The sequence below is a fragment of the Hippopotamus amphibius genome, chromosome 4 (genome assembly GCF_030028045.1).
Source record: "Hippopotamus amphibius kiboko isolate mHipAmp2 chromosome 4, mHipAmp2.hap2, whole genome shotgun sequence".
Classification (NCBI taxonomy): domain Eukaryota; kingdom Metazoa; phylum Chordata; class Mammalia; order Artiodactyla; family Hippopotamidae; genus Hippopotamus; species Hippopotamus amphibius.
The window spans coordinates 112646245-112790423 of record NC_080189.1 but is presented as its reverse complement, the minus strand read 5'-3'; the positions used below and the strand labels follow the sequence as shown (position 1 = coordinate 112790423).

The 144179-nt window shown below is 45.0% G+C and overlaps 2 protein-coding genes, 1 non-coding gene and 1 pseudogene across 3 annotated transcripts; 3 read left to right on the top strand and 1 right to left on the bottom strand.

Annotated features, from left to right (window-relative positions):
• Window positions 1-3003: 3003 nt before the first annotated feature.
• On the top strand, window positions 3004-4434 carry LOC130852698 (60S ribosomal protein L4-like; annotated as a pseudogene).
• A 9374-nt stretch (window positions 4435-13808) lies between these two features.
• Window positions 13809-14519, bottom strand: LOC130852230 (serine/arginine-rich splicing factor 3-like). Its single transcript, XM_057733071.1, has one exon. The coding sequence runs from the start codon at window positions 14415-14417 to the stop codon at window positions 13923-13925; it is 495 nt and encodes a 164-aa protein (XP_057589054.1). The 5' UTR covers window positions 14418-14519; the 3' UTR covers window positions 13809-13922.
• An 11374-nt stretch (window positions 14520-25893) lies between these two features.
• ITIH5 (inter-alpha-trypsin inhibitor heavy chain 5) lies at window positions 25894-99365 on the top strand. Its single transcript, XM_057733699.1, has 14 exons — window positions 25894-26027; window positions 36078-36122; window positions 45907-46070; window positions 47020-47121; window positions 48724-48974; window positions 63427-63596; window positions 64316-64432; window positions 81039-81207; window positions 84172-84481; window positions 87609-88165; window positions 90779-90832; window positions 92803-92919; window positions 93750-94127; window positions 98453-99365. The coding sequence occupies exons 1-14, from the start codon at window positions 25938-25940 to the stop codon at window positions 98740-98742; spliced, it is 2814 nt and encodes a 937-aa protein (XP_057589682.1). The 5' UTR covers window positions 25894-25937; the 3' UTR covers window positions 98743-99365.
• Window positions 99366-124103: 24738 nt separating this feature from the next.
• Window positions 124104-124209, top strand: LOC130852730 (U6 spliceosomal RNA). Its single transcript, XR_009053457.1, has one exon. It is a non-coding gene; the product is annotated as a U6 spliceosomal RNA (small nuclear RNA).
• The last annotated feature ends 19970 nt before the right edge of the window (window positions 124210-144179 follow it).

The following is a 144179-nucleotide window of genomic DNA, read 5'->3' as shown; positions in this document are numbered from 1 at the left end:
TTCTAAACAGCAAAAGAAAACCAGCTGGAAACGTAAAACAGAATCACAGGGCATGTAACAGAGAGTTGTCTCTACTTTTCTGCCTAGGTTTTCCCTTCAGCCTTTGAAACTGTACAGTGCTACACCTTCTGGGAAAATGCATCTTCTGGATACTGGAAGTGAGAAAACCAGTCCTCCCCTCCCTGGGGTAGAACTGGGTTGGGGGGACCTCCCAGCCCAGTGGGGGCCTCAGCCCAGCCCTCACGGAAAAACCCCATCACAGCTTTGCAGTCTCTGCTGAGATTAAGAAAATTAAGACCTTACAGATTGAGTACCAAATAGAATCTCCAAAATCTGAACAAAACCTTTCACAACTTTAATTTTTTTCCTCAACTAAGAGGTCCAAGATAATCTTTCGGTGGATATCTTTAACAGTTATTAATGAGAAAATAAGTTCCATAGTATAGTAAATACTGAAGTTGAGAAAGTAAAATTAACATGGTCTAAAAGAAAGTCACTTAGCATGTTTTGCTGTTTTCTGAGATTGCTAGTGCTTTGGCAGTGGCTGGCGTTGGGCCAGGATACTGTGGGACATTAGATGGAAACGCAGCCGTGGAATATTAATAAACTGCTGGTCTGCTAATTAAAAAAAAAAAAAGACCTATGGCATATTTTGCACTGTGATTTCCAACATTTTGCCCCCTTTCATCATATCATTTCATCTCTAATAACTGTAATCTGATATTCAGAATGACCTCAGGACAAGCCTGCATCACGCTTCTTTTTTAATGCTGATAGCCTATCTCCAAATTCCAAGGTCTTGGAAAAAAAATCACCACGTTTGATCTCTCCTGCTGTTCAGAAGCGCCAGGCTCCCTATCAGGGCAGATGTGTTTTCAGGTCACTGGGTCCTGCACCTGGGGCCCTTCCATCAGCCTCTGGCCAGGGCGGCTGTCACGGTGAATGGAAAGTATCCGTTGGTACTCACATGCTCCCGATTTATAGCACAGGCATCGCTACCATAAATGCCGCTTCCATAGATGTGAGAGACAGTAGGAAATCTAAGAGAAAAAAAATTCAGTAGACTTCATAATGTTGAAATGAAAGAATAACAGATTTAGTGCCCCGTGAGAATTCTCAGGAATACCAATACGCCTGGGATTTACGACTCTAAGTCATGGCGGCTTAGATAACGGCGCGCTGGCTTAACGATCCCACATTCCAAAATCCAGCTCTAGTTCTATCATTGTGAAAGAGCATCTTTAAAAGTCCAAAGTTGAAGGTGAGCAAACTTACAAATAGCTGCATCTGACCCTTACCTGCTTGTTCGCCAGTTCAGATGGGGCGTGATGTGGTCCAAGTCTGTTTTCTACGTGCACTCGAACTCTGATGCCTTCCTCCTTGTGGCCAGGTTAAGATATTTTGTCTTAGGTTCTTCAAGGATTATTTGTTTTAATTTTGCAGAATGATATTCTATTATTCTGTCACATCTTTTTTCTTCTCTCTTAGGCATAAGTGTGGGTTACTGTAATTTGGGGCCAGAATATAAAGAGATTTCAGAAGAAAAATGTTAGACATTGGGTAGAGGTTCCTCCAGCCAAAAAACACAAAGTGGAGTGTGCAAGGCTGATTTCCTTGTTCATTATTTTAAAAAACTTTTCCCCTTTGGTAACCATAAGTTTGTTTTCTAAGTCTGTGAGTCTGTTTCTGTTTTGTAAATAAGTTCATTTATATCATTTTTAAAGATTCCATATATAAGTGATGTCATATGATGCTTGTCTTTCTCTGTCTGACTTACTTCCCTTAGTATGACAGTCCCTAGGTCCATCATGTGGCTGCAAATGGCATTATTTCATTCTCTTTTCATGGCTGAGTAGTATTCCACTCTATGCATGTACCACATCTTCTTTATCCATTCCTCTGTTGATGGACATTTATTTATTTATTTATTTATTTTCCCTTCAGATCTTTATTGGAGTATAATTGCTTTACACTGTTGTGCCACTTTCTGCTGTACAACAAAGTGAATCAGCTGTATTTATATATATATATATCCCCTCCCTCCTGAGCCTCCCTCCCACCCTCCTTATTCCACCCCTCTAGGTCATCACCAAGCATTGAGTTGGTCTCCCTGTGCTATGCAGCAGCTTCCCACTAGCCATCTATTTTACATTTGGTAGTGTGTATATGTCAATGCTACTCTCTCACTTCATCCCAGCTTCCCCTTCCCCACCCCCACATGTCCTCAAGTCTGTTCTCTACATCTGTGTCTTTATTCTTGCTCTGCCAATAGGTTCATCAGTGCTGTTTTTTTAGATTCCATGTATACACGCTAGCATTATGGTATTTGTTTTTCTCTTTCTGGCTTATTTCACTCTGTATGACAGACTCTAGGTCCATCCACCTCACTATAAATAACTCAATTTCGTTCCTTTCTATGGCTGAGTAACATTCCATTGTATATATGTGCCACATCTTCTTTATCCATTCATCTGTTGATGGGCATTTAGGTTGCTTCCATGTCTGGCTATTGCAAATAGTGCTGCAATGAACATTGTGGTACAAATATCTTTTCGAATTATGGTCTTCTCCTTCTTGTTAATTCTTGAGCCATGGAAACTTGGCTTTGCTGTAGAGTCATTCCAATTATCTTCTGCTCTGTGTTCCTTGTCTCAGAAGTTTGAATTCAAATCCATTGCCAGAGGGGAGATAGCTGGGTCCATGAGTACCTGGGGACCAGCTGTTATAGGTCAATTCCAATGCAGTGGCATCCTACATCCCTCCCAGGGAATCTGGGTGTTTCTGGTGGGGAAGGGACCACCTCTGGAAGCTGTTCTTACCATGACACTGAGAGCTGGTATTGCTGTCCCAAGGCTGAGAAGCACCTTCCTGGAGTGATTGTGGGTGCCTCTGAGGTGTAACTAGAGCAAGGAGGATGTGGGTATCTGAGACACAAGGGATGCTTGAGGTCATCTGGCTGGTCGTCTAATTTAAAAGATGATGGTTTTTCCTGCGGGAGCCGCCGGGTAGAGAGGAGCGTGGCCTTCTGCGCTCCCCGCCATGGCGTTTGCTCGTCCACTGATATCAGTGTACTCTGAGAAGGGGGAGTCATCTGGCAAAAATGTCACTTTGCCTGCTGTGTTCAAGGCTCCCATTTGACCAGATATTGTGAACTTTGTTCACACCAACTTGCGCAAAAACAACAGACAGCCATATGCTGTCAGTGAATTAGCAGGTCATCAAGCCAGTGCTGAGTCTTGGGGTACTGGCAGAGCTGTGGCTCGAATTCCCAGGGTTCGAGGTGGCGGCACTCACCGTTCTGGCCAGGGCGCTTTTGGAAATATGTGTCGTGGTGGCCGCATGTTTGCACCAACCAAGACCTGGCGATGTTGGCACCGCAGCGTGAATACAACACAGAAGAGATATGCCATCTGCTCTGCACTGGCTGCCTCCGCTTTGCCAGCACTGGTCATGTCTAAAGGTCATCGTATAGAGGAAGTTCCTGAACTTCCTTTGGTGGTTGAAGATAAAGTTGAAGGCTACAAGAAGACCAAGGAGGCTGTTTTGCTTCTGAAGAAACTTAAGGCCTGGAATGATATCAACAAGGTCTACGCCTCTCAGCGAATGAGAGCTGGCAAAGGCAAGATGAGAAACCGCCGTCGTATCCAGTGCAGGGGACCCTGCATCACCTATAATGAGGACAATGGCATCATCAAGGCCTTCAGAAACATCCCTGGAATTACTCTGCTTCATGTCAGCAAACTGAACATTTTGAAACTTGCTCCTGGTGGGCATGTGGGACGTCTCTGCATTTGGACTGAAAGTGCTTTCCGCAAGTTAGATGAGCTGTATGGCACTTGGCGTAAAGCCGCCTCCCTCAAGAGTAACTACAACCTCCCCATGCACAAGATGCTCAATACAGACCTTAGCAGAATCTTGAAAAGCCCAGAGATCTAAAGAGCCCTCCGAGCACCACGCAAGAAGATTCATCGCAGAGTCCTGAAGAAGAATCCACTGAAAAATCTGAGAATCATGTTGAAGCTAAACCCATATGCAAAGACCATGTGCCGGAACACCATTCTTCGCTAGGCCAAGAACCACAAAATCCGGCTGGATAGGTCAGCAGCAGCAGCTCTAGAAGCCAAATCAGATGAGAAGGGAGTTCCAGGCAAGAAGCCTGTAGTGGTAAAGAAAGGAAAGAAGGCTGTTTGCGTTAAGAAGCTGAAGAAGCCAAAGAAACCTTTGGCGGGAAAAAAAGCCTGCAGTGACCAAGAAACCAGCAGCTGAAAAGAAACCAGCCGCTGAAAAGAAGCCTGCAGAAAAGAAACCCACCACAGAGGAAAAGAAGGCTGCTGCATAAATTTAAATTTGTTTATTGGGTAAAGAAAGGTCAGATCATTGTGGACAGCTAATTTTGAATAAAGACCTGATTAAAGAGGCAGTGAGAAACATAAAAAAAAAAAAAAGATGATGAAAGCACGGCTTGAGAAGTTAAGTCTGGGGCTCGAGTCATCCAAGGTGGTCATAGACAGAGGCGTGGTGTAGGGTGGGGGTGGGGGCAGGCTAGTAGTGTCAGTGGCAGTCTGGTTCCTCCTCACGTCCCACCCCAACCCCAGCCTGTAAACGCACCAGCTGCCTTCATGACTTTGGGCAGTTGTCTGCGTGCCTTCATGTCCTTACCTGAAAAATGGGAATCTCCGAGCACGTGTAAAGGATCTAGAACAGTGCCTGCAACACATTTAGTGCTTGGTTAATGTGAGCGATGACTAGTAGTGGTATCAAAGCACATTTAATCCGAGGAATTCTGATCTCCAGGTAAGTACTCGGTGCTTTTTTCACTTCATGTTACATCTCTTGTCTCCTCAAGGGTGTCTCAAGGACATTTCAAAGGGAATGAACACAGCTAAGGAGAAAGACTGTCCTGTTAGCCTCTCCTCAAGGGGGGGGGCCCATGATCCTCCCTCACTCTCATCCCTAACACACCCCTTGCAGTTGGGTGTCGGGGCAACAGGATAAATTCTCACCCGCTTTTTTAAAAAAATATTTATTTATTTATTTTATTTGTTTGGTTGCACCAGGTCTTCGTTGTGGCCTGCATGTGGGATCTAGTTCCCTGACCAGGGACTGAACCCCAGCCCCCTGCATTGGGAGCTTGGAGTCGTAACCACTGTGCCACCAGGAAAGACCCTCACCCTCTTTTCTAATGAGATGGAAGGTGAAAGGGAGTTGGAAGGAGACGTGGGATAAAGGAAGGGGTTATCACCGAGAGGACCAGCAGACGTGTGACAGCAGCACTGAGAAGTCTAAAAGAATACGTAGAGGATAGAGAGCCCAACACCAAAACGCACCTTTAGAACTATGTTTGGGGGCTTCCCTGGTGGTGCAGTGGTGAAGAATCTGCCTGCCAATGCAGGGGACATGGGTTTGAGCCCTGGTCCGGGAAGATCCCACATGCTGCGGAGCAACGAAGCCCATGCGCCACAGCTACTGAGCCTGCACTCTAGAGCCCACGAGCCACGACTGCTGAAGCCCTCATGCTACAACTACTGAAGCCTGTGCGCCTAGAGCCCGTGCTCCACAAGAGAAGCCATTGCAATGAGAAGCCCGTGCACCACAATGAAGAGTAGCCCCCGCTCCCTACAACTAGAGAAAGCCCGCATGCAGCAACGAAGGCCCAACGCAGCCAATAAATAAATAAATAAATAAATAATAAATTTTAAAAAATAAGTAAATAAATAAAAAGGAAGCAATTAAAAAAAACAAAAACAACAATGACTATGTTTGGAGCATGTGGGAAAAAATGAAGAACATTTTTGTAGGCCTGTAGGCCTGCAGCCAGGTAGAGACGGGGGAACGTTAACTGGGAGTTCACGCAGCTCGGTTCTTTCCTGGAACAGGACGATCGGCCAGAAGAGCAGCACAAGCAATGGGTGAGACCCAGGAGGGATGTGCCCGCAATAAGCCTGCGCTGAACTAATTCAAATTAACCGAGTCTCGGCCCAGACTAATCACACTCCAGGGAACCGAAAGAAGTTCTGGAGAAAGAGCTTGTAAATGATTCTCGTTTGGTTCTTTCAATTTCCAAAAAGGAAGCCATTTAGATTCTATAAATTATAGGTTGGGGAGCTTGAGGTTGACTTTATTTTTTTTTTAAAGTATGAATGAATGAAACCATTCCAAAGAGGGGTTGAGAACTCTTGAAAAGGAAGCAATCTGACAACGTCACGTGTGTGGAAGGGGTTTGTGACTAAGGCTCCCTCGATTCTGTGGGACGGGAATTATGTGATGAGGAACTGATGTGGGACTAGGGGGTAGATGAACCAGAGACAACAGAGGAGGACAGCCTGGGCTCTGAAGTCCTAGGAGGTGGGTGCAGGAGGCAGAAGAGGAGTCTGAAAACCCCAGGAAGGTGTGAGAGTGCTGTAAAGACCTTCTCAACGGTCAGGAAGCAGGAGAAACCAAACCACCTTCAGGTATATGGCTCATCTTGGCTCGGTCCAAACCAGAGGCATGGGCCCGAGCCTAGTCAGGCCCTGGGACGCAGACTACTTTGTCAGCAGAGCCAGGGGCAGGTAACACGCGCAGAATCCATTAACGTGCTGTAGGTCATAGCCTAATTCTCCCCCTTGATTGCTGAGCTTGACGAGCAAAGGGCCATTTCCTGCCGAAAGGATCAGTGACTACACAGAACTAATTTCACTTCTTTCTACCCCAACATTTCTATACTGGAGACCCAGATGTCTTATAAGCACAGATGGATTCTAATGGGCTTAACGTGGATGAGATGGAAAATGAAAATGAATGAGCTTTCCACTGCTTAATTACAGAACCTGTTGTCTGAACAAATCCAAGCAGAATAGCTCTGATTAATAGACTGATGTTAACTCGGAGGAATGAATTCTGTGGTGAGAAACTCCGTTCTAAAACTCACGGAACCTGTTCAAATAAAATATACGTGCAGTAGACTTGAATGAAACGCTGGACAAAATTTCAGACGACAGGTTGTTGAAAAGGATGTCTAATATTTTGGAGGACAGATTGAGAATTCAAAGACATCTTTTTAGGCTAAGAAGCCACAAATTCTGAGCCCGCATGCTGCAACTACTGAAGCCCATGCACGTAGAGCCCGTGCTCTGCAACAAGAGAAGCCACCACAATCGGAAGCCCACGCACTGCAACGAAGAGGAGCCCCCACTCACCACAACTAGAGAAAGCCTGCATGCAGCAACAAAGACTCAACACAGCCAAAAATTAAAAAAATAAATAAAGTTAAGAATTGCTGGAAAAAAAAAAAGAAGATGAGATGGATTTGACAATATCTAAGTTTGAAGACTCCTGGCCGAAGAGGAGGTTCATTATGGGGTTACTGTTCTCCGGAGATGCCAGGCCAGAATGGAGGGAAAAATTCAGAATCCAGGAAAAGAATTCATAAACTGAAAGGAGATGGGCAGGTAGCCAATCTCTGTGGCAGGAGAATGAGCAAGACCAACCCTGCCCCGGGAGGCTGTGAACAGAGGGAGAGTCAAGTGGATGGACCTAGGCCATTCTGGAACTGACCCCAAGGCCACTGAGTGCCGGGGGGCAAGTCCCCTGGAGGCGCAGTTTGGCTGGACTCATTGGGCCAGGACGAGGCTCTGCTGGTGATGAATTGAGCTGAGCTGCCCTGTGGAGATGGAGGACAGAAACTGGACTGTTCCAGCGCTGTAACACGGGTTTAGTCTCCCTCCCGAGTCTGCGGGTTGATGGGATTCTGATGGGCAGATCTTGCTCCATGTGGTGTGGGCTGGGGCTGCAGTCGACCGGGGCTCAGCTGGGTTACAACATCCACGACAGCTCATTGCACGGCTGGCAGGCGATGGTGGCTGCTGGCTGGAGCTCAGATGCGGCTACTGGCAGCATGTTTTGACTTTCCTCTCTGTGGCCTTCCCACGTGACCTGGGCTTCTCCCTGCGTGGCTGCTGGGTTTCCACAGTACTCCTGGTGTGCGACAGTGGACACTGCAGTCAGGGAAGGCCCATCCTTGGAAGAGACACAGTCACACTTCTGCTGTGTTTTCCTGGGCCGAGAGAGTCTCCAGGCTTCCCAGATTCAAGGGACACAGTTCCACTCTGTGAACAGCAGGTGCATCATAATTGATCACTCACATCACTTCTTGCACGGTCTTTCCATGATTGGCTGCTGAGCACCTGTTATTCAGTTCATGCACTGACAGCAAAGCATGTACTTGTACTTCCTCCTTGTCTCCTGGTGATAAACCCACATGGCATTTACAAACACGGATGACTGAAAGAGAGCATCGGCCCGAAAGACGGAAGTGCAGCAAGAAGACAAACAGCAGTCACGCTGGGAGTGGAATTTTGATTCGAGCGTAAACAGAGTAATAAAGAAAAGCTGCCCTGGGGAATGTGGACCGTCTAGCCAGGCAGCCAGAGGAATTCTGAGAAGATGAACTTATTGCACAAATGCGGAACGTGATCGTGATGGACAGAAGGATGTCTCTTAGAGAAAGTGACACTGCCACGAAAACACACTGACAGGAACCCTTGGGAGCGTCTCAAAGCACTGAAAGCTCAAAGGCAGAAATTTTGGAAGCAAACCCAAACTTAGAAAGAGGTAGGCAGCTCCCTGAGGCATACAGAAGATGCTCACTTAATGTTAGAAGTTACACAGCAGGAAGAAGGCCAGCACTGCTCCGCTACTATGGGTGAGTTTTTACCAAAAAGTGAAAGACTTTAATTCTCAATGTTTCTGATGTTTGAATTTATGGTGTATTCAATAAATACTAGTTTTACTCTTTTTAAATTTTCCTATGCACTTGTAATCAACAGTAAGAGAGGTTTTTAACATTTTGACAAAAAAATTTAAAGGTCAAGGAATAATCATCATTTTCCCCATTGATTATTGATTGGTTTGCACAGTATCAGCATCTAGGGTCATGTTTATAGTCTCACCATGCAAAGTGAGGACCACCTCTGTGTGTGTGTGTGTGTGTGTAAATATGGAAATAAAAATAAACATGCACACACATATACATGCACACAATAGCTTGCTTTATGGTTAAATAATGGGGCCCCCTTTGGAATGTTTTAGAACCATGAAGAGGGCCTCCACCAGGGGCCACTTTGGGAGTTCAGGGGGGCAGTTTTTGGTTGTCTTAATGATTAGAAGGTGCTGCTAGCATTTGGTGGGTGAGATGAAGAATGCCAAGTGTCCTGCTTTGCACAGGACAGTGAGGGCCACAGGGCACTCGATGCCCCACCAGACATCTGTGTAAGGGAAAAGTACGTTTAAAATTATTTGGTCCTCCAACCTTATTCTACTTCACACGATAGTTTAAAAAAGGTTTTAATATAATTGAATTTGTGGAAATGAAACTACTGTGCAAATGAATGAATGACTGTACTTTGAATCAAGAAATTTTCACCATGTTGGAAAATAGCCTCACTGATGACAGCGGTGCTTCCGGAATCTGTATCTTTATCAGCCTGACTCTGCGGTGTCAAGGTCTCAGTGATCCACACACGTGCAAGCACCTGACTCCTTCGTGACATCTCCTATGGTTGGCTCTGAGCACGTACCTGCTGAAAAGCACACTTTATTCTGGGTTATTTCTCCTTATATTACAGGGACGAGTTTACATTGCATTTTTAAGAGCATGTATGTAGGTAAGCTACATCAGCTATGAATTTTATTTCAAGATAGTAAAGGGAGTGTTAAAAATGTTTATTATAAAAGACAGAACACTGGATCTGCCAGAGTTGAGAACCATTGGTTTAGAAGGAGACAAGCAGACACAGGAATTGCAGGAGTGTTGTGTGCGCAGCAGGAGTTGAGAGCAGAAGAGAAAAAAAAGGTGGAAGGACGGGTCTAGTGATGGGAATGTGGACACAGAATCTGTTTTTTTAAAAATTTTTTCCTGATTCCTGTTTTTTTAAATTAATTTTTATTGGAGTATAGCTGCTTTACAATGCTGTCAGTTTCTACTGTACAGCAAAATGAATCAGATACAGATATACATATAGCCCTTCTTTTTTGGATTTCCTTCCCATTTAGGTCACCAGAGTGGACACAGAATCTTTAATAACAAGAATATATAATGTTTAATTTTAAAATGTCCCCTAGGGACTTCCCTGATGGTACAGTGGTTAAGAATCCGCCTGCCAATGCAGGGGACACAGGTTCGAGCCCTGGTCCGGGAAGATCCCACATGTCTCAGAGTAACTAAGCCCGTGCACCACAACTACTGAACCTGCATTCTAGAGCCCAAAAGCCACAACTACTGAGCCTGCTTGCCCCAACTACTGAAGCCCATGTGCCTAGAGCCCGTGTTCCACAACAAAGAGAAGTGCCCACTCACCGCAAATGGAGAAAGCCCATGCGCAGTAACGAAGACCCAACCCAGACAACAAATAAATAAATACATAAATAAATTTATTTAAAGAAAGATTCCCTATATTCACAGAAGGTTTTAATAAGTGACATTTTGGTGAATTTTAAAAAAGAGGGAGGCATATTCCATGGATAGATCAGTACAGGAGAGAGGGAGAGAGAGAAAAAGAGGGAGAGGGAGAGAGAGAATTACTTTGGGAAGTATATTAGTCAGTATAGGCTAGGCTATGTTTTGGTAACAAACAACCCCCAAATCTCAGTGGCTTAAAAGCAACAAAATCTTGCTTGCTTCTTGGATATACTTACTACCTGTCCACTGCAGGTGGGCCAAAGGACTCTGTTCCCTGTTGCCTTACTCAGATGCCCCAGCTGAGAGAAGCATGGCAGGGAGAATGGAAAAGTGAGGAGGAGTACATTGTTTAGATGTTTCTATCTGGAAGTGACACACGTCATTTCCATCCATAGTTCACTGGCCAGAGACAGGCACATAGTTGGGCATAATTTCAGTGGGTCAGGGAACTGCAGTCTTTCCCTGTGCCAGGAAGTAGGAGGAAGCTGGGTTTGGTATAGAATAATGTCTACCAGCGGAAGAAAGCTAGAACTGAGATTGAGGGTTCAGGAAGACGAAAAGTAGAGAAGGCCCAGAATCTGCAGAAATCTGGGGAGGTCCTTCCTTGAACTTCCCGCCAAGCAAGGAACAGCACAAGCAAACAGCATTTACATCAACAGCAAAGGCAAGATGCTGACAGGGGTGAAAAGGAACAGGAATTTGCACTTCCCATCACACCCTGCACCCCGCCCTTAGGCACCCAGCAATGCTGCCGATTTTCCCAGGAGCCCCTTCACCACACTGTCAAGGAAAGAAATCTTTGGGGTCAAATGATCAGCAGAGTGGTCTCTTTTAAAAGACACATGGGGGTGTTTTCAGGAGGAGGCTGCTGTGCGAAATCAGGGAATAGGAGGCAACGGTCTGGGAGGGTCTGGAAGAATAATTTTAAAGCTGTTGCTCACTGGGGGAAAGATTCCGGTTTTAGTCGAAGTTTCTGATTTTCCTGCGATTCCTAAGTCTACCCAGAGTGGCTTTTGGAAGGGGTGGATCTGCAAATCAGGGTCAGAAAAATCACTGGAAAGGCTTTTGTATGTGTCTCCACTAGATGGCGCCAGGTGCTCACCTATTTTGAGCTGAACCGCCGGCCCCTGTGCAAAATAGGGGACCAAAAGCGGTGAGACACTGACCTGGCAGGAGATAGACATGAACTCCCGTGTCACTCTAGAACAATGACAGGCGCTCCACTGGGGCGGCACTGCAATAGCACACACCTAAGATCACCAACGTCAGCCGTGCAGAGTTCCCTCCAAAAACACTGGCAGCATCACGTATGAAAGCCATTGATTCCGACACATAACATGTAAAACTCATGAATACACAAGAGAGGTTCACCTCTAAGTCTTATTCGGAAGCTGCACGTACAAAACAGAAGATTGGTTAGTTATTTTTACCATAATACAGTAATCAGCCAGTCGAGCAAGCCAGATTCCCTGAGTACTTTCCACACGCCAGCACCCTAAGGTGGGTACCCTGGGGGTGGGGCTAGTTTTATGTCTCTAGTGAACAGGCTGTCGAGATGCTTTCTTCACTGGGGCAGGGGGTGGGGGTGTGTGAATCTCCAGCTGTAAATCCCTGCCTGTCTGTCCTGCAGATGCTCAGAACGCCTTGCTTAGCAGCTGGCTTCCTGCTATGTGGTCCCCTCCACTGGGCCCTGTTGAGTGTCTCCGTGCATGGAAACCAAGTGACCCCATGCCAGCCGCCTCTGACGGATGCCCATCTACCCCCCAGAATGTACTTATGTACACAGACCACGTGCAATTGACCCCTCAGATCGCCTTCTCCTTGCACAGATGGCTTCAGCCAGCCTCTTGGGCAGGGGAGACCCCAGAGTCCCTCAAGAGCTTTCTCCAAAGGGGTCCCTGACCTCCATCTTTCCAGCATCAGGCCTGGAGGAGGGTGATGGGTGAAGGGGAACAGAACTCATTTGGGGACACATCTGTCTAAGTCCCGCCTGGGGGGTAGCACTCGTTCTGCAATGTGGTACCATGTACCATTCTGTCCTTGATCTTGGGGCATCTGCAGGAAGAGCCTTTGTAGAGGACACTTCTCTTTCCTCTCTCATCAGAAGTATAAAGTGCAGGCTGTAGGGCTGGGTACCAAGGAAATTATCTGAGTGTGGTAGATGAGTAACAGCCCCTGGAGATCTTCACATCCTAATCCCCAGAACCCGTGGATGTGTTACTTACATGGTGAACGGGATTCTGCAGACGAGATTAAGTGAAGGGTCTTGAGATAAGGATGTTATCCTGGATTATCTGGGTGGGCCCGATGGTATCACTGGGATCCCTGTAAGAGAAAATGGGGGACAGGAGGGTCAGAGTCAGAGAGCAGATGTGAGGTCCAGAGCAGAGGCTGGACACAGAGGCTGTCCTGCAGAAGATGGACATGACGGACAAAGCCCTGCCCACCCATTTTAATTTTTTTAAGATTTATTTATTTATTGGCCCCGCCACGTGGCATGCAGGATCTTAGTTCCCCGACCAGGGATCGAACCCGTGCCCCCTGCACTGGGAGCTCGGAGACTTAACCACTGGACCGCCAGGGAAGTCCCTGCCCGCCCATTTTTAGACTTCAGACCTTCAGAGCTGTTAGACACTACATTTGTGTTTGTTTCTGTTTTCTGTTTTTTCTTTTTTTTTTTTGTAACCAAAACTTTAATCCCAAGGATTCTCACAAAACATATTACAAATGACAGCATGAAAAAAAATCTCGCACAGTAACTCAAAAGTTCAGCTCTACAATGTACCCTTAAACTGGCAGGACACTGGTATCTAGAACAGTCTCAAATTTCCAAATAATGTTACAAAGAGCTATGTATTCACATACAGCAATCACAGAAGGCACTTATGACCTAAAGCAAAGGTAAACTAACTTTCTTGACACTTCTTAGATTCTAAACGCACTGGACAACCTCTCGTCCAGTGTGAAGACTAGTGGAATTTTTAAACCTCTAATCTAGTTTAAAGGTGCAGCTTTAATTTTTTACCTGCTGGCTTGTGTTCACAGCAGCTTTTAAAGACTGCTTGCTTAACTATAGCTGCATACCATATCCCAGCTCTGGAAAGCCTTTTCAATTTTTGCCAGTTTTGTTTCCACAATATTAAACATCACACTTTAGCTGGGCAGAAGTTAGAGGTTTATTATCAGTCTATGCAAGACTAAAAATTCAAAGCAAATTCAATTTTGCTTGAGGGAACATTGTAAAGTAACAATTCTTGATATTACATGCCTCGTATGATCCATTTCAAACCATAGAGAATTACACTTTTATGTGTCACTGTTCCAAGAAACAAACACATGTGAACAGCTAAAACATTTAAAAAATGCACCAGGCTTATGAAGTCTCAAACAAAACTTGAATTTCAAACAAAACTTGAATTTTCTGTACATACTCCTGTCAAATGAAGTTGTTTCCTGTACACCACTCCTCTCACAAACTGGTCTTCTATTTCCTTTCATTTGACCTAGATCGGCTACGAGACCTAGAGAAAGATCGGAACGGCTTATGATTTCTCTCCCGGGACAGTGATCTCTCTCTGCTCCTATCTCTAGAAAGGGACCTGCTCCGGCTTCGGGAGAAGCGTCTCCGTCTTGGAGATCTGCGGCGAAGTGGAGGACTCCTCCTCCGATAATCATCTCGAGGGCGACGACCCCAAGAAGGAGGTGGGCCACGATTTCGACTTCTCTTTTCACCATTCGACAGTTCCACTCTTACTCGGCAGCCGCATAGTGTTCTCCCATCTAGCTCTCGGACAGCATCCGCTGCATCTCGCGGATCTTCACATTCAACAAAAGCAAAGCCGGGAGGGTTTCTAGTAACCCACACACTTCGGAGTGGTCCATAATAGCCAAAAGCTCGTTCCAATTCAGTCTTGTTACCATTGTTTCCAAGATTACCTACATAACCCTTACAGTCCAACGGACAGGAATCACGATGCATTTCGAGATCTTCGGTTAGAAACGCGGAGGCTCAAATCCACACACCCTCGGCTGGGTCTTCCCGGTTCTCTCCCGCCTGCCACCCGCAGATGCTCTCCCAGACCCGGCGTCCACAAAATGGCGGCTTTTTTTTGGTTTTTTTAAATTCTTTTTTAAAGCTCTTTATTGGAATATAATTGCTTTACACTGTTGTGCCAGTTTTTGGTGTACAACAAAGTGGATCAGCTGTATTTATACATATATCCCCATATCCCCTCCCTCCCCGCGACTCCTTCCCACCCTCCCCACCCCACCCCACCCCACCCCACCCCACCCCACCCCACCCCACCCCACCCCACCCCACCCCACCCCTCTAACGTCATCACCCAACATCAAGTTGATTTTTTTAATGAACTTTATTTATTTATTGGCTGTGTTGGGTCTTCCTTGCTGCACACAGGGTTTCTCTAGTTGTGGAGAGCAGGGGCTACTCTTCCTTGCAGTGCGTGGTCTTCTCATTGTGGTGGCTTCTCTTGTTGCAGAGCACGGGCTCTAGATGCATGGGCTTCAGTACTTGCAGCACGTGGGCTCAGTAGTTGTGGCGCACGGGATAGTTGCTCCAAGGCATGTGGGATCTTCCCGGACCAGGAATCGAACCTGTGTTTCCTGCATTGGCAGGCGGACTCCCAGCCACTGCGCCACCAGGGAAGTCCCTACATTTGTGTTGTTAAAGCCACTAAACTTGTGGTCATTTACCACAGCAGCCACAGGAAACCAGTACAGATGCTTATGGAGTATGTGCCACAGATAAACATCACTGCACATAACCTATCATAGCAAACGGTATTTCCCTGTTGTGATGGCAACTTTATCTTAGCAAGACTCTTGATATAAGGGGACATATATTGGTATTCCTATTTAAAAGGTAGTAAAACCACAGCAGCGTAAAAGTAAAAAGGAGACTCCATTCCAAGGACATATTACATAATCGGTGGCATTTTCTACGATGTATTTAGTGACTTTAAAAGTTTAGAGAATAGCAAAGACCAAACAGTCAACAAGAGCACAGCAGCCTTGTGACGAAATACAGGCTACGGGGCTGTTCTGAGGGTCAGACAGTCATGGATTTACGACACTTAGCTCCACCCTTCTCAACTCTGTCACCTGCAGAAGTGACCTCACCATCCTGAAGTCATGTTTTTATCTGTGTGTTGGAGATTGTCCAGAGGAGGAAAGAAGATATGGCATGTACAACACTCAGCGTAACGCTGGCCTGTGGTTGTATTAAGAGAAGTGAGTTGGCTTTCCCTCTTGTATTTATTTACAAAGTTATTTTAGCAAGACTCTCGATAGAAGCATGACACTTACTAGTATTTCATTTAAATGGTGGTAAAAGCATGGCAATATGTACATATATATATTTAAAAGATACTCCATTAGAAAGATGAGACATAATCAGTGGCAGAGCTGAGAAATGACCCTGTCTAGAGGATTTCATTGGCCAGCAGTGTCCTCTATTCCACGTCATGCCTCACTGACAGAGTAAGCCAAGAAAGAATGGCTTCGTTCTTTATTTTTGATTAGGCAGATCAAAAATAAAGATGGTGACTATGGTAAGAGGAGGTACACGATGACCACACACACACACACACACACACACACACACACACACACACAGGAATAGCAGAAAAAGACCTTCCTTCCTCTCCCTACTCTCACCTCCACCTAGAGTCCCATTTCCACAAGGACATAGGGTACAAAAAACTTTCTTCTTTAACTTTTATTTTGAGATGGTTATGGATTCCCAGGAAGTTGTAAAAATAATACATCAGGTCCCATGTACCCTTTAGATGACTTCCCTGTTGATAACACCTCCCATAATTATAGCACGAGATGAAAATCAGGGAAATTGTCATCAGTCCAATCCACAGACTTACTCAGATTTCATCAGTTTTATATGCACGTGTGTGTGTGTGTGTTTGTGTGTGTGTATTGGGGGGTTAGTTCTACGCAAGTTTATCACACATGTAGATTCATGCAATGGCCGCCACAGTCCATACAGGACTGTTTCATCATCACAAAATCTCCCTCCAATTGTTACCCCTTTATAGTTACACCCAATCCCTCCATCCCTCAGCCCCTCCCTGCATCCCTAAACCCTGGCAACCAGATGGGATGCTGCACGTGCCAACATGGACAGGGTGTATTTGTCAGCTCAGGCTGCTGTCACAAAATTCCACAGACTCGGGGCTTAAACAACAGACTTTATTTCTCAAGTTCTGGAGGCTGGAAGTCCAAGATCAAGGTGCCGGCAGATTTGGTTCCTGGTGAGAGCTCTTTTCCTGGCTTGAGGACGGCCGCCTTCTCACTGTGTCCTCATGGAACAGAGAGAGAGAGACAGCTTTGGTGTCTCCTCCTCTTCTTATAAGGACAGTAATTCTGTCACGGGAACCCCACCCTCATGACTTCATCTAATCCTAATTACCTCTCAAAGGCCCCGCTTCCAAATACCATCACATTGGGGGTGAGGGTCCCAACATATGAATTTTAGGTGGACACAAACATTCAGTCTATAACACAGGTGATGATGACCGAGGACCAGTGGACCCTCTCTAACTGCTCTCCCCCCATTCCCTAATGACTTGATGGAACGTAGGACCCATCTGATGGAGAGGAAGGAAGGCAAAGAACTTAAATTGACTAAGAAAACAATGATATGATTTTTAAAGACCAACATGGATGGTTTATCATGAACAGGCAAGAGTGCAATTTGTTCTGCATGGGAGGACAGGAATTCAGTATGGGGAGAACCCTGAGATACCGGGGGAAAAGGATTACATATTTTGGTTCAGCGAGTCTGCACCTGTGGGATTCAAGCCTGCTGCATGTGTTATACAGACAGGAGACTCTCTCCCTCACCAGCCAGGCAGCAGGCCTGTGAGCTCTGGAGAAAAAACTTGATGACAGCTCTGTTGTTAAGTCTTGATTTCAGGGAGGGCGACCTATCTCTTGGCATCAACCACAAAACCAATTCTGTTTTACTTTAGTCAGAACCCTTCCAAAGACACACCTGTGGCTTTCAGTGAAATTCTCTGGACATCTCCCAGCCTCTGTCTGGAGAGGATCTGGAAGGTCGTCAGGGAACAAACACACACGGTGGATGAACTCCAAGTTTTGCAGGCTCCTCCATCTTCAATGCCTCAGAGAGAAAGAAAATGCCAGGTGGGGCATCCACGTCGGGCACCGAGGGCAATTGGACTGATCCCCCGTCCCTGTCACAGCATCAGCAAAGCCTCTGTGCTATTTCAAGTCTTCTGTGGTCCTTGGTTAAATCCCAGAACAACCACGACACCTCCTGGGGCCCTAAGCATCCTTCCAAGAGATAAGAGTAATTCCTAACTTTGCACGGAGCTTGTTCAGGGTTTAGTGAGCACGTCCACAGAGACAGACCATGGCTCAAGGAACAAATATTTCTTCAGCACGATTTGCCTGGCTTTGAATTACTCATTAATGCAGATGCGGAAAAGTAAAGACAGCGTCTATAGCTAATGCCGAAGAGTGAGGAAGCGGCTTTGATTTTTTTGGTGTGAGTGTGGGCATCTTCAGGAAATAAGGCAAAATTCATGCTAGTTGTGCCTTCTGATGATCTCAGGAATATTAAAAAGTGTATTACTACATGTAATCCTTAAACTTTTTTTAGGGGTTAAAAATGATATAAATGAACTTATTTACAAAACAGAAACAGACTCACGATCTCAAAGTCAAACTTGTGGTTACCAAAGGGAAAGGGGGGAGGAGGGATAAATGAGGAGCTTGGGATTAACATACACACAGCACTATATATAAAATAGATAACCAACAAGGACCTACTATATAGGGAACTCTGCTCAATCGTCTGTAATAAGCTACATGGGAAAATAATCTGAAAAAGAATGAATAAATATATATATACTGAATAAACTGAATCACTTTGCTGTACACCTGAAACTAGCACAACATTGTAATATCAACTGTACTCCAATAAAAATCAATTTAAAAACACCAAAGGTGAATAAATAATAATGAGAGAGAATTGCGGGATAAAACATTTTCGGCCACTGAAAGTCAATATTCTGCTTTTTCTTTGAAAATATTCACCCCCAGAGAGGTAAACCCTCCGTCTAAGGCGTTGAGGCCATGTAGGCTGGTGTGGCAGAAACTCCCCATGAAAGGTACACCCTGAAGAGCAGGCCATCCTAACGGAGCCTCCCTCACTGAGTCAACACACACGTCTCAAGCTTGGAGGACACGCTGGGTGCTGACGAAGTATACAAAGGTGAACAGAACACAGAGCCTGCCCTCTGCTGGGTCTTGGTTTAGTAAGAAAGACAGACGTGTGCACAAAGAGATGAGGCTCTACTGGAGGCAGAGATAGAGCTCACCAACCTGAGAGTCAGAGGAAGGTACTGCGGCAAAGAGACGAATCCTTGCAAAGCAAGGAGGAAAGACAGAACGAGAAAGTGTGTGGGAAACCGGAAGTCGCCGAGTATGGGGTGTGTGTGTGTGCGCGCGCGCACGTGTGTTGGGGCGTACAGGTCCCTCCCGTGTGTGCTACTGAGGTTACTATTAACCCACAAGCCCAAGTGAGATCCACTCTGATGTGAGAGACCCTCAGGAGTCAGCTTTTCCATTATTATTGTTTTTTCTGCTGTAGTGACTATGTTTTGTTTTGTTTTGTTTTATTTCATTTTATTTTATATTTTACTGTACTTTGCCATACCGCGTGGCATGTGAGATCTTAGTTTTCCCACCAGGGATCAAACCCACACCCCCCTGCATTGGAAGCATGGAGTCTTAACCACTGGGCCAACAGGGAAATCCCACAATTTTAAATTAAATGATGAATTAATCCCGGATGGGGAGTAGATTCACAGTGTTCAAACATGAACAAATCAAATGTCATGTGTAAAAACAAATCCCTCCCTTCCTCTTCTGGATTCTGCCCTATTCCCACCCTCCCATCATTCTTCCTTCCCCAAATACTTCTGCTCTGTTTATGTTTCCTAGAGTTTCTCTATGCAGATACAGGGCATAGTGAATATGCTTTCTTATCTTCTGTTCTTCCACTAAAGACGGCACACACTACACTTGCTCTTTTTTCTTCATTATATATTGGGCATCTTTGTACAGCCACACAGAGAAAGCTTTCTTCCAGCTTCATGATATCACGTTATATTTAACCAGACACCTACTAATGAATGTTTGGATTCTTTCTGGTCTCCAGGCATGCCAAACAATGCTGTCATGAATAACCTCGTACCTACACCATGTTACACGTCAGCAGGGTTTTCTGTATGCTGGATCCCCCAAGGTAGGCCTGACGGCGCAAAGGGTAGATGGATGTGCAGACTTGGTAGAGGTTGCTGCCAGAGGGTTACATTTCTTCGGCTTTTCATTAGTGGGCATATCACCTACATCTAAAGAGATTTCCACATGTATGTAACTATGGACTGGGCTCACAGCACTTAGCCCAGATGAATCCTTGGCGTAGAGTCCACAGCACGGTTGTCATTACAAAACATGCGTGTTCTTCTCAAGACGTGTGGTTGCCAAGGAGAGAGGGGGTGGAGGAGGGGTGGATGCAAGTTTGGGATTAGCAGACGCGAACTATCACACACAGAATGGATACACAACAAGGTCCTGCTGCAGAGCACAGGGAACTATATTCAATACGCTGTGATAAACTATCAAGGAAAAGAATATGAAAAAGAATGCATATATGTGTGTAATTGAGTCACTTTGCTGTACAGCAGAAATTAACACAACTTGTAAATCAACTGTACTTCAAAAAATAGGTTTATTTTATTTTATTTTTGGGGGGGTTATAGGATACTTTTTCTTTTTTCTTTTTAAATAGGTTTTTAAAAAAGTATGTGTGCTCTTTCAAATGCATACATGCATCACATGATATGTGTATTGAGCCCAATTTACAGAGAGCCTGGAGGCTGTGCAAACATCTCTGTCAGATTCCTAAACAACATAACCTATCAATACAGCATCTGGCAAGGAGCCCTTTACCTTTAACGGTTTACTGAGCACAGCTTCCTTGATTTGCAACTGGTTGCTCGCTTTTACACGGCTGTATTTGATCTGCAATTGTACTTTTTGCTTATATTAGAAGGTTAGATAAAGGTTATATTTATCAAATAAAAATTACTTAAAAAATTTTATTAACATGAAAGGTTGGTTCAAAAAAGCAAAAAAAAAAGTATATTTAGCTACTCACTTTTTTAAAAATTTATTTATTTATTTAATTTATTTATTGGCTGTGCTGGGTCTTCGTTGCTGCACACGGGCTTTCTCTAGTTGCTGCGAGCGGGGGCTACTCTTCATTGTGATGCGCAGGCTCCTCATTGCAGTGGCTTCTCTTGTTGTGGAGCACGGGCCCTAGGCCCGTGGGCTTCAATAGTTCCAGCACATGGGCACAGTAGTCGTGGCTCACGGGCTCCAGAGCACAGGCTCAATAGTTGTGGCGCACGGGCTTAGTTGCTCCGTGGCATGTGGAATCTTCCCAGGGCAGGGCTCGAACCCGTGTCCCCTGCATTGGCAGGAGGATTCTTTACCACTGCGCCATCTAGGAAGTCCCAGCTACTCACTTTATAGTATTAATAATGGCAGGAAACATGGGTCACTGAAAGAGGAATCATTTTTTATAACATCTAGGCATTAGGTACCATGTTTGTGGGGGGCGTGGGCGGGATTTCGGAATCGTCTGGGAGACTTCCCAAATGGCATGTTTTCCCCCCAGTGCCTTCCTCAGGCTCTGGCTCACCTCCTCCTCCACCCACCCCACCTTCCCCAACGTACACAGCACCCCCGCAGACACAGTCTTTTCACCCTCCCACCCCAAGGACCCACAGAGAGACACTATCACTGATGGGGGTGACAAAAACCTTGACGCCAAGGACAGTTCTTTAAAAAAATTAGCTTGATGAAAGAAATATACCACAATGCCTCCACTTATCTCCTTTTGCAAGGGGCTGGAGAAAACGCTGTCATGGGACTGCACCGGTCGGCAGGTTTGCACTTGGGGACCACTGTGATCTTTTTTCCCACCTGTCAGCTCAAGAACATTCTACAGGTAACTCCCCAAACTTGGACCTTTACCCCAGCATTTTATGTTCTTGCCCCCGATGTCAAAGCCTTTTCCACTCCTGCACCCTCTCCTTCCTCCGTCCCCTTAACGCCCTGTCTTCTCCATCTAACTTTCCAACCTGATTCATGCAAAGAATACTTTCCACTTCCTCCCCGAAGCTTTCTCTAATAATTCTAGACCACAGTCACAATCTCACCCTCCTCTCCACTCAGCATCTCACCACTGGGCTCAAATTATGTTGTTACTTCTACCTTCATATCTAAATGGTAAATTCTTCCAGGTCGTGGGCCGTGTCTAAAACTCCTGTTACATCATAGCACACAGCCGGAACAGGACGGATACACATGCTGCCCACCAGCCATCAGACACACTGCATGTCGACTCCACTGCAGGCAGATGGGGGATATAAAAGGAGCAGGAGATAAGCCTTGCCCACAAGCGAATCAAGTCTAATTAGGATCTCAAATCTGTAAGCAGATAATTAAAATAAAACACGATGTGTTATACTTGGTGAACAGTTCATAAATTCAGCAAATCATCAATCAGAAGAAATTGGAAATCTTCTATCTGGGGAAACTAGGTGAAAAGTGGGAATAGCTAGACTTCCAAGATATCAAGGGGTCCTGAGAAATCATGGAGCCAAAGCCAAAAGGAATCTGTTTCCTCCCATCTTTTTGATTAAAAGAAAAAAAAAGTCAAGTTGTAAGAAATGTCAGTGATTATGCAAAATTGTCAGGGGTCCAGGAGAAACACAACGTCATATAAGCAGATAAAAAGGTGAGACCAAGGAGGTGGGAAAGAGCTGGCCCAGAATAGAACAAGGGCCTTGCAGACGCTCAGAAAAGAGTGCGGGTGAGGGAGGGATTTGGGGAGGGGGGTGCCCGGAGGAGGGGATTGAATCCCAGAGCAGCTGGATAGAGGGACCAGGGGACGACCACGGGGCGGAGGGGGCGGTAAATTCAAGGCAGAAGAAAAGAAACCAAATGGACAACCTGTCTTTCCCTCTTCTGTCTCTGCCCTGGCTACGCTAGTCAGGCCCATCAATTGGTGGTCTCAAGCTGGGGACCAGGGGAAAGCCCCTAACTCTAATGAGCCCAATTCTAAAATATTAGAACCTTGTTCCATCCTTCCATTACACAGGGGAGCCGTTTCCTGGCAAGAGCCGGCATGGGGGCCTCTCTGACTGGCAGCTCCTCTTCGTTCTTGCTCTAAGAAGCCCTCGCTGCTGAGCCCCGGACCCAGATTCTGTCCATGAGCACCTGGGTCCTGGCTGGAGATCTGTGTCTAACTCGAGTGTGGCCCTGCAAGCCCCTGACGTGTCCCGCTGGAAAAGTCAGGATTGGGTTTTAGGGTCTTTTCCAGCTTTGAGGCTGTAGGAGCTCGGTGGTCTCAAAATGCAAAATCAGCTCCTCCTGGCATCAAAGGACATGTGTGTGGGGATACCTCAGCCCCTTTTGGGGGAGGACAGTTACCTTTTATACTCCCTATTCATAAGGCCAATATAATCATTGTCTATGCTTATCAAGAGTTTCGGAAACCTTTCACTGGGTTTTATTTGTATGACACCTACCTAGTTTTTAAAGACCATCCCTACCTGGTCGTGCAGACCTTCTGACATCACACCAAAGCCTAGGCTATTACAGTCTGCAAATACTGGGAAGTTCAGAAACTCTCTCAAGTCATGTAGCTAGGTCATGGCCAAGTTCACAACACAGCCCGGGCCTCCTCTGCCCCAGCACTGCCAGCTCAGGCCCCCACCCCCAGGCCTCCTGTCTCCTAATTCCATCCACCAAATGCTCCTTCAGGGCTAACCACACACTCAGCACAGTGTTATCAGTTGTGGAAGATGCTTGCCCTCAGGGAACATCTGATCCCTTTGGTCAAGGGGGCCATCAAACAAATGTAACAAAGCACTAGCACCACGGGCTAGAGTAGAACTGGACAGTCCTGCCAGACGAAGAAAATAAGACTCATTTCTCTTGGTTGTTTGACCTCTGCAGACACCAGTTGGGACAAACTGGGACAAAGAGCAGGTATTAGGTCAAAAATAGTATCCAGTAGGAGAAGGATGGTAGAAAGACAAAGATGGGGTCCTGGTCCTGTTGGAGGATTGATGGAAATAACAAGAGCTGTTATTGTGTCCTTTCAAAAGACCCAGCTTTGCCCACATTCAACTTTCAGTTCAGAAGTAGGTATTTCCCTTTGGTGGCCAGGAGGTGGTGGGGGGAATAGGTAAACCAAACCTTGATTCCAGAAGATTTGGGGCTCTCCTCCTTAGTTTTAAAATGAGGAGGGGGTACGCAGGCTATGTATGCTGCAAAGTTTCTAAGTGGGCCTGGGATACCTCTGTAACTCATGGTTAGTAAAGAATGAAAAATAAAAATCCTTTGACTCACTTCTTCTTTATCAGCGCTTTGTTGTAGAAACCTTGCTGGACCAGCTACTGTCACTTCATGTTGGTGGCGTGTTTTTTTAATTAGTCAGTGGTTAGACTATTAAATGTTGAACTGCTAATGACGATGATTTTCCTTTCATTTATGTCACCATAGCAACATTTCCCCCCTCTCTTAATGTCTTTGTTTAAACAATCAGCATTTCAACAAGAGTAAATAAAATACTTAAAAAATTTAACATAAGCTAATGCACCCACTGTTTTCATTTTTCCCTAGTTCTGATGTTCATGCATATGTATTTTTACCTAATGACACTCATACTCTTGATACGTTATGTGATCTGATTTTTTAAAATAAATTTACTTATTTTTTGGCTGCATTGGGTCTTGGTTGCTAGCAGGCTTTCTCTAGTTGTGGTGAGCAGGGACTACTCTTCGTTGTGGTGGGCAGGCTTCTCATTGCAGTGGCTTCTCTAGTTGTGAAGCATGGGCTCTAGGCTTCAGGAGTTGCAGCTCGTGGGCTCAGTAGTTGTGGCACACGGGCTTAGTTGCTCTGTGGCATGTGCGATCTTCCAGGACCAGGGATGGAACCCGTGTCCCCTGCATTGGCAGGCAGATTCTTAACCCCTGCACCACCAGGGAAGTCCCTTTCCTTTAGATTGTGCTGTATACATTTTCCCTGTTTCCATAGACCTCGTGACTATTACGTAATAGCTGCATACTATTCCACAAGATGGAAGCCCCATCATTTGAGTTAACCTTTTCCCTGTTCTTGGCCACTGAGATTGATGCCAACTTCTTATTATTATTCAGTGTATGGATTTAGATGCAATCTTTACAGAGACATAAAAAATGTCTGGGAGGTGACTGTCTTTTGGAAAATGAAACCAGCAGCTCCAGCTCATTGTGTATCTACCAGGTACAAAGATGGAGCCCAGACTCTAAAAGGCCAGTGGCTGAATGGTTGGCAGATAATAAAATTCTTTCTACGACAGGACAGAAACATCGCCAATAGTTTGCAACTATGATAACTGACACTTTCATGATGAATACCCAAAAAATCAGAAATACTACGACATGGTGCCTATCCTAGCTTCCTCTTTTTGTTCCCTTAGGCCAGAAGCATATAAAAGGGGACCACATTGCTAGTACCTTCTGCATTAGACTAAAAATGAGCACCCCTTCGCTGGGCTTGTAAGCATCAGTGCTGGAGGCCAAGGCAAACACACTGCTCTCTCAGAAGAAGGCACAGGGTCTCCTATTGCCTTCAGGCTGTTAGGTGGGGGAATGGTGGTGGTACACAGAGCAGGTGAGGGAGTGGTGTATATTAGCAGTGGGAGGGTGGTACACATGGGAGGTATATATGGCAGGTGAAGGGGTGGTATATACAGCAGGTGGGGAGTGGTCCATATAGCAGGTGGGGGTGGTCCATATTGGCAGTGGGAGGGTGGATATATGGGCGGTATATATAACAGGTGACGGGGTGAGCTGTGTACCGAGGGTCAGGCTGGCCCTTACCGTGTTCTCGTGCGACAGCAATGAATCGAGTCCACGAAGAAGCGGGAGAGGAAGAGAGGTGTGTGTGTGGGGGGGGCGGCCTGGAGGTGGCGTCAGGTGCCAGAGGCGCTGGATGGAGAAGGGCGGCAAAGAAGCGCAGGGCGGGGCTGAAGGACTCGCGGGAAGCGGACGAGGGATGCTGGGCGAGCTGCGAGCCCATGCAGCGGCACGGAGGCGGGGCCGGGGGCGGGGCCCGTGGGGCGGGGCCGCAGGGCGCGGGGGAGGGGCAGGGGCGGGGTGCGCAGGACGCGGGCGTGAGGGGCGTGAGGGGGCGGGGTCTGTGGGGCTGAAGGGCTGCGGGGACCAAGCGCGGCGCCCTGGGGGCGGCGCCCTCGGGGGCGGGGCCTGAGGGCGGGGGGCGGGGCCGCGCGCGTCCGCCTCCGCGAGTCCGGCGCTGTCCCCCGCGCTGTCCCTGGCGCTGTCCCCGCGCGTCCCGGAGCCGCCGCCCCGGCCCCGCCATGCTCCCGCTTCTCGGGCTGTGCTTGGCGCTGCCGCTCTGCGCGGGGTCGCTGGGAGAGGCGCAGAGCTGGGGGCGCCCTTCGGAGCAAGTAAGTGGACGTCTGGGGTGGGGGGCGCCCAGGGCGGGCCCCGGGAGCTGCCGACCGTCCCTCCCCACCGGCTCCCTGGGGCGCGTGTCTGCCGGACAGGCTCCTACGCTCGAGGAAGGGAGGGATCACCCCTATCTCCTGCCCCGTCGTCCCCCCACCTTCTCTCCTCGGTCCCCAGCCTTCTGCTCGGGCGCTGCCCCGTCCGCTGGTCCCTCGCGGCGAGCGCCTGGCTGGCGAAGTTCTTGCAGAATTGGGTTCGCCGCTGCACAGTCCTGCAGAACTGCATCTCCTCGGCTGCTGTCACCTGCGCGGGTTTCTGCTAGTTGTTCACGTCTGAGCCAGAGCCCCAGGTTAACTACCAGATTCTTTGAGAAGCGTTTGTGGGGTACTGTGTTGTTGCTGTCGGTTCCTAGTTGTTCCAGAGAGAACTTTTTCCACATCTAGGAAAAGTTCCAAACTCCTGGAGGCCTCTGCTTTTCCCATATGAAAACCGGGAACACACGACTTTCCCTGAGGGTCTTACCAATGCTTTAGCAGTTTAAAGGTGGCCAGATGGCGGAGGGCCAAGAACCAAAGGGTCTCAGTTCCCCTGATTAATACTCTGTCTGCCAGGGTTTTTTAAATGGCTTAACCTCACAGGTGAAGGAACCCTGCAAATATGAGATCTCAATACAATGCCCGATGGACAGGAAAGCTCTCTAAAGAGTATGAACCAGGTTTCCCCAGTTATCAATGCACAGACCTTATAGGGAGAAATGGCTCTGTCCTGATTAGAGTAGACGGTGCATTTCTTCATCTCCTGGTGCTGTTTACATACACATATTTAAATTGTTTAGCTGAAAGCATGAATTCACAGGGTGGAAGGAAGAGATAAGCAGGTACACTTTCCCAGCATCTTGGTGTGAAGAGCAGATCTGGAAAACAGAATCTGCCTACACATCCTGTAGTTACTTTCATGTTGACACTGCCTCAAGGATGTGCTTATCTGTGAAATGGAAGAAATGGTCATTCTCTTGTAGGACTGTCAGGAGGAATAACCCATAAAAATTCCAGCAGGCTCTGTGGTGGAGGAGGAACGTGCAGGCTTGGGATCCAGAGAGCAAGGCTGGTCTCTCCTTTGCCACTCACAGCTGTGTGGCCTGGACAAGCTGCTCGCCCTCTCTGAGCCTTTCCTGTGCGTCACAGCAGGGCGTACACCTCCCCCTGAGCATACTTGTAAGGTTCCAGCTGCTAGTTTGTGTAAAGGACCTGGTATACAGTGGGAGCTTGATAAATGGTAGATGTCTTGGTCAGTGGTTAAGGGCATGGACTTGGTGCCTGGGCTCGATTCCTGATTCTGGCACTTACCAGCTCTGTGGCCCTGGGCAAGATCCTGGGTGCTTCAGTCTCCAATTCGGTAAAAAGTGCTACTGATGAACCTAGTGGCAGGGCAGGAATAGAGATGCAGATGTAGAGAACAGACTGGAGGACACAGCGGGCGGGAAGGGGAAGCTGGGACGTAGTGAGAGAGTAGCATTGACAGATACACACTACCAAATGTAAAATAGATGGCTAGTGGGAAGCTGCTGCAGAGCACGGGGAGATCAGCTTGATGCTTTGTGAAGACCTAGAAGGGTGGGATAGGGAGGGTGGGAGGGGATATGGGGATATATGTATACATACAGCTGATTCACTTTGTCTACAGCAGAAACTAACACAATACTGTAAAGCAATTACACTGCAATGAAGAAAAAAAAAGTAGGAAGAATAGGGTGGCGAGGACTGGATAGTTAATACACCTAAGGTACTGGAAACGGGGTCAGCACTTCATGTTGTTGGCTGCAGTCAGGCTTGGGCAGCTCAAGTGCTGAGGGGAGGAATTGAGGGCAAAGATCCTCAAACTTTTTTAGGGGGTGGAGGGAGAAGAATGTGGGAAGCACTGAAACAAAGATTCTGTTTATGAACTGGGAGGAGGGATTAAAGCTCTGACATCTGCAAGTCCAAGTAGGCTTAACACTGAGCTTCTCTGCACAGAAGAACATGGGTTTGGCCCATTTTAGTTATTTCATGCTGTGGTCAACCCAAGACACTATCTATTCATCTGGAAAATGGCTAAAACAGAAAAGAACTCCAAATATAAAGTTCTGTGAAAATATGCGATTTTACCTTTTTATCCCCACTCTACTAAAAAAATTTGTGTATGTGTATAAGATGTAGCATTTGAGAGCACAGGCTTCAGAACCAGACTTCCTGGGTTCGAATCCTGGCTCTGCACTTCCTGGAGAGTTAATGCACATCTGTGAGCCTTTATTTACCCATCTTGAGAATGGGGATGATGAGATTACTTAATTAAAAGGATTTTGAAGATTAAAATAATTAATATACATAAAACTTAGCATGGTACCTGGCAATGCAGTTAGTGCTCTGGTCTCAATAATTATGGTCTTCAAAATTAAATGTGAACAATTTTTTTTAAATTTATTTTTTATTGAAGTATAGTTGAATTACAATTCTGTGTTAATTACTGCTGTTACAGCAAAGTGACTCAGTTATACATATATATGCATTCTTTTTCATATTCTTTTCCATTATGGTTTATCCCAGGATATTGAATATAGTTCCCTGTGCTCTACAGTAGGACCCTGTTGTTTATCCATCCTATATACACCAGTTTGCATCTGCTCATCCCAAACTCCCAGTCCACCCCTCTCCCATCTGCCTCCCCTTGGCAACCACCAGTCTATTCTCTATGCCCCTGATTCTGTTTCTGTTTCAGAGATAGGTTCATTTATGTCATATTTTAGGCTCCACATGTAAGTGATATCATATGGTATTTGGTGAACAGTTTTTAAATGTCAATGAATATGTGAATTTTAATGTACCTGAACTTGCCTATTAGCTTCCGTTGCAATTCTTATTACTTTTACTTGAAAATACTACCAATAATGTCCTAGATTCAAGTCCCTTCCTCCTCCTCCACCTCATCCGTAAACAGAATTACCCATAGTGTAATAAACCCACTATCAGCAATGGGTCTCACACTTCATCTTGCAGAAAGACACTCAGATTCCTGAGCCCCACTCCCACCAGTTTCCATCCACTGGGTTTGGGTGGGACGCAGTTGACCCTGATGCAGGTGAGGCATGGACCGCGCTTAGACTAACATAGCTTTGAAAGCGTCTTTCAGGAAATTAATATTAAAAAGCAAGTCTCTTGTATAAAACCAGCCTGCTTTGAAATTGATACAGTTTCTTTAAATAAGGATAGGGCTGCATTCCTGTTATTACAAAAGCAGTTTTTCATTTACAGAATAAGAGTAGCCACCACATATTGAGTGTCATGGAGACTTTGCTAGGAGCTCTATGTAAACATAATAAGAAGCAATAAAGTACATGATTACGAGCACTCCAAGTGGAGTCAGACTGCCTGGTTCAAATCTGGATCCTACCGCTTACTGGCTGTGTGTACTTGGGCAAGTAACTTAACCTCTCTGGGTCTCCGTTTCCTAATCTGCGAGATAGCGTTGTTAATGCTTTCTACCTTATAGGCAGGGGTGGATCTAAGTTTTGAGAGGGGAGTCAAGTTTATATAATGGGCAAAGCCCTCTTAAAGAAAAATGCTAAATGCTAAAAGTTCTAAAATCAACATTTATTTAGAGTGGTAAGTAAATCACAACAAACGACACATTTTGACAAACACCACCAACACCACAGTTTGTTAGGGACTGTGCAAGTGGGGGATCCTGACGCTTATCTTTCATTAGCTTCTAGATAATAATAAGCTATTAAATAAAAAATAATAAACCCACTTCTGCTCCTTTGGTTGTGAGGATGGAATGCATTCATTCAGACTCAGCCCTTACATGCAGTAAGCACTCGGGTCCTATTAGCTCTTTTTATTAATATTATTTATGTGCAGCCTGGTTGAATGTCTGCCACTGCAGGGAAAGCCTCAGCGAGCTTAGGCTCCAGGAGAACCATGGAAGTGCCCCCAGGGAAGTGATGCAGCCACGTGATGCACCTGGATTGGAACCTGGGCGTGCTGAATGCCAAGCCACTTTCATGTTTACAGTGTAAAGTGATTTGTTTAAATCTGAGTTTAATTTGCAGCTCCCGCTGCACAGATGGTGTTCAGCACAGGCCTCTGGCACCACACGCCCTGTGGTGATACACTTCTGATGCCCTGAATCGAGCATTTCTGCAGTTTTAAGTTTTATAGTCTCTCACGCAGAACCTTTGCATTTGGGAAAACACAGAAAATCAAGACGAGATTTTTGTTTTTGTTTGTTGTTGTTTCTTGGGGGTTTTTTGGTTTGTTTTTTGCCTTGCCCCAGCATGTGGGATCTTAGTGCCCAGACCAGGGATCGAACCCGTGCCCCCTGTAGTGGAAACGCAGAGTTCTAACCACTGGACCGCCAGGGAAGTCCCAACAAGTCTGCTGTTGTTGTTGCTGTTTTGTTTTTTTGTTTTTTAACTCTTTGGAAAGTAAAGTCAAGGAAAGATTTTGTGTGCTCCAATCCCTTCAGTATGCACGGTATGATCGTTGCACTGGATTTAAGGCTGGATGGGGAAGGAGGGTGTCGTGGGAGAGATTCCAGAGATTTGCTCACTCCCGAACCAGCTGTATGTGGTTTCTGTGCGGGGAGGTGGGGAGGAGGGTGGGGGAGTCCTGAGAGCTGGACGATGAGTCGTACGTGACTTCATGTTCCTAACTAACACTCTTCTGGAGTCCTGGATGCACTCACGTAGAGTGGCCCTGCCCACCGTGCTGTCAGAGGTCCAGCTGGAGGTCCTGCAGGCTTTCTGTATAGAAGGAGCAGAGGGTCCGTTTAGGAAGATGGGGCCATAGGATGGAGACCTGAGGTTTTTTGAGGGGTGGGTAGAGGGGGGTCCCAAGCTCCTCATGGTCTTCCTACGAGGCAGATCCACCTTGTCTGTTTCTCACAGGTTAAAAGAAACAGGGTGGCTTGCCCAAGGCTAGTTGGTTTGGGTTTTGTTTTTGTTTTTCTGGCGGCCTGGAAATTGTTTGGGATTTCAGCCCCCAAATGAAGTTTCTTCTTCCCTTGCTGAGGTTATGGGCCCCCCAGATGGCAAGCGGTTTATAGCTGGACAACCTGCAGCAACATTTCTCCGAAGGAAGACAACTTTTGTACCAGAGGTAGAGAATTCCCCTGATGGGGATCCTCCCAGACTAACGGTCCTCGGCCCAGGTGATGGGTGTCATCTCCCATGCTTTCCAACCTGTAACCCTGGCTTTGGTGTCAGGTCCTGTATCAGATCTCCGAGGCAGCTGACTCCTGAGTTCCTGGGTCTTGGTTTCAGGATTTCAGAATCCGCTCGGAAGATGGAGGCCAACGGGTAGATAAAGTCCTGGCACGGAGCCTGCTGGGAACTCATGTCTTCAGCCGTTTGATGGTGTGTGGCTGAGGCTGGCCTAAGTGCAGCCTCTCCTGGCTCTGTGATGGGACCTGGAGTGACAGAGCTGATGACAGAGCTCAGAAGGGGTGGAGGGCGTGAACTCTCCCTTTCTGTCCCTCTTTCAGTGGACCCGGGTCATTAAAGCATCCATTCCTAAAGGGAATATGTGTGTTCTGTGTATTCAGAATATCCCTCACCCTGGGTGGAGTTAGGTTTCACTCCTCTTCTCCCTTCCCATGCTCCTTCCCATCTGTGGATTTTCTGGAATGCTCTAACGGTGTTTCTCTCCCCTCCCAATCCTGATCCAACGCTGCGATTGACCCTGGGGGAAAAATACCATCTCCGTTATCCAAATTAGGACCCTTGAGCAGGACCTGCTGTTTTTTACCTATGGTTGGATAACCTGCTGATGGAGATTCCCATCGCCCAGCTCGGATGGTGTCATTGCCGCATTCTTTGTTCAAAGGCGATCATCAAACCACCCTTCTTCTTTTTTTTTTCTTTTAAATTTATTTATTCATTTATTGGCTCCGTTGGGTCTTCGTTGCTGCACTCGGGCTTTCTCTAGTTGCTGTGAGCGGGGGCTACTCTTCGTTGTGGTGCATGGGCTCCGCATTGCTGTGGCTTCTCTTGTTGTGGAGCACGGGCTCTAGCTGTGTGGGCTTCAGTAGTTGTGGCACACGGACTCAATAGTTGTGGCACACGGGCTTAGTTGCTCCGAGGCATGTGGGATCTTCCTGGAGCAGGGATTGAACCTGCGTGCCCTGCATTGGCAGGCGGATTCTTAACCACTGCGCCACCTAGGAAGCCCAAACCATCCTTCTGCATCCTGGTAGTGAAAGCTGCTGGGTCCCTGTGAGTTGAAGAGGCAGATTGTGAGCTATTTCTCGGCATGGTTTCTGTATTGAACTGCATTCTCTTTAAATTTCTCTTCCCCTTTCATTCCACTCCAGCAAACATTCTACACAGCTACTTCTAGCCATCCCTCCATTGTAAAGCCTCTCGTGATCACTTGAGAATGTAGTGAACTCTTCTTTTTTTTTTCCATTTCCTTTGTAACATATAAAAATTACCTTGTCTATTAAGTTTTCCTGAGTGTATTTCTTTCAAGTTGGATGGTATAGTCCTTGTTGGCAAAGGTCGTGGCTGATAATTCTCAATAAACACTGTGGTCTGGACATCTGATCTGATACTGGAGAAGTAAGCTCAGCTCAGTAGAAGCGAAAAATCCTATTTGAGCCTTCTCTTCAGTCTATGATTTGGGGGCCCATGCTCTGAGATTACTATTCATGGCAGCCTTTGACACTAAGCTGGAGTCGGTTACTTACCTGTCCTTAACTCCCGCTCCCAGACTCTTATAAGGCAATGGGAAAACTCTCAAACAAGAAAAGGAATCAGGAATTCCCAACTGAAAACAAAGAAGATGACATTGGTGTCATTTCCACTTCTAATCCTAGCTGGCACCAGGAATCTCTGTGCGCCAGGAAGTTTGGATTCTGGTTCAGTCTGAGTCTAAATTTGGACTGAAGTGTAGCCATCATGATTGCCTGAGATGTCAGATAGTCATCTCAAAAACAAAAAACCAACCTCTCTTGTTCTCCTTAATGCTTGTTTATTTTCTTGGAAAACCTATTTTGCAAAGGAGGAGACTTCAAAGAAAATACTTTAGATCAACCAGAGAACATAATACCTGAGCGGGGCTGGGCTTCGCTTCTGACCATGGCTGTTTTAAGTGGTCCCCAGGCTATTCCACAATTTTAGGAAGGGAGAGGCCTGAGCCGAGCCTGCAAAACCGATGGAGACCTCGGCCAGGATGCTTATTCTGCTTTCCTTGGACGTCCCCGTCATCCCACCACATTTCAGAAATAGAAACCAGGGTCCAGCTAGTCAGCGTTTGGTTCTCATTTGGAGCCAGGGCCGATGCCAGCCTAAATCCTGTGCTAATTCTTTCTATTCCATGTTCTGTAGACTAGGAGACTCTCTAATGGCTCATAATGGTAACTTACAGTAGCATTGTCTATTTTCAGGAGGGGCCAGGGAAAGGATAGTGATTAAACCAGTTTCTATGATACTTTTAGTTTACAGAATGGAAATACCTTTATTGTTTTCTCCTATTTGGAAATGATACACGGTAATTTGTCCAAAACTGAGGTAGCACAGAAAAGTTTAAAGAAAAAGAATTTAATCACTCAAGGGTAACAGCCTTTAAGCATTTGAGCATGTTGTACACGTGTAGACACTTATAAAAGCGAGATCTTGTTAAATATAGCATTTTGTTACTTGATGTAATCACTTAAATGTATCTGAATGTATTCGTGAGGACAGGCTAGGCTGTACTGGGGTAACAACCCCCAAATCTCAATGACTTAAATGACAAACGTTAATTTCTTGCTTGGATGACTTGTTCATCTTGGGTTGTCGGTGGTGCAAGTGTGAACTTGGGCGTGATGAAGCAGCGACCATCTCAAACATTGCTAATTACTGTGCTAGGGAGAAAAGGTAGTTCTGGAGGATCTCACACCTGCAATCAAGTACTCGGCGCAGGAGTGACAGAGGCGACTTACATTCATAGCTTATTGGCCAGAACCAGTCACATGGCCCTGTCTTCCCACATGGGGACCAGGAAATGCAATCCTTCTGGCAGAGAGCTAGAGAAAAATTTGGTGAACAGCAAAGTCCAGTAAAATTAATGCTGATGTCAACAAATATAGGTCCATACTATTATTTTCAATAGCTGTATTCTAATTAATGAATCATAATATACATAATATATTTAACCAAACCACTTTTAAAGGATATGTTAAGCTATTTCCAATGATTAACCATTGTTTTAAAAGTTGCAAAGAATTTTTTTGTATGTTTGGTTTTTTTCCTATTGATTTCCCCCCATATGATACTTTTCTGAAAGTAGGATTTCTAAATTAAAAGACATGCTTACTCGTGGGGATGCAAAATGTTACAGCCACTTTGAAAACTGATTTATCTATTTCTTAAAAGTTAAATTTACCATATAACCCAGTATCTTGTGGGTATCTGCCTGAGGGAAATAAAAGCATATGTCCAACACAAAGACCTCTATGTGAACGTCCATTGAAGTTCCACATTGTAAGTAATAGTCCCAAAGGGGAAATAACCTAAAAGTCCGTCAGCTAGCCAATGGATAAACAACATATGGTGTATCCACACAATGGAATATCATTCAGACGTCAAATAGAATGCAGTGCTGATAAATATAGGTTACTGGCTTTTTTCACTTAGCATAATTACTAAGTGAAAAAAGCCAGTAGTAGATGACCGCATATTGTGTGATTCCATTTATATGAAATGCCCAGAATGAGTGAATTCATAGAGACAAAGTAGATCAGCGGTTTCCTAGGGCTGGGGAAAGGCTGGGGTTGGGAGGTGACAGCTAAAGGATGCAGGGTTTCTTTGGGGATAATCTAAATTGATTATGTGACGGTTGCATAACTCCATGAATATACTAAAAAACATTGGATTGTGCACTTTAAATGAATGAGTTGTAATGTTCGTAAATTGCATCTGATAAGGCTGTTAAAAAAGGTACGTACGCATAAAGTCTAGGCATATTTTCCAAGTTTTTGATCAACATTGTCAAACTGCCCCCAAGAAAGTCCGATTCCTCACTCACAGCAGTGGAGTTAACACTTCTGTTTTTTTTTTTAATTTACTTATTGATTGATTTATTTATTTTGGCCGCGTTGGATCTTTATTGCTATACACGGGCTTTCTCTACTTGCGGCAAGCGGGGGCTACTCTTTGTTGCGGTGCGTGGACTTCTCATTGCGGTGCCTTCTCTTGTTGCGGAGCCTGGGCTCTAGGCCCGCGGGCTTTAGTACTTGTGGCATGTGTGCTTAGTAGTTGTGGCTCACGGGCTCTAGAGCACAGGCTCAGTAGTTGCGGCGCACGGGCTTAGTTGCTCCTCGACATGTGGGATCTTCCTGGTCCAGGGCTCGACCCCCTGTCCTCTGCATTGGCAGGCAGATTCTTAACCACTGTGCCACCAGGGAAGTCCCAACACTTCTCTTCTTTAAACAGTGATTTGCCCTGAGAAATAGTCAGCAACCACGTAGGACTTTTAAAGTAGTCCAGAGGCTCTGGTTAATTATTTTGTGATTTTTTAAAAATAAGGATCTTATCACCCTCCCATGCCCCTCTTCTGCATGTGGGAAAGTATAGCAAATCACAGTAAGGAAGTTCAAGGTAAGTTCAGTGTTGCTTCCAGGGTTTCCTGGAGTTCTGAGCAGAGTAAATGAGCCCATCAGAGTCGAGCTGACATGCTTGCTTGTTGTAACAGACACAACAGCAAAGAGCAGATTTTCAAGCCAAAAATAAATGGAAACCGAATACAGATATTCTGATGAATTCTGTTCTGGCCACTTCCTTGGTCTTCCCCTAATAACAGATGTGAGAACCTTCAGATGACGAGGTGGTGTGACATTGTGGCTTAAGTGGTCAGCCGGGTCTGAGAGGGGTGAATTCTAATCCTGGCCTAGGTGCTCCCTGGTTAAGGGTCAAAACTGCTTTTCAGGTTGGATAACCCTTCGCGTGAATTCAAATTGGTTTAAAACCCGCTCATGGCACTCACATGAAAATGACCTCACAATCGTGCTTCATGTCTCTTTTCTTCTTCTAGGTTGGACTCAGGGTCCCAAGGCAAGTCAGGCTGTTGCAAAGGCTGGTAGGTATATTCACGTATATTTTCTTAAAAATCAGTTCCCCTTGCTATTCTGTGTATTTTGAACCGGGCAATAGCGATGCTCGCAGCTCCTCCAAACCTTATAAGTTGCATGTAGAAGAAATCGAACATGAAACAGTGTAGCTTTTATAAACCTTTCTTTGATAGGCTTTTGCTTTAAGTGGATTTTTTCCTGAAAAGAGATCTGATTATTCCAGTAGATCTATAAGGACAACGTGTGACGTTTTCAAAGACCTTCTTAGAAAAAATAACCAACACCTAAATGAATCTCCACTTTTTTACAATGTTCTTACACAAGAAATAAAGGCCGTTGTGAAGTAAACAGCTAAAGCAAGCAAAGAATTCCCATTTGTAGATTAAAACTTTGTGTGATAGAAGTTGGGCCAGGCTCTCAGTGCGTGCTGGAGGCCCCCAGATGGGACCTGGGCAGACATTCAGGATTCTACGTGTTTGTTTGAAATGATCTCAGTTCTTCCTTCCCACTGTGTGTGCAGTGACACATCAAAACGTGGGAACATGCCTTCAGGCTCTGATACGGGTTCCTCTGCACAGCCTCAGGGATGAGCCTTTTACCCAAGGTCTCCCCGCTGCTGGCTGGTGTTCGAGTCCAGGCTGCATTGATCAGGACCAATGTCACAATCATCACCGTCTTTATTTGGACCCAGACTTTGTATTCTCATCGTTTTCTGTGTGGCCTCCTCCTCCCCTGCCTTCCCCCATCCCCCCAATCCTGACTCCCCATACCCCAAGTTTGCTAACCGCGTTGTCTCATGTTTTTCTCCATGTTCACATGATCATATACAGACATGTGCACACAGACGGGTCAAGAATTGTGAAGAGTCTAGATTTTTACTACTGACAAGCCAGCAAGCTAGTCTGCTACTGTTTCATGGGTGCTGGCACAACACAGGAGACTCCTGGGTCAGACATGAAGGATGATTTATTACTCACAGTAAGAGCAGAAGTCAGCGTGGAGGGCCTGTCGCCTTTCCTCCAGCTCAGTTCTCATGTAGTGACACAAAGAGGGCCAGGCGACACCTACACACATGGTTGGTTTTATCGCAAGAGAGGTACCGCATAGCACAGGGAACTCTACTCCATACTCTGTACTGACCTATATGGGAAAAGAATCTAAAAAAGAGGGGATATGTGTATATGTATAACTGATTCACTTTGTTGTATAGCAGAAACTAGCATAGCATTGTGAATCAACTATACTCCAATAAAAATGAATGTAAAAAAAAAAAGAGAGGAACCCTGAGCTTAGGGAACCTGACTCTTTTATAATGAGCACTAAGCCTGCCTGACCTTTGCCCTGGAGGGAGACATTCTCTTTATCATTCTGGACTTGAGGCCAACCTGCCATTTGCACTGGAGGGAAACCCCACCTCTCTCTTCTCAACTGTTCATTGTACACATATCCTGGAAAATGTAGTACAAAACAGAGGTAGCCAGTGCCTCTGCTCACAAAAGGTGCAGAAATGCCAGACTCATGGACAGTAGTCTCCCAGCAAGACATACACACACATATTCATTCATTCAGCAAGTTTTTTTGTTTGTTTTTGTTTTGGCCACAGCATGCAGCTTGTGGAGTCTTAGTTCCCTCACCAGGGATTGAACCCGGGCCCCTTGCCATGAAGGCGCTGAGTCCTAACCACTGGACTGCCAGGGAACTCCCAACAAGTATTTTTTCTGAATCCTCACTTTCTGCCCAGCATCGGGAATACAGCAATGGACAAAACAGGCAAAAGACCCTGTGTTTCATAGAGTTTGAATTCTAAAGGAGGGCGGAGGTAGACACAGTCAATAAATAAATGGTTACGTGCGCTAGGAATGGAGAAGATGCCGTGAGAAAAACGACACGGCAGTGGCAGGTGGGGAACCCTTGTGTACATCTGCGTGTGTGAGCGTTGTGGTCTTTGCTTTCGGACAGTGGGGCCATGTCACCACAGCTACCGTTCCTCGTGTGCTGACCACGGGCCAGGCGTTGTCCTGAGCACCTCATGTGTCGTAGCTCAACCAAATACAGACATTTACAGGTAAGAAGTCGGAGGCTCAGAGAGACCAAGTCCCTTATCCGGGATTACACTTTCCAGAAGAGGTGGTCGCACCAGGTTTTGAGTCCCAGCCATCTAGCTTCTGGGTTTGTACTTGTCACTCATACACCCAGCTGCCTTCTCACCTGTATGTATTTTTCCATTTCTTATTATTTTCACTCAACAGTGCCTCGCCGGGCCTACCTCTACCGGTTCTTTTAGACCGTGAAAAATATTCCAGATCGTTGGCCCACCATGGTTTATCACTATTGATGAGCTTTCAATATGTTTCCCATTTTTTTGCCCCTATAAATGCAGCAAAAAAACACATTTTGTTTTTTCTGATGTGTGGGTACTTTTGATTCTATGACTGAGATTTTCAGTAGGAGGAACGCTGGGTCAAAGTGCACATACACTTTTAATTTTGGTAGATGCAGTCAGACTACTTTATGAATACTCCTAGTACTTTCTGTCTTAATTCCGTTCCTATCAGCAGTGATGAATATTTCTGCCAGCAGTGCTGTAATTACTCCTTTTGATTTGTCAGTCTCTTAGATATAAAGTGCTATGTCGCTGTTCCTTTAACGTGTGTTTCCTTGACTACTTATGAGTTGGACTTTTCCCCATACATTCAGGGCTGCTCTTCTGTAAATTTTTTTTTCAGGTTCTGTCCCCATTTTCCTACTGTGTTTTTTATCCCCTAATTGTGAGTATGTAGGAGATCTTTGTATGCTATACATCCTCTGTCTTCTGAATTGGAAGAGTTCTCCCCTCCATCTGTCATATGTCTGTTAACTTTGTATTTAGTATAGTTGCCATATAAAAGCTTTAAGTTTCTGAGAAATAAAATTTATCTGTTCCTTTTAACCTTCAAGTTTTCATTCTCGGTTACAAAGATTTCCTTGACCTTTTGCTTTAGACTGTTTTGTATAATCTGTCAAATTTTCTTAGAGATCTAGGACTATTAAAACCCTCAAGTTTATTGATACGTGTATTATAATTTTGTAACACGGACTTTATTTACCCATCCAAATGGTACCAGCTTAGGTCTGGTGCGCCACTCTCTTTTGCAGGTGTCTTCAGTGACTCTGCATCACCTGTAGGGTTAACTCTGAGGACATCTAAGGCCCCTTGTGATCTGGCTCCTGCCTGCCTCTGCAGCCTTCGTTTACCCAAGTCTCCTTGTATCTCGTATTCTAGCTGTACGATGCTAATCTGCGTGTTCTCTACTCTAATTAATGTAAAGGATGTGTGGCAACAGCTGGTACCCTCCTATCACTGCCAGCTCATGGACCTCTGGGGATTTGCTTGATTTTATTCTGAATTAATTAGGTACCCTTTTAATGAAGCTCTCTGGTATCACAGACACCAAGCATGTTTATATTTTGAAAAGCAGGAGATGTTTTTGAGTGTCCATGATGCTTAACAGCTACTGGCCTGGTTTTCCTAGAATACTTCACTATCATCCTCTAACCTCCTGATGGCAGGGGCTGTAGCCTGGCATCCATTTCATAGCAGATATTCTAAAAGTTGTAGCCAGGATTTGTTTTGAGCAGACATGGTGAGACACACAGACACAGAAATGATCGTCACAAAGGAGGAAGTTTATACTCACAGGTCCCGAGGGACGAGAGGCACGGCAGCCATTCAGGGCTACATGAGGAAACACCAGGGTCAGTCGGGGGGCAGCAGGGGCAGAGGGAGAGTGTGGCCGAGAGCCTTTACAGTGAGTCCCCTACAGACGTATGGCTTCCGTTCCAAGGGCTTGTTCACAGGTCCAATTTGTTTGTAAGTCCAACAAAGTTAGCCTAGGTACCTAACACAGTCGGCTCTGTAGTACTGTCCTGTAATAGGTTCGTAATACTTTTCACACAAATAATACATAAAAAACAAACACCAAAAATGAAGAAAACATTTTTAATCTTATAGTACAGTACCTTGAAAAGTATAGTAATATTGTACAACGGCTGGCCCACAGGAGCTGGCATCAGGGAACAGGCCAGAAGAGTTACTGGCTGGAGGAGGCAGAGGAGGTGGGAGATGGTAGAGCTGAAGGATCATCAGAAATAGGAGATGGAGGGCCAGCTGCAGTTCCACTCACACCTGATGCTGATAGCATGCACGTTCGCATCTTTGAAAGTTTGCAACTTGAAGGTTCGTATGTAGGAGACTGACTGTGTTGGGGTTTCTGCAGGAAAGAATTGATGAATGAGGTTAGGTATGCCAAGTAAGCTTAAGGTCGGGTAGTTGGAATAATTTTGGCAGGCTCTGGGCTCCAGGGATGATCCCCAGTGGTCAGGTAGCTGGCCCTAGCATGCAGGGGGAATATTGGCCAGTGTGTGAGAGTTTCGTAAAGGAGCTGGTTGGGAAGAGGGCTCTGTGCTGGTTGGTTGTATCTCAAAGGTGTGCTCACAGGGGTGTTACTTGCTATCTCTAGGGATTAGCTGGCTCTGGGAGGAGCAACCTTTCCAAAATCAAAGCCCCAAATGCCAGAGCATCAAGAATACAGAAAATAAGAAAATATAGTCAGTTCAGCAGGTAGCACAGTGCCAGGCACCATTACCTCACTGAGAGCTAGTTATGTATGTGTCTGTCTCCCGACTCCCAGCTCTAGCCATCACGGTTTATCTTTTTTAGGAGGTATATAGAATGGGATTTTTTTTTTTTCTGTATGAAGATGATAATTGCATTTTGTGTTTCCTCTCTAAACATAGTGAAATATTGCCCTATAGAATGTATTACTGCAAATAGGCAATTCAGAGCTGATGATACCCTCTGTCTTCAGAGGGAAAACTGTTTCCTCAAGGTGGTAAATACCTTCCTCAGGTGGTAAATACGGTTCTCAGGGATGTGCCCTGTCTGGAGGTCTTCTGCTTCATGTGATAACACGAGCTTTGTTTTTCTCAAAAAGAAGCATTAAGGTTTAGCAAAGCTCTCTGGACCTGGAGTCAGCCAACTGCCAAGCTCCATAAAGTGGGGGAAGCTGATGAGATGCTTTCTGAGGTTCTCTCCCTCCTCTGAGATGATTTCTTCTAGTGGTCGATGAAGAACTGTTTGATCAGAAAAAAACAGCAAAAGGTTAATCTTCTGGGAAGAGGCCTGGCTTCTGGCAAGGCCATGGCAAACACCCCCTGTCCCATTTCCAGATGGCATCTTGGGTGATTCAGGATGTCCTCTGGATGGCTTGATCTTAAGAGACTCACATGAGTCACACAGAAAACTCTGGGCCCCGAGCAGCTAATGAAGGCACTCCCTGCCTCAAAACGCTTTTCCATCTGTTTAGCTTTTGTAGGAAAAATAATGAAGAAATTATTATGTCACAGGAAGACTGATTTCTGGCCCCAATTTTCCAGCCCACATCCCTAAACAAAATCCTGAGTTAAAAACAGATATGGAAAGCATGTTGGAATGTTAAGAACTGTGCTCTGGGAAAAACCGAGGCCACTGTTTTATATCCTTTCTTTTATGACCCATCTTGTAAACCTCTGCCCTTCCAGGTTCTGTGCTTGGCCTTGGGGTGGTTCATTTCCTCATGATTTTATGTACCTGGCCATGCTCTTTGCCCCATGTGCCCTCCTTTCTAACTAAACTGCTCTGTTCGTGTGCCAGGAATGGGCTGTGGTTTACTCCCGTTTCTGTGTCTTTCGTGATTTTAGAATATTCTTTTTGTTTGCTTTCACCACATACAAGTTCTGCATCTCTTTAAAAGCCTTTTCTTGCTTTTATGGTCTTCACTGATTTCTCTTCCTTCTGAACTCTGGAAACTCTTCTAGCCAATAAGTAAATACATATATCTCCCTATCCTGTGTTTCTATTTTTTTGCACTTTCTTCACATTGCGCCTTGAGAGAAGTCATTGTGTGTAATATTTCTCCTCAATCCATCATAGAATTTATTTACTTATTTATTTATTTATTTATTGGCCATACTGCACAGCACGTGGGATCTTATTCCCCAACCAGGGATCGAACCCGTACCCACCTCCCCTGCAGTGGAAGCGGGGAGTATTACTCCCTGGAACGCCAGGAAAGTCCCCATCATAGAATTTAGAGTCGTGCTTACTAAATACTACTTTATTACCATTTCCCTTTGGGGGGGGGTGTATATTTTTCTCTAATTGTTCAGGATTCAGAAAATTCAATTTTATAAATGTTTTTGATTTTGACTTTATGCTGAGAGCCGTGGGTGAAAAAAAAGAAGTAAGACATGGCCTCGATTTTCTGCATGTTTACAGTAGGGTGGGGGAAGGGATGTGTAGCTTTCGGGGATGGGGGTGGGGGTGGGGATAGAGTTGCACATAACTGATGTTAATAGATTTTCAGTGGACAGCGCCGTCATGGAAAGGCAAGTGCTACACGTGTAAATAACATAGAGGCTCCTGTGGGAAAACAGTAACTGGGCAGAAGCAGTACAACTAAAATAGTTTCTTGAAACTTTTCTCAGCCTGTCTCTTGGGGCTACAAAGCATAAACTGTGCTTCCTTTTGATGTCACGTTGTGGAAAATTCTATTGCATCCATAATCTTAAGGCAAAAGAAGATACCATAGTAGTCAAACTTCGTATTTTGTCAGGTGTCTTCTAATTTTCACATTTTAATTGCAGTGACATTTTAAGTGATAGTTGTTTCATAAATGAGAACAGATCAACATGACATCAAAGATAGTCTCAAGGGTACCAAGCGTTGAAGATCTTTAAATATGTGAGAAATGGTACAAAGCAAGGACACTCTGCAGAAGAAGCTGTTTTGTTTGGAATGCTGTACAGCTGGAACTGTGCGCTCTGTTTATCAAAGGTGTAAACTTAACGAGACCTTTTCCCTATTAGTACTCGACTTTTGTCTAAAGAAGTGACAAGTTGATCAGAAAAAATTTTGAGGGGGATTTCCCTGGTGGTCCAGTGGTTAGGACTCCTCGCTTCCACTGCAGGAGGCATGGGTTCGATCCCTGGTCAGGGAACGAAGATCCACAAGCCACAGGTGCAGCCACGAAAGAAATAAAGAATGAAAGAAGGAAAGAAAGAAAGAAGGAAAGAAAGAAGGCAAGAGAAGGAAGGAAGGCAGGAAGGAAAGAAAGAAGAAAAAAAATTTTTGGAAAATGTCATAATGTGACACCAGTGCAGAATGGATTCAGCTTCCTGCCCTGTCTGGAGTGTTTACAATTTCTTGGGGGGGATAACTGAGGTTCACAGGTGACTTTCGAATCAGCGTGGTGTATCCTCTGCTTGGGCAGTTCTGTGTTTTACTGGCTGTCTAGTAGTGACCGCTGGGGAAAGCCTCGGTCAGCTGGGCCGCCTCTGGAATCCTTTTACAGAAGAGGCAGGATTGGAAGTCAGCAACTCCAGACTCACCCTGGATTTCTCACCTCCCACCTGTGTGACCTGGGGCAAGTACCCTACCCTGGTCTACGTTTGGTAAAGCAAGGGGATTGGACTTGAGAGTGTCTTTTTTCTTTATATTTGTCTTGATAGCTTATACTATGACTTCTTCATTTCAGGGGTGTTTCTAACATGTGGAAGTCTAGTTCCCAAAACAAAACCAGTAAAATGCAGAGAGGTCAGAAAGAGGGTAGAGTTTGAAATAATTAACAAAATGACTAAATCAGCTCAAGGGCAACTCACACCAAAGTCAGGTTGTAAACACAAATGTCTAAAGAGACGAACAAGGTGTTCAGTTTCTATTGCTGTAGGAGAATCTTCAAACTTGGTGGCTTAGAGCAACAGATTTTGTCCTAAAGAGACTAGGTATTCATAAACAATATTTTGTTATCGATTATTTCTGATTTCAGAAATAAGTCCCTAAAACCCAAAGTTTTATTCCTTACTTTGCCTTAGATTCTTGGACCTCAGAAGAAGACATAATTTTGGTGATTTATTCAGGCCCTCTCAATTTATAGATATTATAAAATTACAGCAGAAATATATGAAGCCTCACTTAGTTATATTAGTTTAAAAGAGTGGTTCTCAAATATCAGAATCCCTTGGAGGGCTTGTTAAAACATAGATTTCTGGCTCCATCTCCTGAGATTCTTGTTCTGTAGGTTTGGGATGGAGTCTGAGATTCTGCATTTCTAACAAGTTCCCAAGTGATGCTGGTGCTGCTTGTCCGTGGACCACATCTCGAGGAGAACAGATTGGAGAACGTCTTTTCCTTTTAGGTGAAAAATCTTTCAGATGCATTTAGATTTTTTTTTTCTGCTTCAAGTTCAGCCACCAAATGAGTTGTCCCCAGAATTCTGCCTCCAGCACCGCCCACTCTCTGGCCTGGCTCAAGGATGTGAAGAGACAGCAGAAATTATAATGCAATAAGATAGAAGCAAATACGTATATTATAGATGCACAGAGAGCATTGAATAGTTTTCACCAGCTTTTAAATTTGCACTGTCTAGCTACTGCCCTTGTCAGAAGCTTTGGGGATAAATTTAATTAGCATAGACTTTCCTCTTTCTGGGTTCTAATTCCCCAAATACTTTCTTGAGCTCAGTATTGATTCTTATTTTAAAATAATGTGATTGTCATCTGAATGGAAAAGGCCCAGAGTATAGTTCCTCTAAGTGGATATTGAAAATTAATTTGAAAATATGAGAATTTCTTCAGGTGTGCTCTGATATTGAGACCCCAGAAATGTGATCTAAAAATTTGTACCAGAAAAGTATTATATACTTCACATACTTCTAAAATTCCAACAGTCTATTAAACTCTTTTTTAAAGTTTTTCTTTTGATGTGGCCCAATTTTAAAGTCTTTATTGAATTTGTTACAATATTGCTTCTGTTTTATGGTGGTTTTTTTGTTTGTTTTTTGTGTTTTTGGTTTTTTGCCTTGAGGCATGTGGGATCTTGACTCCCCGACCAGATGTCAAACCTGCACCCCCTGCATTGGAAGGTGAAGTGTTAACCACTGGACTGCCAGGGAAGTCCCATAGTCTATTAAACTCGTTAAGCAGAGTATATTCTCTGTTAAATTGGAAATCTTAACTGTGTCCATATCTATTTTTTTTTTACAGTTTTTAAAAAAATTTATATTGGAGTGTAGTTGGTTCACACTCTTGTGTTAGTTTCAGCAAAGTGTACAGCAAAGTGATTGAGATATACATACATCTATTCTTTCTCAGGTTCTTTTCCCATATAGGTTATTACAGAGTACTGAGTAGAGTTCCCTGTGCTATGTATAGAATAGGTCCTTGTTGATTATCTATTTTATATATAGTGGTGTGTGTATGTTAAACCCAAACTCCTAATTTATCCCCCTCTACTGTGTTCATTTCTTAAAGCTGGGCTAAACAGTCTGTTCCTTTGTCATGTACTGGTTGCTCAACCATGGTTATTTTGCAAATGGAGGGGAATCAGGACAAGACAAAGAAAGAGGAAAACAATCATATGTCAAGGGCTCCCAAATTGAAAATGATTTCTCTTATGGGAAAAAACAACCATACCTACCCCCAAATGGGTGAATTGTGCTTTCAGGCACCACTGAAAATACTGGGGTTTTTTTGTTTTTTTAGAACTTTTATTGAGATACAGTTAACATACAATAAACTGCATATATTTAGAGTGTACAATTTGGTATCCCAATCTCCCAATGCATTCCCCCCCAACTCTCCCGGCTTTCCCCCGTGGGTGTCCGTATATTTGTTCTCTACATGTTTTTTTTTTTTTTAATTTAATTGAGGATAGTTGATTTACAATGTTTTGAGAGTTTCAGGTACACAGCATACTGTGTGTTTTGATTCCAACAGAAAACCAAACCCTTGATGACAGAATTCTCGGTGAAGTCCACCATTATTTCCCGATATGCCTTTACTACGGTTGTCTGCCGGATGCTGAACAGAGCGTCTGAGGACCATGAAGTCACGTTTCAGATGCAGATTCCAGCCGCAGCTTTCATCACTAACTTCACTATGTAGGTGACACCCTGGGCAGAGACCCTGGAATGAAGATTTCTATATGCGGTGGTCAGGGGGAGCCTGAGATGCTGTGAGGACCACACCCTTTGGCCGTCAGAATTTGTAACTTCTCAGCCCAGCAGACGGTCCATGGGAAAGAAGGTTGATTCCCTCCTTCCCTCCTTCCTCTCCCTCCTTCCTCCCATCTCCCCCCTCCCCCTTCTTCCTTTTGATTACTCTTCTTTTACCCCATTCCTCTCTTCTTTCCTCCTTCCTTCCCTCCCCATGTCATTTCCTCTTTCTTTCCCTCCAACAAATGGGTACCCACCATGGGCCAGGTGTGCTTCAAGGTGATTGGTCTACCTCTCTGAAAAAGATGATGTTGGTCTGCTCCAGAAATTCCACTGGGGAGAAACAGTAAATAAGCAAACAGATGAGAAAATGAGATAACTTCAGACAGTAGTGAATGCTATAAAGACGGCAAGTAGGACTGAGGGGGCTTGTTTAGGTCTGGGAGTCGGGGAGGTGGCTCAGAGGAGGCAGTGTTAAAGTTGGGATCTAAGGACCAGACAGCATGATACCTTTGATATACTAGATAGAGTATATTTCTTCTTTTCTCCTGAAGCAAGAGATAAAGAGACACAAAATAGGTACGTGGATTTAATTTCTGTTTGCGCAGGATTCAAGTTGGTGAATCCTCTTGGAAGTTTGTTTGAGCAGATCTTCTGATTTTCTCCTGGAGAATCACAGAGGCACCATGGGTTAGGTCTTAACATTTGGACCTATTGAAATTTGCCCTAGAACGAAATGGGTGATGCAAGGGTAGTGCCCTGGTCTGGAATGCATTCTTTCTGCATATCCAAGAGGCAAATAAAAATATTTTCTAGGGTTGTCATGGTTATGAGATCCAAGTTTGAGTTTGTCTTGGATGGCAAACTGGCAACACAGCTGTCTCTTGTGTTTCAGGCTTATTGGAGACAAGGTGTATCAGGGAGAAATTACAGAGAGAGAAAAGAAAAATGGTGATAAGGTAAAAGAGAAAAGGAATAAAACCATGGAAGACAGTGGGTAAGTACCATTGAATTAGGGAATTGCAAGTCCATTTCAGCCAAGTGTCAGATTTTCTACCTCTGCCTACCCATCTTGTTCTCACCCTTTTTTTCGAGGATTTCTCTTTTTATTTTTTGTCATAATACATAATTACATATACCTGGCTAGCAATGTAGTAGCTAAAGGTCTATGTTACAAAGGACTGTTTTATCACTTCTGTGCCCCAGTTCTGACTTCCTGGAAACATCCACTTCTGATATTTCTGTAGTTTTCTGGTAGTTACCTCCCTCACTCTAAATATGATGATAGTTTTGCTTGTAAAAAATTTCTTGATAAAAATCAGGTATTATCTGTTGTTGATTCTCTGCTGTGAAGAAAGAGGATTTAGCGTGTTTACAATACTCCCACTTTCTCTCCGCATTTCAGCTTTTCGTATTACTATCTTTTCCCTCTTCAGTTAATTTGAGCAGGTTATACCGTCTTAGACGAGCCCTGCTATCTTCAGTGATAATATTCCGTCTCCTTCATGTCACCCTGCCTTTTCTTTTCCGTTTCCCATACTCATCTTTTCCTTCTTAATCGTTTACTTTTGTGTCATCAGAGTTGTCACTGTTTAAATTCTGACCTGTTATGGCATTTGTATTCTTCTATAAACTGAACCTAAACACTGAAAACCAATAAATCAAGTCACTTTCAGTGACTCCGTAAATGACATTAACTAGAGAACCACTTAGTATGCTGAGATTCGGTTTCCCTGTCTACCAGCCCGCTTGAAAACCGAGCTTAGTATCTAGACAAAATGGTATGGGCTTTACCAAGAGGATCCTCTTTTCTTGTGCCCCGTAAATTGTTCAGAAGTGTGCCACAGTTCCATTCAGTTGGATCACAGCAGGAATCTGTTTCTCCTGGAGGTCCCCTGGGTCAGTCCTCCTCTCTTTTGCCTCCTCAGGTCTGACTCGGGGAGAGGTAGGAGAGTTCAGTAGTCTTTGGATTCTCTACTCTTGAGTATTCCTTGAATCCGTGTGACCTTCCTCTAGTGCAGGCCTTTGCTTCTCCTTCCAAAACTAACTTCTAGTTTTTCTTTCTAATGTCGACTGAAAAAATAAGCACAACCTAAAAGTCGAGGATTATGTTTTATTGGAGGATTACTGAGGACGATAGCCTGGGAGACAGCTTCTCAGCTCTGAGGGACTGTTCCAAAGAGGTGAGGGAGAAGCCAGGGTACAGAGGAGTTTTTACTGAAAAAAAAAAATGTAGTCAAACATCAAAAGTTAAATACTAATCACACACACACACACACACACAGACAGACAAACCCCAGACATCTCAAGTGGATGGATTTAGTGCTTCTATGTATAGGAAGATGCAAGAGTCTGGGCTCATTGAACTTATTCCTTAGATATGCATCTTAACTATCTAGGGCCAGTCTCCTGCTTTCCTCCATCCTGAATCCCCTCAGGATGCATCGTGGGGGCAGCTGCAGTGGCTGGTGGCTCGATGGTGGGGAAACATGGTGGTCCATGCTGAAGCCTCTCACTGAGAGAGTTTGGCCGGGGCCCTGGGGAACTGGAGGGAAGCTGGCTTTCCCCGATCCCCTGTTTCCTCTCCTCTGCCTTCTAGGGAGAAGGGGACGGAGACCTTCAGAGCCTCCGTGGTGCTTCCCAGCAAGGACAAGGCTGCCTTCCTCCTGAGTTACGAGGAGCTCCTGCAGCGGCGGCTGGGGAAGTACGAGCACGTGGTCAGCGTGCGGCCCCAGCAGCTGGCGGGGCGGCTGACGGTGGAGGTGGCGGTTCTGGAGAGGTCGGGCATCGTGGCGCTGGAGGTGCTGGGGCTGCGGAACAGCCGGCACCAGGGCAGCGGGCGGGGGCAAGGTGAGCGGGGCTGGGGGGCCGCGCTCGGGTGTCCTGGGCTGGCTCCGAGCTGGGCGCTGGCAGTAAACCAGGTGGCACCCCCGCAGCACAGGCCCCGAGAGGAGGAGGGATCTGAAGGACAGCAGCAAGACAATGACAGTGCCCTGCACATTTTTTTTTTAAAGCCAGGCTCTATCAGGAGATTTTAAGTGTTAAATCGTTTGACACTGTCCTATCCCTTCTGGGCATCTAGCCTCGGTGAGACATCTAAAATATTGGGACTGTTACATGTACAAACCCGTCTGATGATATTTGTAGTAGCAAAGACATTCCATCATCCTCAATGTTTAACCACATGGACATGATCAGTAAGATAGGGTTATAAAAACGATTCAGCATGTGATGGGGCAAAAAGAGACAAAATTGTACGTACACTTTATTTTATTTTTATTTATTTATTGGCTGCTTTGGGTCTTTGTTGCTATGCGCGAGCTTTCTCTAGCTGTGGAGAGCGGGGGCTACTCTTTGTTGCGGTGCGTGGGCTTCTCATTGCAGTGGCTTCTCTTGGTGTGGAGCACGGGCTCTAGGTGCACAAGCTTCAGTAGTTGTGGCACACAGGCTCAGTAGTTGTGGCACACAGGCTTAGGTGCTCCAAGGCATGTGGGATCTTCCTGGACTGGGGCTCGAACCCGTGTCCGCTGCATTGGCAGGCGGATTCTTAACCACGGCGCCACCAGGGAAGTCCTGTACGTACACTTTAATGTTACATATGTTAACAGTGCAGCTGGCCAAAGTCTAGGAAGTTATATAAAATAATCGTTTCATACTACAGGTGAGGGATTTTGGGGTCATTTTCTAATACTCTGTTTTTATTTTTTTAATTTTATTTTACCTTATGGTCTTATGCTCTTTTAAAACAAACCTCTAACATTAACATAAACATCGAAACAATGCGCTATCTTCTTTCCAAAATTAAATAGTGAAAAATATGTACTGGAAGGTTCATTTACGACGCAGACGTGTTTGTTCATTAGCAGGATTGCTCAATGTGAGTTTTTCTCAAATTTTAATTTTTTAAGTAGCACTCTGTTGAATTGATCACAAAAAATTCAATCTAATCTAACTTTAATCGCTGCGTTAGTGTCAACCAATAGTCGCTGTTAAATGTTCACTTGCATTGGGCATTACCCTAAATATAACCGTAAGGCTTCGTTACAAATTGATGACAAGATAGATGTGCCCCCACACTGCACTGGGGTTAGAATGACAAGATTTTGCATATCTGTGATGCTGAGGTCAGGGAAAGGCTGAGTGCTAAGTGATCGTGGAAGGTGCGGAATCTGAACTTAACCCCTGTGACTGCAGGGAGGGTCCAGAGTCGCCAGAGAAGGCTTCTTGCGTGAGAGTATTTAGGGATGAGGTTGGAAGGAGAGGAGAGAGAGGAGGTGACACGAGGAAGAACAGAACGCCGTTATCTTACATGATGCAAAAATGGTCCAGACCCAGAGCTGGTGTGTGGGAGCGTGAACAGTGTGGAGCATACACGCTCTGCCCGCAGCACGCACTTCAGTGAATGACTCCAGACGTGAGTAGCTCACTTTCAAAGACCGGAGCATGGATCCAGGGCTATTATGGGTTGACTTGAAACCCTGAGCTGGCACTACATCCAGATCTCATCAAAAAGTTAAAAATATCGTCAAGGGACCTGATGCTCAGAAATGGCATGAGGTACACGACACCATTCTTAGGTCATCTAGGTCGCTGTGTGTAGGGTTAATGGGTTTTCAATCAGTTATGAACTACGTCCTTGAAAAAACTGACCTGGGCCGTGTGAGACTCAGCTTACACATCTGTAAACAGGGATAGTAACTGTCTCTTAGGGTCGCTGGGAAGCGTTCATGTACACGAGGTGCCGAATAAGAGCTTAGTCATCATCATTATTATTGCCTTCTGTTTACTTATTTTCTCTGCAAATCTTGTCTCCCCTATCAGATTGTGAGTGATTTTGAAGTGGGTCTTTGTCTGATTAATCTTTATCTCCTTAGAGTAGTAAACATGATGCCTTTTAAAAAGTAGATGGCTAATTAGGGGTCTGCAACATAGAGAAGAAAAGGGGGGGGGGAAGGAAAAGAAAGAGGAAAATACACACCTAGACTAATAACAAAGAATGTCTCAAAATTTCATTTCTTCCTAATCACAATTTAGCGGGAAATTTTCCCACGTGGGCAGTGTGGTCGTCCTGCGGCAGGAATGAAGTGTGCGTGTGCCTTGCCAGATTCAGAACCACTGTGACTCTCGGAGACGCGTCCGCGTTGTGGTGTGTGGGTTACGCTGGAGCGGGGCAGGTCAGAATCCTGGCGGTTAGTTGTAACGCTGCTTACTGCGTATCTGCAGGGCCTGGGGAAATCCCAGAGGAATTTTTCCAGACAATTGAGCTCTTGGGAATCTGTTTATTTTTAAGAAAATTGTTTTCCTGGCTCTTTGCACCACAGTAGATATTTTGCCTTCCAGAGCGAGAGGTCTCACAGGCCATTCCCCGGGCCAGGTGCAGTGGACCAGGGCCCTGTTTTCCCTCATTCCCGTCCAGAGCTCAGCTGTTTCTGTTCCTGCAAAACGGCAGCCCCAGGAGCCAGAAGCACAGGATGTTGTGGTTTTGTCTGGATGCTGTTGCCTGTTTCCAAAAAGCATCCAGGGTAGAGATGCAGCTAGAATAGCACTTAGACCAGGACATGGACTGTGACCGTGTGGGTGTGGACCAGAGCCAGCACACGCCTCTGGTAGATCTGCTGTCCTTAAGAGGTCAGACTTCTGGACGTTCTCTAAGCAAATCTCTGACCCCTGGCCCCACTGACATCTTCAGGGAAGCAGTCTTAGGTAAGGATTTCTATGTGCTAGCAACTAGACTCAGCCCTCACACACAAGATTTTCTCCTTCAACCTCTAGAACAACCCTCTCTGGGAGCTTTTGTAAAATACTGACAATGTGAGTTCAAATTCCAACTCTCTCCCTAGTTACATAAAAAGAAAGAGAAAGGCTAAAAGCAGTGGAACCTACCTTTCCCTCAGTTCACTTGTCTGGTATATGGGGATTGGACCCACGGCTGTTGAATTGTAAATGAAGGGGCTTTTTCTCAATGGGAAAGCCAGTTCGGTGAGATGTACTTTGGAAGCCAAAGCATTATACCTTCTGGATTTTTAAAATAGTTAACTCACGTGTGTGGTTCAAACTCTAAAAGGTTACAAATTGGTATGCGGTGAAGACCAGATTCCCCCTCTCCTCTGTCACCCTGTTCCCTTCTCCAGTAACTGTCCTCCAAAATAGTTTGATAATTTGTGGGCTCAATGGAACAGAGTATCTGAGATTAAGACTTTCCTGGAATATCCTTGGATGTGTGACCTTCTCAAGCCATACACCAGGATAGATATTCCATCTATGTGACTGGTTTAAAGCTGGTTATTTTACTCTCTATGTTAAAATCTCAAACTTTCTATGGTTCCACAGCACCTAAATTACTGCCCTTTCTATGATTCAAAAAACAAAAACAAAAAAAAACTGCAGGGGGACATAAAAATTTCATTTATGTTTAGATCCCTGATGACTAGGAGTAAAATAAAATGAGATAAACAAAATAAGAAATGTTACCTCGCCTGTTTTATCCCCTTTTGCTGTACATCAGTGATGCTCAAACCTGGCTATATGCTATAGTCACCTGGAGAGGTTAAAAAAATTAAAAAAGAAATACAGATGACTGAGTCCTATCTCAAACACTCAAATTAGAATTTATCTGGGTGAGGCCTGGGCGGCTGTGTTTTTGGGGTGTGATATTCTATGAATTTATATGAGAAACTGAAAATTTCTATGAGTGCTTTTAACATGTTTATTTATTTGTAAGGCTAAAGAATAATGTTGAAAATTTTTTCTACCACTAAATGGATATGATTCTATAACTTTCATTGTTTATCCTTTATATTCTTTGCTTTTTTAAAAAAATTTTTTAAAGACTTAAAAAAAATATTTATCTGGTTGTGCTGGGTCTTAGTTGCCACTCGAAGGCTCCTTAGTTGTGGCATGTGAACTCCTAGTTGTGACATGCATGTGGGATCTAGTTCCCTGACCAGGGATTGAATCCAGGCCTCCTGCACTGGGAGTGCAAAGTCTTAACCACTAGACTGCCAGGGAAGTCCCTATTCTTTGCTTTTTTAAAAAGCAGTTTTTATTGAAGCTTAGTTTTTCTAGAAAACAGTTTTCTCATTTTAAGCTTGCAATTCAGTGATTTTTAGTACCTTTGCAGAGTTACACAACCATCAGCACAGTCCAAGTTTAGAACATTCCTATCACCCCGAAAAGATATTAGGACCTATTTGCAGTCACTCCCTGTTCCCACCTTAGCCGTGGGCAACCGCTAATCTACCTTCTGTCTCTGTTTTCAGACAGTTGCATTTTTAAAAGCACCCCAGGTGATTCTGATGGTTGGTAAATGTTAGGAACTTTTACGTTGGACTTTCCAGTGGAATTTAGGACATTATGTCAGGATCTTGACCTACAGAAGCAGCTTTTTAAAAAAAAAAAAAAAAAAAAGATGAATTAATTTAACCCTATTTTTAAAAACTGAAATATAGTTAGTTTACAATTTTGTGTTAGTTTCAGGTGTACAGCAAAGTGATTCAGTTAAACAAACATATATCTATTTTTTTCAATTCCTTTTCCCTTATAGGTTATTACAAAATATTGAGTACAGTTCCCTGTGTTGTATGGTAGGTAGTTCCATTTTGATTGTCTATGTATAGTAGTGTGTGTATGTTAATCCCAGCCTCCTAATTTATCCCTCTCCCTACCCCGCCTTTCCCCTCCCCTTTGGTCACCATAAGTTTGTTTCCCATGTCTGTGGGTCTGTTTCTGTTTTGTATATGTTTATTTGTATCTTTTCCTTTTTTTTTTGGAAAAAAATTACATTTTAGATTGTTAGACTTTCACTTCCGCCAAGTGCTCTGGAAGCAATGTTTGCTGTGCTCTCTAGGAGTTCATCTCTGCATCCTTTACCTGCTCAGGAACTCAGCTTACAGCTTGATTTTAATTGTATCACTCCTGGTAAGCTTCCTGTACAATAATCCTAAGAACCAGGGAAGCTTCATTAACAAGAAGAGAACCACTCAAAATACACTTTCACACCTTTTGTGTTGGCAGACGAGGTTGTTGACACTGCAGGGGTCTTTGGGGGTAAACTGATGACCAGCCACACGTCCTGTGCCTCTGACTGTGGACTCGCCAGTGTCCGGCATGTCCGTAGGTGCCCAGTGGGGGTTGGGTGAATCTGTTTACACATTCCATCTCTCTTTCTCTTTGCTTGGTCTGTTAACCTCATGACTCTGCCTCTTGCTGTGAAGGCTCTCAGGATTGTCCTCAAGGCACCTCGCGGGGTGCCTGGCATAGAATGGGTGCTCGATAAATATCTGTTAAAAGAAGTTAGGAATAAGTAACTGTCGGCCATGAAGATGCTATTGGGTTTTCAACACATTCCTGGTTTACATTGGTTAATTTTGCCAGCTCTTGGATGTAACTCTTATTCTGTTGTGCAGGAGGGATGAGGAGACAGAATTTGGTTCAGAAGACTGGTTACAAGAATCTAGATCTCTTCCTTTCCCAGAATTGCCAGATAAAAGGCAGGAGGCTCAGTTAAATTTGAATCTCAAACAGTATTCCCATGCAATATCTGAGACATACGTACTTATCCTAAAAAACTCAACGCGTGGTTTATCTGAAATTCAAATGTTAGCAGGCGTCCTGTGTTTTTACTTGCTAAATCGGGCCGCTCTGCTCTATTAAAGGCTGCATTGTGCCTGAGGTTCACCCGCCGCTCCGGTTCCACGCTGCTGTGAGTGCTTCTCCGGGTCTGGCCTCCACGCTGCAGCTGGAAGGCCATGGCCCCGATTGGCCTCTGTACCTTTGCCAGGAAGCAATCTGGTTGTTATGTGAGGGTTTCCAGCATTGTTCAGTGCAGAAATTATTGAGGTGTGAATCATTTGGCTCCATAGTTGGATTTGTTTTGTTTTGTTTTGTTTTTAATGCTGATAGGAGAACCCATGTTATCGTGTCTGTTCGGATGTCGGCTGTAGTTGGGTCAGCGCCGGCTCTGGGCAGATGGCTCAGAGACACCCGGGAGGGTGGCCTTCTCTCTTTCACTCGATGCTGGGGAGCACCCTGCTCTGCTCCAGGAGGGCTCACTCTGTTGCTTCCTTTTCCCTGCTGTCTTAGTTTGCTGTGCGAGGTGGGATGTTGTTGGGTGAATGGCACTGTCCACCACAGGTGTGGCTGAAACCAGAGGTGGACGCGGGTGACCTGGAGCAACTAGAGCAGCTGCCACACCCACCAAAACACTCTCAAGATGACCCTCTTGAAGGGCCCCTCCATCCATCCATCTGCCCAAGTATGTGCCGATGTGCTGAGTCGTGTCCACGTTAAATGTTCCGCAAGCTTGAGTCCTCACCACGTACCTGGTCCTGTGCTAGACGCCTGGCACCTACAGATGTCCGTGACATTGTCACTGCCTTTGAAGAACTTAGAGTCGGCAGTTTTGAAAAATTAACGAAAGTTTTTTTTTTCGATTGAAGTGTGGTTGATTTACAATGTTGTTAGTTTCAGGGGTAGGTACAGCACAGTGATTCAGTTATATATATACATATATCCATTCTTTTTCACATTCTTTTCCCTTATAGGTTATTGCAAAATACTGAGTAGAGTTCCCTGTGCTGTACAGTAGGTCCTTGTTGATTATTTTATATATAGTAGTGTGTATATGTTAATCCCAAACTCCTAATTTTATCCCTTCCCCCCTTTCCCCTTTGGTAACCATAACTTTGTTTTCTAAGTCTGTGAGTCTATTTCTGTTTTGTAAATAAGTTCATTTAAAAATTAACAGATGTTTTGGAATAATGTTCCATTGTGTATACACCCACTTTGTGTATAATGTATACACCTCTTTTGGTTTATCCATCCATGTGTCTACGGACACTTGGGTTTCTTCTCCCATGGCTTTTCATCACGCTTGGGATAAAATCTGGAGTCCTTATAGGGCTGTCAGGGCCCTATATGATCTGACCCGTGGCCATCACTTTGGCCTCTTTGCCTGTGAAGCTCCTCCTCACGACTCCCCAGCCGCACAGGCCTCCATCACGGCGGGGCTGTCCCCTCTCTCTCCAGGACTCCTCTCTGAAGTGGTCCCCGTGGCTCCTCCCTCACTTCCTCTGGCAGACCTGCCCTCCCGTGGCCCTTCTGTGACCACCACATCTAACACAGCACTGCTTCCAGCTCCCCTGCCTCGCATCGTGATGATTCCTTTTCCTCTGTAGCATTCACTGCCTGACACCATTTATGTTTTTATGAGTTTATTACCTGTCTCCCAACCAGTATAAAACTCCAAGAAGACAGGGATTTTGTCTCACTAAATGTTGAGTCCTGAGTGCCTAAAACAGGAAATAGCATGTGGTAGAAATCCAATAAATATCCTGGAATATTGAATAAAGTAGGAGAGATCAAATTCAAAAAAAAATTAACAGAAGTTTTAAATGGTGGTGAAAAGCATGTAACATTAAATTGACCATCCTAACTACAGTTCAGTGGTGTTGAGTTTATTCACAATCTCCAGAATGTCTCCAACTTCCCAAACTGCACCTCTGTATCCATTTCATAACTCCCCCTGCTCCCACTGCCCCCCAGGCCCTGGCAGCCACCGTTCTGCTTTCCGTCTCTGTGAGTCTGACAGCTCTAGGGACCTCGTATAAGTAGAATCATACAGCATTTGTCTTTCTGTGACTGGCTTGTTCTACTTAGCATCACATCCTCAAGGTTCCTCCATGCTGTGGCACGTGACAGGGCTTCCCTCCTTTTGATGGCTGATGGATATTCCATTGTATGTATGGACCACATTTTGTTCATCCGTTTATCCACGGAAGGACACTTGGGTTGCTTCCAGCTCTTGGCTATTGTGAATAGTGCTGCTATGAATGTGGTGTGTAGGGTCTCTGAAATCCTGCTTTCAGTTCTATTGGGTATGTGTCCCAAAGTGGAATTGCTGGATCATATGGTCGTTCTGTTTTTAATTTTTTGAGGACCGCCATGCCGTTTTCCATAGCTTTATTCCATTTATGTTTCCAGCTATGGTCCACAGGGGTTCCCATTTTTCCACATCCTTGCCAACACTTGCTGTTTTCTGTTTTTTTTGTTTTTTGTTTTTGTTTTTTGTTTTTTTGGTAGTAGCCATCCTAATGGATGTGAAGAATTGGCAGTTTTGAATAATAGTATGGGGACTATTGCACCTATAAAATGCCACCCAGGTTTCCTCAGTGATTGGGCCATATTCTGCCTGCATGTATGCCAGAGGACAGCGTAGAAGAATTTACCAGAAATCTCTTAATCTTATATTCCTTTGCTGCCCTAGCACTGCTTTTGCTGGGCCTCCATTTGGTCCAGTTTCAAGCACTTAGAGCAGCTAATGTTGGAGGTCTTCAGTGGACACAAAATGGTATCAGGAAGGGGTAATGCGTGTTTTTAGGGGTTACCTGCATTTAGAATGTATGAGGTAGCTGTAGTTGTTTTCATGCATAGTTTCTCTGGAGAAGTCAGTCACATAGGGAAAACTGAGACTCAGTAACGTATTATTTGGTGGGGGTGGGGGAGGAAAAGCTTAGAGTAAGTAGTGAAGTAGTAAGCTAATTTGCTAAGAAATCTGGGCAAACGCCACTTACTATTCAGTGACGGACTTGAACTTGAACTCCTTCAGCTGTAAAGTTGCGCTATCATCCATGCTCTACGTTGTCATATCCATATGATGCTATTTTCCAAAAGGATTTAAAATACCAACTATCAATGTAGAGCAGGAAGCGCCCTTCCAATAAGAAAACTGCATATAATAAGGGACTTGCGATGGTATTTGCATTCCTTTCCGTCTCCACTGCCTCAGCTTTACCATCTCCGCTCCCCCCGCCGCCCCCCGCCCCGAGACCTAGCCAATATAGGTATCGTTGACACACACTGTATTAGTTTCAGGTGTACAACGTAATGGTTTCGTATTTGTATATAATGCAGAATGATGACCACAATAAATCTAGCCGGCATCCCTCCCCATACATGGTTACAGAATTTTTTTTTTCTTGTGATGAGAACTTTTAAGATCAACGCCTTCAGCAACTCTTATATACGCAGTACAGGGCTATTAATCATGGTCACCGTGCGGTAGTTACATCTGCATCACTTTTTCTTTTAACACTGCCAGTGTGCTGGAATGTTGTCTTTATCGTGTCCGTCGGAGGGTAGTTGGCCAATTTTTCACAAATTTTTGGCTTGCCCTTTATTGAAGAAATCTCCCCACTGGAGCCTAGGTGAGCAGGTTACATAAACAAATGTAGACAATTTAGCCTCTTTTCCAAGGGGAAATGAGCGGATAGCGTTTGTTTGGAAATCCTTTTGTAAAATCACCAGGTGTTGGCTGCTTCCCTCCAACAGTAGGCAAACCCAAGGCCCACAGGAAACAGAGGCCAGGAAATCCCCCTGTCAGGTGACCCAAAGAGGAGAAGCTTTCAGCTGATGACCTTGACTGTGGTTCTTTGCTCCTAAATCTCTTCATCTTTAGACACTGTACACAGCAATCGGCTTCCCTTTTCCTCCATGTGGTTGTCTAGGAGCGGAATGTTTATTTGTGAATAACATCCCTGTTCTTTTCACTCTTTATGCAAAATATACGACGTGTCGTATCATCCCAAGATGGAAGCAGTGGGAAGCACAGGAGTATTTAATAGCACTTGCATGCTTGGTTCTTAACCTTACGCGGGCTCCTTGGAGAATCTGGTGAAAGCTACGGACATCTCTCCAGAAAAAAAAATACATGTACACTTTCATGCCGAATTCTGTAATTTCAGGGAGCTCCTGGGAAGCTACTAAGTCCATTATACTTTATAAAGACTGTTCTCTGTGTCAACATTCTTGAATTCCCTGCTAGGAATGTTCATTAAGATGTGCCTTTTTTTCTGCAAATAATGATTGTTTGTTTTCACTAAGCTCTCCGTGGTGTAGAGAAACCTGTTATGAGAAAATGTGAACTGTGTGTTAGCAAAGAGTTTTTTTATTCCTCATGAGTTGCTTTTCATCTTAGACAAAGAGAATAAGAGGGTACTTCGAAGGGGAAGAGGCTGGGGGCTAATATGTACAGTAAGTCCCCGGCATATGAACCTTCAAGCTGCAAATTTGCAAAGGTGCGAATGTGCGTTTGCGTGTCCAGTCATGTAAGTTAGTTCACGTGTCTGGTGTACATGTCACATGTGTGTATCCTCTATAAGTGGTTGTGCTTTTGTGTACTTTACTGTACAGTACTATATAGAGTACAGTAGTACAGTATCTTTATTTCAAGCCCAGGATGTCCCAAAACAAGCGTGAAAGTAGCAATATATAGCCAATTGTGTTAGCTGGGTACCTACGCTAACTTTGGTGGATCTACAGACAAATTGGACTTACGAACATTCTCTGGGAACAGAATTCGTTTGTATGTAGGGGACTTACTGTATTCAGCATCTACTACATGCTGGGCACCCTCCTCAGTTCCTTTTATATGTGATGTCACTTAATTCTCACCGTGATTTTATGATGTGGATTTAAAAGATGTGGAACTGAAGCTCAGAGATGTTGTCAGTCGTTCTGAGTCTACCAAACTCTGGAGTCCACTTCCTTCAGCATTGTGTGGGTTCTGAAAAAATGGGTATCTTCTTGTTCAGAAATATGGGGCTTTAGGCAGGAAGAGGGCCTCGTGGGGCTGCTGGTGGCCTGAGAAGCAGGGAAGAGTGGGTGGAGAAAGAGCAGCTGGTGAATCTTCCCAGGGGTGCTCCAGAGGCCGTCGGGTGCCCCTGAAGGTCATCCTGCAGGAGACCGCTGATGCTGGGATTAAAACAGAGGGTGACATGAGAAGGCAGTGTCCTCCAATTCAGAGCAATCACAGTTCACTGCTACTCCTGACCAAGTGTGCACGAAGGAGGACAAACCAAGAGGAGGAAAGAATATGTGGTTTCTCATTAGAAAAGTAGGTCAGATTCTTACTCTCTTGGTCTGCTCCCAGCCTGTTGCCGTGCGCTCTTCATTCTGTTTAGGACACGTCCCGTGACTGCTGAGCGCCCTGCTAATACATTAGCTCATGGTGCTTACGATTTTGTGGTGGTCACCAGGCTGAGCCCCAGGTCACAGTCAGGAGAAGCTAAATAGTACTATTCTGCTTTGAGATTCTGGTCAGTAACTATGGGCAGCCTGTACTAACCTCATTGGGTTTTTTTTTCTTTCTCTAATAAATTTTTATTAGCTTTTTTTCCTTCTCTAATAAAAGAGAATTTTGTTTTTAAGAGATACTACTGTGGAATTTTTCCCAGCAGAACTCTTTTTTTTTTTCTTCTTTTTTTTTTGATAGGTAGTGGAAAATTCCTTGGGTCACATTGACTGTCTGGTACTTAGGGGGTGGAGGTCAAGCTCAGGAACTGGGCTTCTTGGTGAATAACCCAACTGGGAATCAACCCACTCTTTGAGCACATAAAATAAGCCCATTTAGAGGAATCTCATGAATTTTCATCACGCACTAGCAAACATCAGAGGTCAGTCGGAAACCAAAATAATAATACACTATCCTTTCTCATGGCTTATGTCAAAGAGCCTTAGTCAAATGAATTATGAAGAGATAAATTATATTTTTTAATCCTCAGTGCTTTCATTCAACCATGAATGGTATTAATTCAGGGTAAAGACCATTTCAACAAGAGAGACTTGAAACATAAAATAGTAGGTAGGTCCTGACAGTGTACAGAGAGTCACATCTCATTCATGTAGAATTTTAAGGTCAGAGAGAATCTAGTGGCACCCAGTTACATACATCAAAGGCATGTCTTTGTATAGGAACCAGAATCACCTGGAAGGCTTGTGAAAATACAGATTCCTGGGTCCCACCTCCAGGGTTTCTGACTCAGAGTTTCTGGGATGAGCCCAAGAATGTGTGTTTCTAGCAAGTTCCCAGGTGATGCTGATGCAACTGGTCCAAAACCACACTGTAGAGCTGGTCTGCACCCCCTGCAGGTGATGAGCTCATCCAGGCTTTGCTGGACCACTTCTAGTGGGATGCGTTGTGAAAGCTGCCTCTGCCAACAGGACGTCTTTCTGAGAGCTTAGAGAGGCTGCACAAAAGTGCTACCCTGCACTGACATATACCCACTCCCAAATGTGAACTAGACGGCTAATGGGAAGCTGCTGCAGAGCATAGGGAGATCTGCTCTGTGCTTGGTGACGACCTAGAGGGGTGGGGTAGAGAGGGTGAGAGGGAGGCTCAAGAGGGAGGGGATATGGGGATATATGTGTACATATAGCTGAGTCACTTTGTTGTACAGCAGAAACTAGCAGAACATTGTAAAGCAATTATACTCCCATAAAGATCTAGAGAAAATAAATAAATAACTTAATTCAACATGAAAAAAAAAGTGCTTCCCCATAACTGTGTCCCTGGTCCCCATTCTGCCAGCTGGAACTACACTGAATACACCTAATCCCCATATAAATGCCTACACAGACTTCGCCTAAGATAGAGGTCCCTTTGGCAAATAATACTGTGTTCCATCCCAGGGATTGTTTGTTCACTGTATTGCACTATGCAACTTTCAGTGTTGAATTTATTGGGCTATGCACAGAATAAAGTATATAAATCTTATGTGTGCAGCTTAATGAATTTTTACATATGGATAAGGGGACTTTTGGGATGCTGAAAATACTCTATATCTTGACTTGAAAGTAACTGCTTGGGTATATATCCCTAGTCAGGGAACTAGGTCCAGGATTCCACAACTCAGAGTCCACATGCCGTGACTAAAAGATCCCGCGTGTTGCCACTAAGACCCGGTGCAGCCAAATAAATAAATAAATATTAAAAAAAAGAATTGTAAGTCTTCTGGACAAACAGTATGTTAGGGCAACCAAATGACTGATGAAGAAAAGGTGTTCCTTATGGAAGAATTCCGTATGGAGGGAATGATAGAATTAGAAACCAGCCTTTTCCAACTCTAATGAAGTAGTGAACAAACATCATCAGTGATTGATACAACTATTAAGGGAAAGATTGATGAGGAATTTTATCAGGGGTGATCAGAAGCCACCATCAACCTTACCACAACTAAAAGTAGACAACTAGATATTGTGTGCTTGCTGATGTGATAAAGTAGTAAGGACTCAGCATCACCAGGAAGTGTTCTTGTCCATAGCATTGAACCTGAGTCTCACCAGCCTCTAGCTGTACCCACCAGAACACAAGGAAATACAGGGGACTGAGCTGTGATTCTCAACCTTGACTGTGTGTTAGACTCACACGGGGAATTTGAAAGTCCTGATGCCTTGGCTGTGTCCCAGACCAGTTAAATGAGCCCTTGGCCTGGGCATCACTATGTTTTCTACTCCCCCAGATGCTACATTTGTTTGAGCCAAAGTTGGGGACCAGGGAGCAGAAGAGCAAGTTAAAAGAAGGACAATGAAACAATCACGAAATACGGAATGTAAGAAACTCCCTAGGACAAATAACCAGTGTTTTACAACACTTACGTGTAGCATTAGAAAAAAAAGATAGAGAGAGGGGACACTTGTGGATTAAAAGAGATTTAAGAAACATAAACCAGATGTGATGTGGGGATTTTGTTATGACCCCAATTCAAAGAAAGCAACCATTCCAGGACATTTTCTAGAGAATCAGGAAAATCTAAATACAAACTGAGTATTCTTTGATAGTAGAGCACTGGGCATTAATTTTGTTACTGGTGACAATGGTTTTGTGATTATGCTAAAAAAAGTTCTTGTAGTTAGATACATACTGAAGTATTTATGGATGAAGTATGATGACTCAGATTTGTTTTAAAATTCTAGCAAAAGGGACTTGCCTGGTGGTCTAGTGGGTGGGACTCTGAGCTCCCAATGTAGGGGACCCAGGTTTGTTCCCTGGTCAGGGACTAGATCCTGCATGCTTCAACTAAGACCCAGCACAACCAAAACAAACAAACAAACAAAGTGAATAAATAAACAAATAAGTAAATAAATAAGTAAATAAATATTTTAAAACATTCTAGCAAAAAATGGTGAGAGAATACATAAAAACAGATACAACAAGATTGGTAAAAAGCTGATAACTGTAAAAGTCAGGTGATGGGTACATGGGAATCCATTATACTGTTCTCTCTACTTTTGTGTGTTTTTAAAATTCTTATCAGGAAGGATTTAAAAGGAGGCATAGAGGTGAAGTGCAAGCTAACATATCTTGTGCATTGTGATGTGTTATCCACAAGTTTGGGAGTTCATATGAAACACAAACCTGCAATAAAATAAAGTGTAACCCTCTGTGTCCATGTGAAACAGACCTTATTTCTTTTCAGAAAAATATTTATATATTCAGTTGTTAATTTTCTTTATATCTTGCTTGCAGATGATTCTGGGCCACCTCCTTCCACTGTTATCAACCAAAACGAAACTTTCGCCAAAGTCGTTTTTAAACCTACTGTGGTCCAACAAGCCAAGATTGCCCAGAATGGCATCTTGGGAGATTTCATCATTAGATATGATGTCAATAGGGAGCAGAGCATTGGGGACATCCAGGTAACGGTTTCCTTGTTGCTGTTTCATGTTAGATGCTTGGTACTTTTAGTTAGACCCAGAACTAGTGATTTCAATACTTACCTAAGGGAGAGAGAACTACCAATTCTTAGGAAATCTGTTTTAACCCCAAATATGTCTCTGAGAAGACCAGTGGTGTTTCCTTGCTGGAGGCTGGGGGTACCTATTTCCTGCTTCAATAATCTGGAGGCAAATGAAACCTATAATCTAATTTTCCCTGCGGTGTTTTAGATGAAGTTAGAACTTAGTTCATCTTTAATTTTAATTTAGAGAGATGGCCCGGGGCTCATGTCCCTGTAGCTTATATTGCTCCAGAGACAGGGCGGAAATAGCAAAACGTATTAATGCACATCCAGAATGTAAGCAGTCTTTATGTCTCAGCAAGAAAGATGCTTAGGAAAAACCAGATACTGAAGGAAGCCGGATTCTCAGGTGACAAGGGTCAAGAAGGGATGGATGATTTAAATTGATTTAGTCAGTGTAGTTGATATATTTTTAAGGAACAACTTTATCCTTATGCAGATTAAATTAGCAATTAGTTGGAGGAATCAGGACCATGGATGCTTTTGCGCTCGGTACGGAATCTGCCCATAGACTGTGTTTCATCTTTGACTTTTAGGAGTTCCACAGTCTATCCATTTTGGTGTGTTTTCCTGCCTGATCTGGATACTACCACTTTTACTTTCTTTTCCCTCCACCAGGTTCTAAATGGCTATTTTGTGCACTACTTTGCCCCCAAAGACCTTCCTCCTTTGCCCAAGAACATTGTGTTTGTGCTTGACAGCAGCGCCTCTATGGTGGGAGCCAAACTCCGCCAGGTGAGTGAGCTCACATAGGGGAAAACAGAACTACTGGTTGCCAGACCGATGAATATCTCTACAGTCAACAAAAAATTAGGTCTCTGAGATTTTCTTCCTTCATTCATTATCTGTTTTTGATCAATTAACAGTAAATATGTGGTCTAATGAGTAAAATAGTATCTTTAAGGATATTATTACTGGGGTTAGGGTTCTAGGTTGGCAGAGATTTTCTTTCAGTCCATTGAAGGCATTTTCCATTGTCACCTGTATTCCATTGTTGCTGTTGAAAAGTCAGTAATATTTCAAACTGTCGTTCCTCTGAAGGTAATCTTTTATGTCAACTGTTTTTAAGATTTTTCTTTTCATCTTTAGTTCTCTGTAGTTTTAAAATGATGGTTCCAGGTATGGGTTTCTTTTTTTTTTTCTCCCTGAGGTTCCCAGGGCTTCATGACTTTGGGGATTCATGGAAAAGGCCTCAGCCATTATCCATGAAATTGCTTCGACTTTCTTTTCCTCCTGGGATTCCAATGTTAGATTTTCTCTCCATATTCTCACCATTTCGCATGGTGTCCTCCGTATATTCCACATTTTGCCTTTACATGCTTCTTTCCAAACCTCTCTTCCAGTTCACAGGTTCTCCCTTCAGGTCTGATCTGCTGTTAAACTAACCCATTGAGTTATTTCAGATACTGTGTTTTTCGTTCTAGAATTTCTATTTGGTTCTTTTTCAGAGTTGCTCTGTCACTTTTTAGAATGTTACGCACTGAGTTTTTACTAATTTTTTTTAATTTTCTCAAACACAATACACATAGCCATGTAAAGTCCGTATCTGATCATTGCAGACTCTAGAGCCACTTAGGAACTGTTTTTGTTGTTACTCAGCTGCTCTCTTTGTGTGGCTGGTTATCTTCAATTGTGTGATGGACACTATATTAAAAATGTTTTGTAGAAATAGTTTGAGGCCTAGGATCAGGATCTATTCCTCTAGAAAGTTTTGAGTTATTTCTGTCAGGTTCCTGGGGGAATTACAGCCTGGGATCATTTTAGTCCATTTTCAGGGCTTGAGATTTTTCTGGGCAGACCAGATGGCTCAAAGCTGGATTGCAGTCCTTTCAAAACTGGTTTATTTCTTTCCTTGGTGGGCTTTGGAGTTCAACTCTTGGATTCTTGAGCTGAAAAGTGATCCCAGATGCTGAGCCCACCTCTTTAAATTTTCATCTTCTCACAGATCTTTTTTCTCACTATTTTGTTAACTCTCTAATACTCTCAAGATTTAAAAATATATACATTTTGTTTAGCTTTTTCAGTTGTTCTCAATGGAAAGGATGAGTACAATTTGCCTGTAGGTTTTACTTATGGGCACCATTTTGCAAGATTTTATTAACATATAAGTGAAACATTCTTTTGTAGTGATTGACTATTTATTGACATTTGGGAGGCCTCACACCTTTCCATATTTACTAAATACTCTGTAAAGTTCTTTGCTCTATGTACTCCAAGTTCTTAAATGCCATTTGTTGGCTAAGTTGTTTTTGTGGCTTTGGTGGGTGATATCAATAGATGTCAACAGAAGGGTAATCATGGCTTCTTTTGAGACCACTGTTGGCCACAGAATATAGTGTTAATTAGGCCTTGTATCTGATCTGGTATAATAATTCCCATTGGAATTCCAGTTAACAGCTACAGAGTAGGTGCCATGTGCTAGGTTTCCCTGTGTATCTCATTAAATTCCTATGCAACTATGACTCTTCAGATTTTCTTTTTCATTTTTTTTTTAAGACAACAAGCTTCATGAGGGCAGGGTTTGGGTTTCCTCTGTAGGAAACATCATTTGATGAAGATATTGATGATCAAAGTTGCTGCAACTAATCTGAATTCACTAAATATTTTCCATTTTGATATTTTTACTTACCATCATATTACAGATATATCCAGTGTTTTTACATAGTCTTTAAAAACTCGATTTTAATGGCTACAGAGTCGCACTATTCAACGAAACTTCTATGAAAATGGGGATGTTCGGTACCCCTGCTATTCAATAAGGTAGCCACCAGCCATACGTGGCTATTGAGCATTTGAGTAACCGAGGAACTGAGTATTTAATTTTATTTAATTTTAATACATTTAAATTTAAATACCACATGCGGCTAGTGGTTACCATATTGGACAGTGCAGCTAAAGAATATTTACTCCTTCCCACCACCCATGAGAGACTTTGAAGTTATTTCCATTGTTTGCTGATATAAACAGCATTGGAATGACTATCTTCAGTAGAAATCCTTGGCCGTATGCCTAATCATTTTCTTTAGTTACATTTTTAGAAGTAGGGCAAGGAACACCAACCCATTTGTGGTTTTTGATTCATATTGCAAAAACATTTTCCAGAAAGACTGTACCAACTGGTAACATTTAAACCTGTTACCAGACTAAGAATTCTAAATAAATTAAGCCGTTAAAAGTAATCAATGAACCATACCCCAAGATATGTAAGAAAATATAGGTGCGTATTTACTTTTGAAGTAAGGAAAGACTTTATAAACTTAAAAACAATGAAAGTAATTACAAAGGAAGGAAATCAGTAACTTTATCTATATAAAAATTTTAAACTTTTGTTTTAAATAAAAAGAGAATAAAACTAAACAAAAGTCTGGGAAAAACTTATGCAGCAAAAAGAGGATTATCTTTAATATATAAAGTGTTATATAAAGAGGAGTTTATCTTAAATATATAAAGAGCTACTCTAGATCAATGAAATTAGTCCTGTATAAGAAAATGGGTGAAGGATGTGAAACAGTTTACAAAGAAGAAATAAAGGATTCAGTAAGACTGTGAAAAAGAGTCAATGGTACTAGTAACTAAAGAAATGCAAGGGAAAAGAAATACTGTTTTCATCTTCATAATGTAAATTACTTATAATGACAGTTTCTACCATATGCATTTGTAGAACTCAACAAAATTATAGTATTTAAATGATTTCCTAATAGACATTAAGAAACACCAAAATGGTAAAACGCATGGTCAGTCCTACTGCATTGTCACATAAAGGCCATTCGTCACCCAAAGGCTACAGCAGCTTGGAAGGCTCACATCTTCAGGAGCCTGAGTCACTTCAGGATTCAACCTCAAGCCTCGACCATTCCAGTGCACATGGGTCTTCTCCCACTTCTGAGGGGAGAACTATCAACAATCTTTTTACCAAACAGCCCTGAGAAAGAGAAAACCAGCCCCCCACTGTGCAGATAAAACCGATGAACTGAATCAGGGTCTCCTAGACTTACCTTTAATGATAAAATAATTTGGGCACTTCTTAAAAATGGAGTACGAAGTGTTTCCAATATGCTAAGGCATCATGCTAAGGGTATTACGTGAATGATGTAATTAAGGGCTATTTAATCTTTATAACGATTTGGTTGTTATCCCCATTTTACTGATGGAGAAACAGAGGCTTTGCAATAACACAGCTAGTAAATGGCCGGGCCAGGCTTCAAAGCCAGGTCTCACCCTGAAGGCCATGAATCAAACCAAGATGCTATGGGGGTCTCAGTGCAAGAAACGGGGTGATGAGACAGCATTCCCACGTGCAGTGATGAATGTGCAGATGGCTGCAAGGTCAATGCCGTGACATATCAAGACTCAATTGAGAAGGCTGAATCCAGAAGGAGGGATTTCCTTGCCAAGTACAATGCAATGATGAATGTCACTCTGTTTGTTCTTCTCCTCTCTTCCTTCGTTCCTGGATAGGAAATCCCATTCCTTGCGAGACACTGAACGTCTGGCATGCACTCTGCTGGCTTCTGAGCTGCAGTGTGGCGGCTTTCCAGGAGAACCACCCTAGAGCAGCCAAACATGTGTCAGAACTCTTCAGGCAATTTCTAAAGCCTGTGGCTGCCTTGAGTGGTTTGGAAAAGCCCTGCCTATTTTAGCAGCTCTCAGCTCCTCTAAGGCCACAGCCCTGTGTGAACAGCTTAGCGGGCTCTTGGTAGGGTCTGGTACACAGTAGCGTGTCCCCTGGTGAAGAGGAAAATTACCCCCAAGCTCAGGGCTTTGGTGACGTGTCAGCGGGCTTGGCAACACCAGACGTTTGTCACGGGTCCACTGGAATGCTGTAGGAATCATTCCTTCACTGTCACCCTGGATGCTCTTGGCTCCCTCATCTTCGATGGGCCTGAGATACTTCCCTGTATTTATCACAATGTTGGGCACATATTGGTATCGAGTACCAACTCCAGTACAAACTCCAATTGTAAAGATTGTTTCACCTTAAAATGTATTCTTAGTCAAGGTCTATCAGTACCCGGGAAGCACCCAAAGCTGTGTGCGTTTGGCATTTTCTGGTTCTGGTCCCAATCCCAGTAGGAATGTGAGCCTGGATGCCAGGACTTCGCCAGCCTGGGGGCGGCTTCAGCATCTCCTGCAGCTGCCAGCTCAGGGCTCGGCTATTTTCTCTCCACGTGCTCTTGCTGACAAATATATTGAGGTGGCTGTGGTGCTGGGCCAGGCAAGGTTTCTGCCTCTCAGCCTGAGTTTGTAAAACTTCTTAGTGGGAGGGGGATCTGAAGAGAAACAAAAAGCCGTGAGCAGATTAGACCTTTTTTATTCTCTCTGGTTGCCTTGCTTAGGGAGTTGGCATGAGCAAACATTCACGTCCTTTGATACATTGGGGTTAGTAAGTGTCTGTTAAATACACGTTCTTCTCTTTCTTTCCTCTAATCTATATAATTTGATCTACTACTTTCGACCTCATATTAAAGAGCTTGGCTAAGGCCCTTGCTTTGGCGACCCATCAGCGGCTAATACATGAGTTACCAGATGTCTTTTATGCTGTAACCTTCTGCAAACCTGTTCCCCTAATCGATACCCTTATCTGCCAGTCCTAGACTCCCATGTGACTCTGGGAGGTTGTCCTGCTTTCTCCGTTTAATTTAGTCAACAGTTTGAGAGGGTAAAGAACAAGCGTAGTGTTTCTTATCTGTAAATGCCCAACTAAAACGAGGGCACGTGTGAGCTGGTGGACTGGAGAACGCGCAACTGTGCTTCACTCACTGGCTTCCTTCACACTCCAGAGCTTCGCTTTCTTCTTCTCTGCACAAAATTGGGCTTCCAAGTGCTATTTGGACGTTTTATGTGTAACCTTATAGGCAAATGGTCTGTAAGCTCTGTGGGTTTGGGGACCATCTTGTTTTTGATGATTAGAGTACACATTCCCAGCCCCTAGCACTGTACCTGGCATGTAGCAGGTAATGATTTTTGCTGAAAAATCCACCAGCACATAAATTATAAAATGTAACTTGCATTTTTAAAGGCATAGTAGCTACGGCCCCTGAGTGACCAGCAGGTACCCAGCACCCTAAGGGTTTTCCATACATTTGTTCATCTTCCAGCAGTCCAGTGAAATAGACGTGGTTATCCCTATTTCATAGATGAGAAGGTGAGGGACAGGAAGGTGATGTAACGGCACTGAAATATACAGAGTTATAAGTGGAAAAGTTTAGAGTCAAACCCGGTCTACCCCACTCTGAAGCTCTTCACCATAACATGTTTTCATTGGATCATGAGGTGTAACTCTCAGACTTTGAGACCAGCTCTCCAACTTTCAGGCTCTACCTGTTTTTGTTTTTGTTTTCTTTTTTTTAAGTTGAAGTGTAGTTTATTTACCATGTTGTATTAGTTTCAGGTGTACAGCAAAGTAATTCAGTTATACATACATATATATTTATTCTTTTTCAGATTCTTTTCCCTTATAAATTATTACAAAATACAATTCCCTGTGCTGTGCAGTAGGTCCATGCTGCTTGCCTATTTATATATAGCACCAGTTCTGATGCCAAGTGATAAGATCCCTTTGACTACTGCCCCTGTCAGGTGCCTGCACACAGAGGCTTCAACCAGCATCGTGCTGTTGTGAGAAAAGAATGGAGCTGCCCTGAGAGACTTCAGCCAGCATTGTGCTGTTGTGAGAACAGAATGGAGCTGTTCTGCTCTGATGCACAGAATTAACTATTAGTGTTTCCTTATTTAGCTTTAAGCACACCTGCACGTATACAGGGATGCAGGCTGCGTTCCCTCTTATGGTTTGGATTGAACAGGCTGAGTGTGAGGATGGAGACCACGGAGGTGCAGAGTGAGAAGTCTCTGGGGGACATGAAGTCCAGCGGTGTCTGCTGTACATTCCTTCTAGCCGTTCTCTTCAAGAGGGTGCAGCTCTGCCACAGCTAGAAAGGGGGGATGCTGGAAAGACGTTAGGCTGTGGAGAGAGTAGCTTTTAAGTGGTGGGGATCAAAGGGGGGCAGTCTGAGTTTTGCTGAGCAGCCCAGAAGAATGCTGGACAAGACCAGCCCAGCCCAGAAGGACCCCTGGAGGTGATCTGGTTGGAGGAGAGGTCTCCCTGCACATATGAAAGGGCTCAGAAAAGGAGGGATGCAAGTGTATAAAGGAGATCACGTCTAAGAAATCTGGAGCGTCTCCAGAGTTTGGCACTACATGACTGTCAAGAAAATAAAAAACGGACAATGTAAGGTTTGGGTCCTCCTGCCTTACATTTTCAGGCTGCAGAACTTGTGGTAAGTCTCTTAAAGCATGGCTGCAGTTAGTAACAGAATGTCCAGTTGCCCTCTTTCCAGGTTTCTGGGACAGAGGTCAGCAAACTTTTTCTAAAACTTGACAGTGAATATCTTAAGCTTTGCAGGCTGGATGGGCTCTGTCGTAATGACTCAACTCTGCTACTGTAGCGCAAAGGCAGCTGTTGCAACATGCAAAGAACTGGGTGTGGCAGGTTCCCATAAAACTGCACTTATTAAAAACAGGTAGCAGCCTGCATTTGGCCCCCAGGCCATGGTTGGCTGACCTCTGGTCTAGAGCGACAGCTAATTGGTGTTGGCTGGAAATACTGTTTCAGTTAATGGTATTTATTCTCGTCTGCTGAGCTGCCCTTGTCCACACAGTGCCCCCAGGAGACGCGTGTCTCAGAAATACATTGCAAAACAGAGGTCTGGGACTCAGGACTGTGAACAGAAGGCAGTGGAGGAATCTGGCGTCTTTAGGCTCAGACTCAGAAGATGAGAAAATACATGATGGGCAGAGGACAAAACATTTTTACCCTGGGCCACCAATGAAAGCTTGGATTTTTTTGTTTCAAAAAAAAATCGCTCTTCAACAAAGATCATATAGATGATTTTAAATAAATTGGAGGCACCCATTTAAAAACAGTTTGTTGAGGCAGCGAAGCTTGAGCTAAATGAGGTCATGTTTAAGAAGTTTTGAGGCTCTCTGACTGAAGGTACTATTGAAGGGAGGAAAAATGAACAACAGAGCTTCAAGTACTCCTGCATCACCTGTTCAGAGTGCAGGCTGTGTGGTGAGCATCTGAAAGCATCGTCTTTGCATAAGCCAAAGCCTAGCTTCCCCTTCCAGCCGTCCTGACCTTGCACCTAAGTCTCTCCAGTTGGGATCGGGATCAGCCCACTTTCTCTGTAACGAGCTAGATAGGAAACTTAGGCTACAAGTGACAAGGAGATACACTTTGTAAGTCAGAGGATTACATGAGATAACAAATGTGGAAGTGATTATCAGAGTGTCAGAAAGCGTTGCTCTTCCCAAGTTGCATCCACTTGCCTGGCTGATGGAACCTGCAGAAGGGGTGCAGCTCCTAAGCGCTGCCCGGGCCTGACACCGTGACCGGCTTCATTCTCTTACTCAGGACCCCACCCTCTCTCAGGATGGCATCTTGGCTTTGACTCCAGACTTCAGATTCTCCAGCAGTGAACTACATGCTGATTATGTGCTGTGGGAAAGGGACAAGGCATGGCGGGGGGCGGGGCGGGGGGTGGGGTGGGCAGAGATAAATAAGATAGAGCCTTTTCTCCCAAGAGGTCTGGAGGAGAAGAAAAGTCATGTAGAAAATTGTATGCAGAGTGCTCCCTGTGGTAGAGGCACATGTAGGGTCCGGTCACGGCGCCTTGGGGGTGCTGGTCTGCTTTTGCCAGGGTGGAGTAGGGGATAACAGATGCTTCCCAGAGGAGGGGGTAGTTGAGTGAGTCTTTCAGAAGTTAATTCAGTGGGGGGGATGAGAAGGGAGAGGGAGAGAGAGAGTGTGCAAAGACACGGAGGCACAAGGAAGAGTATAGGCAAGAAAAGCACCAGAGGATGGGACTTCCCTGGTGGTGCAGTGGTTAAGAATCCGCCTGCCAGTGCAGGGGACACGGGTTCCATCCCTGGTCCAGGAAGATGCCACATGCTGCGGAGCAACTAAGCCCATGCACCGCAACTACTGAGCCTCCACTCTAGAGCCGGCGAACTACAAGTAATGAGCCCCCATGCCACAACTACTGAAGCCCGTGAGCATAGAGCCCATGCTCTGCCACAAGAGAAGCCACTGCAATGAGAAGCCCGTGCACCACAACAAAGAGTAGCCCCTGCTCACCACAACTAGAGAAAACCCGTACACAGCAACGAAGACCCAACACAGCCAATAAATTAAAAACAAAAAAGAAAAAGAAAAAAAAAGAAAAGCACCAGAGGAAGACAAACACTGTGAGATATCACTTATACATGGAATCTGCAAAATACAACAGACTGGTGAATATAACAAAACAGAAGCAGACTCACAGGCACAGAGAACAAACCAGTGGTTACCAGTGTGGGGAGGAAAGCGGGGAAGGGCGAGATAGGGTTAGGAGGGTAAGAGGTACAAACTACTACGTGTAAAATAAATAAGCTACAAGGATATATTGTACAACACAAGGAATACAGGCAATATTTTATAAGAATTATAAATGGAGTGTAACCTTTAAAAATTGTGAATCACTATATTGTACACCTGTAATTTACATGTTATCCATCAAGTATATTTCAATTTAAAAAGAAAGAGAGAAAATCATCCTACTTAAGTTACTTTAATCAAAGACCTTAGAATTCTGCTGGGGAAAAGAAACATGGAACAATCACGTGTTAATCAAACCCAGCATCCCATGTGGGTAGTGGAAAGAGTTTGATGGAGGGAGAGAGCTTGAGGTGGTCCACAAGAGGTTAATGATGGAGGTGACCTAGAAACTAGTCCTTGAAGATGGCAGGAGAGGAGGAGGTGAATTCTTGGTTGGGGAAAGGCATGAAGAAAGCTACGACACAAGCATGAATAAGTTATAGCTAGAAGGTTCTGGTAATATTTTGGATTAGATAACCTGAAAACCGTCCTGATTGGCGAGGCAGGGACATTGAAATGAGTCCAGGTGTGCAGCTGAGCTGTTAAAGAGGCCGAGGACACTGCAGATTCTCAGCGTGGAAGGGGCACTGAGGGGCAGAGGGGTGACCCACACAGGGACACTGCCACTCTCCCAGCCTGCGGGAGGGTGACTCCACTTCCCCTATTTCCTTGTGTGTACAGTCTTCACATGCTGATGTGCTGTGTGTACTTCTTCCATAACATTCCACTGTTTCACACGGACCTTGCTTTTTCACAGCCTCCACACATCTTTCTGTTCGTACTTGATGTTCCTCAAGGCACGCCCTGGGTATTTAAACTGAGCAGCCTAGCTGGAGCTACACCAAGGACACGGGGGTCGTGAGAACCCATATGTGAGGGAAAGTTGGACGGGTCAAGGGGCAGGCAGACATCCGGAACATCTGTAGCCTGAAAAGGGCAGGGCTCTAGAATCCAAGCACACAGTTAGGCAATATAAACTTCAGAATCTAGACCAGGCACTGGGGACCAAACACTCAATCCTGTTAGCCAGTAGGTGTGTCAGTACGTGGGTGAAGGACGCCAGTTACAAAGATCTGCAAACTTGGTGGAACGTTTCTTGGTCCGCATCCTCTTATCTACTTCCTGTCGGAGCAAGAAGGCATACCTGTGACTGAGCACCTGCAGCCTGCGACCACCTGGATAGAAGTGGTGAGGTTATATTCTTGGCCAGAATAAGAGGCCAGCCATGGGAGCAAATCCTGCTCAGTACTAACCTTCCATGTGAAGAGAAGTGAAAAAGATAATCTCTTTTGAGCCTTGAGTTATTTCTACATCAAGCATGAGAAGTAGATGTGCTTACTACATCATAAAGAATCAAAGAAATGTTATTGGCAAAGAGCTTTTTAGAAAAATGTACCATGACATTATTAGGTAAATACTAGATGCATTTGTCAAAGCCAAGTCCAAACATTAGGTGATGGATTGTAACGTTGTCCAGAGTATTCATGTGAGAGAGAGTTGGCTTCTCAAGTTAGGATCATATTATCCAAATACAAAGACTAATGAAATATAGTTATGTTTATATTGCAAAAGATGCTCTAATATCTAAACCTATTCAGACTTTTTTTTTTTAATTTAGCCAGAATTTAGTTGTTAACCATTATTCTCTTTTGGAACCAGCCCTGAAGTAATACTGGCATTTAGATCTGAACTTTTGCTACAATAGTGCTTTTCTCTGGCTTTGAAGAAACAACCATTTAATATTTTTACACAAATTGGGTAATCAGAACCAAAGTTATAACATAATCTAGCACAGTCTTGCATGGAAAGAGCATTTGAAATTAGAATTCAAACAGTAAATGAAGTTATAATAGCTTAAAACAATTATTTTAAAATACAAGAGCCTCATGATTTTGCTTAATTTTGAAAAGATGCTCTTCATAATATTGCGAACAATGTAGAGACCAAAGAAATACTGTTTTCTCCATTTCCTCCTGGGTGAAATTTCAAGTTAATATTTAGCACTTGCTAAACTGTTTTAAAATATTGGAAGATATGATGACTTCTGTCCCCAGTTTTCCAATTATATAAAGAAAGCTTCTGAGTTTCTGCTCTTTCTCTAAGAAGAACACTTTGGCCAGGAGAAAAATAGCTTGTTTCTTCCAACAAGATTCTTCGTATCGGACAGAGACACCTCCTGATGGTTTATGTTTCTTTTATTGCAGTTTAAATTTTTTTTAAAATATAAATTATATAGTGTGTTCCATTTCGGGAGCTATTTACGGCAGAGAGGCGACAGGAGGGCATCAGGCTTTGTGTTGTCACTGTTTTCCTTTATGAGTTTATATTAGCTCTTGAACTGTACTTATGCTGTCATCAGTGGGGTAACGTTTTTAATGTTTTGGGTTCTTCTCTGAAACCAATCTGTTGCTAGAGTCTTTGGAAAGAGTAACAATAATATGGACATGAATACATTATGCAGAAATGGTCTTTCTCACTCAATTTATTGCCTTGCTCCTAAAGTTGGGATTAAGGAAGAAAAAAAAAAACCTGATTACTTGGTGGGTCTGTCTCGATACAGTTTTAGAAAACTTTCCTTCAAATCATGGAAAGACCTGTAGCATGTCCATGTAAGGGTGTGTGGCCTTCTACAGAATCCGTGTTTATGAGCTTGAAATGCCATGGTCTTGGAATACTGCCACTGGAGCATAATTGGTACCCAGGGACTGGAAGCATCCAGCTGGCTCTTCATGGCTGCTCTGGTTTTAGCCATGACCTTGACTCCAGGATGATGTGGGTGGATGCTAATGGAGGATGCAGAGAGAGGCAGGGATGGTGGATATCTCCATCCTCCTCAGTGCCGGCTTAGATGCGTAGTTTGAGGTTGCAGTGAGGACCTGAGGCTGCAAACTTTGATGGGATCCCAGACTATTTATTTCTGTCTGTCCTTCTGCTGGAAGGACTCCATTACTGGTCCTGGGCATGGAGGGGTCCCCCTGCTGGCATCAGGAGGGATGACAGCTCAAGGAGGATGATCTGCACACACTTCCCTCTGGTCCCCACCTGTGTCCCTTATCTCTGCCCACCTGGGAAGGGAGAAGGCCCACCTGTGCCCAGTTCCTATTGGGTTCCATGCCCCAGTATTACCTCTCAGAAACTTAGGGCTGTTTTCAGGGTGTGTATCTGCTAATGATGCCCTTTCATGGCTCAGACTTTTAGAAGGTCTTAGAGTTCTTTTGTTTTTGGTGAGAAAAATCATAGATGCTTTTCTCTCGGGTTCATCCAAAGAGAGTGTGTAGATCAAGGGAAGAGAAAATGTCAGCTCCTTGGTAAACATTTTAGAACAAGGCAAGTGATAGGACTGCTTCGGAGCACAGCAAGGCCATTCTGCTGAAAGCACGGCATGGCTATTATCTAATACCCTTGAACTTGAATTTCCTCTATGATGTCATGGGCTTGTAACAAGCCAGGGTCTGTGGTACAAAAGCCTTTTGTGTCAGTGTTAGTTCCTGGTGAGTGTGGTTTGGCGGGAACACAGACATGTTTGAGGAAGGCTGCGTCGGTGGGTACCCTGATGGACTGGGCGGGCAGCTGGGTTTTCCATGGGCTTCACTGATGGGTCACCTGAGGGCCTTCTCTCCTTGGGCAATGTCTAAGAGTCGTTTATGACGTGGTAGTTAGCAGAGTGGAAGGCTTACCCCTTCGAGAGCTGTGCCAAGAGCCCACAGCTGCTCGGGCTCAGTTTTATAGGGAAGGGACAGGGATGTCCATCCCTTGTCTCTAGGATGGCTTAATGCAGGGGCCCAAAGCCCACAGGACAGAGTTGCCCCTGGACACTCCCTTCCCCAGGAGCAGCCCTAACAAGGAGCAGCAGAAGTGAAGGATGCAAAGGGGGCTGCCCCTCCTGGGGCCCAGCCCTGCCCCTTTCCACAGACACCATCAGGGGAGCCCATGTAGTTCCCCTTCCTCAAGATCCACTAGAACAAGAGGTACCATCGCCAACCATGTTGAATGAATAGAGACTCTGAAACCGAGAGCTCGTCTGTATTTATTTACATGCGCCTCGTTCCTGAAAGAGTTTAAGTGGACAGAGATGAAAAGGCTGACTTAAAAATAAACCAAAGACAGCGCTGGAATTCACATCTAAGACATTGTTTTCAAAGGAAATACATCCTCCCCTCCTTTCAACCGAAGGAAAGTACCTATAAGAAGAAGAGTTCCTCACCAAGAAATAGTTTCAAGCAGAGACCCATCCCTATTCTCTGTCATTCTATGTGGCTCAAATTAAAAAGAATCTTGTCTAAATGCTCCTTCCAGACCAGGGTGCTTCTTTATGCCCTGATTACTAAGAAGTATATCCCTTTTCTCTGCTCATTATGTCTGTGTACCTTTTGTATCTTCAGTCCAAACACAACCTGCCATGTCGTAAGGAGCCCGTCTCATCACATGTACGGACCAGTGTTCACAGATGGCTCTCCGGGACCCACAGGGAGTGGACTGGAGCAATTGGTGCCTTCAGGGTAGCTCAGGCCTTCAAACCAGCTTGCATTGTACATTCTGCCTTTCTGGGCTTTCTGTGATCTTTCTGGAATGTGCTTGCCCTGCTCTCTGGGCTACACTGTTGGAAAAAGTCTGACCAGATTTCTGGTCCTCTTCAGCGTATGAACACAGGGTGCAGAAGTGTCAGCTGAAGCACCCTCGCATTTACTCTTCTATCTGGACCCTCACCTTCCTCCTGCCTGTCCAGCCTTTCATGGAACGCAGAGCTTCCCAGGCCACCCGCCGTCTAAGGAGGGGGTCGGAGCTCGGAAAGGGTTAATGGACGCTGCTGGCTCCAGGCAGCTTCTGCCCAGGCCTCTTGGGATGAAGACTTGGAGGCCATCCCAAAGGTCCTAAGGCAACTGGAAATAGAGCCACCAGGAGCCCACGGATCTGTCTGCCCTGGTGCACGGGAGGATAAGTTACAGCTGTGGCCTTACAAGGTCATAAGAAACCCGTCGTTGCCGAGCTCAGGGAGGAGGGTGGAGAGGCTGGAAGGGCTATTCCTAAAGCAAAGCATCCATCACGATGGGGAAAAACACCAGCAGAGGAGCCCGGCCAGCCCCTCTTGAGGGCTTTTAGCACGCTATTTAAGGAACCCTTAGGATGCCAACAGCTAAACAAACAGCAACCTTCTGAGGAGTTTCCCCGGGTTCCAGCCTGCGCCCTGGGATGCCCGGCCAGCTCTGAGCCCCAACAGTGAGAACATTTCCAAGTGCCTGCCTGAGCGTCGGGCTCTCAACCGTGTCATCCCAGGGACGGCCACTGCTCCCTGTGGTCCCGTCTGTCAGTCACCTCCCCACTGTGGACCTTCAGACTTCCCAGGGGTCTAGGCTCTTGGATGGAGAGTGACGCCAAGCCCATCTTTGCTCACGCTGGGGTTGTGTTGGCTCTGAGCAGAGGGAAGGGTGAGGGGTCGAGGTAGGGCCAGCTTCTCGGAATTCCAACACAATCAACCCTCCGGGCGCTCCACCACATCTGTTTACTGTCACGATCCGATCTATTTTTTTTTTTTTTTTTTTTTGTTTAACGCTATCCCTCACTCAGCTCTGTGTTTCCTGCACATCATCCTTCTCAGTGTTCCCTGTCTCAGCCTCCCTGGGGGCTGCGTCTCTCTTACATCCTTTGTATTCACTGCATAAGATCTCCCCCCACCAACCCTCATCAATTACTCATTCAACAGATATTTACCGACAGCCCACCATGTGCCAACTGCTGTGTTGGGAGGGTGAGGAGGAGCAAGGGGACAGCTGTTTCGAGGAGTCTAGTGTGACGGAGGGACAGTTTATTCACCTGTCACTTCCTGGGCACATGTGTCAAGAATCTGCCATGCGGCCAGGCACAGCTGGGGGTGACACAGGTGGAACAGAGGAAGCCCCTGCACTGGGAGGCACAGAGCTGAAATGGACAGTCGAGTAAATGCACAAATATGTAATGACATTCTCTCTCCCAATGCTATGAAGGCAGAGAGCAGGGTCCCGTGCTTGAGAGGACAGAGAAATGAGTGAGCCCAGAACTAAAGGATGAGGAGGGGCCAGCGGTCCTGCAGACTGTCGGGAAGAGCATTCTGGGCACAGGAAACCGCAGGTGCAGAGGTCCCGAGGTGGGAAAGGGCTAGAAGAAATAATGATAATGCAATGTGATAAGTGCCAAAATAGATGTGTGTGTCAAGTGAAAGAGGATCTCAGAGGACGGGGCCGTCATTTTTTTTGTCACTTGCTTTTTCCCCCAGTTGTATTGAGATAGAGTTGATACACAGCACTGTGTACATTTAAGGCATATGGCATAATGGTGTGACTGACTTGTACTGTGAAATGATTACCACAGCAGGCTTAGTGAACATTTGTCATCTCGAGTAAATTGAAAGAGAAACAACATTCTTCCCTCGTGATGAGAACTGTTAGGATTTATGCTCTTAACTTTCATTTATAGCACGCAGCACTGTTAACCGTGGTCATCACACTGTACATTACACCCCCAGGACTTATCTATCTCATGACTGGAAGTCTGGAGCTTTTGACCACCTTCTTCTCATTCCCTCAGCCCCACCTGTTGCCTCTGGTAACCACTAGTCTGATCTGTTTTTCTATGAGTTTGGTTTTGTTATGTTTTTAGAGTCCACACAAAAGTGATACCATATGGTATTTCTTTGTCTTTATCTGTCAGGGCCACACAGGTAGTAGGTGATGGATCCAGGGTGAACCCTGGTCTTCCTGCTCTTACAGTGAAGTGCTCTGCACCCCTGTCAGAGGTGGCAGAGGTCACTGAGATGGCGATTATGTGATGAGCATCCCCTACTTCATACCTCATATGCTGCATCTCTTTCAGTGTCTAACAGCAGTGCTGTTTGGAGAAGGCAGTGCCTTGATTGCTTTAGAAGCTCTTATCCAGCCTTCTGGAGCTTTTCTTTCCTTTCTTCCTTCCTTCCTTCCTTCCTTCCTTCCTTCCTTCCTTCCTTCCTTCCTTTCTTTCTTTCCTTCCTTCCTTCCTTCCTTCCTTCCTTCCTTCCTTCCTTCCTTCCTTCCTCTTTCTCTCTCTCTCCCTTCCTTCCTTCCTTTCTTTCTCTTCTTTCTTTCTTTCTTTCTTTCTTTCTTTCTTTCTTTCTTTCTTTCTTTCTTTCTTTCTTTCTTTCTTTCTTTCTTTCTTTCCTTCTTTCTCTCTTTCTTTCTTTCTTGTTTTTTTCCTTTTTTTTTTACTTTATATTGGGTGTAGTTGATTTATAATATTGTGTTAGTTTTAGGTGTACAACAAAGTGAATCAGTTTTATGTATATACATATATCCCCTCTTTTTCAGGTTCTTTCCCCATGTAGGTTATTACAGAGTATTGAGTAGAGTTCCCTGTGCTATACAGTAGGTCCTTGTTAGTTATCTATTTTATATATAGTAGTGTATATATGTTAATTCCAATCTCCTAATTTATCACTCCCCCCCCACAATTCCCTTTGGTAAGCATAAGTTTGATTTCAAAATCTGTGAGTCTGTTTCTGTTTTGTAAATAAGTTCATTGGTATCATTTTATTAGATTCCACATATAAATGATATCATATGATGTTTGTCTTTCTCTGTCTGACTTACTTCACTGGCGACTTGTCAGATGAAACAGGCATAAAGCAGTGGAGAAGAAAATTCCAGGTAGCCATGGTGAAGATACAGAGGCTTGATACACTGTGGGTTCCAGCAGACGTGACATTTCATATATGAGACACCCATTCGTGTCTTGTATAAAGTTGTAACATATTAATGCCGATTTTTTGTGGCAAAGTTCCTTGACCTTTATCCAAGTCCCTTTATGTAGCAGGCACTTAATTTTAACCCTGGGATTGTCCCCGGTGTGCTGTTTCCAAGCCAGGAGATGTGTGGACTCACACAATTGGATGTGACTGGCCTTGCTTTTGTGTTTGCCTAGACCAAGGATGCCCTTTTCACGATTCTGCATGACCTCCGACCCCAAGACCGTTTCAATATCATTGGGTTTTCCAATCGGATCAAAGTGTGGAAGGACCATCTGGTGTCAGTTACTCCCAACAACATCAGAGACGGCAAAGTCTACATTCACCACATGTCCCCAAGCGGAGGTAAATGTGTGTCCTGCTTTGCCTGTTTGCCTCGACGGGACACGTGAGTAGCTAACTTTCTGCCCAGAGACAGGGGTTTGAAAGCTGACACTGATCACAGGAAAGGAGATAAGGGGGGAGAGCTTTCCCAGGTGCTTGTTTCTCCTCTTCCAGGCCCCGAACTAAGATGGTCAAGTCAGTTACGGGGGAAAACACCCGATAGGTTCAGAGCCTTTCCTGGTTTATCTCGCAGATTACAAACAATGCAGCTCTTTTTGTAAATGGTTTTTGGGGGATGAAAGCTGGGCAGATGACTTAGTGTTTCGTGTGTTTGAATGTGAGCACCTTAGGAAGCAGCAGATGGAGCCGCCCTCCTGAGCTGTTAGTCCTCTCAGACCCCAGGTGGCCTGGGAGGTGCCCTGGGTGGAAAAGTGATGGACTCTGAGTCTTGGCACACTTGGCTGGGGGGTGGTGCCTGGGTAGGTACGCAGATGAGGGAAAAGGCCATAAAGGACTCTAAGACAGTATGCTACCAGCCGTGCTGGGTGTAAGTGCCTTCAACCTGGACCCAGATGTGACTCCCGCTGTTATACCCGTCACTAGGACAGTGGGCACATGGCAGGCACTCAGTATTGGAGTGTTTATTGGACCGGAACCTGACCCTTTGACACCTTTCTGAAAGGCCCCTGTAGAGACGCCATCTCCTGGCCATCTTGGATAAGTCTGCTTTGGATGCCTAGAAACCTAGAAAACACCCAGTCCCATTCATCCCCTTCCATCCAGGTTTCTCGTCACCCAGGTATTGGTTATTTCCCATCCAAGGCAAAGCTCTGGTTTCCCAAACGAACTTCATTTGGAACTTGATCTTGTTTGGATGGAATTTTGATTCACAAATGAAATTTCCTACCAGTCTCTACAATAATGGGATCTAGGAGCTATTTTACTGGTTGATGGGAGAAATGAAAGGTTAGATTTAATATCCTAGTGATGATCTACGGCAGGAAGTTGACAAGTCGGTTAAGTCTTCGAGGGAAGAAACTCTCCTTCATCTTTGTTTAACCCCTAGTTCCTAGTGTAGCTCCTGACCTACAGTGCACACTCAAAGAATACGTATTACATTTATTTTAATGGTACTGCTTGCTATTAGAATGCTTTGTGTGGGAGGTGGAGGAGATAAAGCTTTAGAAAACAGTTGTGTGTATTTTGGAATCTAAATCTTAGAAATCTATCAGTTCCCTTTGTTTTTTCTCGGTATTTCATTGCCTCAACCTGTGCAGGTGAACAGAAAATTAATCTACCCTTCTCAGAGAGGTGTCACATTAGGAGAGGAGTGTAAATTCTGAAGCCAGAATGTCTGGATTTGAACCCAGTCCTACCAGCTCTGAGGCATTTAGCCTCTCTATACCTCAGGTTCCTCATCTGTAAAATGAGGGATGGACTCCTTGTTAGGATGAGATGAGTTAAAACAGTTAAAGGACTTAGAACAGTGGCTGCACATAGGAAGTCCTCTCTAGGCATCAGATTTGGCCATTTTACCGAAGTGGTCCCTCCTGCTGGTGCACTTGGGTCCTTTGATTGCCATGGGGGAGCTCTCAGTGGAATGGTTGGGACAGCTCCCTGGGGAGGGAACCCCCCCTTGTTAAGTGTGTGGGAGATGCCCCAACTTAACAGAGGTTCCACGCCCAGCCCCACTGTGCTTTGGTGTCTGGTGTGAGAAAAGCGAAGTGCATCCTTTGCTTGGGTCCTCCTTGGCTTTAGCATGGAGTGAGAGATTTGGCATCATTGTCAAGTTCTAGGTTAAAGAGAAAATAAGCACCTGCCTTTTGGCCCATGCCCACGTATCCAGAGGCAATGTGAAACTAGGCTGGCCATGCAGAAGGGCAAGTGCACGAACCCAAAGAAATGTTAAATTCTGTTTCAGCTGTAACTTTCCTTTATGTTTGGACCATGTGTATATCTTAGAAGAAATTATCCACGCATCTGCACATGGACATATATATTATAGCCAGAAATTCTGGAGGATGCGAAGCTATGGGGAACGTTATCTGGTTCACTCAAATATGGTACATTTTACAGGGAGATAAAAATCACTGCAGTCAGGGGGATGGATTGTGGCAATGGGTACACAACTTTATAAATTTACTAAGAATCATTAACTGTGTATTTAAAATGGGTAGAATTTTTGGTATGTCAATAAGGCCATTTAAAGAAAAAAACCACTGGGGTCAGAAAAAGGAAATGTGTTCACGGCTGCCGTAAGCACTCTCAGGTTTTCTTGGCGATGGTCGAACAGCGGCAACCAGTTGAAAGAAGTTCTTAGCTAATCCAGAAGCTTCATGTTAGCTGGTAGTTTTAACTTCCACCAACAACCCATCTCTCCATCCCCCAAGCAGAATACCTGCCCAGCACCTGCCACAGACACTGTCCCAAGCGCATCTCAATTAGAAACGGCAGGGGTGGGAGGTGTAGACTTGAAAGCCTTAGCTCTGTGGGGTCCTAACAAGCAGAGGTGGTCCCGAAGGGGCGGGAGGTAGGAAAGGCAAAGACAGCGCGTTCTTTAATCTGCATCCTCCAGCCCGGGCTACACGTGAAGTCACCGCGATGGTCTCCACGTCCCCACCTCCTCATTCTGTGCCCTTTCCTTCCCTCTGGGATCCTTTCTTTCTCTAAATCCCTGCAGCAGATACCCTCCTGCCCTTTCCAAAGCAATTCTCTGAGAAGGAGGGAGAAACCGTTCAGGAGGGAATGGAGACTTCTGAGTCGAGCTGCCATCAGACACCTTCAGGTCAAGGTTATAGGATTCTGTGCCGTTCCTAGTCATCTGCCAAGTTTCTAGAAGGGCTGTGTCACCTGGAGTCACCCCATGAGTGCAGGTGGCTGCTTTCCCCACTTGTCACTTCTGCGGGTGCTGGAGAGGGGCCGTGGAGGTGTGTCCAGGTAAAGGCAGCAGCAAGGCTGCTCAGGTGCCTGTCGTGTGTCCCGCAGGCACGGACATCAACGGGGCCCTGCAGCGGGGAATCCGGCTGCTCAACGACTATGTGGCCCACAACGACATCGAGGACCGCAGCGTGTCCCTGATCGTCTTCCTGACGGATGGGAAGCCCACCGTCGGGGAGACCCACACCCTCAAGATCCTCAACAACACCAGGGAGGCCGCCCGGGGCCGGGTCTGCATCTTCACGGTGGGCATCGGGGCCGACGTGGACTTCAGGCTGCTGGAGAAGCTGTCCCTGGAGAACTGCGGGCTCACGCGGCGCGTCCATGAGGACCACGATGCCCGCGCCCAGCTCATCGGGTCCGTGGGTCTGTCTGTGTCCTTGGGGCGGGGGGCGGGCTCAGCGGGAGGCGTGGACGTGAGGACGGAGCCCGGGTCTGATCGTCCCTCCTTCCACGGGAGACGTCGCCGTGGGTCTTGAAACCAGGTGGGGATGGGTTCACCTTCTGGTCCTGCCTTGTGACTCGAGGCTTTAAGACCATCTGTGCCTCCGTCTCCCCATCCGTGAAGTGAGCCTTCTGGTTGGATGATAGGATTTAACTAGAAAACCTATGTGGAGTATTGGCAGCACGGCTTTCACAGGTTAGGTGTTCTGTTAGCTCTCACGGTTACAGCTGTCCCCCTGACATTTCAAGCACTTCTTCATCTCAAGATACACCTCGGAGGGGCTTCCTAGGTGGCGCAGTGGTTAAGAATCCGCCTGCCAATGCAGAGGTCACGGGTTCGATCCTAGCTCCAGGAAGATCCCACATGCCATGGAGCAACTAAGCCCGTGTGCCAAAAAAAAAAAAAAAAAAGATGCACCTCGGAGATACTGCAGGTCAGTTCCAGACCACAGCGATGGAGTGACTATCGCACTAAAGCACGTCACATAGGTGGATTGCTTTCCCAGTGCACATAAATTTATGTTTGTTTATTTATTTTTGAAATTTGTTTCTTTTTGGCTGAGTTGGGTCTTCGTTGCTACATGGGCTTTCTCTAGTAGTGGAGAGCGGGGGCTACTCTTCCTTGTGGTTTGCAGGCTTATCAGTAAGGTAGCTTCTCTTGTCGCAGAGCACTGGCTCTAAGTGTGTGGGCTCAGTAGTTGTGGTGCACCGGCTCAGTAGTTGTGGCATGTGGGCTTCAGTAGTTGTGGCTTGTGGGCTCAGTCGTTGTGGAGCACGGGCTTAGTTGCTCCTCGGCATGTGGGATCCTCCCAGACCAGGGATTGAACCCATGTCCCCTGCATTGGCAGACAGACTCCCAACCACTGCGCCACCAGGGAAGCCCCATAAATTTATGTTTACACCACACCATAGTCTATTGTGTGCAATAGCGTCATGTCTAAAACAATGTACGTACCTTAATTGGAAAATACTTTATTGCTAAAAAATGCTAACCATCATCTGACCACTCAGGGTTGCCACAGACCTTCATTTTGCAAATGATGCTAGGTCTTTGAAGTGCAATAAAACAATTTATGCCTGTTTGTACCCTAATTCCTCCCTGTGAGGGCAGTGGAGTCGGTAGTGTCAGCTCCACGTTCCACACTAGTTACAATAATCGCGTTTTTATGTTGAAGCAAAATGGCCAGTTGAAACCGGTCGCTGACTGTGTTATGTTTTGAGGGGTGGAGAGGAAACCAGAATTTATTAAATCTTCTAACTCAGCTCAGCGCCTCCCCTCAGACAGCGTGTTGCCAACTACAGGGTCCGACTTTGCTGTTGGTTCGAGGAAGTGCTGAGCCTTATTCAATGTTATGTGCTGGAATCTGCTTTCTGGCATATGTGATAGATACTCACAAGGAAAAAGGAGGTTTGGGTAGATGTGCAGCTGTTTCCTAGCCATAATCAAAGAACATTCGTTAACTGCGACTCTAACCGGTCTCCAAGGAGGGCAGTACAGACAGGTCCTTGGTCAGGAGCTAACCACCATTTCCCCCAGCATTTTTGTCAGAGACTTAAATAAAAGCACAGATTTGCTCCCCACATTTTCAACATTACTCAAAACCACATTCAAAGAGGGAGAATCTAACACATGGTATAGCAGAGTTGAGATTCAGTGTTCATAGGCAAACGTTATCCATACCGACGTGTATCAGGAGCTTCCAGTATGCCAGGTGTGTCCACACGCGTTATCTCGTGTGATCCTCAATGGAATCCCAGGAGCAGGTGTACGGGGTCAAGCTGCCATGTGCGTGACTTTCTCCTGCAATCGTCTGGACAGGCCACTTCTGCTCCAGGAAGTCATTCAGAAGCTCAGCTTCCTTCCAGTTCATTGCTCTGCAGCTCTTGGGGGTCATCCTTCACTGCAAGGCGGAAATTAGGTTGCTGTCACTTCTGTGCTCCAGCCCAAAAAAGGGGGAAAGCAAAGGAAGCCAGAACAACCACTGTATTTCAAGCAAGCGTTACAGACGTTGCCTGTACTACTTCTCATCTTCCGTTGGTGGGGACATGGCCGTGTTTGGCCACAGTGGAGGCTAAGACATGGAGTTTGTGGCTGGATGGGCGTGCGCCTGGTTAAAACTCTGTTATTATGAAAGAAGGGGAGCATGGGTTTGAGGGGACTGCCTGCAGTCCACCAAAGCAGTTACTGTGAACATTTCAGTTTTATAGAGGAAGAAACTGAAGTTCAGAGAGGTTAGGTCACATGTCTAAGACACACAGTAAAGAAGGGGCTGAGATGGCAGTCTAACTCCACAGCCTGTGCTCTCTAGATCTTTGGAAAGGGGATTTTAAGTGTCTCTGTGTAACATAAGTAGGAGCAAAGCTAAAGCAAGCAGATGCTGCCTGACCAGAAGCATAGTGTCAACGTCAAGGTCAGATTTCTCATGTTTAACAGGCTGGTTAGAGCCTGTAAGGAATATGTGTTTGGCTCTAAAAAAAAAAAAAGTTTTATGAGGTCCTTTGAGAAACATAGGTATGTACAAAGGAGAGTTAGCAGGAGTGGTTAGGGATTCTTGAAATTGTATCATATGAAGAATACTTAGGAAACAGGGATGAGTTAGGCTACGTAAAAAGGAATATGCATATTGAGAGAACATGCAGCAGTGTCTGTAGACAACACAAGGTCAATGTTTTCAAGCATCTAAATATTGAAGGTGGATTAGACTCGTTCATGCTGTGTTGCCCCAAAAGGAAAACTGAGACCAATAGGCAGAAATTTCAGGAAGGAAGATCGTTTTGGTCACTGCAAGGAGCTTCCTCCTCCTCCCCAGAGCAGTCGGCAAGAGGCGAGGGAGCTTGTGAGGTAGTGAGTTCTCCGTCACCAGTGGTATTCAAGCCACTGCTGCATGGCCTCCTGTCTGAGATGTTCTGCTGGGTAGAATGCTGGACTTGGCTGCTTCTAAGATCAGATCCGCCCCCCCGACAGCCCGTGATTTCCCGTAGAGCCCATCCTGCCAGCAGCCCAGGCAGGCCCTCATTCTCCCTCTGTCCCTCCTCTCCAGCTTCTACGACGAGATCAGGACACCACTCCTCTCGGACATCCGCGTGGATTACCTGCCTGGCTTGGTGGAGCATGCCACCAGGACCCTGTTCCCCAACTACTTCAATGGCTCAGAGATCATCATCGCGGGGAAGCTGGCGGACAGGGAGATGGACCGCTTGCACGTGGAAGTCACGGCCAGCAACAGTAAGAAGTTTCTCATACTCAAGAAGGACGTGCCCGTGGAGCCCCGGAAGATGGGGAATGACATCGCGGGGAGCCCCAGGCCCAAGGAGGGTGGCCCGGAGGACACCAACCACCTGGAGCGTCTCTGGAGCTACCTGACGCTGAAGGAGCTGCTGAGCTCCTGGCTGCAGAGCGAGGAGGAGCCACAGAGGGAGCGGCTGAGGCAGCAGGTGCAGACGCTGGCCGTGAACCGTCACTTCCTCACCCCGTTCACCTCCATGACGCTCAGGTCAGCACCGCGGACAGAGGCCCCCGAGGACACCTTTGGCATGTCCGCGGCCACAGGGCCCGAAACGGTGATGCAGAGCCTGAGGGGCGCCCACCTGCAGCCAGGTAAGGGCATCCTGGGACCAGAGTGTGGGGACCCACGCGACCATCCTGGCTGCTTTTCAGGCCAAGGTCGTCTGTTTTGCTTTCTTGTATTGTAATTTTTATAACCAGTGTTCTGTATCTGCAGCTCCTAGCCTTCAGAGTGGGTTAGCTTGTGCTTGTGTTAGAAACTGTGGATTTCAGTAGAGAAATTCAGTAGAGGGTAAATAGTCTATCAATAAGTCATCAATATTCAGTGCCTATCATGAATTAGATTATTATGGGAGGCACAGGGATGAGCAGACAAGTAAACAAATATTCATTTTTAAGTGCCTTTCTATGTTTTTAAGTACTTCAGTTATGTCGTTTTATGCGATGCTTGATTTTATTTTCCTGAGAAAATAAAATATTATTTTATTATATGGGTAAAATAAAGTGAAATTTTATTACATATTGTATTTACTCATATATTTTATCAATTTTATTTGTAATTTTCTAAATTAAAATTTTTATTTTTTACTTTTAATGATTTTGTTTACAATTAAATACAATTAATAAAATTTTATTTTATTATAGGCATGATTATATAAGAGGAACTAAGTCTGGATTCTCAAGAGACTCCAGTTTAAACAGAAATTTTTATTATATGTCCCAGTGCCATTTGCCAGGGGAAATTAGTAGCAACAAGAATGAGAAAAGGACAGGAAAAGTAATTCAACCAAAGCAGGAGGTTATATTCTCAGTAGTATCTGTGTGTGGAAAACAGCACTTTTTTTGCGTGTGACATTTTTATTAACTTCCTGTCAGTTCACGGGTCCTAAGGTGAGGGAACTGACATTAACCCTGGGCCTCACTTGATCCACGTATTCTGAACTCCGAGAATCACCTGGATCCAGACGGAGTTTCAGCTCACTGCTCCTCCAAGCCCGCTGTGTGGCTTGGGGCAGGTTTCTGAACCCCTCTGCGCTTCCATTCCCTCACCTGTAAGATGTAGATAGTCACGTCTTCCCTGAAGGGCTGTTGCAAGGATTAAGCGTGTAAGGTCCTTGGTACATAATAAGTGTTCTATACGTGAGATACCCTCTCCCATGAGCAGTGTAGAACTAGAAATTTATTGAAAAGTTCAGACCTGATGTAGGGGTTAAAAATGACATGTTGCCTTTTTAGAAAGAGTGGAGCTTGTCTTGGCAAAACTAGTACGATATTCGTCCTGGTGGAGTTGCGTGATGCTGTTAGGTCATGCTACAAGATCCGTGCCGCATCCCGGGAAAACGGCTTTTTGAGTAACATCTTGATGTGATGTCAGCAGCTCAGATCTCAGCATCTTCAGGAGAGAGTGAACTCAAATGGCAGGAGACTCAGAGCACCAAGAACACGGATGAGGGAAAACCGATTGCTCAGATGTGTTAGACATAGGGCCTCCCCGAAGCGTCCATTAGTACTCAGGACAGCCGTCCTTTTTTTAAATCTCTGATGATTTTTCAGTTTTCATTTTAAGATTTTTTTAAGGCTCCTCAAAGCAGCCATCCAAATTGAGATGTCCCTCCTCCTTCATGGTCGGCCTGATTCTGTCCATGTCCCACTGACCTGGACCCAGTTGGAGAAGGCGGAGCTTAAAAAACATTGAGATACTGTGATCTTCATTTCCTGGGGGCAAGAAAATCAGTGAAGAGGAGCATAGCTTGTTAATACAGACAACTTGAAACAAGATACTAATTTTTTTTTATTGACGGAAAGTAATTTACTTTTAGGTTATGCTTTAATTGAATTTTTTTTCTTTTTTTCGTTTTTTTTTTTTTTTTTGCCTGCTGCTTTATGAACTGTAGTTACGCACGTGGCTATAGACCTGAATTGTCACGATGTCTTTTTCTTTTACATTCTTGTATACTTATGGTTATTTTAAATTGCTGTTTTGCAAAAAACACATAGCATAACATTTACCATCATAACCAATTTTCTCCATTTTTTTAACTTAAGTATAGTTGATTTACAATGTTGTGTTAATTTCATCTGTGCAGCAAAGTGATTCAGTTATACATATAGATATATTCTTTTTTAATATTATTTTCCATTATGGTTTGTCACAGGAAAATAGTTGAATAGAGTTCCCTGTGCTGTACAGTAGGACCTTGTTGTTTATCCATCCTATATGTAAAAGTTTACATTTGCTAATCCCAAACGCCCAGTCCATTCCTCCCCTAATTCCCTCCCCCTTGGTAACCACCAGTGTGTTCTCTACACTGTACCCATTTTTAAGCTACGCTTCAGCCCTGTCTTAGTATATTCACATGGTTGTGAAACAGATCTCCAGAACTTTTTCATCTTGCGAAGCTGCAACTCTGTCCCCATTAAACAACTCTACTTTTTCTCCTCCCCCCATAACTATCCTTTAGGTATGATAGAACATTTTCTCCTATTGTATACACAAAAATCACAGACAAGAATGTTATCTAATTTATAAAGGAATAAAATAGTTACACCTCCTCAGGTTACACCTTCACTTTGTGTTGGGAAGCCAAGCTCCTTTTTTAAAGCAGATGTTTTTAAATTGTCACAAATGTACTTTTCAGCCCTCTGTGCCTCTCACTTCCTCCTCTTTAGTGAATAACGGTGGTGGACCTCCTTTCTCCTCTCTAGGACCTGCTCTCAAGAAACCATACAACCCAAGGATTAAAATCTCCAAAACCTCAGGTAAAGGAAAGAATGTGCTTGTGTGTGATTTGAGAGTTGAGATGTTTAGGAAGCAGACGACCAGGAATTCCCTGAAGCCAGTTAGGACATCAGCTCATAGGATGAGATGTGAGGACCCGTATTTGTTTAGCGCAAGCCGGCAGCGTGGGGCAGATCTCAAAACCAGGATCATCATTAAATCATCACATAAATCCCATGGATAACACAGTTTCAAGGAGCCTGGCAGGAGCCCCATGGAAGGGTGGATGGGCACAGGCCCACATTCATCACGAGTGAGCTGAAAAGACGTTTGTTCTTAGAGATCTGAAGTATGCCTGCTTCCAGCTTCTGGTGTTACAAATATCTGTGACAAAGCAGTGTTTTTAAACATCATTATTTTATTATTTTCGTAATCCTTGGCTTTAGAAGGGAAGAATAGATAACAATACCATAACATTTCTCTTGGCCAACTTCCTGGGATTATAATACAAATATGGATGGAATAAGGACACAAGGGCTGGGTTTTATTCTTCAGATGTACACGTTTGCCTTTGTAAGTCTTTCTTATTGCCTTGCTGCCAATGTGCTGGGTGTGCAGGTTCACATAGCCTGGGACAGCCTGGAGATTAGCTCTGGGGAGAGGAAATACAGTCTCCAGTGAGTAGGGTGGTGTTCCTTTGAGCACACACACTTTATAGAATGCAGGAAAACTTTCCTCTTGGATGCCGCAAGGAGTAATGACTTCCAGACCTCTCCTCTCTTTATTTTGGAGCAGGCAGTATCTTTCCTTATGAAAGGATTTGAAAGATCTGGATAGAAACTCTCAGAGAACTGTCACATAGTTGTATCCATACCCAGTGAGAGCCAAAAAATATGGACCAGGGCTTTTTTCTTTAATGGGTGTCATTTTTTTCATCTACAAAAGACCAGTACCTTGTATTTTTTTGTTACATTGCCATTCACTGAGTGCTTGAGGCACTTTACAGTGAGATCAATCAGGTTCTTCCAAAGGCCCTTCTGAGTCATGCTGGGGACAGAAAGGTTTTTCATCCGTTCTACCAAGAACATTAATTGGCGTGTAGCCTGAAGACACTGAACTCCTGGCCCATACCCTCCCACCCTATACAAATGCGTATACATACATATACACATAAGGTAGAGAGGAATTCAGGAATGCGATGTGTTTGGTGTATAAATTTGAGAGAAACTAACTCTCCAGTCTCGCCAGAAAAGAGAACTGATGTAGACTCTTGGGAAATATTTTGTCTGTACAATAAGCAGCAAGACTGTTCCTCATTAGCAGAGGGGAAAGTGAGGAGAACGGGCAAGGAACAGCGGCCAGCCGAACGCTGTGGTCTTCTCTGTGCATGCAAATTTGAGAGCAGTGACGTCAACAGAACCCAGAGGAGGGATCTCCATGGTCATCACTTGGCTGGGCCGCCTGACCTCCTGTTGACTCCGTGTCCTTCACGTGTCACCAGCCCTAGACTGGGCTTGATCATTACTCGTCACGCAAGGGCTGTGTCCGTCTGGCGCTGTGAATGTCGCGAAGGCCGTGGAGCTCCGGTCACCAGAGGGAGAGTTCTCATCCACATCTCTTCACTGGGGTGGACAAAGGAAGAGGGAAGTGGTTGGGGCAGCCACGCAGCGAACGGAAGAATGTGGGCTCAGTAGTCGTGGGGGGGTGCAGGGTGATGTCCCGCTTCCCTCTGAAGCTCAGTTGTCTAAGTTTGACTGCGGTGTGCTGACAGGAGCGTCATGTTTGAATTTAGGGGACCTGCATTCAAATATTTACTTTCCACGAACGAACTGCGTACCTGGTGCATCACGTCCCCTCCCAGTCACCTTCCTTGTGTAGACACGGAGGACCCACCACTGACAGGGTGAAGTCAGCATCTCACGAGAAAATAGAAAAGAGTGCCTACAAAGGGAAGGTGCCCAATAAATGTCTTTTCTTTCTTTTCCTCTCCCGTTCTTGTCCTGGCTGGCAGCGGATGGAGACCCCCATTTTGTCGTGGATTTCCCCTGGAGCAACCTCACCGTCTGTTTCAACATTGACGGACAGCCCGGGCACATCCTGAGGCTGGTCTCTGATCATGCGGACTCCGGTGAGTTCTGCCTAGAGAGCGAGAGGACTTGAGTTTGGGGACTGAAAAAAAAAAATCCCAATCTTTGCATTCTACCCCACTGCTCAGTGGTGTCCCAGGATCTCCAAATCAGGGGCAGTGGAAACCAGTGGGTAAGAAATACTGTGTCAGGGCCACACAAGAGTTTTTGGAACCATAACCAGACACTGGAATGAAAGCAGACAAACATGTCAACCCCCTCTTATTTATTTGTTTGTTTGTTTTTATTAAAAATTTTTTTTTATTTTAAAATTTTTATTGGCATATAGTTGATTTTCAATGTTGTGTTGGTTTCAGGTGTACAGCAAAGTGAATCTCTTATACATATGCATATCTCCACTCTTTTTTAGATTCTTTTCCCATATAGGTCATGACAGAGTGTTGTGTAGAGTTCCGCCTGCTCTATAGCAGGTCCTTTTTAGTTATCTATTAGGTATCTGTTTTACACATAGTAGCGTGTATATGTCAACCCCCTTTTTATGATATTTTCACACAAACCTACATCATCTTCTCCTACCAATTTTTGATTGGTCAGAGATCACTCATACCTTTATTACTGCCTACCTGCCTTCCTCCCTCCCTTCCTCCCTCTCTCCCTCCTCCCCTCTCTCCTCCCTCCCTCCTTCCCTCCCTTCTCCCTCCCCCCTTCCTTCCTTCCTTCTCTTCTTCGGTAGGCACTGAGTGGTCCCTACATGTGAGCAGAAATTCTTGGTTCTAGAGACACAAAGGAGGAAGGAAATTCTGATGAGACACCTTCATGTGAAAGTGGGGGTAGTTTTTCTAACCATTGCCCTCCCCTCTGCCCCCCCAAGGTGTGACAGTGAATGGAGAGTTAATCGGGGCCCCTGCTCCTCCAAACGGCCACAAGAAACAGCGCACGTATTTCCGCACCATCACCATCCTTGTGAACAAGCCCGAGAGGTCTTACCTGGAGATCACGCCCAGCAGAGTCATTGTGGACGGGGCGGACAGGCTGGTCCTCCCCTGCAACCAGAGCGCGGCCGTGGGGAGCCGGGGGCTGGAGGTGTCGGTGTCCGCCAATGCCAACGTCACCGTCACCATCCAGGGCTCTGTGGCCTTCGTCATCCTCCTCCACCTTTACAAAAAGCCAGCACCCTACCAGCGAAACCACCTGGGCTTCTACATTGCCAATGGCCAAGGCCTTTCCAGCAACTGCCACGGCCTGTTAGGTAGGCGGCTGCTCTCCACACTGGTTCACAGCATGGAATTCAGTTTCCCGAAGCAAAGCTGATGCTGCCCACATCTTTACTTGGCTGAGAATTTCCATAGGAATGCGATCTTTACGTAGCTTATGAAAAGTCTGTTTCTTTCTTTTTTTTTTTTTTGCATATGGCCAATTTTTTTTTCTTTTTAATTTTTAAAAAAAATTTTTATACAATTTTTTTGATAAATTTATTTATTTATTTATTTATTGGCTGCATTGGGTCTTCATTGCTGTGCCGTCCGTCTTTCTCTAGTTGCGGCGAGCGGGGGCTACTCTTTGTTGTGGTGCGAAGGCTTCTCATTGCAGTGGCTTCTCTTGTTGCAGAGCATGGGCTCTAGGTGTGCAGGCTGCAGTAGTTGTGGCACGTGGGCTCAGTAGTTGTGGCTCGAGGGCTCTAGAGCACAGGCTCAGTAGTTGTGGCGCATGGGCTTAGTTGCTCCCCGGCATGTGGGATCTTCCCGGACCAGGGATGGAACCCGTGTCCCCTGCATTGGCAGGCGAATTCTTAACCACTGCACCACCAGGGAAGTCCCTTTTTATACAATTTTTAAAGGTTACACTGCATTTACAGTTACTGCAAAATACTGACCATACTCCCCATGTTGTACAGTACGTCTTTGAGCCTATCTTACATCAGTAGTTTGTGCCTCCCACACCCCCCCCCCGTTGTCCCCCCTCCCCTCCCCGCTGGTAACCACTAGTTTGTCCTTTGTATCTGTGAGTCTGCTTCTTTTTTTCTTATATTTACTAGTTTGTTGTATTTTTTAGATTCCATGTATGTGACATCATACGGTATTTGTCTTTCTCTGACATCTAGTTTCTCTGACTTAATGGTTTGACTTATTTCACTTAGCATAATGTGCTCCAAGTCCACCCATGTTGCTGCAGATGGCAAAACTTCATTCTTTTTCATGGCCAAGTAATATTCCACTTGTATATGTACCACGTCTTCTTTATCCATTCATTAGTTGATGAACACTCAGGTTGCTTCCATATCTTGGCTATTGTAAATAATACTGCTGTGAACATTGGGGTACATGTATCTTTTCAAATCAGTGTCAAAAGTATATTTCTTGCCTCCTGACAACTTTCTAGAATAGGAATGGGCTTTGTAAACTAACTCTCACAGGCCTTCGGGGAAAGGGAGCAAAGAAATGAGGAGTCCTTCTCTCCAGGTCTGATTCTTTACTTTCACGAGAGGATGCAAACACAGGGCAGCCCGCAGCCCAGCACCAGGCAGGAGATGCGTGGCTCTTCCCCAGGTGGCATCCCATGGGCGGCAGCCCACTCTGCCTGGCTTCCCTCCACATGCAATTTCGTGTGGGTGCTCTGCCCGCAAGTAAAGAGGGAAACGCTGCCAGGGCTTGGTTTAGACAGCAGGATTTCCTGGTACTTGAGCTGAACATGTCTCTGTGCAGCCTGCCTGCCAAGCTCCTCTCCCAGATGCAGACCACTGTCCCTTCAGCCTTAGCGATGCCCTCACTCGACCTGGAGAATTCTGACCCTGCTTTCCATGCCCTCCGTGCAGTATACTCACCAAGTGCATGTATGGAAGGGGTCCTCCAGCAGGAGGAGGGCAGGGAAGACTGAACCCTCTTCCCTATTATTTTTTTAAGCTCTTTATTGGAATATAATTGCTTTACACTCTTGTACCAAATTTTGAGGTACACCAAAGTGAATCAGCTATATTTATACACATATCCCCATATCCCCTCCCTCCCGCGACTCCCCCCAACCCTCCCCATCCCGGCCCTCTAAGGCATCACCCATCATTGAGTTGATCTCCCTTTGTTATACAGCAACTTCCCACTAGCTATCTGTTTTACAGTTGGTAGTATATATATGTCTATGCTACTCTCTCACTTCACCCCAGCTTCTCCTTTGCCCCCCACCCCCCAGCCCCATGTCCTCCAGTCCATTCTCTGCATCTGTGTCCTTATTCTTGTCCTGTCACTGGGTTCATCAGTACCTTTTTTTTTTTTTTTAGATTCCATATATATGAGTTAGCATATGGTATTTGTTTTTCCCTTTCTGGCTTACTTCACTCTGTATGACAGACTCAAGGTCTATCCACCTCATTACATAGAGCTTCATTGCATTCCTTTTTATAGCTGAGTAATATTCCATTGTATATATGTGCCACATCTCCTTTATCCATTCATTTGTTGATGGGCTGCAATAAACATTATGGTACATGTTTCTCTTGGGATTATGGTTTTCTCTGGGTATATGCCCAGGAGTGGGATGACTGGATCATATGGTAGTTCCATTTTTAGTTTTGTAAGGAACTTCCAAACTGTTTTCCATAGTGGCTGTACCAACTTACATTCCCACCAACAGTGCAAGAGAGTTCCCTTTTCTCCACACCCTCTCCAACATTTGTTGTTTCTAGATTTTTTGATGATGGCCATTCTGACCGGTGTGAGATATCTCATTGTGGCTCTGACTTGCATTTCTCTGATGATTAGTGATGTTGAGCATCTTTTCATGTGTTTGTTGGCCATCTGTATGTCTTCATTGGAGAAATGTCTGTTTAGGTCTTCTGCCCATTTGTGGATTGAGTTATTTGCTTTTTGGTATTAAGCTGCATGAGCTGCTTGTATATTTTGGAGATTAATCCTTTGTCCATTGCTTCGTTGGCAAGTATTTTCTCCCATTCTGAGGGCTGCCTTTTTGTCTTGTTTATGGTTTCTTTTGCTGTGCAAAAGCTTTTAAGTTTCATTAGGTCCCATTTATTTATTCTTGATTTTATTTCCATGATTCTAGGAGGTGGATCAAAAAGGATCTTGCTTTGACATATGTCATAGAGTGTTCTGCCTATGTTTTCCTCTAGGAGTTTTATAGTGTCTGGCCTTACATTTAGATCTTTAATCCATTTCGAGTTTATTTTTGTGTATGGTGTTAGGAAGTGTTCTAATTTCATTCTTTTACATGTTGTTGTCCAGTTTTCCTAGCACCACTTATTGAAGAGGCTGTCTTTTCTCCATTGTATATTCTTGCCTCCTTTGTCAAAGATAAGGTGCCCATATGTGCTTGGGCTTACCTCTGAGTTCTCTATTCTGTTCCATTGATCTTCCTTTCTATTTTTATGCCAGTACCATACTGTCTTGATCACTGTGGCCTTGTAGTATAGTTTGAAGTCAGGAAGCCTAATTCCACCAACTCCATCTTTCCTTCTCAAGATTGCTTTGGCTATTCTGGGTCTTTTGTATTTCCATACAAATCATAAGATTTCTTGTTCTAGTTCTGTGAAAAATGCCATTGGTAATTTGATAGGGATTGCACTGAATCTGTAAATTGCTTTGGGTAGTACAGTCATTTTCACCATGTTGATTCTTCCAATCCAAGAACATGGTATATCTCTCCATCTGTTTGTGTCGTCTTTGATTTCTTTCATCAGTGTCTTATAGTTTTCTGCATAGTCTTTTGCCTCCTTAGACAGGTTTATTCCTAGGTATTTTATTCTTTTTGTTGCAGTGGTGAATGGGAGAGTTTCCTTAATTTCTCTTTCTGCTCTTTTGTTGTTAGTGTATAGGAATGCAAGAGATTTCTGCGCATTAATTTTGTATCTTGCTACTTTACTAAATTCATCAATTAGTGCTAGCAGTTTCCCTATTATTTTTTAATTAATTAATTTATTTTTGGCTGCATTGGGTCTTCGTTGCTGCTCACGGGCTTTCTCTAGTTGCAGAGAGTGGGGACTACTCTTTGTTGTGGTGCGCAGGCTTCTCATTGCAGTGGCTTCTCTTGCTGCGGAGCATGGGCTCTAGGCGTGTGGGCTTCAGTGGTTGCAGCACTTGGGCTCAATAGTTGTGGCACACGGGCTCTAGAGCACAGGCTCAGTAGTTGTGGTGCACGGGCTTCGTTGCTCCGCAGCATGTGGAATCTTCCCAGACCAGGGCTTGAACCCATGTCCGCTGCATTGGCAGGCGGGTTCTTAACCACTGCGCCACCTGGAAAGCCCCCTCTTCCCTACTGATTTGCCCCCATCTCGCCCTCCCACCTCAGTAGGAGACCAGGTGTTTCTGTTTGAGGGTTGGGCATCTTTCCCGTGTTGGCTTCCAGAAGTGGAGGCCACTACGAATACACTGAGGTCTCTCCTCCCCAGACCCTCCCCAGACACTGGAAAAGGCAGGGGTGCTTCTGGGAGAGTCCAGCTGAGGACTGCAGTCACTGCTCTTCCTCTGGGTCACGCCCGTGTACTTTCTGGTCACCGGTGCCCAAACTGAAGTTAGATTTTGTTCAGCCGCGTCGCTCGCACTTGACCTGATGTCTTTTTTGTCCTCTCAGGTCAGTTCCTGAACCAGGAGGCCAGACTCACCAGGCTCGGCAGGAACCCTGCCCATCCGGCTGTCCCCGAGGCAGGCGAGAGGTCTGAGGCGGTCCTCGAGGTAAGAGGACACCAGGTCCCCGTGGTGTGGAAGCAGAGGAAAATCTACAACGGGGAGGAGCAGGTGGACTGCTGGTTTGCCCGGAACAATGCCGCCAGCCTGATCGACGGGGAGTATAAGGACTACCTGGCAGCCCATCCTTTTGACTCCGAGACCACCTTTGGCCTGGGCACATCCCGGGGACTCTGACACCAGCAGCCATCAGGCAGGAGTGCGTGGCAGGGAAATGTCTTCGGGAGACCCCTTGGTGTGGCTCTTGTTGCTTGGCAGGTGGCCGCCACCCGTGACCCACCCCAGTGGCGGGGGGTGGGGGGTCCGCCGTCTGCTTGAGCAAAGGGTGGTGTCAGGACATTGAAGCAAGAATGGGATTTCCTGCTCCTCCCCTCCCCTCCCCCATTTCCAGTAGAGAAAGGTGGTGGCACCAAAGGGACCAGTCACAGTTAAAAGAAGTCTCTGTCTTGTACCAAGTGGCTTGTCCATCTCACAGCCTAGTACAAGGTGACTGTGATCAAAGAAGGTGGCCCCGGGTCTGTTTTCTCTGTGGAAGTGGCCAGGTTTGGGCACGCTGCTTTTCGCCTTTACTAAAGCTTAGACATCTCTCCTCCGAGCCCGGCTGCATCCACCAGATGTGTGGCCGACCACTGCCTCCGGGGAACCTCTCCTTGGGCCCAGGCCACGGGTTGTGCAAATAGTACGTCGATTTGATCATTGTAAACCATTCGGTCTTTTCTTAGGAGAGAATTTTCTTCTGCTGTGATGTCTCGCCCTTGAAAATTTGTTTTCGTTTTTTAAAAATTGATTCAAAATAGAAACTCTGCATCCCAGATCCCAGTATCTCTCTATCGGTCTCCATAAACCACCTGACTTTGCTGATGGAGATTCTCCTGTTTATTCCAGAAAGCCGAGCGCTTCTAACAAACAAGGCGGCCCACGCGGGTGTTTCACTGGCCCGTCGCGGTGCTGGGGCGCCCGCCAGCGGCATGATGAGTCTATCACTTGGCTATTCCGCCTTGGTCCTGATTCTGACCCGATTTGCTTGCGGTCCCCCAGGAGGTGATAAATTAGGCTCTTGCAGAACTGGGATGGGGAGGTAGCACCAGCATGGAGGTGGCCTACAGAAATCAAACTGCATGCTCTCAGCAGGAAGTGCTGATGTGCTTATGGATCTAAGGAGTCCTCCCACATCCCAGACAGGCGAGGCCAGGAAGTCAGCGTGAGCGAGGAGCTTGGGACAAATCTGATTCCATCAGGGAAGGGTTAAAATCGGGGGTCGGGGCAGGGGGTGGTGCCAAAAGTCAGTGACTGTCACCCTTCCCACTTTGGAACCTGTGAAGCCCCTCTCATTATCAAGTGGAAGAGGGGCTGATGGTGGCCTCGGGGGCCACCCCAGCTTTTTGCTCTGCTCGGTCTTCTTTGGACCTTTGGTCTTCAGTAATCCTGATCCTCACTGCAGTTGGGGTGCAGATGGATGCAGGGGGCACTGCAGCCAAACAGCAGGGAAAGATTTGGGTCAGAGAAATGGAATCTTTTGATGCGAGACTGAGTTAAATAAAGGCTTTTGTGCTGGCTTCATGGAATGTTTCTTCCATTGGGGAGTGACTCTAGAACGTTCGCACCATGGGGAAGCAGACTGAGCACTTGGAGAGAAATCAGAGTTAAGAGAATTGTTTATCATCTTTGCCCTCCCGTGGGAAACACTGGAGGATGGAAAATGACATCCACATGTTTCTGTGGCCCAGGCGGCTGCAGGGCTTTAGGTTTGCGCTGGGGCCGGGCTAGGGGCGGGGGGCTGGGGGCTGGGGGGCCCGTTGTGTCTCAGAGTCTCTGGCTCTCTCCACGTTGGGAACCCACCAGACAAGGGCCGGCAGCTGTGTTATTGTTGCCTCCACTCAGCTGCCTGTTCTCATGCCAGCGGTGTGAATGCACCCGCCCAGGCTGTTGACAGCTGCTGCCATATTTCAGAAGGAGAGGAGGAGCTGGAGCCGGGCTGCCTGGGGCCTGGGCAGGCTCTGCGGGGACGTTCCTGTTTCACAGGCCTCGGGCCCAGCAGGGCAGACATCCCTGCAGCCACGAGGCCAGCCCGCTGTCTGCAGACAAGAGGCTGTTACTGCAGGACCAGATATTCCAATGGGGCGTCCATCCCTTACTCTCCTATTCAGAAAAAAACCCACATTTTTAAAAGTATTAAGGTTGAGCTTTCATTGTAATGTTTTTACTTTAGACTTATCCCACTTTTCTTTCTCCTCTTCAACTGTGTATGTGGTTTTTTTTTTTTTTTTTTTGCAAAACGTATGTATCAGGATATTTTCTGTTTTAGCCAGAGACTGTGAGCTCTGTGGGCCTCAAACTCCACACCAAAGTCATACTTCAGTTTTTTTTTTAAGTTGATTGAAAAGTGTTTTTTTTTAAAGTTTCTATTGGCCATATGTGTTGTGAATAGCAAGGTCTTTTCAAGTAAGTGCAGCAGCAAGGAGGAATTCTCTTCTCAGGTGGGGACATGGAGGCAGAGTGCAGCTGGGCAATTTCCCCCACGTTATATATAATAAGACTTAGAGCAGGGCCAGGCTGAGCCTCCAGAATTCGTGTGTTAGTTTTGACACAGTGTCACCGTCTGGGCCATCGTTTGTTTTTCCTTGAGCATCTATAGATAAGGTGGGGTCCGGGACACTACAGGAGAAGTTGAATGAGGCTGAGAAGTACATTGCAATTGGATAAACCTCAAGTCCCATCATCGCTAATGTTCACGAGCCCTAACAGTTGATTGACTGGGGTCTTCATCAAGTCTCCCCCCCGGGATCCTAATCCCCTCCTTCATCCGAAAAAGAGAGGCATCTCCGTAGGTCGTCCTTAAGGGTCTCCTAGGGTAAAGTTTCACATTCCCCGAATAAAATGGACGGAACATTCTCTACCCACTCATGCGAGGCGCTTTGTTTTCTTCCGCTTGCCTTTGCAGTGGTTTCCTAGTTCAGGATGGAGGGAGTGGGTGATGGGAAGACAGCCCCTCCTGACCCTCCGTCACAGCCGGGCAGCGTGAGGCAGGCTCTGGGGGCGGGGGGAGCGCCCCTCTGTTTCCATGTGACACAACATTAGATCTTTAGTTGAATCATGTGTCCTCACAGGTGGATTAGGGACAGGATTCATTTCGTTACATTTGTGTCTTCGCAGCACTGATTGCTGTAGACAGAATGCTTGTGCCGCTCCCCGGATTCATATGCTGAAGCCTAAGCTAAACCCCCCAGGTGATGGCATCCAGAGGTGGGGCCTTTGGGAGGTAATTCGGTCATGAGGATGGAGTCCTCGTGATGGGATTAGGTCCCTTATAAGGAGAGGCGTGAGAGAGTTCACTTTTCTGTTCTCCACCCTGTGAAGACAAAGAGAAGAATGCCTTCTCGAATCAGGAAGTGGACTCTCATCAGACACCACGTCAGCTGGCACCTTGATCTTGGGTTTCCCAGCCTCCAGAACCTTCCCAGTGAGAAATAAATGTTTGTAGTATAAGCCATGCGGTCTGTGGTATCCTTGATAGAGCAGTCTGAGCTGATTAAGACACTGAATTATTCAAGATATGAGTTCCTTTCCTCTTCTTCAAGCTACCCAGAATGTATACAAACAATGCGCTTATTAAATCTGGGCTCCTGGAACCATTCACTCATGATCCAACTAAAATAAACAGCAAATAACATAACACAGCTAAGCAAATACTTAGAACTGTGATTTAAATATTTATCTTAGTTTAAAATAATCAGTAGGGTACAAGATAGTTCACCTTCAAGAGACATTTTCCTTCAACAAAAATATGTGAGAGAATGGCATCTAAAAACAAACACCACCCTGGCACATTTGTTTTGAGGGCAAATGGCTGGAGAGAATAAAACTTGTTGATTCTAACTGCACTGCTTGTTTGTAGGAATTTCTGAATTCCATAGAAAGTTATGTACATGGAGCACGTGAGTAACATTGGAAGAATCATGTTAAAACAACACATTACTGGGCTTCACTGGTGGCGCAGTGGTTACGAATCTGCCTGCCAATGCAGGGGACACGGGTTCGATCCCTGGTCTGGGAAGATCCCATATGCTGAGGAGCAACTAAGCCTGCGAGCCACAACTACTGAGCCCCTGTGCCACAACTACTGAAGCCCGCGGGCCTAGAGCCCGTCCTCCGCAGCAGGAGAAGCCACCTCAATGAGGAGCCCATGCACCACAACGAAGAGTAGCCCCTGCTTGCCACAATTAGAGAAAGCCCACGTGCAGCAACGAAGACCAAACACAGCCAATACATAAATTTAATTAAAAAAAACCACATTACTGAGAACCTACTGTATAGCTCAGGGAACTCTACTCAATGCTCTGTGGTGACCTAAATGGGAAGGAAATCCAAAAAAAAGAGGGGATATAAGTATACGTATAGCTGATTCACTTTGCAGTACAGTAGAAACTAACACAACATTGTAAAGCAACTGTACTTTAATAAAAATTAATTGAAAAAAAATAAAGTGACAGAGAAAGCAATAAAGCTAAAAACAAAACACCCAACACATTACAGCCAACGTACAGCATCCTTTTCTCACCTTTTATAAAACTGTCAAATTTGTCGAGAAGTGTCTTAAACCTCAGTCCCTTATCTTTTGGGGACTCGGGCATCCCAAAGCTTCTATCACCTTCTTCTTGGGTCACTCATTTGCCCAAACGGGCCATCACCTTGCTCAGTACTTCTTCCGCCAGCTCAGGGCATTTCTCGATTGTGGTTCTGGCATTTCTCCCTGCAGCACCTGTGGTCCTGCCAGACCTTGCTTAGATGTTAGATTCTGAATTAGAACCAAAGCAGACCTGGAGCAAGAGTGAGACATCACTGGGAGGCTGTATTAAAGAGAAAACCAGCCAACTCCTCATCTCAAGGGCCTGAAGTCAATGTCTCCGGCCTTTGGCTTCTTCGTCTCTAATGAGAGGAACTGAATGAGGTGACGCGCGCAGATCCCATGATCTTTATCTTCCGCCTGCACATGAAGAGACATCCTGAATGTCCAAGGAGTAAATGCAAAATAATTCACTCAGTGACTCCAGTCTATTCTGACATTCAATGTTCCAGGCTCGGGGATTCAGAGGAAAACAAAGTCCCTGCCTCTGTGGAGTCCACAGCTTAGCGCAGGAGATGGGCAAAGATTGGAACAGTGTGAGAAATCTTGCAAGAGAACTTTGCAAAGTTCTTTGAAGGGAGGAAGGAGGTGGAGGAAACATTCCAAAGATGGGGAGTATTCAGCTGCAGAAGAAGTGCGTATACAGAGGCACCCCCATGAAATATTTTTTCTGTGAAGCAGCTGGAGACAGCTTAGGCATTGAAGCCATCTTCTTACTCCAGGTTCAATAAGTTTCGATCTGTGCCCTGGAGATTTAGGAGTTACCGAGAACCCTCAGTGGATGACGCTCGGTAGACCTGCAGGTTCCTGTCTCCCTGGACCCTGGCTGGGGTCTGTCTCCAGGCCTGCATCCTTCAGCGCCGCCCCCAGGTACGAGAATGCACCAGGAAAGTCACAGAGCTCTGCGATGGGTCCGTTCCACCAGCAGGGCTCCCAAAACTTAAATCTGTTTTCCTTGAAGTGCATTGGCCTGCACGGCCCCCGCCTCTGCTGCAGCTTCCTAGACCACCTCGCTCCACAGCTTTCCCCAGCACTTTTCCTCCTCCTGTGCTGAGAAGACTGCAGAAAGTGCTCCCTTGCTTCTCTGTCTCATAGCATCTTCGTCTCTCTGCCTTCCAGGTGTAACGGTCCACCTTCTTCCAGGCTCCATCCTTCTCACTCCCTCCGGGCAGTTGCCTCAATGACTCCCCTTCTTTCTAGAATCTCCAGACTCTTACTCCCCAGAGGTTCTTCCCTCTTGGTTTCAGATACCCTTCCAGACGAGATCAGACGTTCAGGGTGGTGTGGCCGTAGACGCGGACACCCTTCCAGAAGTCTCCTCCAGGCTGAAGTGCTCATCCCTGGCCAGGCTCCCTGGGGGCTTCCGTCTTCTCTTTCATTTTGGAGTCAGGCTTGTGCTAGTGGTTGGTGTTTGAACCCTCGTTTTTTTCACCTCCTTGTCAGTTGCTTGTCATCAAGTTCAGCTTCTGTCTTCATCAAACGTTTGTCAAACCATGTCTCAGACATCACGTTGCCATTTCTGACGTCCAGTTCCAGCAATGGGTGTCTCCCCTACTGATGGCGATTTTGGCCTCTGTCTTTTTTGAAATGTTGGATCCCTTTGCTTCTCTTGTGTGATGAGTTGTTTTCCTAGTCTCCGTTGCTGCATGCCTTTCCTTCTGCCAACCTGTGGGCGTCCCCCAAGGTCATACTAGCCCTTTTTTAAAAAAATTCCTTTTGGCCATGTCGTGTGGCTTGTGGGATCTTAGTTCCCCGAACAGTGTTAGAACCTGTGCCCCCTGCAGTGGAAGCGCGGAGTCCTAACTGCTGGACCGTCAAGGAGGTCCCCACACGGGTCCTTTATACTCTTTACCTACCACCCCCCTCCCTGCCCCGCTTTGCGATCTCACCCACTTCCTGGTTTTAGCATCTGGCTCTGCGTGGACCTGAGGACACTTCCCTTCCGTTATTCTGGCATCACCTCACACGCAAGAATAAAAGCAAACTTTCCATCTTCAAAGTGTCTGTATTTATATTAGAGGGATTTGGGATCTGGGAGGAAAGGAAGAAGTTCGAGCGCAATCTTTAAAAATTTGATTGTTGTAAATAAAGATGGAAGTGTGTGTGTGTGTGTGTGTGTGTGTGTGTGTGTGTGTGTGTGTGTCTTGGGTACATTTCCTAGACCAACTCAAAATTAATTTTTATCAACACAGCGTTCTTCCTGAAAATTCTCTGTTAATCATATTATTTTCTCAAAACAACAGCTGTGTTTGTGTAAGAGAAGGCGTGATGTCCTGACTGCTCACTGGGAATTTCTGGTTATATAAGAAGAAAATCACATGTCCTAAGTTTATCGATGCATCAATTAAATCACTTCATTGTACTACAAGTACGAAATGCATTGTAAATACATTTTAGTGTGCTTTCTTGACAAGAATAAATTTTATTTGAAATGTATAGGGGCAATGTAGAAAATGCTATACTGCAGATACTTGAGCGTGAATGAATGTCTGTGGGAGACCTGCCCTGTTCCATCTGGGACATTTCTTACCTGGAGTCTGCTCAGTCCCTAGGATCTTTCCTCCATGGAGATAACATAAGCTCTCTAAGTGTCACAGAATGTTACAAAAGGAACAAACCTTTCCAGGGGAAGGCAGAAACAATATCTCTAAAGGCACAGCTCCACGTGAAGTGTATTTGCTTTTGAAGGCTAGATTCCAGGAATATTCTAGAAACTAAAAGTTCTCGTGTCTAACTTGGATAGTTATCTAAGGGTAAGTACTTATCCTTTCCATCCCTTCATTGGCCTGGAAAACTATATAACATTTTGCGGCCTTGTGATGAAAACATAGGATAAAGTTTTGTATACCGCTGAAGGACAGGAATATTTGGAATTCTTCATGCAATTTCCCCAGAAGAGACAATGCTCCAAAACAAGTACATTCACTTATTCATTCATTCGACTGATAGGGAGTGGGCCCTAACCACGTGCAGAGGAGAGAGGGCCCTCCCTAGCCCACCTGGAGGTACTGTTGTGTGTAATTAGCTGCAAAAGACAGACAGCAGTGTGCCCTTAAAAGATTCAGGAAAAAAAAAAAAAAAAAAAGTGAGTGGGAAGGGGTCTGAAAAGGAAGAGACTGCTTTCAGCCGGGGTGGAAGAGGTGCTGGCATCTGATCTGGGTCCTACAGAATGGGTAAGGATGGAGGGGGAAGACGTCTAGGAGTATTTTATATAATAACATTTATTCGTAATAAAAACACTATAAAGGAAAGGAAAATAAATTGTATAGAAGAACTAAAATTTCAGGGAGATGGAATGACCAGCCCTCATCACAGAGCCGACATCTGACTTAGCCTGGATGCAGGGACCCTGCTCTTCTCATGACCCTGGGCTGCTTTGGACAAAACAGGAGCAGCTTCCGCAGCGATGGCCGCGACTGCTGGACCGCGGATCCAGGGTCCCACCTGTGTGTATCAGCCGAGCATCACAGGGGAAGAAGCAAGAAAGGCTGGGGCTGGGGGGCTGGGGCTCTCTTACATGTCCCGAATACACTGGCTTCAAGATTGCTTTTTCTCTAAAATCTGCTGTCCCTTCCATGGAATGTTGGGCTGCTCTTCGCCACTGGTCTGGGCTCGAAGTGGGCAGGCAATTCTGTAGGCTGGTGACACAGCATTGCCACGAGTTCATCTTTCTCCCTCTTCCTTAGAAACAACATCCTAGGAAACATCTCCCAGTTGGTGGCTTCCTGAAAGAAACCACCCTCCGTGCAATGGACACAGAATCACATCTGGGGAGCTGGGGCGAGGAGAGCCCGCTCAGGAAGGGGGTCCCAGACCCCCCACTCGGTTAAGTCCACAGAAATGGAGAGAGACAGAAATCACGTGCACAGCCGGGGGCTTTTAAATGTCACTCACCTTCCTTGGGAGAGGTGCAGGCAGTGCAGCTTTTGACATGAGTGATGAGCCTCTGGCCGCACCTGGCAGAGGGAGCCTCAGACTGAGGAGGTGAAGCACCGGGAACTTTCCTTTTTCTCTATCAGACACTCAGCACCGTGCTAGGGCCCCGTGCCCTAGTTTCCACGGAGGCGATAAGCAAGCCTTGCGGGGAGGAAGAAAGCAAAGGGCCAATGCAGACTGAGATCAGGGTCCACAGGCCAAGGAGACTTAGTTCCCAGAGGCTGGAGGACCGGAGGATGGGAGGTGCTGGGAGGACTCCCGCGGCCCGAAGGTAAAGTACCTGAAAAGAAGGCCTCCTGGGTCCCTGCCAACCTCCTGTGCACAACCTCCATCACTGCAGATCACACGAGCCACGCAAAACTGAAAGACGACCTGCCCATATTTAGAACCGACGACAGATTCTGAGGTTCTAGTGAGGTGCCGTTTCCGGCACGCCCCTGGCTTCTGTTTCCCACGCAGGGTGGGTGCACTTTCCGTCCCCTGCTCCCTCTTCCTTCCGAGCCCTTTGTCCAGGTACCCTCGCCACACAGCCTGAGACCCACGAGGGAGCTGGGGTCCTATCACCTCGTCTGACCTGCTTGACGTGTCCATCACCCCCCGCTGCTTCCGCTGCAGGCACCTGCGTCCTAAGTTTGCAGGAAGAGTGAACGGAGGAGGGTCTGGGAGAAGCGAAGGGAGCTTGACCAACCACAACATCTGGATTCTTTCTTCTGTTTTACTTTTTTGAATTTATTTCATAAACTCATAGAAATTCGCAAGGCAACATGTACCGGGTGTTACTTGTCGCTTTCTAATAATAATAAAAGTAAATACACAGACACACTCAGGAATGGCCTAAATGGTTAAAATATACACACGACTGTATATAAAATAGATAACCGACGAGGACCTACTGTATAGCACGGGGAACTATACTCAACATCTTAAAATAACCTATAATGGAAAAGGAAGTAAAAGAAAGAATATATATATTCATATATGTGTAACTGAATCACTTTGCTGTGCACCTGAAACTAACACAACGTTGTAAATCAACTACATTTCAATAAAAGTTTAAAAAACTAAAAATAAAATAATCAAATGAATCGACTTGAAAAAAAAGAAAAAAGAAATGGCCTAAATGGCCATCAGAAGACAGTCATTAAGGCCGCATCACTACCACAGTTTATAGCTATTAAAACGAGCTTATGTATTCTATAAAGTGGACTATAGAAAGCCGTGTAACATACGTGAAATGAAAACCTGAGCTGCGGAAGCGCACGTACAGAGTGGCCCCGCTACATCACAACACCTTGGTATTCAACATCTTCAGAGTCATAGGCACTTCTGATCACCGGATTAAGTATGAAATCTAAAATATGAAATCTCTCTTAAAAACCTAGCCCTCAGGTTCATTTCTTACCAAAGCTCTCCAAAGCAGAGCTCTTGCTGCCCTATTCGGGCGGCAAACTGCGGTCAAGCCTGAGTGCCCCGTGCTCTGATTTCAGCCTGATTCCTCCAGGAGGGTCCTTAAGTGACCCTCACTACCCTGGTCTGCTTCCAGCTCCCTGTCCCTTTAAGGGAGCAGAGCCTCTTTCCAGGCACAATACTTAGAACTGTTGTCAGTGTGGTTTTCTCCCATCGGCTCCTCCATCCCTTTCCTCAGCAGGACTTTCACATTTACACTAAAGCTGTTCCCAAGCCCTCCCTGCAAGGTCAGGAGAGGCAAGCCCATTCTTTCTGGCTCCTGGGGTCACGACGGAAGCTGAGACCCGCTGACCCGCAGATGACCACACAGTCTGGGCAGCCGGGCCCGCGTTATCACCCCTGGCAGAAGCCAGCGCTGGGCGCCCCTCTGCCGGGCCTGCTAGGGTTTCTGCTGAATGGACGGCGGGAAAGGGGAGAAGAGCCGGGAGCCTTCAGCAGAGCCCGGGGTCCCCACGCGGGAGGTCCCGGGCGGCGGGTGCTGGGGAAGAATGGGGCTTATTATGTACGGAGGGGAGGGGGCGGAGAGGTGTCAAGTGGAGAAAATGGTTGAAATCCAAGTGGCGGGGATGCTGGCAGCCCGGCGCCTGCTGTTAGACAGTCAGATGAACCCTGATAAACCCCGAGGCACTTTCCCCTCACCCGCCTGCTCCCCGCCAGGCCCAGAAACTTTAGCATCACGTGGAGAGTAGAGGGCCAGGAGGGGTGGGGGGAGACGGGCTGCTGGAAGCCCAGGGAGGGGGCTTTCTGCATCCCCGGGAGGAGGTGGGGGCGGGGCGGGCAGCTAGGGGCCGACTGTGCTCAGGTCAGGAGGGTCAGCACTGGTCTGGTGACGTAATGGGGTCTGCAGGGGAAGGTGCACGGACAGGGGGGCCCTGTGGGGGCGGCAGGAGGGCCCAAGTCCCGGAGGGCTGCGATCAAACCGCAGCGCTGCTGACCAGAGGCTGGGGGCAGAGGCCGGTGAGAAAGCCTGCCTAAGAGACACCCCATGGTTCACTTTCTAGGCCTGGAGATTGGGGTGGCCTCCCTGCCGGGTGGCACCCAAACTTGTGTGCTTGAACCCGAAAGCCTCAGCATCTATGCACAATGTGAACACACCTGATGCCACCGAATTGCGTATTTAAAAATTGGTCGTAGAACTACCATGTGATCTAGCAATCACGCTTCTAGGTATATATCTGAAGGAAACAAAACTATTATCTCAAAGAGATATCTGCACACCGCCCCCCCTGCTTGCCCCGTGTCCATATTATTCACAAAGGCCAAGTACCAAGGTATGGAAAGACCCTACGTGTTTGTAGGGGGAGGAATGGATAAAGAAAATGTGGTGTGTACAGACACACACACACACACACACAATGTTACCCAGCCTTGAACAAGAAAGAAATCTTGTATTTGCAACAACATAGGCAAACCTGGAGGGCATTATGCTAAGTGAAATAAGCCAAAGAAAGACAGATACCATGGTATAATTTACATGTGGAATCTTAAAAAAAAAAAGAAAAGCTTTCGTAGAAACAGAAAGTAGAAAAGTGGTTGCCAGGGGCTGGGGGCGGGATGGGGGCATAGATAGGGAAAAGTTGATAAAGGGGTACAAACTTTCAGCTATAAGATGAATAAAGTCTGAGGATCTTATGTATAAGATGGCGACGATAGTTGATAACACTGTGTTGTATAATTGAAATTTGCTGAGAGTGTTAAAAAATGGTCAAAACAGGGACTTGAAGAGGTATTTGCACTTAGAAGCATTATTTACAATGAACAAGAGATGCAGGCTACCCAAGTGTCCATCAGGGGATGATGGGTGAGCAAACTGTGGTCCATCCATATCATGGAATAAGATTCAGCCTTTAAAAAGGACATCCGGACACAGGCTGCAGCATCGATGAACCCTGAGGGCATTATGCCAAATGAAATAAACCAGCCACCAAAAGACAAATACTGCGTAAGTCCACTTATACAAGGTATGGAAAATAGTCAAAATCATAGAAAGAGAAAGTAGTATGGTGGTTACCAGGGACTGGGGGAGGGGGAGGAGGATTGCTGTTTAATGGGTTCAGCTTCCCATTTGGCAGATGAAGAGGTTCTGGAGCTGGACTTCGCAACAATGTAAATGTACTTGATGCCACGGAGTTGCATGCTTAAAAGTGATTAAGATGGTAAATTTTGTTATGAGTTTAATAGACTAGTTTTAGAGCAAATTTAGGTTCGCAGCAAAGTGGAGAGAAGGTGCAGAGATTTCCCACATACTCGCTGGCCCCTCTCCCCCTACACCAACACCTCCCCCACATCAGCATCCTCCACCAGAGTCAGACGTTTGTTACAACTGATGACTCCTCACTGACACGTCGTCATCACCCAAACTTCAGTGTGGTTGTTGCCGCAACGGAAAAAAGTGGGAAAAAAGTCAGCACAACATTGGTAGAAAAACCTGACAAATTGCATGATGAGATGAAATTATAGACAAAACATTTATGAACATGGATACAAAACTTTTAAATGTTGGCTAAGAGAATCTAACTACATTAAAAGAATAACATACAAAATATGGTTAAAATGGTAAATTTTATGTTCTATGTCCTTTACTGAAATTTTAAAAAACATCCCGAGTCCTTTACTTTCCAACCCCAAGAACAAAACCCTCAGGGGCTCCAAAGCGAGGAAGGAAGGCCAGCTGGGCATTGAGGGGGCCCAGGACCCTGGGAACTCCCAGGCAGGCGCCAGGATGTTCTGGACCCTGGTCAGCGGCACAGCTGGGTGGGGGTGGGCGGGACCCAGAGGTTCACACGCTCCTAGGATGTCTGTGACTCATGGTTTAGTGGGTGAGAGGGGACCCCAGGTCCCTCAAAGCAGGGGCCTTGATCCTTAAAAAGAGGGCTGTGTACCAGCAAAAAGATTCTTGAGAGGCAAGGAGAAAAAGCACAAATGGAATACAGAGCCGGGAATATTCTTTTTTTAATTTTTAAAAGAAATATTAGCATCTCTGTAGGATGGGATAGGGTATCTCCTTTCTCTTTCCCTTTTCTTTTTCTCCTCCTCCGCCTCCTCCTCCTTCTTCTCCTCCTACTATTCTCCGTGTGAATCCTTTACATCTGCTCCCATGTTTCTTTATAAGTCACCCCAGTGTTTATACATAAGCCATACAGCATATATATAAATTAAATATCTGTATATGTTTAATTTCCAACCTGAAGGCATGCTGGGATTGACACACTCAGGTGATCACATGACCGATCACAGGATCAGCTTCTTTGACCCATGGCAGACACTGTGTCTGTCACCTCCCTTTCCCCATCTACACGCCCAGGACACTGACTGACCTCTCTCATGGCCAGAAGCTAAACCTTGAAGACAAAAACCTTTTAAAATGACTAGTATTTGTCATAATTCAAACTCATCAACATGAACCACTGTTCAGACCATTGCTTCAACAATTTTACATCTTTTTTTCAAAGAAAGAGGACATACTTGGTTTACGTGGGTCTGTGAGATGAGCAGTAGATACTCCAAGATTACTTCACAAATTATTGCAAATGTATTCAGCTTTCTAGTCTATTATTTTAAGCTACCAATGGGTAAGAAGGACTTTGCTTCACTTGTGAGTAGCTGACAAGAGATAATGTGTGTGAAAGTGCTTTGTTCCTTCACTGGAAGAGCTTCGAAAGGAACTTCCATGAAGCAAACTTTCCAGGGGGAGGGGAAGAGAGAGAGAGGGAGGGAGGGAGGGAGGGAGGAAGGGAGGTTTGAGAGAACACAGTGCAAAATGCCTCTCTGTTCTCCCGTTGGCAGTTGGGCTGAAAGCCCTCTATTTTCACTTACAAACAAAGCACAATTGTTATCTGATTGCAAAATAATACACATTCACTGTTAAAAAAAAGAACACCTTGGATAATGACAAGACCACTAAGAATCGATTTCTTTTTGATTTTTAAAATCGTTCTGGGGTCCTTTTGGGGGGAAAATGTTTTCAAAAGAGACCTATTGCCAGGAGATTATCTACAAGGAATAAAACCTCTTCTGACACTTTAGGTAAGCCATGCCAGTAAACAGCAGGAAAATGTGCTCTCCCAAGTGAGATTCAGGATCTTTAGCCAAAATTGAGAAAAAGATTGGGTCTCCATAGTCCTATATTATTGGATTTTCTGTCTGTGACAAAGAGGGGGGATCCTGCCCCTCCCCAGTGAATGTCTATCTGACCCTCAGGAAAGTCAAAGTGACAAATTGAGAAGAGCACTCAGCGTGCAGTAAAGGAACTGGTCCTCCCTGGGCTGTAACTGACCACGTGGCCTTGGGAAGGTCCGCGAATGCCTCTAAAGCATCAGTTTCCTCCCGTGGAAAATGGAGAAGGTCTTAGTGACTGCCTCCCAGTGGTTGAGAAGAATCAAGGAGCTGATGCATGGAGGGAATCTGGGGCTGTATCTGACATATACTACGTATTCAAAAAAGATAGTTATGTATCCAGTAAGCAGCCAAGCCACGGAATTTCACTATAAAGCAACCTGCCTTGAATCATTAAGAATGCCTCTATGTAGTTAAGACATGGGTTTCGAACTAGTCTTTCTGAATAAGACAACAAAGACTTGGGTTTATCCAAGGAGTGACCAGCTCACTCCCAAGTGATCTTTTTCTGTTTATTGGCATCTGATGCCACGAGCCTGCCTGGTGCCACCTGACTCTCGGGATTTGGGGGAAGGTGCCAGTCGTGGGTGTGGAGGAAACCTCATCTTGTTTCTATGTCTCTGCTCTGCTGGGAGTGAAAAGTGTGTGATTCCCTGGACTATACACCAGGGAGAGAGTTAGAAGGTGTTTCTCCGAGGAGGGGAATGAATACCGCACTCCTGCCCTGAATTCTACGGCAGACACTGTATCCCCACACATTGTTCCAAAGGCTGCTGTTGCCAGCGGGAGGAAACAAGATGCAGTGATAGGACTGAGCTGACCCTTTTTCTACTAATCGCAAGGCTGAAACCAATCCAGTCTGACGTGGACTGTAATTGATGAGAGTGGAATGGATAGGACCCCTGCCACCCGCGCTGAACTCCAGGACACCCGACCTCACCCTTTCTATTGTACAAAGGGTGACACTGAACCTGTCTCAGTTTTGTTCTTAAAGTTGGGATTTTAATGCCTCCATGAAATCCCTGCTTATTTCTCATACGTGGGACTGAGACTTCCTGATTTTGCTGTGTGGTATCTTTGTCAGTTCTGGCCGCCCTAACAAAGTACCACAGACTGGGCAACTTAACCAGCAGACACTTATTTCTTACAGTTCTGGAGGCTGGAAGTCCAAGATCGAGGCACTGGCCAATTTGCTCCCTGGGGAGGACCTACTTCCTGGCTTGCAGATGGCCGCCTTCTTGCTGTGTCTTCATGTAAAGGAGAGAGAGAGAGCTCTCTGGTGTCTCCTCTTATAAGGACACTAATCTTATGAAATCAGGGCTCCACCCTTATGACCTCATTTACCCTTAATTCCTTCTTTACTTCAAATGCAGTCACATTGGAGGTGAGGGCTTCACCATAGGAATTCTGTGCAGACACAATTCAGTCCACGGCATGCGATTATAACTCGACCTCTACATTCCTAGATCATGCCATGCGTGCTACAGGGGAGCTGACAGCATTCTAGGCAACTGACCATGGGGAGAAAGCCTTTGGAGAGGAAGGAGGAGGCTTGGGTGCCTGTCTTGTGCACTGAAGCTAGAAAACCTTTCGGCAGGTCTCGTGCACAGGGTCCACTAGCTTTGCTTAACCTTGGCTGGAGACCACTAGTGCAGCAATACATGTTTTGAAAGCCTTACAAGTTGATATCACTATTAAGGTCTGAGCCTGTTAGTTACGAGGGGAGGAAGGTACATCCTGCAGCGACCAGAGCTCTCCAAGTGCCTCGGCCAAGGACAGCTGCCTGCTCACGGGAAATGATCATCGCGGTGACCTGGCTTCTCCGGCAGAGCTGTGAACGCAGTCTGGCTGCTCCCACGCACATGGGGCTCACTCGTGTGTCTCCCCACTGTCAGGAAATGCGAAGGAAAAATATTAAGCATATCGTTCACAATTATATGTGGCAAAGGAAGGAGTGATGCTTTGGGGATGGTGAATTGACATTAAACAGAGACAACGCTCAGTTTCTCACAGCAATGGAAATCACAGAGGTAAGTCACGAAGCCACAAAATCCTCCCATGACTTAGTTCTCAAGGGAACTCTCCTGAGGTTTATTTTCTGCCCTAATATGTGTTTGGCCAAAACTGCTTCAGGATGCTTAAAATGGACTGGGTGACGTTCCCTTGGAGGACCAGAGAAATGGCTCAAATGCTAGTGGCTGGTTGAACCCCTGTAATTAGTGTTTGAATAGCCAAGAGTTGGCCAGATCCAATGCTCATTCTGGCTCCAAGCCTCCCCACTCCCTTGAACCAACCCACAGAACTGCCAGAAATGTCTGCCTCCTGAGTTCTTACCGTGGTCCAGCCTAAGATGAGTAGAACCAGGCTGGTGGCCCCCTTCTCAAACACCACAGTCAGCAAGTTCAGGAGGGGCTGCCCAGCCCAGGCCGTGGCTTGGGAAGAGTCACTTGGAAAGACAGGATGAACACAATGGGAGCCACGGACTAGCACCCGCCCTGGGGGCACCCACGGGGTCGCATCAGGTCTTGCAGGGAAATTTTTGGTGAATTCAGAGCTCAGCTTCTAAATGAGACATCACGACTTCCGGGTGTTGGATCTTTACTCATCAGTGCCCCCCGGTGTCCAGCACCGATATTCTCCTTTTAGACTCAGCCAAACAGTGAAGCAGGGAAAAATACTGGCCCACTGGCCCAGAAAGTCAGGGGCCTGGGCAGCTGTGACAGTGTGTTCTATCTTCCCCAATGTGCCGGTTTGATTGTGGTACTTTCCATTTCCCGCGATACTGGAATACTCCATCAGGGTGACATCCCAGGGACCACTTTCTTCCCTTTGCTGCTGTGGGTCCCCCAGAATCTGACTCAGGTGACTTTCTAGTAGACCCCAGAGCCCTCCACGCACCTCTCTGTCTTCTGTGGAACTCAACAACCCCCCGAGGACAGTGACTCTTGTGCTTATGGATCTAGTACAGTGCTGCACGGTGTCTGATACGTGGGGAGGAGTTAGTGCACACGGAACGGACGAAAGAACATCGAGGGACTGAGGGTAGGGCTGATTATAACTCTGATCCTTTTTCTTTTCAGAACTATGTTTCTCGCATAATGGAGAGAAGCAAGAGCCTTCTTGCGCTTGCCTTTCTGTCTCCTTTCTTTCCATTTTCCTCCAATTTCCCTCTACGTCATCTCCCAACCTGGTCTGCGCATAGCCTATCAAACAGAGGGACACATCCCACCGTTCTTTTAGGTTTTATACATAAAAAGCAAGAATATAGTATCCAAGAGCAAGAAAGTTATTCCCTGTCCTATTCTCTTTCCATCTTTCTGATTCTGACAAGGAAAAAGAGAAGGTCCCAGATAGTGTTACTGTGCCTTTAACACCTCTCCAATATCCATGTTAACAAAGAAATCCCAGGCAACTATCACAGACAAAACCATCAGCGGGCAACCATATTCATCTATAACTGAAAATGTTTTATTTCCAAACCAGTAAGTCTAATCTGTTTTCAGTATCAATTTATTTATTTATTTATTTTTAAAATTTTATTTATTTATTCATTTATTATTTTTTTGTGGGTACACCAAGTTCAATCATCTGTTTTTATACACATATCCCCGTATTCCCTCCCTCCCTTGACTTCCCCCCCACCCTCCCTCGAGTCCCCCCCACCCACCTCGTCCCAGTCCTCTAAGGCATCTTCCATCCTCGAGTTGAACTCCCTTTGTTATACAACAACTTCCCACTGGCTATTTTACAGTTGGTAGTATATATATGTCTGTGCTACTCTCTCGCTTTGTCTCAGTTCAGTATCAATTTAAATATTCTTTGCAGAGTAAACTTTTAAAGCTTACTGGGTCAGCTTAATATTAAGTAAATCATTGTAAAGGCAGTACCCGTTTATGGAAAGAAAAACAGGAAGGCGGTATGTGGTATGGGAATGACTTAAGTGGGGAAACACTTGGACAACCAGACATCTTTTCCTTCCTGTCGCTGCCTTTCTGCACATCTGTACCTGGCGTGTCTTTCGAGGACTTGCTTGGTCATTTCAGAAGAGGTTAGAAAACCAGGGGAAGGTCTAGCCAGAGGTGGGCATCTCTCAGATGGACGCTTCTCCCATCAACACATTGTTTCTGCACTGCATCCTTGCATCAACGAGGCCAGCCTGTGGACCACAGTGAAAAATTAGACCTCTCTTTAGTTTGCCCTGGGGCTCCCACTTTGCAGTGAAACTCGTGAGCCAGGCTAAGCTTTGTAGAATCTCATTCATCAGAATCGCTTGAAGGCTAACAAGCCGGCCCCTTTGCCTGGGCCACATGTGGGCAGATCTGATGTCTGGTGGCTGTCCATGCTGGCGAGATTGACACAGAAACATGTGGTGACTAAAGGTCTCAGGAAAGAACCAGGGGTTTCCATTATCCTAGGCTTTCTGCGTAATGCAATCTGAAAATCAATTCTCATTAAAAACAAGTGATACTAAGACCTCTGACAGGTTACATCTTAAGTGATAATTAAAAGCATATTTCCTGACGCTTAGCTGCTATGAAATGCATCCCTGTTTATGCCACAGAGGGGGTCTCAGGCTAAGACCCTGTAGACGGTCATTTGCTCCCCCAGGAAACCTCATAGTTCCTGGAGTGTCATTCATTATTTTAATCTGATTTTCTTTACTTAAGTGACATAGAACCTGGCACTGGCGCTTCCTCTCCAATTCCACCCACAGTCCTTAAAAAGCAATTAGCATCGTCATAAAACAAGGAAGGAAGACTTACTTTGCACGAATACAGTCTTTAGTGAAAAGCATGGATGGACTTTACAAAACATCTAACAGCACCCCGCTAAGTTTTGTAAACCTTCCTCAATTAATAGAAGGAGACATGGTGCCTGAGACTTAAACTCTTTCTTTGAAGTGTCACAGTGGAAAGAACCTCAGTGTTGGGGGCCCTGAAGTAAAGCGTGGGGCTGACAGAGGGGCTCAGGCTTTCAGAAAAGTACGAGAATATTTACAACAGCTGAGAATAGTTACTGATTTGCCCCTTTGGGTATCAAGATGTTGAATTTGATCTCAAAAACTATTGGCAAACATGGGAATGTTCAAGATCTCTTTCTTTGGAACTGGATTCGCAGATCGTTAAACCATCTCATTAAGGCACAGGAATAAACCACCAGGCCAAAGAACAAAAATGTGTCTGTTTTATATATATATATATATTTTTTTTGATTAATTAATTTATTTTTTGGCTATGTTGGGTCTTTGTTGTTGTGTGCAAGGCTTTCTCTAGTTGTGGTAAGGGGGGGCCTACTCTTCATTGTGGTGCATGGGCTTCTCATTGCAGTGCCTTCTCTTGTTGTGGAGCATGGGCTCTAGGTGCACGGGCTTCAGTAGTTGCAGCATGGGGGCTCAGTAGTTGTGGAGCACTGGCTTAGTTGCTCCGCGGCGTGTGGAATCTTCCTGGACCAGGGATCGGACCCGTGTCCCCTGCATTGGCAGGCAGATTCTTAAGCACTGTGCCACCAGGGAAGTCCCCTGTTATGTGTTATTTTAGCTTCCCAGGGCTGCCATAACAAAGTATTACAAACTGGGTGGCTTAAAACAGCAGAAATGTATGGTCTCACGGTTCTGGAGGCTGGAAGTCTGAGGTCAAGACCTCAGAGGCCATGCCGTCTCTGAAAGTCCTAGGTGAGCATCCTTCCTCTCCTCTTCCAGCCTCTGGCAGCCCAGGTTTCCTTGGCTTGCAGCCGCATCACTCCAATCTCTGCTGCTGTCTTCTCACTGTGTTTCCATCTTTTCATCTTCTTCTAAGGACACCAGATACACTGGATTTAGGGACCCCCTCTATTCCAACATGACCTCATCTTTTTTTTAAGACAAAGTATTTTTTTTTGCTAATTACAGCAAAATTAATGCATATTTCCAACTTAATATTTAACAAGCATAGAAATCCATAAAAACACTTGAACTTCTGTGCTCTTTTTACTTATGTTGGGAGCTGACTGAGGGGGGTGGGAGTGATCTAGGTTATTTGGAATCTGAGTCCTGAGGCCACGGAGGCAGAACATGCCTGGAAAGGAAGCTGTACTGGTGTTCAGGTTGTTCTTGTTTTTTTTTTAATGTTTTGGCTGTACCGTGTGGCATGTGGGATCTTAGTTCCCCGACTAGGGATTGAACTCATGCCCCCTGCCTTGGAAGCATGGAGTCATAACCACGGGATCGCAAGGGTGTTCTTGTCAGAGACACGTGAGTTCTAGAGGGGTCTGGGGAAGATAGAGGCCTCATTCTGCTCTGATGCTGCTGTCACATCTGACACAACATTACTTTCCTGAGCACAGGTCTCCGTGACTGCGTTTGTTTCCCAGGTCACTGTGCCAGAGTACCATCAATGCTTGACTTGAAACAACAGAAATCTAACGTCTCACAGTTCTGGAGGCTAAAAGTCTGAAATACAAGGGGCAGTATGACCTCAACTAGTTACTTCTTCAAGGACCTTATCTCCATAGATGGTGACATTCTGAGGGACTGGAAGTTAGGACCTCAACCCCTCTTTTTGGGAGACACTGTTCAACATGTAAGACACGTGGAAAGGGAGATTAGTCCCTAAATAATGGAAAGAGAGATCAGTACCTAAATGATGTTTGCAAAACTGGTGAACCATTAGGGAGAAAAATGAATTCCTTAATTTTTTTACCCACACCTTACACTAAGATGCCAAATGGACCTAAGTTTTAAATGTGAAAAGTCATTAGCTCTAACACTGCCGTGCAGGCACAGTGTGAAGAGCTTTATACATATTAAAACTGAATTCTTGCAACAACTCTGCAATTATATCCATTTTACTGCAAAGGAACCTGAGGCACAGACAAGTTTATTAACTTGCCCGAGATCACAAAGCTGGTAAGCCCTGGAGCTGGGATTCAAACCCTGGCAGCTTGCTTCCGGAGTCTGTGCTCTTGAGGCCTTTTATATGATTCGTACAGTTTTAGAAGAAGGCAATTCTAAAGTCCATTTTTTAATGGTCTAATGTAGTGTTTAAAATTTTGTAACAGGGACTTGCCTGGTGGTCCAGTGGTTAAGATTCCGTGCTTCTAATGCAGGGGGCGTGGGTGAATCCCTGATTGGGGAACTTAGATCCTACATGCTGTATGACCGAAATGCAATAAAATAATAAATAAAATAAAATAAAATAAAATTTTGTGATAGATATGCATCACTTTAAAATTAATAGGAAAATGATTTCACCCTTCTCCTTTTCTTTTTCTCCTCCCCACACCGCCTGCCACCCATACACACTCCGCCCCTACCAAAGCCAGATCAGACAGTTAATCTGCTGGAGATTCGCAACTAAAGGAACCCAGAAGCTTCTAGGATGGAATGTTTGGGGTAAACTACTCTTATTTCTGGAATTCTCTGTCTTCCTTGATGCTGAAGCTAACCGTTTCTGCCTTGGCCAAGTACACATTTCTTACACGCTTCTGAAGATGGCTGCGTGCTTTTCTAACCTTTTCTCCTCAAGCATTAACTGCTTACAAATCACCTGGAGAACCTGCTGAGCTGTAGACCCTGGTGTTGAGTGCGGAGGGGGCTGAGCTTGAGATTCTCTGGTTCCAAAAAACCCCCCGGGGAGGCCCAGGCCATGTCTTCACACCACACTGTGAGTCGTGAGGTCCAAACCTCTTTCTCCGCCACCAGCCCTACCTCCTACTTCTGTTTCTCTCTGAAAATCAGGATGGCAGAACTTGAGCAAAAAAAGACCAGTTTTCCCAGCACCACTTATCGAAGAGGCTGTCTTTTTTCCATTGTATACTCTTGCCTCCTTTGTCAAAGATAAGGTATCCATATGTGTTTGGGCTTACTTCTGGGTTCTCTATTCTGTTCCATTGATCTTCCTTTCTACTTTTGTGCCAGTACCATACTGTCTTGATCACTGTGGCCTTGTAGTATAGTTTGAAGTCAGGAAGCCTAATTCCACCAACTCCATCTTTCCTTCTCAAGATTGCTTTGGCTATTCCGGGTCTTTTGCGTTTCCATACAAATCGTAAGATTTCTTGTTCTAGTTCTGTGAAAAATGCCGTTGGTAATTTGATAGGGATTGCGTTGAATCTGTAAACTGTTTTGCGTAGTACAGTCATTTTCACGTTGTTGATTCTTCCAATCCAGATGGTATGTCTCTCCATCTGTTTGTGTGGTGCTGGGAAAATTGAACAGCAATATGTGAAAGAATGAAATTAGAACACTTCCTAACACCATACACAAAAATAAACTCCAAATGGATTAAAGACCTACATGTAAGGCCAGACACTATAAAACTCCTAGAGGAAAACATAGGTAGAACACTCTATGACATACATCAAAGCAAGATCCTTTCTGACCCACCTCCTAGAATAATGGAAATAATATCAAGAATAAATAAATGGGACCTAATGAAACAAAAGCTTTTGCACAACGAAAGAAACCATAAACAAGACAAGAGGACAACCCTCAGAATGGGAGAAAATACTTGCCAACAAAGTAACAGACAAAGGATTAATCTCTAAAATATACAAGCAGCTCATGCAGCTTAATACCAAAAAAGCAAATAACCCAATCCACAAATGGGCGGAAGACTTAAACAGACATTTCTCCAAAGACATACAGATGGCCAGCAAACACATGAAAAGATGCTCAGCATCACTAATCATCAAAGAAATGCAAGTCAGAGCCACAATGAGGTATCGCCTCACACGGGTCAGAAAGACCATCATCAAAAAATCTAGAAACAATGCTGGAGAGGGTGTGGAGAAAAGGGAACCCTCCTGCACTGTTGGTGGGAATGTAAGTTGGTACAGTCACTATGGAAAACAGTTTGGAAGTTCCTTAAAAAACTTAAAATGGAACTACCATATGACCCAGCAATCCCACTCCTGGGCATATACCCAGAGAAAACCATAATCCAAAAAGACACATGTACCATAATGTTCATTGCAGCACTATTTACAATAGCCAGGACATGGAAGCAACATAAATGCCCATCAACAGATGAATGGATACAGAAGATGTGGCACATATAGACAATGGAATATTACTCAGCCATAAAAAGAAATGAAACTGAGTTATATGTAATGAGGTGCATAGACCTAGAGTCTGTCATACAGAGTGAAGTAAGCCAGAAAGAGAAAAACAAATATAGTATGCTAACTCATATATACGGAATCTGAAGAAATGGTACTGATGAACCCAGTTACAGGGCAAGAATAAGGATGCAGATGCAGAGAATGGACTGGAGGACACAGGGCTGGGGGGCAGGGGGTGAAGGGGAAGCTGGGGTGAAGTGAGAGAGTAGCATAGACATATATACACTACCCAATGTAAAATAGATAGCTAGTGGGAAGTTGCTGTATAACAAAGGGAGATCAACTCTGTGATGGGTGATGCCTTAGAGGGCCAGGACAGGGATGGTGGGAGGGAGTGGATATGGGGATATGTGTATAAATACAGCTGATTCACTTTGGTGTACCTCAAAAGCTGGTACAAGAGTGTAAAGCAATTATATTCCAATAAAGAGCTTAAAAAAAAAAAAAAAAGAAAAAGATCAAGGCTGAAATCCTTCCTAAGACTCTGTCTTCCCAACAAGCTCCTCTGGGGAGATGCCTGCAGAGAAAGATGAATGAGGGAGGGAGTAGAGAGCATTCTAATTCAGCTTGTGGAAACGTGGCCCCCGAGAAGTAAAGCCCCCCGACACTTCCACAAGGGAGACACAACTCAAAGTGGGGGAGTGCTCCAGAAGTCGGACTTCTGCCCACGGAAGCTAGGTGGTCACTAAATGACACGTCACTACACTGATAGTTTGGGAGTTTTGTTTGTTCTGTCACTTGGACATTTTACTGCTTATCTGCTAAGTGTGGGTCCCTCTACCAGACACACGTTTATTTTGTTATTAACAATAGAGAAACGATGTGGGGTCTTGAGCCCTCTTTTCTTCTGGGATCACAAAGTGTGTTAAATATCGCATCTTATTTTCGTGCAGAATCAGCCATCACTTCCTCTTAGCAGACGGGAGAAACTAGCACATGATTTCCTGACAGTCACCTGAACAGGGGGGCAGAGTCAGAGCCAGCACAAGGTTCCAGCCTGTAATTCCTGTCAGGGCTCATTGCAAAGTTCTTCATAGCAGGGAAAGGAACGGTATCAGCATTTACTGACCCCCTACTGTACAGCGGGCAGTATGTCAGGCCCTTTAACAGGGGATCTCACCAGAGCAGATAAGTGGCCAAACTACCAGCCCAATCTACCAACATCAAACGCAAATCAAAGTTGCAGTGACACCTCACCTCACACATGTGAGGACGGCTACGATCAAAACAACAACAGCAACAATGAAAGACAAGTGTTGTTACTGTAATCATAGCTACTCTGTGCACGGAAGCCTAATAGAAATAAGGAGACAGATTTTGGAGGAAGAGAGATGACTTTATTTTTCTGCCAGGCAGAAGGGAAGACACAGCAGGCTAGCACCTGAAGAGCTGTGCCCCTGCTCCTCGGGAGTCAGGGGCGATTTTATACGTGGTGCTTGCAGTCCCGGTAAATGATAAGAGTCCAGGTGGTGAGGATCTTGCATTCTTTTCTTCTGCAAATTCATGGCCAAAGCTGGCATCAGGCAGTGCAGCAGCCGGGTCTGGTGTCCCTGAAGTTATCGGCCCATGACCTTCTTTCTGAAATGAAGAGTGCTACAAAGGAGTGTGTGTCGGGGGGAAGAAATGCCAGGTGCAAGGTGTAATTTGTATGGAGTCAGAGAGTAATCAGGTTTGTGAAGGACAACTCTAGCTACAAGTGTTTGTTAGTAGTAACAGCTAAAGGATAACCAAGATTGTTTAACTCTTTCAGGCCAGGTTATCTTCCTCCTCTAGCCTGTTCGATGTTCTCTTTGTTTTTCTTGCTCTCCAGAGGAAAAAGAAAAATCACTTCTATTTGCATTGCAACAGTGTTGGTGAGGACGGGCAGAATTTGGACCCCTTGCACAGCGTTAGTGGGAATGCAATATGGTGCAGCCTCTACGGAAAACAGTGTGGAGGTTCCTCAAAAAATTGGAAATAGAACTACCGTGCGAACCAGCAATCCCAGTTCTGGATGCATATCCACAGGACTTAAATTCCAGATCTCAGAGACAGAGATGCCCTCCTCTGTCCACTGCAGCATTGCTCACCATAGCCAAGACACGGAAGCCACCGGAGTGTCCCCTGGTGAATGCATGAATAGAGAAAATGTCATGTACACACGCAGTGGACGCTTATGCAGCCATAAAAAAAGACAATAAAATCCTGTAATTTGTGACAACACAGATGAACCTAGAGAACACTATTCTAAGTGAAACAAGCCCATCACAGAAGGACAAATACTGCACGATCGAACTTCTATGAGGAATCTAAAGTAGTGTTAGAGTTCGGCAGCACATATACTAAAATCGGAAAGATAGAGAAGTTTCGCGTGGCCCCCGTGCAAGGATGACACGCAAATTTGTGAAGCATTCCGTGTTTTTTAAAAATAAAATAAAATACGAGCAGAGAGTAGAATCGTGGTTGCGAATGGGTACACAAGATGAATAACTTCCAGTGCTCTGCTGCACGACATGTACGCTGTTAACAACACTAAAAATCTGTTGAGGGTGTATCGCATGTTGTGTGTTCTTACAAAAAAGAGATGTTTCTAGGAATGTTGTGTATGCGTGAATCAGGACAGTGCGATTTCAGTGAGATAGTGTTTACCACACTGTAGCGCATGAAATACTCTCTGTAAAGACACATGTAGAGACATGTTTCTTAAAAAAATGTAAAAAAGTTTTCTTCTTTTTTTAAATTTTTTATTGGAGTATAGTTGATTTACAACATTGCTTACAGGTTTACAAAGTTATTGTCTCATATATTTTAGGAGAAGAGTCAGCTATTATGGGGCAAAAAATCATCTATATGGTCACTAAAAAATTCCTGGTTAAGTCAAGGGATTTGGAAATGGTACCATTGCCCGGGAGTTGATATGGAAAGCATTAAGCTGTTTGACTTAGGCTACGTAAACACATATTTACCATGTGCTTATAACATAAATACGAATGTGTTAGTAGGAGTATAGACACGGGCAAGAGTGATGTCTGCGATTCTCGAGGAACTTACCATCTAATCAGGTAGATAAGATAAGCAGATTATATAATTATTTCATGCCAGCTGGGAGAGTTTGGACAAAGTATTCCGATTTCTCTCCATTGTGGTAACTAGGATGGACGATGCAGTCAACCTGGACTGAGGGAGGAATAGTGAGACGGGGACAAATTGAAGGAGAGGTCACCCCGGCATGCTGAGAAGGGGATGCCTGCCCGTGACAGCAGCAGTGGAAGTGTCCTGACTGTCGTCTTCATAGACGTCCCTTGCAAAATCACCAGTAGGAAGACCCCTCTCAGCCCAAGTTTTTTTTTTTCTTTTTTCTTTTTTTTTCTGATTCTGAGTAAATGCAGTTAGTGGGTTTTGTTCCCTGGATACTTGTTACTCCAATAAAATTGCTGATGTAAGTAAGCTCTGAGCCCACGTGTGGATTCCAAGCCACGCTCACCGGGCTCCAATGATGACAGGAGGGGACCCTCTTCTCGGTGACATACACACGCCCCAGATGGTAAGTGTTTTGCCGCTGCCAAGAGACCAAAAGCTCTCCTTAAACTCAAGTTTAAATTAAGTTGCTGAATTCCTTTTTGTTCTCTTGTAGAAAAGCCTAAAGTCTTGAAGCCGCGGAAGTTAGCCATTGCATGTCATAAGCTCACTGCCTGCTCCTCACCTTTTGTTTTCTCACGCTGCTCTCTGCAGCTACCTGGAGCTCAAGACACCCAAACCCCTGCATCGGAAACACTCAGCAAAGGAAAGGAAAGAAGGGAGAGTGTGTTCATTCAATACCTTCTGAGCAACTGCGCGTCTTCCTCCGGGATCATCCACTTTCGATCTTGAGCCTGTGCTTATGTACACGCCTGGCTCAAGCCAGAGTTAAACTTTCACATGCAAAAATCAGAACGGCAATCCCCAAGGGCCTTCGATCCCTTTCCAGCCTGACTAGCATCACACCGGGCAAACCGTCCAAGCTGGCTTGTCCGGAAAGTGGGACGGCTGTGTTATGGAAACACTGCCTGGTGTCATGGCAACAGAATGGACCGCATCCCCCACGCCTGCCTCCGTGGCCGGCAGGGTGTGTGTCTAAGACATGACAGCAAAGGACCAGCCACACTGGGAATCGATCTCATTTTAGGGAGGAATTAATTCTCCATGTCCTTTGGATGATGAACGACTGCAACCCCAAGGGCCACATCTATAGAGATAGTCGCTGGAAACAAAGAAGAAAGACCCACGACGTGCTTCAGTTCAGCCTTCATCTGAATATAATGTATAGTTTTATTCTTATGCAGGGAGGAGAGTTTATGTCAGGCTTTCCTCCTGTTCTTTGTACATAATCTCACTGAGTGCTCACCATGAGCCTCCCATGTACATGCTATTTGCACGGTGTTGTAGGACACGCCGTGGGGTTTTCTCCTAAGAGAGCAACTGTCTCTGCCCTCAGGCGTTTATCCTCAAAAGTGCAAAAAATAAAATGAGGCTTCTTCTTGAACGTCAATCTTTGCTTTAAAAATATGGAGGGAGTGAAATGGTTGCCTAGCATATTAGAATAAACGTTTTCTCATCTTTTAATCAATCACATCGCCGTTTATTGTCAACTAAGGATGCAAAAAAAAAATCTGTTATCTGTGAATGGATACCTGGTCCAAGCGTGCATCATCCTTGAAACTAATGTGCTCCCAGGGAAAATTTCCCTGCTACAAATTGGCATGTGCTTTAGGCAATACAGAGAAATTGTAGAATTAAACAAGTAGAACACAATTGGAAAAGGGAAACTTGACATGGAAGCAGCACATTATATTCTAAACCAAGAAGAGCTGACTTTCGGATGGTCCACTCTTGGATAAGTAATGTGACCATTCCATTCCTGTACAACTCATTCTGGCTGCAGCTCATCCCAGGCCCCCAGGTCCTCTCCTTCTTGCCTCCAGGGTGCCCACCCTTGCAAGTCACATCACGTGGTCTGTTTCTCACGTTTAATCAGGACACATCCTCCAAGTCCCAAGGAGGGCGGTTCTGCTCTGGCCCCCTCTGCCAAGAACGTTCCTGAAGACAGCTGGGAGCAGGGTTGTTAAGTGAAGAGATGGGAGGAGAACAAATACAAGTTCTCTCCCCACTGGGCTTTCAGATTAAGAAAGATGCATAAGCTTCCATCGGCAGAGAAAACTAAGCTTCAATAAGCCAAAGGAAATTACCTGTGAAAGTTCATAACTATGACATTAGGTAGAGCTGGAGGATTTTGTTGGAAGGATTTTTACACTCCTTCTAAACAGATGAATGCCAAGGCTCACCATCACTGACTTCCCTAGGTCCAACCAGCGTGAACTTGACCTGACAATGACTTTATTCCCACCCACTCGCAGTTTTTGGAGCCAGTTGAAATGGTCATTTCTTCCACCCTCCTGCCATCTGCTCTCCTCCTGCACAAAGGGAGTCAGTGAGGAGGGTCCCTGCCCCAGATTCCATTAATTCTGACCCTTCCCAGCTTCTTTCTTTTTACCACCCCCAGAGTTACATGCCTAGTGCTTTTCGTGCTTAATTCTAAGCAATCGTGAAACATCCAATTCTTCCCATCCCCAGAAGTACAAAGCCGGGATTACAGGAAGAGCAGAAGAGCAAAAAGACAAAAGCGACATTTATTTTCTTGTCTCTGAAGGGCAACCCAGAGCTCAAATGAGATGTCAGATTTTTAAATAGGTCACGGAGCTGCGGTTTTCTTCCACGTTGTGTGTAACCCATGGAGACTAACTTTACAGTGATGTAATGGATGTATAATCTAATCAAGAACCATTTGTTGCATGCCCACTCTGTGTTCAGTAGTGTAAGAGATGCCAAAGTGTTCGTTATCTACTCGAGAGGTAAACACACACATGAGGAAATCAACTCATAATAGAAGCAAGTGTACGTAGGGTTCTGCCAGTGATATGGGGAGTAAAAGTTCAGAGCAGCCAGGAAAGGCACAGGAGGTGGCATGGCTGAGGCTTGAAACATGGCAGGAGAGCAGAAACCACCTCTTACATTATTCTTTTTTAAAATTTAATTTTGATTTATTTCGACAAATAAAAATTATATATATTTAAGGTGTACAAAATGTACAAAATATAAAACCAGTGTGACAAAGAGTGAGTGGGTATCAGTGGAGTTCAGGGAGGTGACCATAGATTTGCCAAGCCCCAGTCAGGGATGGAGCTGGAAATACTGTCTGAAAAGTGCTCCCTTCATAAGGAATAAAATTAAAAATAGACTCATCTATTTCAGTGCAAAGCTTATCGCAAAGAAGGACCAAACTGACTTAGAAGGGGAGTAGCAGTGTGCGAGGCAGGCCTTGTGTCCGTGTGGACACAGCCGAGTTCGTGGAGTCCCAGCTGAAACAGCGGGTGGCTTTCCAACCATGACAGCACAACAGCTCCTTGGTGGCCTCCTTCTGTGCTGTGACTGTGGGAGGAGTTTCTGGAAGCTTAGCCTAGAGCTTCTTCAATTCCTTCAGCCCCACCAAGGACGCTGGGAGACGCATAACGGCCGGGAATAAGTCCTTCTCTACTTAAACTCACCAGAGTGGACTCTGCTCTTTGCCAGGGAACCCTGACCAATGTGGAATCTCCTGAAATTCCTCTTGTTAGCTGAACACAGGAGTCACAGGGATCCCACAAAGAACCCACAGCGGGAGGCAAAAGAAGCCGAAGCTCAGTGGACACCAGTGTCTCTTTCTTTGTTGCAAAGATTAAATCCTCCTGAGCTGGACTGCATCCGTTACTCATTGTACTTTCCAAACACCAGTGGGAAGACTCCTGACATTCCACTAATAAATGGGCACTAATTTCACTCCAGCTCATACGCAGCGTTGCATTCCCACCGCGGCACCCAAGGCAGATCTCGTTGGGTAATTAAGCAAAGAGGAAACGAAACAGGAGATGCTAAACCCACCCTCGTAGGCTTTGCCCATCAAAAAAGACCCGTACGTGGGTCCCCACAGTGGGAAATGTGGCTTCTCTGTTACTGGCTTAAAAAAAATCCAAGACTTTATATTGGCAGCCGGTTCTGCTATGGCAATCCCATTTTATCGAAAAGGTCCCGTATTTTCCTACAGTTCTTTGGCCAAAAAACACAAGCACCATCCTTTCCAGGCAACAAAAACTTGGTGTCTGTCCTCTTGGAGAGAATAGTCTGCAGAGTAATAAGGACTGCAGAAAGCCACCGTATTATTTTCTTTTTTTTTTTTATAAATTTATTTATTTATTTATTTATTTATTTATTTATTTAATTGGCTGTGTTGGGTCTTTTTTTGCTGTGCGCGGGCTGTTTTTTTTTAGTTGCGGTGAGTGGGGGCTGCTCTTCCTTGTGGTGCGCGGGCTCCTCATTGCCATGGCTTCTCCTGTTATGGGCACGGGCTCTAGGCGCGTGGCCTTCAGTAGTTGCAGCACATGGACTCAACAGTTGTGGCTCACAGGCTCTAAAGCGTAGGCTCAAAGTTGTGTCTCACGGGCTTAGTTGCTCCGCAGCATGTGGGATCTTCCCAGAGCAGGGATTGAACCCGTGTTCCCTGCATTGGCAGGCAGATTCTTAACCACTGTGCCACCTAGGAAGCCCACCGTATTATTTTCTTCTGCTGCTCACTCTGCCATGTTTTCACAGCTTCTGACAACAGATAGTGAGTAAAAGAAGGAATAAAATCCATATTGTTTTTTACTGTTCTGCTGGAACTAACTTCATTTCCAAGGCTATTGGTCTATTTCTGGAACATGTATTATAAAGACCAGCCCAGCAAGTCCTGACCCCTTTGATTGGCGAGGAAGTGCACACAGCACAGCGCCCTTCACTGGGTACCAAGACATGAGCATCCTTGCATTTATCACTCATCCACCACGAATCCCTTGGGGCTATAACCTCCAGCAAGGCGAGCATCAGGGCGTTCACTGCACTGCAGCTGGAGGCATCTTTACAAAATCCAAGCCTGAGGGAGTCAGCACCCCACCCAGCATGGTTCCTACAGGCCCCACCAGGGTTTGACTCCTTCCTCCTCTGGTCTTGCACAAACTCTGCCCTCCTCTCTCATCCTGTGTTCTCTGCTCCTGTCACACCACCCACTTCTCAGCCCCTCCTCCACCTTCAGATGCCAGCCTGGCTGCCCTTGCTCCGCCCCCCCCATCACCCCCACCTTCACGTGATTCACAGCACCTACCGCCCTCCCCTTCACAGCACTGGTCACTCTACAACGTGACATGTGCTTAAGATGATTCTTTGATGGACGCCTTCCTCCCTCAATGAGGTGTGAGCTTCACGAATAGGAACCAGGGCTGGTTTTGCAACTTGTTCTATTCCTGGCACCCAGCATGGTACCCGGCACATGGTAGCGACCAGGTAGAGATTTGTTGGAAGAACAAATGAATGAACGAATGCATTTTAAAAGGGAAGAGGGCTGAGTCATTGATTACACTTAGGGACAAACAGAAAAGGGTGGAACCTGGCACCCAACAGGGCAGGAGAACCAGATGTCTGTGTTTCTCACGAAGCCATGAGCGAAGGGCAGAAACTAATGAACTTCCATACTGCCCCGCCCCAGCCCAGGGTCTCGTGAGCAGTGAAAGGTACCCAGGAACACCTGTCAGGTCAAGCGCTATCGGGCTACACTGTCTCATTTCTGACAACCACCATCTCGCCACCAATTTTCAAAAATACTGACCGATCCCTTTTCACAGATCAAAGGCAAAATGCAGTGCCGCATATCCAGGGAAAATGAATTGAGCTGTTTTCCCAAAGACATGTTCACTTAATATGAAATGTTATCAGTCAAAGAAATAAGGATGGAAGAAAAGGAGGAGCTTATCACCATGACATCAGGTTTTCCTGCCGAAAAAGTGCTGTGATAGGTGAGAAAACCTGAATATCAATCCTAGATTCACTCAGCGTGGCTAATTGCCAGCCGGAGCCCATTTTCAGCTGTATAGCAATTAGTGACAATTAGATATATTATACATACTTATTTGTAGACAAAATTCAATTAATTATGGTTGCAAAGACAATGGCGCATTTTAGAGAACTCGGTATGTGCACAGAGATTAGGGTCTTGTTCTACAAGATGTTGTAAGGAGATGTTGGTGAGATGCATGAAAAAGGCTCTTATTATTTTTTTTCAGGTATCATAGAACCGAGAGATGGGTTTCTTTAAATGCCACCATTTTATTATACCATTATAGTCTACCCCGTACTGTTCTATATCATACCTTTGCAAAGGCATTTGATTCTATGCTAGTCACGTGGGCAAACATCCAGAAATGAATGAGATGGGCATCAAAGATAAATATTTACGGTTCTTTATACAATATGATGCTTGTCCCAATTACTTCAATGGAAGAATTAAATTATAATACTAACTTTTTGCTTACATTCACAATAACTCTGATGATAAGTCATCCATTTTATTTTTGCAAAATGAGGCAATTGTGGAGAGTTTAAGAAGCATCCTCAGAAATCAGTAGGACAGTTGGATAAACTAGAAAACTGGAAAACAGCCATACACCCAACCAATGGCATTTTAACAATAAGCTGAAGTTAAAGAAAGTCAAACGTATTTCTGAAATAATTTTATGCTTTTTTGGTAAATATTAGGTTTATCTCATTTGACTTCCATGTGTGTGTGGTAGGTAAAAGGAATAACAAAATATTTTGTGTTAGAGGTTGTTATATAAACTAAGAAAAAATACCCCCCAAATGGATCACATTTGAAATATCCAGGAGAAAAAAGTATCACTGAGGGAAAATGCTCTGGAAATTGGGAACTTTCGTCTTCTTTAGATATACGTGAAAGTGGTCAAATCGGACCAGATTCTCCAAACGTGTCTTTCTTCCTTGGGTTCCTTAAAATGTTCCACAGGAAGAGAAGGCCAAAGAAAAATCAGAATTCTACCACAATATTTTCTGATTCACTGAGGCAGGAAAAGTTGAAAATAGGGACATAAAGACGAAAGACCTGAACCTACGCTGTAACTATGTAAAGTCTTTTTTCTTGTTGTTATTAATCACAAGACTAAAAGCTTTGAAGCCATCTCCATTTCTCCCCTGGGGGGCATTTGCATAACCTCCCCCATCACGGAGGGTCTCCCTGGGGCCTGATCAGTTTCAGTAAAAATATTCATAGCATGTGGCATTGTAATCAAGCCAGACCATTGTATGTACATCAATCTGTAGAACAACAGCTCTGTTGTTTGTGGGGATGCTTTTTAAAAAGCAGAAGGGCTTGGCAGACCTGGTCTTAATTAATCGTTTTTATTTTTTAAAGTGGCTTCTTCAGGGCACTTATGCAGACTTGAGGGATGCATAAGTCACGGGGTGTGTCTAAGACCTCTAGAGAAATTTGACAAGAGCATTTTCTAATGTGATCTTAAGTTGAATATTTTCATTTATGAGCCAAATGGCCAAAACTCTATCAGTAAAGCCCTCCCATCATAGTAGCCTCTCTTCCTCCGAGAGTCCACCCTGCAGAGCGCGCTTGGGTCAAAAAAGAGTGCTCACAGGAGGACATTAGCTCTGCACCCCAAGGGCTCCTTGCGGTGGAGACATATACTGGGTCCCGTAGAAGTGTCCTAGGACCTCTGTCATTCACAGGCAGGATAAATGCTGTATTTATTCTTGTTTCTGAATTCTTCCTCTGCTTTGTTGCTACAGAGAAAGGCCCTCCTGTTCTCCCACAGCTGCCCACCTTCTCCATGGACGGAGCTCATGGCTGTCCTGACACTGACCTGTGCCTGCAGCATCCGCCAAGGTATCCCAAATCAGAGGAGGCTCTATAGATCATTTTACCAAAAGTACACTAATAGGATTTCTCTATGAAGGTAACTAATAAATTATTTATGCTTCTTCTTTGGATTATCTTTGTAGCTATGAAAAATAAACTGGAGTGTAAAGTCTATTTGCCCATCTTCCACTTATCTATCACATATCCTTCTATTCTATCACCTATCTATCATCTATCTGCCTATAGATCTAACTGTATGCCCATAATCTATCCATCCATCCATCCATCCATCCACCCACCCATCTAATCTATCAATCATCTCTCTCTCTCTCTCTCTCCTCTTTGGTTAAATAAGATGAACACATTCAATCAACTCTTGCAGTGATGCTACTGAGGCTGGAAACCTCACCCACACTTCCCCACATCCTTCCTTCTTCTTCAACTTAAAAGATAAAATCAGTTTTGGAAAACACCCTAGGTGAGTGCTTTTAGAAAACTTGGGCCAAGTCTGCCCAATGAATGTAACAAATACCCTAAAGGCACCTCAAATCAATGGAGGCAGGATGGGGTAGGGGTGGGGGGAGCTGAGGAGAGGGCCCCTGGCAGTGGACAGTGTTCGTGGAGGCCACGCAAAATGGGGGTGGGTGGCGTGTTTTCCTGGATTCCTCCCGGGAACGTGTCCGAGGCGCCTTCCGGAGGAGCTGAGGCATCATGTCATAATGTTGAAGTTAATGAAAGTGGACGCTCCCCGGGGTGGTCTGGGGAGAGCCGCCACCCTGCATCCCGTCAGCCTGATGGTCTAGTACAGGGAGGGCCCCTCGGGAGGGCCCCTCCCCAGCTTCTCTGCCCCCTGCCCCCACTTCCAGGTGGAGGTGTGGTCCAGGGCACCAAAAGGTCTGGTAAATCACAGCCCACCAAGGACAAGTCCAGTTCGTTGTGAATCTGATATAATCAGATCACTATATTTTACATAAATAATAAAAAAATTTAGATGAAACTTTGAAAAGCCAAAAAAAAAAAAAAAGGGAAAAGGAAATAAAGTGGCAGACTGTTCTGGTCAGAGGTCACAGATAAACAAGAGGCTGGTAAGAGGGGAAGGGGACAGAGGGAGTCGGAAGAAAGGCGTGGAAAGAGCCGGGGCAGCCGAGGTCAAGGCCAGGAAGTGGACAGGAGGTCCAGCCCGCCCTGTGGCTGGAGATGCCAGGACACCCCCGTGTGGAAATGTCCTCTTCCTCTGGCCAATGTGTCCTCGGAGCTCAGACCCAGGGAGAGGCCTGGAAACGTGAGCAGCGTTCACAGAAGTGACATCAAATGTCTCCCAAAGTGGCCTGATGACACCCAGATGATGGCCCCGGGCTCACGGGAGGAGCCTCTGCTCTCACCCACTGTGGGAACCCGAACCCACCTGTCCTGGTGGGCAGTCAAGGGGAAGTGAAGCACCCAGGTGTAGGATGCATTCTCCAGGCAACCACAAAACTTATTGAAAATTAGACCGATGTCCATGGAATCTTGCCTTCTCTCCTGATGCCACTGTCCACCTGCAGAAAAGCATCACCCAGACCTTGTTACAAAACCCCCTCACATCAATTGCTTCCTTGCAGCAAACCAGGAGATAGAGACCTTAAGAGGCATTTTATATTCAAAGCGATCTTTATTTTACTTTCTTTTTAAGTGATGCCTCTTTTCTAAGGAAATCTTGCCCTCTAGCTTTCAAGTCTCAAAATTGGATTCAACCCAGTGGATGACCCACACCCTGGCAGATAAGCAGGTGGATGGCGCCATCTAGTGGATGATTGTCACGAGGCAGCCTGAGTCCCAGGAAAAATTAACAATAAGAGGAAGAAGGGATAAAGGATTTTCTCTTACGGCCGAAGATGACACCCACGGCTATATTTTTTCCACTATTAACAGATTCCCTGTTTCATTTCCTTGAAGTAGAGCTACATTCTTTGGGTCATCTATAAGTACATCCTCTCTCCATGGTACAAAGGTGAGCAGGTGAGCAGGTGAGTAGGTGAGCCTTTGGGAGTCCACTGACCTGCCTGCTGTTGACTGATTGATCCAGCCATTAACCACCGGCCACTAATTATTTTCTACTGCGGAGTAAAAGATGCAATACATTCCCAAGCATCAAGTGCTCTGTGGGAGCTGGAAACATGCAGCAATTTTCTAACCTGGATGGGAGTAGGCAGGGAGAAAGAGCTGGAGCCGTTGTTCTGAACGTCAAAGACCCTCAATCTCATTCTCTTTTGGTTTTGGTTTCTCTTGAACTTTTGGTTTCTCTTGAACTTTGAAATTGTAGGCTGCAAGTTTTGGTGACTTTTGTCCTGTTTCAACCTTTTTCACAGCCTAGGCTTAATTTTTTATTTTTTATTTTTTTAAGTTAAAAATTTGAAGACTCTACCACGATGAGAATACACACCTAATATTATTGAACTGTACCCTTAAAATGATTAAAATGGTAAATTTTATATTTTTAAAGCACAATTAAAAAATCTATATATCTATTAGATTCTGGAAAGTTTGAAAAATTATTGAAAAATCTCTTAAGTGTGGACAACAGAAAGGTCTGATTCTAAGCAGCAAAGTGAACTTGCCTCTTCTTCACCTCACCTAGTTTTACACACTCTTGGGGTTGGAAATATGTAGAACAATTCAGTTCAACAGCCCTTGATCAATGAGTAGCAGGAACCCCTGAATTTGGCTATGTTGCATGTTGGTCTGCCTGTGAGTGAGACAGGCAGGGATGGTTTTCCAGAATGAGTCTAAACGCCGTCTCATGTTGTCCCCTCAGATGTTGTGGAAGTTTCCTCTGATCTCAAGACTGCCTCCTCGTTCAGGTCTTGGATAAAGTGTCATCTCCTTGGAGACCTTCCATGACCCCTTGCCTAGCACGGCTCACCCCTCGCCCACCAGCCTGCACAGGTCTCCACCCAAGAACTATGTTGTGCTGTCCTCACGGCATCGTATCCCAGTCTGCAATCACCTTAGTATTTGTAGGTGCAGGCTGTCCGCAGGCTGTCCACAGGCTGCCCGAACTGGCGTGTAAGCTCTATGAGAGCTGAGCTCCTGTCCATCTTGGTCCCACTGCATCTCTATTCCTGGGGACAGAGCCCAGACCCCACAATTGTTGGTGGGGCTGCAGAGTGGCAAACCCCTGACCTCCTCAAAATGCAAACACACGTATCTTATGATCCAACAATCCCACTTCTGGACATTTATTCTACAGACGTACTTGTACAGTAAAGTGCACAAAAGTACACTGTGACATTGTTTGTATTACAGTAACACTAGATTAGAAACAACCCATGCCCTGCAATAGAAAACAAGTTGAAGAAACCATGGTACTTATGGTAATGGAATACTATACAGCTATAAAAAATATCAGGGAGGCAGGTATCTATGTGTAGCTGTGGAGAGATTCAGGTACAAAACTGTATAAAAAGGGTGCTTCTTAACACAGGAGCTGCAATTTATTTATTTCTATTTGCTTATAAATTTTTTAAAAAAGTAACAGTGGGGTACCGGTAGGGGGAACCTTCTCAGTTTATATCTTTGTATCTAATTTTGGACTTTGAGTTGCGCAAATGCATTATGTATTAAAGAAAGAATAGTGCCTGACACTTGGCAGGTGCTCAGCTAATTATGTTGAAAGAGTGGATTAAGGAGTGAAGGTATGAATTTGAGAAGACAGTTGACTAGGTAAGTTGAAGTTGCCCTGGTAACCACCCGACCTGAAGGAACGAGGGTCACTCATCACTCCGTGTTCTGAAGAGTGACCCTAACGAAGGACCTGATGACTGTAGAAGTGGGTCCAAGTCTGCAAGGTCGGGGGAGGGGCTAGCAGGCAGGTGCCCATTCTTCACTCATTCATTCACTCAGGAAGTACTTGCTGGCTGTGATTTTGTGCAAGGGTCTGCACTGAGCACCCTGGACGCGAGGAGCACAGGGCATATGTGGTCCTGTCCCCGGGGAGCTCACAGTCTAAGGCAGACAAGACTCTTGGGGAGGCAGTACCCCTCCTTTGCCTTCTAGCCAGCCCAGCTCTCTTTCGGGTGAGTGTCCATGGGACAAAGTGGCAAAAGCACGAGATAATAAAAAACCGAGTGAGGGCTCTGCCGTTTCCATGTGAAGCTGTGGGCCCAGTTACCCTAGAACAGAGAACACTAACTCGCGGGGCCCCGAATCTCTCACCTCTCACTCTATTCCTTTGTGAGAAAAAGAAACTTCCAGGTGGTTGGCACAGACAGGAAGGAAGCACCCCGCTGGCAATGCTGGGGCTCTAAGTGACTGTGAGGGAAGAGAGTCTTGTGGTTTCCTGGGGGGTGGGTCCTGAGCATCCTGGGAGACTGTGAGGGAAGAGAGTCTTGTGGTTTCCTGAGGGGGCGGTCCTGAGCATCCTGGGAGCCAGTGGTCCCCGCGGCAACATGAACACCCGCTGTGGCCGGTCTCCATATGTATCCCGCTCCCTGTGGTCTTCTGCTTTGGGCAAAGAAGGGATTTTTGAGGGTAGCAGTGCAGTGGTCTTTCCAGACTTGGAAGCACAGAAATAGTTTGTTATGTTTATTATAAACTGATCAAGTTCCTAAGATGACAATCTGGAAAGTACCTGTGAAAAATGACTTGATTTTGTATCCTCCCAAAATGAGAGAAGTCTGTGTGCCTGGATGAGAACCGACCTTCTATTCAAGATGTGTGTTTGAGATTCATTTCGAAATCATAGCAGTAACCGGACAAGATGGAAAGCCTTCCCTGTGATCTTGCCTCTGAAGTTCACTTATAGAAGCAGACTCAGAATGAACTCAGAAGCAAATAAACAAACAGAGCCATGGACCCCCTCTCCCACCCCCAAAATGTTTTGGGAGTGATACAATGGAAGATTGGTATGGAGAGAAGGAAAACCTAAAGAAATTGATTTTTGATAGCATCTTGACTCCATATGAATTTATACCCTAACTCATTTCAAAAGTAGACAGAAGGGAACTATTTTACTTTTCCTTCCAGGCTGATGTGGCTTGGCAACATAGGTACCAATGAACTCATTTAACTTTCAACACAACCCTCAGATGTCTGTTGTTCTGGATGAGGAGCTAGACTCAGAGAGGTTAAGGGGTTTGCCTGAGACCACCCAGCTGCTGAACAGCTCAGCAAGACCGACTCAACATCTTTTGACTAGACCCCACACTCAGTGCATTACTTTTTCCCTGCTTCTTTCAGGGGATTTTGAGACAAAACATTCAACTTCCTGGGAGCAGAGGATGAGAAAGCAGAGGACCCTCCCTAAAGATCCTATTGTTGGGCTAGTGGAAAAAGGATTTATCGCAGGGTGTGGGTGGGAAATATGCAAGATTGTGGGTAGTCCTGGAAGTTCATTAAGCACCAGTATTAACTGACCTGACAGCAGGTCACTTCACACCATTTTGCCAGTGGCAAGTGCCTGGCTGGTCATGTAGTGATTGTGGGTGACAGGATGACACAGAGGCCAGAAGCTAATGATGTGTGGCCTTGGTAAGCAGAGTTGGCCATGCCTCATTAGATTTAAAAGAGTTATCGAGACTAATTATCAGAGACAGTAAAACTGTTGTATTAAAAGATGAAAAAGCCAGCATCAAAGAGAAATAATTAACTGCTTAATAGGGCATCTGATGAGCTGCTTGGGCCGGGAATCAGACCCTGAAAGGCTGCAGAGGGGGGCCCTTCTGCTAGGTGGGGCCTCAGGCAACATTAGTCATTTTAGACCAGACTTTCTTTTTTTCTTTCAACTTCTTTTATTGTGGTAAAATACACATAACTTGAAGTGTACCATCTTAACCATTTTTAGGTGTACAATTCAGTGGCATTAAGTACATTCATAATGTTGTACAGTCATCACCACCATCCTTCTTGAGAACGTTTTCATCTTGCAAAACTGAAACTCTGTCACCGTTAAAGCATAACTCCCCATTCCACACGCCCCCCCTGCCCCCCAGTCCCCGGCAACCGCCATGTTACTTTCAAGTCTCTGAATTTGACTGCGCTAGGTACTGCATAGAAATGGAATCACACAGCATTTGTTTTTGTCTTTCTGTGGCTGTCTTATTTCACTTAGCATGATGTCCTCAAGATTCATCTATGTTGCTGGATGCATCAGAATTTCTTTCCTTTCTAAGGCTGAATAGCAGTCCATTGCATGGAGAGACCACGTTTTGTTCATCCATTTATCTGTCAGTGGACATCTGGGTCACTTCCATCTTTTGCCTATTGCAAATAATGTGTACAAATATCTGTTCAAGACCTTGCTTTCGGGACTTCCCTGGGGTTGAAGTTGTTAAGAATCCGCCTGCCAATGCAGGGGACACTGGTTCAATCCCTGGTTCAGGAAGATCCCACATGCCCTGGAGCAAATAAGCCCATGCACCACAACTACTGAGCCTGTGCTCTAGAGCCTGTGAGCCACAACTACTGAGCCTGTGTGCCACAACTACTGAAGCCCACACGCCTAGAGCCCGTGCTCCACAACAAGAGAAGCCACCACAATGAGAAGCCCGCGCACCACAATGAAGAGTAGCCCCCTCTCTCTGCAACTAGAGAAAGCCCGTGTGCAACAATGAAGACCCAACACAGCAATAAATAATTAATAAAAAAAGAACTTGCTTTCATATTCAATATCCTGTGATAAACCATAGTGGAAAAGAATATTTAAAAAAGGATATATATATATATATGTACAACAGAGTCACTTTGCTGTACAGCAAGTTAACACAACATTGTAAATCAAGTATACTTTGATTAAAAGAAATAATAAGAGTATCAGGGGGAAAAAAGACCTTGCTTTCAATTCTTTTGGCTTTATATCTAGAAATAGTTTTAGGATCAGGTGTTAGTTTTAGTTTTAATATTTTGAGGAACTACTAAACTATTTTCCACAATGGCTGTAACCATTTGACATTTCCAGAACAGTGCACACGTGTCCCAATGTCTCCATATCCTTACCATCTTAAGTGGGCTCCAAGTGTATAGCTGGATCTAAGTCAAGGAATCCATATGGAAAAAAATCAAGGTCATTCTTCATAAACTGTATTGATGGAAACTTCAATTCGGTTTAATTTATGTATTTATTGGTCACTCCCTAAATGACTAGGGATGAGTGAAGTTGTTCATCTACGTCAAGGAATGCTTGATCCCAGGAAAGAAACTGGTTTACAAGGGTCAAAACACCTCTGAGGAGCTGTGTTTATTACCCGGGAAGCTACCTTATCCACTAAAGCACTTCACGAAGCAATAATGCCACCAGTTTAGGCTGGCCCTATGAAGCCCTGGTCACAGGTAGGTGTCTGATGAAATGAGTCCATTCACTTGTTTCTCTTCCTCTTCCCTTTCTCATCACCCAATCCTCTCTTTTACTGTCTCTGTCATTGCATCTGCCCAAAACTTTGGTGGGTTCTTTGTGCCATAGGCACTGTCTGACCCTTAGGTACCCAAAGTTAAGGGGATTCTTCCCTCTTGCTGGGAGTCCATCCCTTTCGCCCCTTCTTTCTCCAGCAGCCAGGCTACCAGTAAGGATGAGAACACAATCCCTGCTGCCAGCAGCCCCAGGTTCATCCCCTCACCCTGTTTTTTCCACTCTCTCCAAGGCCAACTCTAGCCCCAGTTTCAAATGTTTTCTCCATCTCTTGGCCTCCATCCATGTACATTTTTAGAATTCTGTCTTTGACTGTTTCAGCGCCTCAGACTCAGCCCTTTTCCAGCTTTCTGTAGATTTTTAAAGAATTGTTATTGGAGTATAGTTGCTTTACAATGTTGTGTTTGTTTCTACTGCACAGCAAAGTGAATCAGCCATGCATATATATATATATCCCCTCTTTTTTGGATTTCCTTCCTGTTTAGGTCACCACAGTGCATTGAGTACAGTTCCCCGTGCTATACAGTAGGTTCTCATTACTTATCTATTTTATACATAATATCGAGTGTATACATGTCAATCCCAATCTCCCAGTTCCTTGCACACACACCCCTTTTCTTTCTTGGTATCCATATGTTTGAATGAGCTTTAACTGGACTCTCTTCCACCTGTGGCTTTCATGCTGTTTCAAAGATGCAGAGCCCAATGGGGTCGGACCCTCACATTTACTTCCTTTGTGTTTCCCCCAGTGCTGGTCATTCAGGAGGTGACCGGTAAGTAAACGAATTAAATGGAATTGAAGTTTCTACCAATATCATTTCTACAGGAAGACCTTGATTTTTTCATGTGGATTTGTTACTTTAGATGGCTGTATGCACTTGGAGTCCGTTTAAATGGTTACGGTTCAAAGTGACTATGCATCTATGTTAATGAGATTCACTTTGCAGACAGTGGGGGAGAAAGAAGAAACTTCCTGGCAGATACTGTAAATTGCTTTATTTTACACAGGTCAGATGTACTCAATCTTTGTATTTACTCGATTTCTGCCAGTATTTTTCCAGGAGACATTTTATACACTTAATCTCAGTCAAAACTCAATACTGGTGAACAGGAAGGGGGAAGCAGAAGGAAAATGGGTGTAAAATTGCACTAAGGTGATCTGATTTGGTAGCTCAGTTGTAGATGTAGAAAAGAGGATTTATAACATTTTTTTGTTTGTTAGCTTGGTAAAGAGAGAAAGAGGAAACCTATAGTCATCTTCCCCAAAGACATTCAATTTTAAAAAGATGAAGGCCCCAGGATATTCACAATCTTGTATAAATTCATTTTACAAAGGGATTTTCTTAAAGCCAAGAAATGTAACATGTTAACTTTGTACCGAACAGGTCACAAAGAGATGCTGAGAATGAGAGTAGGTAGACATCCCCATCTCCCCTGACTGGTAGAAGTTCTGATCTACAAAGCCGACAGCTCAGAAATTTGAGTATTTTTAAAACCTAGACACTCAGTAATTCATATGAAGACCTTAGTTTAATTCAAGTAATCTAGCTACTATCAGCTAAGAAAGTGAAAAAAACTGAACTCCGATATAGTCATCGGGTCAAATTCTTTAAATTAACACCTAGAGTAGTTATTCTTACCCTTTGGGAATTGTGGTTTCCCTGTAGAATGGGATGAAAACTTTGACATTTTCCCCAAGGGTAAAAACCTCTCTTACTTGTCTCATTGAAGTGAAATAAGGGATGAAGAGGGTCATTTTCTGAAGTTCCATTTTTTTTTTAGCCCCAGTGGTTCCAGACTTTCAAGCTGCTTTTTCCAAAACATTAAGCATAAAGTGTTAAATTTGGAGCTACTTTCTTTTCTCTTCAATGTTTATGAGATAGACACTCTACTCATTTGTTCTGCTTCAAATATCAAATTATTTCATCCACTCAAAGATGAAAATTCTGCACACAGGTCCTAGAATAAATATATTACATTAAATACATTTTGTTTTGCATGAAATCTTACCTCTCCTTATTTGTAGTCAACTCCTGATATATATACATATATTTTTATTTTATTTTATTTATTTATTTATTTTTTATTATTATTTTTTTGGGGGTACACCAAGTTCAATCATCTGTTTTTATACACATATCTCCGTATTCCCTCCCTTCCTTGACTCCCCCCCCCTCGAGTCCCCCCCACCCTCCCCGCCCCAGTCCTCTAAGGCATCTTCCATCCTCGAGTTGGACTCCCTTTGTTATACAACAACTTCCCACTGACTATTTTGCGGTTGGTAGTATATATATGTCTGTGCTACTCTCTCGCTTCGTCTCAGTTTCCCCTTCACCCCCCGCCCCCTCCCATACCTCGAGTTCTCCAGTTCATTCTCTGTATCTGCGTCCTTGTTCTTGTCACTGAGTTCATCAGTACCATTTTTAGATTCCGTATATGTGAGTTAGCATACAATATTTGTCTTTCTCTTTCTGACTTACTTCACTCTGTATGACAGACTGTAGTTCTATCCACCTCATTACATATAGCTCCATCTCATCCCTTTTTATAGCTGAGTAATATTCCATTGTATATATATGCCACATCTTCTGTATCCATTCATTTGTTGATGGGCATTCCGGTTGCTTCCATGTCCTGGCTATTGTAAATAGTGCTGCAATAAACATTATGGTACAAGTTTCTTTTGGGATTATGGTTTTCTTTGGGTATATGCCCAGGAGTGGGATTACTGGATCATATGGTAGTTCTATTTGTAGTTTTTGAAGGAACCTCCAAATTGTTTTCCATAGTGGCTGTACCAACTTACAGTCCCACCAACAGTGCAGGAGAGTTCCCTTTTCTCCACACCCTCTCCAACATTTGTGGTTTCCAGACTTTGTGATGATGGCCATTCTGACTGGTGTGAGGTGATACCTCATTGTGGCTTTGATTTGCATTTCTCTGATGATGAGTGATGTTGAGCATCTTTTCATGTGTTTGTTGGCCATCTGCATGTCTTCTTTGGAGAAATGTCTATTTAGGTCTTCTGCCCATTTGTGGATTGGGTTATTTGCTTTTTTGGTATTAAGCTTCATGAGCTGCTTGTATATTTTGTATACATATTTTTAAAGTCTTTATTAAAGTGTTAAATTTGGAGCTACTTTCTTTTCTCTTCAGTGTTTATGAGGTAGACACTCTGTTCATTTGTTCTGCTTCAAATATCAAATTATTGCACCCACTCAAAGATGAAAATTCTTCACACAGGTCTTAGAATAAATATATTACATTAAATACATTTTATTTTGCATGAAATCTTAACCTCTCCTTATTTGTAGTCAACTCCTGATATATATACATATTTTTAAAGTCTTTATTGAATTGGTTACAATATTGCTTTGGTTTTTATGTTTTGGTGTTTTGGCCAGGAGGCATGTGGGATCTTAGTTCCCCGACCAGGGATTGAACCTGCACCCCCAGCATTGGAAGGTGAACTCTTAACCACTGGACTGCCAGGGAAGTCCCTAGATAAAGCTTTTAAGAGCTGTAGTTTATTGGTGACTCCCACGTAGCTCTCCTAACAGTCTCCTCAGCCTACATATTTTCCCCTGTTGCAAGTTATAATGTAATGAAAAAAGTATTTTATTTCATTGTGCATCTAAACTGCCATTTGTAAATATGTTTACATGTTTCCCTTTTGTCTTACTGTGAAACGAAACCAGAAATCAGGGCATGTTGGCATCCTGGAGCCCCTTGCCTCTAATTCAACCTCTTCCTTTTTATTGATGAGGGAAATGAGACAAAACTATTTGGTCAAGGTCACCCAGTGACATTGGTCAGAGCTGGGATTTGAATCTAGAGAAGCCCCCACTTTCTGTCTTGTTTTCACAGCCTCTCTGGACCCAGTCCAGCAACAGTGCATTCTGGATACTAAGTCTATGGCTTTCAACAACTGCATTTCTTGCAAATCAAAACTACAGTGAGGTATCACCTCACACAGGTCAGAATGGCCATCATCAAAAAGTCTACAAATAATAAATGCTGGAGAGGGTGTGGAGAAAAGGGAACCCCCTACACTGTTGGTGGGAATGTAAATTGGTGCAGCCACTGTAGAGGACAGTATGGAGGTGCCTTAAAAAACTAAAAATAGAGGTATCATATGATCCTGTGATCCCACTTCTGGGTATATATCTGGAGAAAACTCTAATTTAAAAAGAAACATGTACCATAATGTTCACTGCAGCACTATTTACAATAGCCAGGACATGGAAGCA

Excerpts from the sequence above, each read along its gene's own strand:
- LOC130852230 (XM_057733071.1), bottom strand. The coding sequence starts at position 14,417 with ATGCATCGTGATTCCTGTCCGTTGGACTGTAAGGGTTATGTAGGTAAT.
- ITIH5 (XM_057733699.1), top strand. The coding sequence starts at position 25,938 with ATGCTCCCGCTTCTCGGGCTGTGCTTGGCGCTGCCGCTCTGCGCGGGG. Across the intron at positions 84,482-87,608 it reads GCCCGCGCCCAGCTCATCGG|CTTCTACGACGAGATCAGGA; the intron begins GTCCGTGGGTCT and ends CCTCCTCTCCAG. Across the intron at positions 90,833-92,802 it reads TAAAATCTCCAAAACCTCAG|CGGATGGAGACCCCCATTTT; the intron begins GTAAAGGAAAGA and ends CCTGGCTGGCAG.